Raw genomic sequence first — 144179 nt, 5'->3', positions numbered from 1 at the left:
TTATGCTAGTTTTTGTGTTATGCTGTGATGAAGAGAACTGTGTGCGATGACTGCGCTAATGCCATCAAATATCTTCATCAGCTTAAACATTTGTTTTTATGCTTCAAATGAAGTTCCTCTAACTCAGTTTAGTTTGTTGGTTAGACATAATTGCATTAGAAGTTGTCATAACACCAAAAGACTCACGCAGATGGTTGTGTTAATTTTGCCTTTTTGTTTTAAGACATGTATAATTGAAATCTGAAGAAACAAATAGATAAGGTGTAATAAAATAAACACTTACATGTGCATTTTGGATCTTTTTTTTACACTAATCTGAGAGCAGATATGTTTTAGAGGCAAAATAGCCAAAATTAACCAGTGCATGAAAAAACAACGTTTATGCATATTATGTCTTGCTTTATTTAGTATTTATTTAAGTATTACATTTAGGCTCATAATTTGCCATGCACTGAGTCCCGATCCATATCTGGAACTAGAAAGGCATCAAGACTTGGTTGTTGGATATATATATATATAGTACAGTACATCCCACTTTACCCACATACATACAGTATATTTGCATGTAAAATGATATGCTGTGTAGCAAATCTCACCTGTGTGATTTTTTTATGTCATTGCAAAACGTAACTATATTATTGACCAGCTCTAATATGCTAAATTAGACTATAAGGCATGATAAACATTGACATGATTTGAAAATTAAAGTGCTATATAAATAAAAGCTGATTGTGCTCAACATGCATCACCTGATAATAAAACGTATTGATTTACATATTTTGCACTTCATTTATTTATTATTATTTAGACATGAAGCTGAATTCAGCCACTTTGCAGCTGAAAACACTGCTATATATAGAGACACAAAAACCATCCATCTGCAGTATAACAAAATATTAAAACCAATGAAAATAACTTCTAGCCTCATATACAGTATATCACTACAATCTGAATTTTAGCATCAGCAACTGTATAAAGTGTAGTATAAACAACACTAAGTGAGCTCTAACTAGTCAACAACTACTACTTTTTTTAAAGAAATTGAAAAGACTTTTACAATCTTACAAAACATGTATATTTTTTTTAAATAAATGCTGTTCTTTTGGACTTTCTATTCATCTGTGAATCCTGAAAAATAAAATGTATCACAGTTTCCAGAAAAATATTGTGCAGCACAACTGTTTTCAACATTGATAGTAATCATGTTTCTTGAGCAGCAAATCAGCATATTAGAATGATTTCTGAAGATCATGTGACACTGAAGACTGGAGAAATTATGCTGAAAATTCAGCTGCGCATCACAGAAATAAATGACATATTCACATTGATTCACAAAGAAAATGGCTATTTTAAATTTGCAATAATATATCACAATATTTCTATTTTTAATGTGTTTTAATCAAATAAATGCAGAAAGATTGCTAAAAAATCAGACAAATCAAAACAATCACACTGTCAGAAGCATTTATTCCAAGCATTTATTTGAAAAAAACATCTCAGATTCTTTAATTAAACATATTAAACACAGATTGTGTTGAATATAAATTAAGAAAAACCTGATCAGTTTTAGGAAATTCGTTCACCAATTAGATTTTGACTAAACATACCGAATCAGGCAAGAATGGCTCTTGAAATCTCTACTTTTAGCATTATAGCTGTCACGAATCTGTTATTGTAGTTGAGTAACCTAAAGGATGAGGATTAGGCAGCCGATCTCTCTCGGTGTCAGCCACTGACCTGGATCAATCCCAGAATGCATCAGTCATCAGGTGCACAAGCTCCAATAGCAACCAGCAATTAGAAAGCAACAACAAAACCAGTGCAAAACAACAATTACAGCGCATGTATGAGCTGCTATCGGTGATTTTAATTATGACTCCAGCAGCTCTGTTCACCACAACCCAAAAGCACACACCGTCTGTTTATGGAAACGCCACAAAACACTTTCTCACCTGTCTTTCATATTTATAGCGTGACGATATTTAAAACGCCTACTGCAGAAATTATTTTAGTGGTGTGTGGGTGTGAATTATGAAAATAATGTTGCTGTGATGTAAACAGGCTTATCACCACCACAGGTTATCACAATCATGCAAAGACAGAGTTTAACCTTCAAATTATTAAATCAGGAAGGAAAAGGAAAGAAAAATGCGCTTAATTTTTAAATAAATGAAGTGCATGTGTTTGTGTATTTATTTGTTTAGATTTGTTTAAAAAATAATAACTAAATTATGTTTAAATAAATAAATAAAATGATAATTACAGTAAATTAATTATTAAATCAATTATTAAATCAAGAAGAAAAAGGAAAGGAAAAATGTGCTTAATGTTTTAAATAAATCATGTATGTATATATAGAGAGAGAGAGAGATGTGATGATTTGGGAAAAAATAGCTTAATGGTTAGATTAATAAATACAAAATGTTATGCTTTTTTTTTTTTTTTTTTTCTTGTATTTCTCCCAAAATGATGTAGTTTAAGAGCTACAATATTTCATTAAAACAGAAAATAGTAGTACATTTTCCAGTGGTACTTTATGCATCACCACTTTCATCAATCATTTTGATTTTATGTTGTAAAAAAAAAAATAATAATATATATATATATAGAGAGAGAGAGAGAGAGAGAGAGAGATAGATAGATAGATAGATAGATAGATAGATAGATAGATAGATAGATAGATAGATAGATAGATAGATAGATAGATAGATAGATACAAAAAAAGCAATAAGAGCAATCATGGGTAATTATGTAATATCACATGAATTGTTAAAAAAAAAAAAAGTGTTTAAAGATCTGCCCATTCTAATGAACGTCATGCATCAGAGGGCTAGCAATAAATAAAATGGAATAATTGTGAAAATTAAAATAAATAAATATAAGATGCTTAAACAAATTGTAAGTGAGAATGTTATTATGTGTCCTGAGACACTTTTTGAGTCTCATATACAGACAATGAGTCACAGTGCAGGTGGGCAGACGTGTGTCTCAGTAAAGTCACGACCTACAAATAGCCTGACGTTCATTTCCCTCCCACAACACATTCTGCCAAGTCAACATCCCTCACGACTTTCATTAAAATTGTGAAGTTGCAATCAAGCAAGGGGCTCCCCCACTCCTCACTGAGATCCTGACCGTCAGATCATGCCCTGATGAATCACATGATCGCTGCCCTGATTTCCCTCATATTTCTGTCAGCGTTTCGCTGTCGGCCTCAGCTGCGCGACACTCCAAATATTTAGTGTAATAGCTGGTTACTGCGCCGGTGTGTCAGGAGGAGTCGGCAGGCCAAACCTCGGCCTAATTAAAAAGTCAGGGGGGGTGTGTTTATTTCCAGACTGTCGTGCCTCTTTAAATCACTCCTCAACACTGAAGTGCTGATGCAGGAGAGAAACCCTGACTACACATTCCCAGAGAGAGAGAATCAAGATTACCAGAAACAGGAATGACACAAAACTCATATTCCTCAGACACTAATCACTGTTTTAATGCATGTGTTCTTGAGATTGTGTTATACTTTTTTTTTTTTTTTTTTGTATATTACATATTATTATAATTTGTGCTACCATTACTGACAAATTTGTAACTTTTTACAGGTTTGTTTCTTCGTATGTTTTTGTGTGTTGGTGCTTTAGCATGCGTTTTACGTAATAATGCATTGAGACAGGATCTACTCTGGAAATTAATTTTAATAAATGAGTGCACTATCATGCACATGTAGTACTTTGAAAGTGAAATCATTAATAGTAACAATAAGAGTTTGTTCTGTGTCTCTATTTTAATATCAGCAGGTGTATTATGAACTTCAGGCACTTTTATGTATCGGGGGTTCATTTGTATTAAAGATTTCAACTTTCCATCTTTTTTAATATTTATATTTTTCTTTTAAAATGTCACTTATTTATTTTATTTTGCAGATGATTTGTTTTATAGATTTTATATTTTATAACCAAACTATGTAAATTATATTATTCACATCTAAAACTACTGTATGGCGATTTAAACAAACTGTGAAATAAAGCATAAACTATTTTAATGTATTGTGTGAAAATGATTTATACAATTTTCAAAATGAGATTTCCAGCCCAAAACAATGATGCCACTAAAGCTTTATGAAAAACCTTAGTGTCCTTGTTTAGCAAAGATACTTTTAGAGGCTTTTATTAGCATCACTCCCAAATCTCAATAATTTTATCAAATTATGCAAACGTATAAAAAAATGTTATTTGATTCTATAGTGTACATTAAAATGCTATAAAATTAGCTTTAGCTAGGAAACTTTATGTAGTATTTAGTCTATGTGTTCAGTCACTTCCGCCAGAATATTAAACAACACAAAGTTTGAGATTTGACAGAAATGACACTGTGATGGAAACGTTCAGAACAAATGACAGAAATATCATGTAATTCATGTCAACGTTAGTTAATTAAGTACACAAACGTGTGAGAATTCATTTCTAAAAGACCACAGGGCCAAAAAAATGTTCATAACAACAACCTACCTTCAGTCATCTCAGCTGATCATCTCTCCTCCTCTTCCAGATGTCGCTCTGCGTCGTTTATTGCTCGCTTTCCTTTTCTCTGCTGTTATTTCTCGTTGATATCTGTATCCAGTGAAGAAAGACTGATGTGCGGATCACGGCTGACTGCTGCCATCTAACCGCGGACAGACGCATTACAGCCGCTGCTCGAACAAGAGCGGCCACACTTTATTTTAAGGTGTCATTGTTACATTGTAATTATACATTTAGGTACTGAGTAATATTAATTAATGACATGTAGCCTACTTACTATGTGGTTAGGGTTACTTGCATGTAATTATGCGTAATTTATTGTTATTATAATAGTAAGTACATGTTACATGTGAAACAAGGACACCTTAGAACAGTGATCTCAAACTCAATTCCTGGAGGGCCACAGCTCTGCACAGTTTTGATCCAACCAGCTCCAAATCACACCTGCTTGCAAGTTTCTAGCGATCCTGAAGACCTTGATTAGCTGGATCAGGTGCGTTTGATTAGGGTTGGAGCTAAACTGTGCAGAGATGTGAGTTTGAGACCAATGCCTTAAAATAAAGTGTTACCTAAAGAGCCAACAATCCTTTTCTATAATTATTTTGTTAGATTTTTTTGTAATTTCAAATCCATTCAAGTTCACTTGAATTGCTCACCTCAGTGACTTGTGATTTGATAGTATCAAAAACGTGTTAATAAACTAATTAATTAAAATCATTGTTCAAACTAATTTACAATGAAGCATTTCTGGTGTCTCACTTCAGTAAAGTAACTGATACTGTTCATTCAGTCTAAGTGTATATATATATATATATATATATATATATATATATATATATATTTTACACCAGTTAATGATTGATTGATTGATTGATTGATTGATTGGTTGATTTACAGTTAAAGTCAATGGGGTCCAGTGTTAATCTTTTTTTGTTGCAAGAAGAAAAAAAAATTATTTAACTTTATTTCTAAAGTTCTAAAGTCTTCTCTAAAGTTTGGTAAAAGAGAGTAAAATAAAGGTATTTTTTAACTATTTGAAGGTATTATTTTGTTTGTTTGTTTACTCTATACAGTGAAATTCAATGGAGTCCAGTCTTGATCTTGATAGACAACAACAACAAACAAACTGTAGATGTGACGTTCTTTCTAAAGTCTTCTATAAAATTTGGTCAGTCCACATGGTGAAAACTACGGTAAAAAATATTTATATTTATTTTTATGTCTATATTTTATTTAATATTTTATATAATTTATTTCTATTCATGTATTTAGTAAGTTAGGTAGTTAGGCTGTACAATTAAAGTCGGTGGGGATCCATTGTTGATCTTGGTCTTGTTTGAAATCAGTATTTTAACTGTCTTTTTTTTTTTTTTTTTTACAGTGGGCTACTGGAGCTCCTGACTGACTGAGTCTGTAGTAACTCACAGTGAAACCTGACTCTCAGAAACGCTCGGCAGGAAATGCATCAAAGCCGAACATAAATAGCAATCAGAGCGCAAGTAAACCAATCAGCTGCTTTGTTACTGAATATGCAGCAATCAATTAGTGGATGGATTTCCGTCCATTTTAACGAGGTGAATCAAGGCACTTCTCACAGCATGTTATGGGCAATTTGCAGTTTGTTTTACGCAAATGAATCCCAGACCCGCTCTGGCAGGACAGACTTTCAACGAGCTGAAACTCCTTCTCCTGAGCTGCAGGTACGCTTTATGCTGGAAATGCAGAGATCTGTGATAGAGATCACATCAGTGCTGCAGATTTCAAAGTTTGATGCTTGACAGAAATCTGTAAAACAAAAGGCAAAGTTAAAAAGTGGTGCTGAAAACTGATTACCGATTATGAAAGGGCATAGACAAATATATAAATACATACAAAATACTGTATACGAGCACATACTTCCACATATCTTTCTATTCAGACCGTTTACAAAAGGGTTTGATACTTTATGAAAAAACGCAGGTGTTAAAACAACACAAGCTAGTCAACTGATGTGACAATGTATCCATTCCTTAACCCTATAAAGCCTGTACTGTATCATATTTAATGCACAAATATTTAATGCTTCCAAACTTTGATGAAAAACACATTGTAAACAACCAATGGATTAATAGGTGCTTCTTTTTGTTGTCAAATCTTGACTGATTTTGATCAAGTAAACGTCAGAATAACTGCAGTAATATCTCCAGATGAACACTTTCTGGACTGAAGCAGCTCAGCTTTACTTGATTCTCCATCAATCATTTTCTAGAAAAATCAGTGCGTCTCAAATCTGATCATCAGGATCTTTTGAGGAGCGTTTGTTTCCAGAAGCTTTACTTTCACTGTTCCTCAGCGGAGGAATGATCTTCATCTCACATCTTCTGAGGAGCGTTTATTTCTTCATCTCTCCATCAGCACTGTGTTTGGATCATTTCAGTCTCATCTTACTAAGACATATTATTGGAGATATAGAGTGACGACTGATATTTATATCATGTTATGTAAGGATCTGCTGTACTTTTACAAAGATCTCATTAATTTACATTACAAGCATCAAAATTGCATCATATAATATCAGCATCTGCAGCAAATTATTATTTTTTCTTTCTCATTTTGAAACATGGTTTTGGTGATAATGGCTTACAATGTTTTATTGATTTAATCTGCCAAATTTGATGAAAGATGTTTCAAATATAAGTCAACTCAAAATTTGAGATGTGCCAGAATTGACTCTCTGGTGGAAATGTTAATAATGCAATGCGCATGACAGTAGATAAATTAAATAACTTAGTGAGAGTGTTCAAGAGAGTTCATTCCAGAAAATGCCCGTAGTTGAAGAAACAACCTACCTTTAATCAGTTGAGTCCACAAAAGTGACACGAATGAAACATGATTTTGAAAAGTGACTGATAATGCTGTCTTTGTCCCCAGTGGTTGTCTAGTGATGAATGATGTGTAGTTTGAGGATTCTGCTTAGATATATTTGTAATGTTGTAACATGTTCACTCTGACAGGGCAGATCATATGTATTGACCAGTTTTAAGAGTTTATTGTACTATGAAAACATACTGCATCTTTAAAACTTTACTCATTTAGGTAACTAAGAGGTATTTGCATTATTTAGATTTGGTTATCTCTTGAAAAGTCTATCCATTTCAACCTAAAACATCTTCTATCTTTACAATCCCTCCACTAACCCCGTGTCACGCTAATAAAGAATAAAGACATATGCATAACTGCTATCCTGCCCTGATATCAGCAACCAGATTCAATGAGAAACAGCAGAGCTGAATGTGGGATTGATTACCTTAGACTTTTATATGGTAATAACAGGCTTATTCTTGGCTGGAGAGACAATGACAGTGGCTTTGTAGTGGGAAGCAGGCCGTGAAATGGCTTCCACTGCAGGAATACGAGTCAAACTATCTCCAAAGAGACTGTGAGGACACACAAGGTCCTCAACAAAGGGGTCATGAACACAAACTGATCAAGGAGACAGGTTTATTGGGACATGACCTTGCTGAAACCGTTTAGCTTTCTCTGGCTGTTTCTCTCTCATCCTTCCTTACTCTTTTGAAGGTAAAATATACAGTAAATCCAAACTTTATGACAGGGAAGTCAGGGTGTAAGTTTAAAGTATGGAAGTTGTAAGTATGAAGGTGGAGAACCATGAAGAATCATGGTGGACATTTTTGTTTATTAATTTAGTAGAACATTTTATCCAAAGCGATTTACAAACGAAGGACATCACAAGCAATTTGACAAATGTGCCAACAATAGTCATGGTACACAATGTCAAGTTATTTGGACATATGTTTGGAGGGAACACAAACTTCTACAAGTATATTAAGGCAGGAGGATGACGCTTTGTTGTTGGAAAGCATAGGAATCATGGAGGACACCAGGTTTATTCTTGCCTATTTTAGTGGGAAATCCCATTAAAGCCAAAATGCATTGAAGATATTTCATCAATATCCAATGGATTTTGAACAAAACATAGTATCTCAGTCATTGACAGCCTTATAAACATTACCCATGCTATTGTACAGTAAACATTCATCATGCTATCTACATAGTCTGATAGTTTTGGTCAAACAAATGCTGTTTTTGCTTTGTAAAATACATACAAATTGCAAATGGTTATTTATAGTTGAAGTCAAAAGTTTACATACACCTTGCAGAATCTGCAAAATGTTAATTATTTTACCAAAATAAGAGGGATCATACATTGTTTATTTAGTACTGACCTGAATAAGATATTTCACATGAAAGATGTTTACATATTGTCCACAAGAGAAAATAATAGTTGGATTTATAAAAATGACCCCGTTCAAAAGTTTACATACACTTGATTCTTAATACTGTGTTGTTACCTGAATGATCCACAGCTGTTTTTTGTTTTTTGTTTTTTGTTTAGTGATAGTTGTTCATGAGTCCCGTGTTTGTTCTGCCTGCTGTTCTTCAGAAAAATCCTTCAGGTCCCAAAAATTATTTAGTTTTCAAGCATTTTTGTGTATTTTAACCCTTTCCAACATTGACTGTATGATTTTGAGATCCATCTTTTCACACTGAGGACAACTGAGGGACTCATATGCAACTATTACAGAAGGTTCAAACACTCACTGATGCTCCAGAAGGAAAAACAATGCATTAAGAGCCGGGGGGTGAAAATGTTTGAATGGAATGAAGATGAGTAAAAAAAAAAAAAATTCCATTTAGTTCTGCCCTTCAGAGGCTATAGAAGATACTTACATTTTTCCCAGAAGACAAAATAAGCTAAATTTACCCTGATCTTCAAATTCAAAATGTTTTCACCCCCCAGCTCTTAAATGCCCAATCATCCAGATAACATCTCAATATTAAGAATCAAGTATATGTAAACTTTTGAATGGGGTAATTTTTATAAATCCAACTATTATTTTCTCTCATGGACTATATGTAAACATATTTTATGTGAAATATCTTATTCAGGTCAGTACTAAATAAACAATAGCATGCATTTTGTATAATCCCTCTTATTTTAGTAAAATAATTAACATTTTGCAGATTCTGCAAGGTGTATGTAAACTTTTGACTTCAAGTTCATGTTCCTGCATGTGTAAATATGCACGACTATAACGGCAAGAGAGAGTAATGTAGATTTTGTGGGAAAAACGAGTGAAACTTAACAGTCACTACAGCAATGCAATAGTTCTGACCTCTGGCATGTTTAAAGTTTACGGTGGCCTATTAAACTCGGGTATCAAAAATTAACTAGCCAATCATGACTGTTTCACAAAAAACTGTAACTTTGCTGCACATTTGTTGGTACAACTATAGAACTGCTGTTAATGACATCATGCAGGTAGAGTAATAACTTCTTCTAATGAATTGATTCAAGATCGAATTACTGTCAGATAACTATAGTTCATTTTCATAGATAACAGAAACACATTTATTGTGAGAACACAAGTTGAGAAAAGAGGTGTACAAGTAAATATGCCAAACTCTTTACTCCGATACATGTTGGGCTGCCAATTGAACATGTTTCAGCTGATGGCGTCTATTGATGAGAGAGATCTTGCTGATCATCTGTTCAACTTAGCAAACCACCAGTGCACGATAAGAAAAACAGAAGCAGTGAAAACCAAAGTGATCAAGTCAAGAGTCAAGTGAGCACTCTTTGTTTGTATTTCCACAGAACTAGCTTATCAGTTGTCCTTTTTCAAATCAGACTAATGCCACCTGTTGGTATGCATAGTTATTTCCACAGGCCTAGAACATTGGTTGGTTCAAGTGCAACTTTTTTGGTCCAGACACAGGTGACGCATGACTACACCACAATCAGCTTTCATCCCCACTAATTATTAGATGTTGTTTTGGTGTGTCTAGTCCTCATGTCATACTAACAAGTATCTATACTTCTAACTACAGGTGGATAGCTATAGTTCCAACTATATAACTTTGTGATGAATGTTTGTGAGAGCTATGGTGTTCAGAAACAAAAGGAGCTCTGTTTTCGCAAAGTTTAGCTAAAGATGATGTTCCTTTCTTCAAAGTTTCAATGTTTGAGATATGAGCTGACACAGTGGGGTAGAGCTGCATATAATCTGAATAGCAGAATACCCATGTGCTTTTACAGTCATGTCCAGTAAACATGTGAATATGGACAAATGGAGGGGACCGAACACTGAACCTTGTGGCACCCCAATAATGCTGTTGTGACTCAGATATTCCTCCTCTTCACAAAGCCTTGAATGATCTGCCTGTGAAGCCACCAAAGTACCATAATACCTGTGATGCCCAGGTCAGAGAATGTACAGTGTCAAATTGTACAGTGGTTCTATGTATCAATGCTTAATGTTCCACCCCACTTAAACCCAGATTCATCAATAATTTATCGATATTCAGTATTTACATAATGCATTTCTGCCACCAAAAGCAAATGTAGTCTACATAAATAAATACATATCTACATAGTACGAACAGTATTCATGTATACTAGACTGAACAAAATTATAAACGTAACACTTTTCTTTTTTCCCCCATTTTTGAACTCAAAGATCTAAGACTTTTTCTATGTGTACAAAAGGCCTATTTATCTCAAATATTTTATTAAATTTCTCCTTTGCCGAGATACTCCATCCACCTCACAGGTGTGGCATAACAAGATGCTGATTAGACAGCATGATTATTGCACAGGTGAGCCTTAGGCTGTCCACAATAAAAGGCCACTCTAAAATGTGCAGTTTTACTGTATTGGGGGGGTCCAGGGGGGGTCCGAAAACCAGTCAGTGTCTGGTGTGACCACCATTTTCCTCACGCAGTGCAACACATCTCCTTCGCATAGAGTTGATCAGGTTGTTGATTGTTGCTGTGGAATGTTGGTCCACTCCTCTTCAATGGCTGTGCGAAGTTGCTGGATATTGGCAGGAACTGGAACACGCTGTCGCATACGCCGATCCAGAGCATCCCAAACATGCTCAATGGGTGACATGTCCGGTGAGTATGCTGGCCATGCAAGAACTGGGATGTTTTCAGCTTCCAGGAATTGTGTACAGATCCTTGCAACATGGAGCCGTGCATTATCATGCTGCAACATGAGGTGATGGTCGTGGATGAATGGCACAACAATGGGCCTCAGGATCTTGTCACGGCATCTCTGTGCATTCAAAATGCCATCAATAAAATGCACCTGTGTTCGTTGTCCATCACATACACCTGCCCATACCATAACCCCACCGCCACCGCCACTCGAACCACAACGTTGACATCAGCAAACCACTCACTCACACGACGCCATACACGCTGTCTGCCATCTGCCCTGTACAGTGAAAACCGGTATTCATCCGTGAAGAGAACACCTCTCCAAAGTGCCAGACGCCATTGAATGTGAGCATTTGCCCACTCAAGTCGGTTACGACGACAAACTGCAGTCAGGTCAAGACCCCGATGAGGATGACAAGCATGCAGATGAGCTTCCCTGAGACGGTTTCTGACCGTTTGTGCAAAAATTCTTTGGTTATGCAAACCGATTGTTGCAGCAGCTGTCCGGGTGGCTGGTCTCAGACGATCTTAGAGGTGAAGATGCTAGATATGGAGGTCCTGGTCTGGTGTGGTTACACGCAGTCTGTGGTTGTGAGGCCAGTTGGATGTACTGCCAAATTCTCTGAAACACCTTTGGAGACGGCTTATGGTAGAGAAATGAACATTCAATTCACGGGCTCTGGTGGACATTCCTGCAGTCAGCATGCCAATTGCACACTCCCTCAAAGCTTGCGAGATCTGTGGCATTGTGTGATAAAACTGCACATTTTAGAGTGGCCTTTTATTGTGGCCTGACTAAGGCTCACCTGTGCAATAATCATGCTGTCTAATCAGCATCTTGATATGCCAAACCTGTGAGGTGGATGGAGTATCTCGGCAAATGAGAAGTGCTCACTAACACAGATTTAGACAGATTTGTGAACAATATTTGAGAGAAATAGGCCTTTTGTGTACACAGAAAAATTCTTAGATCTTTGAGTTCAGCTCATGAAAAACAAAAGTGTTGTGTTTATAATTTTGCTCAGTGTATATTGTAGTGTTGCAGAAATAACTATCAATACAGCGTTTCTCAACTCCATACTTCATGAATACTTTCTGTAGCTGAGAAACACTACTATAAAGAACGGTGGTAGTGAAGATATTACACTGCATTGTGACACTGGTTTGTAAGCATAGCTTGTACTCAGTGGTGCACGAATAGATTATCAAACAGTACTTTAAGAGGTTGGTTGTTGTATGTCATAACTGTAGCAATGCAGGATCCCCTAAAAAAGGTCTCACCCATGTACAAGGTGGCCTGCTTTGAGGTGCAGGAAAGGACCACCAAGACAATGGCTGCCTGGCCCTTCGCCTCTGGACCAAATGGTCCTTTGCACGACCCAAAGTTCCCTTCCCCAGCTCAATGAGGATGCCGCACCCCTTTCTATTTTCAACATGGATGCTTTAAACCTAATTTTACCTCATTTATCCATTACCCTGATATAGATTGCATAACTGGATAATGTAGAAATCATATAACAGTAAAGGGGAATGAGAGTAGATTTTAGTTTAGAAGCTGAAATATAACATATAATATAAATATTATAAAATTATTTATTTGTAGTTAAGTACAAGTAAAATGGAGAAATACTTGTTTTCTTTTGAAAAATAAAAGGACAACATTGATGAAGTGACCTACATGTATATTAAAAGACACATAAAATGTAAAAAAGTATGCAAAGGGTAACTTTGCTGATTTTCAATCAGATTTATATATTATTACGGCGTCGGTAGTATATGTAAATTAACAATTTGCACTCCTTCTCCTGGACCCAGATAGTGTCATTTATTCATCAGCAAAAGGACTTTTGACAGCCCTAGGGCTTTTGTGAAAACTACAGATCATATTTCAGCATTTTTGTATCCCCGCTAACGGACAGTCAGATTGAGCCCAGTGCATTATGGGTGTTGAATTGTTCCTACCTTTTTGGTAAAAGAGAACACCACAGCCAATTTTCCCAACATGTCTTCCAACCCATACGACCATACAGGTCGTTTGTCACTTCCCTGAAATATGACCCATAGAAGCGTTTACTACATTAGCTATTTCGTATTAATGCACTTTGCCCTTTTTTGCGTTATAATTTGGGATTCATGTAGTTCAATTGATAGAGCATTGAAGCAGCGATCATGAGTCGATCCCAGGGAACACACATACTGATAATACATGTATACATTGAATGCACTGTAAATCGCTTTCTAAAGCATCTGCCAAATGTGTAAATGTACGTTAAGGAAACCACAGGTCCTATAGTAGGTCGTTTTTTGGAGGAGGACAGTCTTCTCTAGCCTTTTCTGTAGTCATGTAGCACCAATTTATTTTTGGTTTGTTTGTTTGTTTTGCCTTTCTACTTCATTGACAGCCAAGTTTTATTAAAAGCCCATCTTGTGTTGGTGAATTATCCATTTAATCTTTATTTCATGTTGCAATTTGATGGAAATATGAAGGTATCATTTTATATTTGTTTGCAAAGAACTATTAATTTTTTGAAGCAATCAGAGTTGTCTGATGAACTTTTTTTTTTTTTTTTTCTTCAGTGAAATACTAATGTATTTGTACACATAAGCTAACCTCTAGTCAATGACCATAATTATAAAGGGAGTTAACATGGTGGTGTGTGTATCCTGTACCGCTGTGATCCGTGATGATGATTCGAGACCTTGGCTGGGCGTGAATCCATAGGAAACCCTGGGAAAATAAGATAACAACACCGACATGAGTGTGTGTGTCTGTGTGTGTGTGTGTGTGTGTAATAATGACAGCCCCAGAGAGAAGATGAGAGATTGAGTATGAACGTGTATGTGTATGTGTTGTGTGAGCGATAGGACTCTGCCCTCACTTCCTGTATTCACTGCCATTTCCTGTCTGTGCAGTGGCGTTTAATGAGACAGCAGCCGTCCTGATTTCCTGCTCTCACTCGTCTCAGAGGACATCACACCATCACAAACACAAATCTACTCGATCTTCAGCTGTCACCTCTGTGGGAAAAAGACCACCGCTACTTTTACTGTGTAATGATGATTACAATTCATTAGCCTGTAGTTCACTAGTCTCTAGTTTCAGCATATGTTTAAACTGAAAGTTACATTTTGGCCAGTGCAGTTTTATTTAGAGTATTTAAAAATTTAAAAATACAAAAAAAAAAAAATATATATATATATATATATGTTGTGTTCTGCACGTCACTGATAAATATGAAACACAGTGTAGAAGTACAAACAAAATTCTAAAAAGAATTGCATTTTAAATGTGCTGAATGTCCACTTGTAATGTATTTCCAATTGCAAAATAATTTTAAAAACTGTATTTGCAGATAAAATAGTACAAAATAAAAGGCCACTTAAGTGCACTTAAAGAAAGACACTTTCATGTTTCTTAACACACTTAAGAGCACTTTTAAAATGTGCAGTTGGTAATATTGTCAAATTAAAGGTTTTACTTTAAAGAAGAAGTACACTTATGCACATGTAAATACTTTTATAATTGTATTTTTATAGCATTATAATTTTAACGGTACTGTGTTATTCTCTATTACATTCAATGTTAATATATATTAAATGTAGTAAATTGACCTTCACCATATATATATTTAAATATATGACATACAAATTACAATAAACATTAAATTTAAGTATATTTTAGTTTACTACATTTTAAGCACATTTCAAAGGCAATAGGAAGTAATTTGAAATTACATATAAAGATGTATTTAAGTGGGTCACAAATCACTCCTAAGTTCAGTTAAATACATTTAAGAAATTTAAACTATAATACATTTTCATCTACTTGCAACTAACAAGTCTCAGAAAATATTACATTCAGTTCACACTTAACTCACAGTATATTAAGGGCCAGTTTTACTAACAGCTTGCGCCAGCGCAAACCGTCTTTTGGTGTTAAAATAGTACTGTCAGGTTTTACTAAAGACGCGCAGTGAAGAATTAGCTCTGAAAATGGACACAGTTATTTTTGCGTCTAACCTAATTGAATATGCATTTGTAGGAGTTTCCCTTTCAGACGCAAAATTTATGGGAGGAAAATATTCAAATGAATCATGCAACATGTTTTACTAACGTTTGCGCTAGTCAAATTACTGAAATTTGCGCCATTATTTAACGTCCAAAAAAAAGCACGTCATAAACTATTTTGCGCTTGAAATGGCTGTTGCTAGGAGGAAGCACTGCAGAGAACAGAGAATGTACGGTAGAAGGGAGAGGATTTTTTCCACATGGTATTACCTAAAAGTAATCTGATTACGTAATCGGTTACTCCTAAAACTGTTCATCTTGGTTTGGGTATTTAAACACTAAGTAAAACGGACATACCATCTGCACATACGGCATGCATTAGGACATGTTTCCAATATAAAAATATTACCCATAGACCCAAGTGTGGGCCTGATCCCTTGTTCTCTATTTAGTCTGTTGACAGCTGAGATTTTCTCTCTTGTTGGTTGACACATGCTAATCTGGTAAGGAATGTCTGATAAATGGCTCTGAGGTCTGTCCCACTGACCGGATTATCCCAACATACCTGTCAGAGTTCCAAATCCAGTTTCCTTTGCCGATTTCCTCAATGAGGAGTTGATTGAAGGGTTAGAGCGAGCGTATGGTAACATTTCGCTCCAGTGATCAGACACAGGTGCCCTCATTGACTCGCAGGGAGCGTAACTAACCCTAGTTGTGTATACAAGCTTAACCAGACACATCCTGACACTCCCGAACTCATTCTTCATTTGTAGTAACACTGCAATTCTGCACTGACAGACACATTGCTAACTGTGATGGTGTGTATTATTTATAGCCGCATTAAAGAGGATAAAGAGGATGTGCTGTTTTGATCTCATAGAAGGAGATGGTGGGCTGTGGTGGAAGTTTGGTAGGAGGCCTGAAGTATTAAAAAAAATACACAAATTATAATTAATGTGCAGGCCAGTGAATGTAAAATTCTATGAAATTAAGCTATTTTAATAAAATTGTCTTAATAACAATCCTGGCTTGTTGGAAAAAACATGCCTGTGGCAACATTTCTGCAAAATATTATGTTGATTATTGCATGTTTCAACACTTTTAAAGTGAAATGTTCAGTAAGTGGCACCAAAAATGCATTTAGTTTTATCTGAAGCAGATGAATGTGAATCTGGAAACAATTTACTCCATTTGCTGTTGTACATATAAGAGCAATTAGGAAATTAAATGTGCGTTGAGTGGCGATAAAAGGATAACGCACTGTTGTATTTGGAATTAATGTACCTACATTAAACCCAACACTAAACCTAACCGATAGTATTAGCAAAAGAAGACATGAGGTAAAAAATGCATTTTCTCAAGCAACCGTGCCATTTAATTTTGCTTCTACAAGTTTCTGAGCTCTATGATTGAGTGTCGCAACACGTGTTTCACAGGACTCATATCTGAGTACTTTGCATCACAAGTGCATTGCTGTACCAGGTGCACTACTGAGCACGTTTACTACAACAGACATGGCATACATATGGAGCTGGTTATATGACGCAATGTCAAAATGTATTAGTTTGCAAATCATGCACCATGGTAAAAGCATTTTGAGGTCATAGGATTACCATGAAATTAAGTCTTTATTAATCAATAATTTACCCCGTAATCATAATTTGTGTGTAAAGGAATCAAAGTTGTTGCCATTTTACTGCCATTAGCTTTTATTTCAGCTGGAAACTGCAGTGAAATGTATGTATAGTTAAATTTTTGGAGTTTTGCAAAAATTTGGGTAGAGACATATTTTTCAGTTGCGCCTGTGTTGCATAAAAACCTGGTGTCGGAAGGTTCATGGTTGAAGGTTTCTGTTCCATAATCCATAATAACACTTCCTCCAGTGAAAAAAGTCCATCTGATGTTGTCTCTCACATCAAAATCCAGCCACATATTTGTTCAGAGCTGTTTTGGACTATTTTGGTTTGTAAACGGTGCTTGATCTGTGCAGATTTCTCTCCTGATTCAGACCAGACCACTTTTTCACTGGAGGAAGTATTATTACAGATTATTGACTTTATTGATAATTGTCTTCTCATTATGTTAATAGACCTTTTTTCACATTTTCGGGTTTCTCAGCAGCGAAAGTCATAGTTGGGTTAACTTTGAGATCAGTGAATGGGAAAGTACCACAAATATATATATATATATATATATACACATTGCATTCCCATTTGCTCAAATAGCAAAATAAAAACTACACCATAGTGTTTTCACAACATTTAAAAAAAGGAAAAAATTGAGAGAGACTGATAATGGCAGTCAGAAGAGATAACGATGACAAATTTAAAGTTCCTTCCCATAGATACACCCTTGCATAAGCGTTAACTTTTTTTTTTTTTTTTTTGATGCAAAGGAGATATAATACAAAGTATAGTGTTATAAAAGTGTACTCTCGTTCTAAAGGCACCCATTCACTGCAGAGCATCCAACGCTACATTTCTCCAAATTCTCTGTTACTATGAAGAAATAAACTCATCTCCATCTTGGATGGCCTGAGGGTGAGTAAATGGTCACCAATGGTTTTTATTTTTAGGTGAACTATTCTTTTGACCTCGGGCTGCTTCGTGTCATTTACCCATTCACTGAACTTTGGTGGCAAGGCCAACAGACGGTCGTTGCAACATTGTAAAGTGTCGGCACTCTGAAGCAATATGCTTTTTATAGCCATTTTCATAAGTTTAACGTTAGCTAGGAAAATAAGCCAATTTGACTCGAAACACCTGAGACTGGAAATGTAACACAGTTTTCCAGTTTGAGTCAGGTGAGACTTCAGCATTGGACACCCCTGCCTTGTTGTGGCAACCACCACAACACCCCAGCATTGTGATGAAGTTCTGTCAAAAAATGTGGAAAACTACTTCATATAATTACTTAACTACTTAAAAGTTACTCATTAACTATAATGATATGATTACATCCATTTATCAAACAAAGTATCAGTCTGACCTCATCTACAGTCTTCCTTTGTCCGTCAGTCTTAACCCAATGTCCTGCTCAGCATATTGAAAAACAATAATGCCGTAACAACACCCCTATGAGTAAACCCTCCCGCAGAGAAATTAGAATGGTGCGCTGCTGTCTGTACTCTACAGCTGCCGACTACTAATGATTGCATTAATTACAGATAATTACAGCAGCAGGTCCAGGTCGTTCTGGTCATTGTGACACAGCAGATGTGACTTCCAGCGGACACTCTGTGGAAAATGAAGGAGTCCCTGAGGAAAGGCCAGAGCTAGTATATATCGACCTCATGGAATCCTTGTCTTCTTCAGCACTTCCTCACGCAAAAGTGTAGGAAAAGCGGGAAGGAAGTGGGCCGTATACTGAGCAGCTGAGAATAGAACAAGACTTTAGCCCATATGAGTTTGCACGGGAATGTCGCGCATATGAGTGTGTGACATTTCAGAATTGTAAACTCTGTGTGTGCATTTGAGTGTTGTTGACCGCAGCTCACGATAAGCAAGATGTTGAATGAGTCGAGACTCATCCGCCATGCCTGATGATAACGGAACAATGTGCCGAGGGCCGGCAGGAGCTGCTGTCTTCTCCAGGGGCCAGAGATTAGCCCTCATGCGCTTCCTTTGGAAAACACGCCGCGTCCCAGAGGAAGCTCTCATCAGACTGCACTCTTTCACCTCTTCCTCTCCCCCTTGTTTCTCTTTATCCCTGTCCCTCCGAATTCCCACATTAAATGAAACAGAGGTCTGGATGACTGACTCGCCACTGACACCGATCAACCCACATCAGGCTACTGGCGTTCCTCTGTCTCTCTTTGTTCTTCTGCGCTCTTCCTCTGTTTGTTTGGGCTTGTGCAGTGAACTGTGGGCCTTCTGCGCTCGGTTTTAGTGCACACGGCGGCCTTGAGGTGAAACAGAGACTGATCTCTTTCTTCTGGAAAGTATTTTCATCACGTATTTTCCTTTTCTCATGTGAGAGTCATGGTGTAATCAAATCTGGAAAGGCCTAAATTCCTGAATGTCACATACAGTGGAGTCAAAAAGTCTGAGACGACATTGGAAATCAGATTTCTTGGTCACTCTTCAAATTGATCATGTTAATTATTTGAACATATGCTAAGATTTTCTTGCTTCTATTGAAAGATGCTTAGAAGCATTCTCAAAATGTTTAATTCAAAACATTTAAATGTGTCTTTTAAATCCTTAGAAATTATTCGGAAATGAGACAGACAGAAGAATAACATCACTTCCTGTTACACAAAATTTTAAAAAAGCAATGCAGTGCAATATTACATTATTCCATAAAAAGTAACTAATTGCATTACTTAGTTACTTTTTATGAATCATAATTCATTACATTACTTCTGCATTACTTTTGGGCTGGGCTGGGCTTGCTTATTTGTTTTTAATAACAAAAACCCCCAAATTATATTTTTGACAGTTGTAAGGGCCCTTTCACACCAAAAGTGAAATTGAGCCTCAGGCTGTAGGAAGTGCCTCTGCCTCTGCACCTCACTCCCAATTTCTTTCAAAACGAGAACAGGAGAGTCAATAGATGGGAAAACAAAGTAACTTGCGTTACTCTTTTGGAAATTATAAATTTAAAAGTAATGCATTACTTTACTAGTTACTTGAAGAAAAAGTAATATGATTATGTTACTTGTAATGCGTCACCCTCAAAACTGTATGTGTTTATGTAGCTATGCAACAGTTCGCAAGATTTGACATTTTTGGAAAGTATGAACGTTGAAGTGAAATTTCAGTCTGTTCCACACAAGAAACTAGCATCTGGCTTCAGAAGATTTTGGCATAATGGACTACTTTCGTGTTACATTTTGTTGAGATTTTATAGTGTGAATAACCATTCATTTTCAATGTATAGAAAAGAACAGCATAAACATGCTTCTTAATATCTGCTTTTGCGTTCCATGGGGGAAAAAAAAGTCATATGGTTTTGGAACATGTCTAACATTTTTATTTTGACTGAAATATTACTTTATTTGAGTTACAACCTTCAACTTTACTCAGTATATTGAAAAAAAAAATGGCAGGCGTTCATCCTGGTCAACATATAATTATACAGCAACTTCTTGTAAAAATGTTACCAATCAGGGTTTTCGAGGGATTATTGATAATAAATTCAGTCAATAAGGTCATTATCCTTCTGTCCAGTTTCCGACCTCAATTTCTTCCAAAATATGACTTGCCAGCCTCACCTCAACCTTTCCAACCTTCCCGCCAAAACATTTTCTTCAACCATCTTTAGTATCTTTAGTAGACTAGTCCTCATTTTGTCCCATATTTCTATAAATCAGGTTTCTGCCATGATAACATCTTGAGTTCAAAACAGGTTTTAGAGAATGCATGCTCCTTACGTCATGAGCCAAACACCCTCTGCTAAAGTTATTATGCAGCTTCCCACACCCAGAAAGCATCCCGACTCTCTGACTGACAAAACGCAACTCACTACTGGGAGCAAATGACCCTTGAACCCAGGAGAAGTGAGGTCGCTTGTTATCCAACAATGAAATCAGCTCATAGAAACCCTGAAAACAATGGATGCATTATTTGTTTTATAGTCAGGGTGATTAACCCAGATAATGGGGGTCTTAATTAAGAAAAAAACAAAAAAAAAACGTTTTTGTCCATAAATGGATATAATAATTTAAATGCTAATAAAAAACACAAATGTTTTGACAAGTACAGAACTACATCTTCCAATATGGAAATTGTGAAATAGGCTTATATCTATGCCAGGATTTTCATTTATGGCTCAGGAGTAAATACATAAAAATGAGTGGAACTGAGAGCACATGAAATAAAGTTGGCACTATTTAGGCTGCATACTTCATTGGTTGCTTGCACCAGCTGAGCAATTGTCACTGAGATTAATTGGAACACTAATGGGTTGCTCTCTTTTAATTGAGAAGTAGGGCTTCTTTTCCTGCAGCTGTCGTATTGAGCAATGCAATGTATTTTTCAACATGCACATTTCCTGGTTGTTCTGTCTTTCTGGCTTAGAGTTTCAGTAAGTAAAGTGAATGCACACACAGCAGAGTTGTTTTTCAAACATTCCCGAGGTTAGAAGCCTCTATTTTTAGCTCTTCAGCTCTTCATAAGAGAATTGGATCTGATGGGAAGCTCCAGAACGATGGGCAGCTTTAACCAGGCTTTCCTGAAGCATTGCCCACCAATGAAGATTGGCATCCCTTAACCCACTAAAGAAAAGTCAATCCACAGGTAATATTTTCCTGATGTTGTGCCAGGATCTTTAATATTTCCATGGAGAAAAAGAGGGAGTAGGTCCAGCTGAGTCAAGAGCCTCAAACACAAGACCTCCTTTGATACTACCAGGGCTCTGGACTTACCAGACTCACACCTCAGTGAAACCAGCACTCTTCTGTGGGATCGAGGAGACGACGAGGCCACAGGGTTTGCCCTACGAGGAGCTTGTTTGCTTCAATCAAGGATGCCAAAATCCAGGCCTGAGCACGAAATCTAGATGGGAACCTCCTGGACAGAGTTAAGCAAGTGTGTGTGTGTGTGTAATAAGGTTTCTGGCTTGTTGCCACCACTGTGGACTGACTGAGAAGACAAATCAGCTCAGCTCCAGCATATTTTCCCCCTGGTGCACTTTGACAAATGGCAGGCAAAGCGTCTCATTTGTTAGCTCAAGGCATTTCACTTATAAGATTAGGGGGCCTTTCTGTGACACTGGCACTTTCTAATTTTTTTTTTTTACTTTTACTTATTAGACTGAAAGACGATTACATTTCTGAGTTTGGTTCCATTAAGACTAGTCACAGATGCATTAAATGCTTCGTTTATAGCACTAAATTGCACTGCAATGGAACTTGTAAGATTCAAATGTTAACCCAACAACAGTAGCTAGCAAACAAGGTTTGAAAGATTGCTCTCCATTGACAGCATAAAAGTCTTTTTATATGATGATACATATTCAAAACGACAACAAGAATGACTCAATATTGCAAACGTGAGCAGCCACTCTGCTATCATATCCTGACTGGGGGTGCGGGGAGCTGGGGTTGAAAGTCGCCGGAGGTCTGAATAGGCCAGCGAGTGGAACAACGTGTGATAAACGAGTGTTATCTGGAAGCCGTAGCTTTGGGAAGCACCTCTGTTTCCCTCTGATTACATTAGCAGGCAGGAAGGGGGAGTGCAAGCGGGGATTCAGTGGAATTCCACCAAGCTAATGCAGATACTTTTCTTTTGCATTTTCCTTCTTGGTCTTGCAGTTGATAAGGTTACCTAACACATTGGCAGGTTATGAACATACCAAACGCATAAGATTAATAGCAATAGGGACACAAAATTTAACATTTCAGAGTTTGAGATCCCCAGACTTTCTATTGTCACCAAAGAAGAACTCCATGCTGTGGTGTAGGTTTCAGGCTTATTTAATAAAATGTTAATCGTATTAATCTCACTTGCAATCCACCCACCCAGTGTCTGCATTTTTGACTTGGCAAATCCTTTATATCCACTGTACTTTCATTTCCCATTAATCCTTCATAATTACCCTACAACACATCCTTTTCCACAGAATTTCTGGCTAAGAGGTCAAAACCCATCTTCATGTTGCCACTTCATATCTTATCTCCTCACCTCAGGCCCGGCAATAACAAACAGTTTTTTTGAAAGGCCGCATCCTGGCGGGTCCATCAGTGCTGTCTGTAGATGATTCATGATGCTTGCCGTGGTGTCGCTGGAGTGGACACTTCAATGAATTGTTTCCTAGTGGCAGACCTCAATGGCCGCACGTGCCTGTTTAATTAAGATTCAAAGAGGGCAGAGCACATAGCCCTGTGGAACACCCATGCTACGATAAACAGAGCTTTGATAAACTGAAATATTGTGCTGCTTGGACATTCAAACTACTGTAGGTATAGCAGGGTCAAAAGTCTGAGAGCATATTGAACATTTAGGAATTTTTGGTTACAATTTATTTCAATAGTCCACTTTAGACACGCTACTACATGTAAGTAACATTGCAACTACTTGTCAACTAGCTCTCCTTAATCAAAAAAATACTGAAGGTGTATTCACACCTAATTTGTTTGAGAATTCCAAGTGGTCTCAGGCTGATATAACATTCATATACAGTATGAATAAGCCAGATGATCTCAGACCCCCCTCAAAGGGCCCAGAAATGAACCATATATGGTCTACAGTTCATTTTAGGCTCTTTTGCGGTTTGATTGAGTTCCACTTGTACATTGTGAACATCAAAAGCACAGAGATCATTGCAGCTGGTTCCCTGTCTTGTTTACTTTAAATGAACTGGGTTTGGTTCAGTGAAAGTGTACTACTATACATGAAAACACCCTAAAACCATCTCAAATATATTTATTTGTATTTATTTGTAAATTGTAATTATTAAAAGTGTAAACAATTTAAAGACCTCTATGTACATGCTGTTAATTTCTAGGAATATACTGCAAAAGTATATATATTCTTACTCAGTATTGTTTGACTTGTTTTCCAGTACAAATACTTCAACATTCCCAAATCAAGAAAAATATGAACAATATATCAAAATGAAATGAGTTTTTTTTGCTATTTTTCCTAATTGGCAGATGTTTTCTCTTGTTTTAAGAATAAGTTAACTTTCTTTTTTTTTTTTTTTTTTTTTTTGCAGTGTACTTTCCTTATCAAAACAAATAGCACCCTCAGTTTCACCATATATTATATCATGGATGATGTTATATGATCGCATGGACAATCTGTGTTTGTCTGGTCTGCTTTTTCTCATGTTCGCACTCAATCTGTGCTCAAAAACACAAAACAGTGAGAACTTGTTTTTTCTTCACACCCTGCTGGAATTCTGCTGTGAAGTAAGATTACTGGACCTATTATTTTCACCCTCTTAGTTTAGATTTTTTTTTTTTTTTCACCCTTTAGGTCTGTTTTTTTCACAGATTTGGTTATCTGTTCCCTGCATGCCTGGCCAACACAGCAGGGGTCTGTCACACACACACACACACACACTGGTCCTGATAAACGCTGTGCTGTGTTCAGTCACGGATGCCAAGCACAATGCCACCAATGGCATGAAAAGCCACAAGTTGAAAACATGGTTCAGAAAAAAAGGAAAAAAAAAAAACAGGTTGGCGGGAAGTGAAAGCACAGAAATAATAACAATGAGCTTTGAGATTACATGTGAGTGGAGTGCTCTTTTCACGTGTTCTTTTGAAATTATTCTCACTTAATGTTAAACAATTCCAAGCAATGTTTTAGATTCATATAGAAATTTATGAGATTCATACTGAGCTTGAATTTGGTTGATCATGGACAATTTCAACCATGTAATCACATAATATAAAATGCTTTCATTCATCTGTGTAGACATGCAGCATGTAATATTACTAATAGAAATAATATTGTGACCTTGTTACTATGTGAAATAAATTCACAGTAGTTTAATAAAACTGTTCATTATTATGATTTTATATTTCTTTGATTTAGGGTTTTTCTGCAATCCAGACACAGACATGCATGAATGAGTAAAGTTTTGTTGTGGAGAAGAGAGAAGACCTAGCTGTGCTCTTAAAATAAGATGGTGATGTGAAATAGAGAGATGCTGAGATCTTCTGTCATCAGTGTCCTCCTGAGAAAGACATTTAGCAGCGGCATAAGCCAGCCTCTCTGTACATTTTTACAGCTTTTACAAGCAAAACATAAGAGTAATCATACTGAGGTTGATGATGCAGGTGATCTGCCCTCTACTGGTCGGGAAATACAAAACATCAGCTTTTATCTTCGCAGTGTCTGGGGTCTTTCACTGAAGGAGATTAAAAATATATATATATATATATATTTTTACTTTAAAACATTTAACTCAGAAATTGCTAGTAATATTTTTTTTTTTTTTTTTTTTTTTTACAAATAATTAAAAAGATAGCAAGTAATACACTAAACTGAACTTGAAATTTTGAAGTGGAAAGACAAATAGTATTTTATTGTCATAAGTACTCTACATAATCTTTGTTTACATTTGATTACATTTGATTAAAGTTAATAAATAATAAATTAATTTGTATGTTTTTTCTTTTTAAATTAATTTAACGCAAACATTAATTTGTATTATACATTTTACAAGAAAATACTATTTTAACTTTACTACTTAAAAAAATCATGCGTAATTCAGAGTTACTTGCAGTGTTATTCTAGTATCCATGATATACTATTGTGGCTTTTACTAATATTTGTATTAATATTTTCTGTTTTTATTTTCATTTTTGTTAAAGTCTAATTTAGTAATGTTTTATAGTGTTTTGGCGTGTTTTTGTAATTTGTATGTTTTTAATGTCTATAGTTCTGATTATTTTTTTTTATTTAAATTGTAGTATTAGTTATTTTAGTACATCAAGTTAAACTAAATGAAAATGAGAAATGTTTTTTGGAAACTAGTTGAATTAAAATAAATGTTTTGTTGTTGTTGTTGTTGTTTGTTTGTTTTGTTGTTGTTTTACTATATTTTACTTCAAGTAACTTTTTATGGTTTTAATTATAGTATAGCTTGACAATAGAAAAGCTGGTTATTTGTTGTTTGTTTGTAATTGTGCAATTTTCTAGCAATTTATGAGTGAAAATTGTCTCTACACCATTTTTTTTTTTTTTTTTTTTTTTAATACAAAATGACTAGATTTCGAGTTTAACATTTTGAATTTACTGGGTGCCTCTGCTAGTCACTATTAATAAGCCCACTAGGTTTTTGATGGTTATATCAGAGCTGAACGGGTAAAAAATGTCCACATGTTTTCTCTTTTTATTTTTATTTTTTCCCTTCTCCCCACCATTTTGGACGCATTGCTTGTATGGAGATGGCCATACTAGCCATGACAAGAGTTTAAAAAGAGAGAATGGAGAGAGTCCACCACGTCCAGATCCCTCCCACACCTCCCCAATGTCATTACGGCGAGGAAATCAATCTCTGAGGGGAAGAGGCGGCCATCGAGCGCTCTTTTTGCTTTATTAGTGTTTTCTCTGGCAGCCGATGCCACGCTCACTTCTGCAAAGCGCTGACCGGAGGTCTATACCCAGATGGCCACACCGACTCGACAACAAACACATCTTTCAGGCCTCGCGGCCAGCTGGACCTCGACTACTGCAGCGAAGAACCTGGTGCTTTCAGCCCACACAGCGAAGCCCAATCCCAGCAGGAGATTTATATGACTGCTCCGTGAACCTGGACCGCATGGAGACTCCGGCAGAGAATCTGTGAGAAAGCCATCCTCTCAGATGAGGATATATGTGATGAGAGATAAACAAAGAGAAAGATTTACAAAGTGACTAAATCAAAAATCTGAGATGAATGAGTCAATTTAGGCCAGCAGAGAACTCAATAGGCCAGTTCATCATCAACATATACGCTCTTATCCAAACGTCTTGCTCTTGACATCTTCACTGGCGAATGAGAAACACATACTCGCTTACCTTTGTTATGATCATGTATGCAACTTAAAATAAACAATTAAAAATAGTAAATATGAAATTAGGATATACATTTACTGAGGTTTATGTTTTTTTTATAAGCAATAACAAATAATACATATTTTACAGTAAATGTTTATATAATTCTATTACAAGTTACAAAAATATCAATATATAGTAATATGAAACAAGGTAATACATTTACTGAGGTTTAAGCTTTTCATAAGGAATAATAATAATGTATATTTTATATTAAATGTGTAATTTAATTTTAATTACAAATGATTAAATAATAATATTAAACAACTGAAAAATAGGCTATACATTTACTGATATTTATGCTTTTTAAAAGCAATAAGAATCATGTATATTTTATATTCAATATTTATACAATTCTCATTACAAATTACAAAAAATAAATAAAATATAGAAATGAGGTAATAGGTAATACGTCTACTGAAGTTTATGGTTTTATGAGCAATAATAATAATAATAATAATAATAATATAGATTTTATTTTAAATGCTTTTTCATGCATTTTAAACAACAATAATATATATATAATATATACAAAAGTAAATAATTGAAATATAGAAAATATTAAATTAAGTAATACATTTATTGAGTTACAGTATGTGCATTTTATAAGCATTAATAAAGAATTTAACAAAGAATTTGATCAAAAGATTAATAAATTAGATTATTCTTTTCAACAACATTCATGTTAAAAAGGAAAACTATCATAACAAAACTAAGCACATGTGTACAATTACTGTTTAATAAAGTACTTTTATAGAAAATCTTTAGATTTTAAATCACCTTGTAAATTAATGAATCAATTAATTTGATATAATAACTATATTAATAAAAATATATTTTATATTGCTTTGGTTTTATATTTAATCTACAGCATTTCTGATCAACTCAGTCCTCTTTTTTTTTTTTCTTTTTTTTTTTTGCAGTGCATTGCAATGCATTCTGAGATTGTCTTCTCAGAACAAACTAAATCATTATGTCCACAAGAATGTTTACAAGCACTCTGCTGCCAAAAGTAGAAAAGTAAAAATTGAACAGCAAGTCAGAGAGAGAGAACAGAGCGAATGTGCTGCAGGTCTGTTCGAGGCTGATGGGATTGACCGAATTGGTCCGTCGTTTCTCTGATGACACTCATATGCAGATTCCTCCAATGTAAGCAGCCCACGCTTTTAATTTGAAGAAGCTTCACTGCCACAATTGAACGCAGGAGAAACCGCCAAAGAAAGTACTTGAGAGAGTTTATAATGTGGAACCTGGAGCTCGACGTGTCAAATGTCTGAACTCTCCCAAAATAGCCAGTCAAGGAAAAAACGCTTGCAAAAATGTTTGAGTTTGGACGACAAAGCTGAGGAAACAAAGTGAAATGTAGTGCAGAGAGATTTGACTAGGAGTATAGAGTGAATCTAATAAAGCTAAAACAGGAAAATGAAAATAGAAAGACTTTACATTATTGTGGCACACATATAAAGTCATTTTAATTCATAGCATGTAATGTCCTTTTGTAAATTGTACTATAATTAGAGCTTAAAAAGTCCAAAAAACAACATTTACTGACAAAAGAAGATGATTTGAAGAATGTTGGAAACCAAAGTGTTTCTGGTCCGCATTGACTTCAGTAGTACAATGGAATTCAATGGCTACCGCCAACTTTTTTTGGTCTCCCACATTCTTCAGAATATCTTCTTTTATGTTCAACAGAAGAAAGAAACTCACTTGGTAACACTTTAGAATAGGGAACACTTATTCACTGTTAACTACAACTTTCCCCTCAATAAATTCCTAATTGGCTGCTTATTAATAGTTAGTGCGGTAGTTGTTAAGTTTAGGTATTGGTTAAGATTAGGGATGTAGAATAAGGTCATGTAGAATAAGGCATTAATATGTGCTTAATTAGTACTAATAAATGGCTAATATTCTAGTAATATGCATGCTAATAAGTAACTAGTTAAGAGACCCTAAAATAAAGTGTTACCACTCACTTAGGTTTGGGGTTGAATAAATGATGGCCATTTTTATTTTTGGCGAACTATCTCTTTAAAAACTGCCAAAACAACATCACAACCATGAGCTGATTAGAATATGCTATCAACATGCAAATCAACAATCATTCAGTATTCAGTAAGCTGTGAATGTAGAGTTTAAGCACTTATGAAAGAGCTGTTTGTGTTGAAGTGAATGTACGGTAGATGGTCAAGCGTGTTTTAGTTGTCAGTAATCAGTAATAAAGGAAGGCATTTTTGTTCTTCCTGTGTTCTCTCTGTCTGTCTGTCCGTCGCTCGGCTCAGAAGTCTTGGGTGGTTTTCCCACACAGTCATCATTCAGATCACAGCGGGACAGAAGGAGAACCTGACACTGCTGCTCCTGCTTGCTTTCCTACAGCTAAAAGATGTCTGAAGACATTATGAACTTATATACAGTATGAACTTAAGGACGCTGAATTTATATGCAAAATTCCTCATTTTACTTCTGATTATTCAGTATTATTTCAGAAAACGCAGATTGTTCCTTGTTTCCAGAGCCTCGCTATTAACTAGTTGCTTGTTAGCATGTCTATTGTTAACACATTGGCTGTTTATTAGTACTTATGAAGCACATATTCTGCATGGCCATATTCATATACTTAAACTTAACAACTACCTTACTAACTATTAATAAGTAGGGCTGCCCTCGACTAAGGATTTTTCTGGTTGACTAGTAGTCGTTCATTTGAAGCATTAGTCGACTAATCACACGTTTCTTTACTAAACCATTTAAATCATTATAATGAGCCTTTAATTGCCTACATAGCCTTATGAGCGCTCAAGCACATGCATAAAGCTTGCCACAGTGCACCGGTAGAAGTAATGATTATGAATGTGTCAGGAAAAAAACAGTAAGGAGACTGCATTAAAATTTTAATAATTTGATAAACTAGTGCATTTTTTATTCTCGGTTTAAAGATGAAGTTGGCGACACTGACTCGTCATCTCTGCAGTAGTGGACGTGCCTGTATGCATGTTTCATACATATACATAATCTGAGAATATTTGATTTCCATTTGAATTGGATCATTTGAAAGTAGACATTTCACCCTCTATAGATATATTTTTAATGTCTGTAAGGCAAAGACATACACAGAGTTTCGAAGTTTCACGCTCAAGTTCACAGAGACCGAGACGGCAGAAAGCGCATCCTGTTTGCTTTCATTATTTTACAAAAGCGCGTTTTATTGTTATTGTGAATGCACACAAATAAAGTGGAATATTTACAGATTTTAAAGATGTATTACTCTTATCTGTATGAGCAAAAATTAGGGAGTATTTTAGGAGTAAGTGAGCGCACTGGCGCCTCCATCTGTCCATCTGTGAGCTACTGTTCAGCTCCACACTCCACACAGACACTTCAATAGTGCACATTTCTCTAGGTTAACATTAGATTGAGCAGCCATTTAAAGTTGCTAATACTTAGATATTTCAGATGATAAGCCATATTTGAGGTCGATGAATGATATCTGTCTGTCACGAACTGCCTGACTTCGCCTGTGTTTTTTTTTTTTTTTTTTTTTGGGACTAAGCAACTAATAAAATTTTGGTTGACAAAGCCTCTTCTGGTTAACGATTAGTCAGAGCAGCCCTATTAATAAGCAGCAAATTAGGAGTTCATTGAGGCAAAAGTCGTAGTTAACAGTTTGTTAATAGCGAAAAACCTTAAAATAAGGAGTGACCGAAATGTTTATATAATTCTAATTATTAAAATAATAATAATAATAATAATTGAAATACAGAAACAATTTAATTATTTATTGAGGTATATGCATTTCTTAAGAAATAATAATAATAATAATAATAATATTGTCACACCCCAGGACCTGTTTGTTGTGTTCCCCTGATAAATATGAGCAAAGGTGTCTGTGAAAACAAATCTGCATTGTTTATCCTTTTGATCTTTCACTCAAAAAATTCACAAAGTTCTAACCTTTCATTGACGTAAAACAATTGAAAGTGGGGAGAAAATCTATGATGAAATACATGTTTTTCTCTGATGAATGTTGTCCACAATTATTGGCAGCCCTATAAATGCTTATGAGTAAAATATCCATCACAAGTGGCTGTAAGAAAAGAGCTAAAGCATTGAAAATCCCCATTTCCACCACCAGGGCAATAATTAAGAATTTCCAATCAACTAAAGATGTTACAAATCTGCCTGAAAGAGGACGTGTGTCTATATCGTCCTAATGCACGGTGAGAAAGAGAGTTTGAGTGGACAAAGACACTCCAAGGATCACAGCTGGAGAATTGTAGAGATTAGTTGAGTCTTGGGGTCAGAAACCTAAAAAAATATATATCAAATGTCCCCTACATCACCACATGTTGTTCGGGAGGGTTTCAAGGAAAATTCTCCTCGCTCATCCAAAAACAAACTCCAGCATATTCAGTTATCAGACACGACTGGAACTTCAAATGCGACTGGCTTCTGTGGTCAGATGAAACTGAAAAAAGAGCTTTTTGGCAGCAAACCCACCAGAATGGTTTAGTACAAACAGGGATAAAAAAGTACTCATGTCCACGGTTAAATATACTGCTGGATAATTAATGTTGCGGGCCTGTTTTTCTGCCAGAGGTCCTGAATATCTTGTTTAGACACATGGCATCATGGATTCTATCAAATACCGACAGATAAAAAAAAATAAAAATAAGTGACTGACTCTGTTAATCTCTGTTAAATTAATAATTTGGTACAATGCACTTATTGTGTACATACATGTTTTTACATTGTACTTATATTTTTTAAAAATACCTATATGTAGTTACATCTGTAATTAATCTCTGTAATTACATTTATAATTACACTGTTGACCCATCCCTTACACCTTAACCCACCCTTAAACCTACCCAGACCACCAAACCTGCCCCTAACCTTAGCCGAATCCCACCTCAATAGCACCAATAGTGTTTTGCAATACAGTATGAACACAATAAGTACATTGTACTTATTTTTAATGTAAGTACATAGTAGTTAAGGCCACCTAATATAAAGTGTGACCGAAATCTTGTAATGGGATTTGGTTGGATCTTCCATCAGGACAGTAATCTAAAACAAACATCAAAATAAACACAAAAATGGGTCACTGAGCACAAAATGAATCTTTTACCATGGCTGTCCCTGTCCTCTGACTTGAACCCTAAAGACAATTAGTGGTGAACTGAAGAGAAGAAGTACTAACATGGAGCTGTGACTCTGAAGGATCTGGAGAGATTCTGTATGAAGAAAATGGTCTCTGATCTCTTATCAGGTGTTCTCCAAACTCTTCAGACATTGTAGCAGAAAACTGAGAGCTGTTATCTTGGGAAAAGGACGTTGCAATAATTGGGTGCCAATAATTGTGGCCAACATGAACTAGAGAAAGCATTTATTTTACAATGAGACCCCCCCCCCACTTTCAATTGTTTTATTTCAATGATAGGATATAAGGCAATGATAGGATATCATTTCTCCAGTCTTCAGTGTCACATGATCCTTCAGAAATCATTCTAATATGCTGATTTGCTGCTCAAGAAGCATCTCTGATTATTATCAATGTTGAAAACAGTTGTGCTGCCCAATATTTTACTTTTCAGGATTCTTTGATGAATAGAAAGTTCAAAATAACTGTATTTATTTGAAACAGAAAACTTTTGTAACATTATAAAATGCCTTCGAAGTGTGATGTATTTCTGCACAAATACGAACAAGCAGCTGTTGCTTTACAGAGCCATTTCTATTGGATCTGACGCTTGAAGTGACTTTTGACTGGAATAAAACTAGTGAATATAGATGTTACCACATAAGGCAAATCTTTTTAGCATACAAAACATTTTAATAATGTGTAAAAAGGTTTAAAAAGCAGTCAAATGTTCACACGTGATCAGCATTGAGGAAAGTTACTTTTAAAAGTAATGCATTACAAAAGTAACTACTTTTTTAACTTACTTTTTTCATCTGGGCTTATTTGTTTTTTAATACCAAATACTGAGAAGTTATATTTTTGGCAACTGTAAGGTAAAGTAAAGTAACTGGCATTACTTATTTGAAAAAAATAACTCAGTTATTTCACTGTAAATTAAATAGTAATGCATTACTTTACTAGTTACTTGAAAAAAGTAATCTGATTACATAACTCACTGCACCTGATATGAGGAAATTTCCATCAAAAATGTGCATCATTAGCTCAGTATCTGGTTACTCCCAAAAATCTGTATGTGATACAGCTCATTTCCCAGACACACATACGAGTCTAAACGAACCATTAGATTTTGATGTGACATATGGAACAGTTTGTGGCAGATCTTCTGTCCGTCCAAGTCTACTGCAGTTATTCCTCTGCTGGCGGTCAAATAACAGCCATTAACGAACGAGCAGCGAACGCACTGAAACGCACAAGAGATATGCGTGAAATGTAAATTTACAATGAGACCAAGGAGCACATCCAAACCATAATTCATATAATTCATGCTTCAGGGAATATTCTGGAAAGCTTCCACAAATGGTGAAATGTAATTTATTGGCTGGCGTTTTTTCAGGACCTCTGACCCTGTGCTCAGACTCTCTCAGGGATTCAGGATTGAATCTCACTCGTGGCTCCAGAGCCAGATTACACTCATTTCATGCATTGTGTGTGTGTGTGTGTGTGTGTGTGTGTGTGTGTGTTTAGACTTGGCCACACATATAGGACTCAGTAATGAATTCTCAGACTATATACAGTAGGCCTATATAAGCCAAATTCACCACACAATGTCAGACATTTTCTGAACAAAAGCAATTAGAATTACAGTATATAACAAAGCACAAAATTAAAACACACATTCAGATTCTTATTTTATCTATTAATACCATTAACATATTATATTTAAAGGATCTTAAAAATATATATATTTGTATTGACACTGTTCTATGTAAATTGAATAAGTATTGAACAGACTTGAACTTCATTGAACTTAATGAACTTTGCAATAATAGCTGTTTCCATAAGCCTATTTTAATGCAAATGTTGGGATATGGCATTCAAAAAATATATGCTGGATGGAAACAGCAAGATGTGCATAATTTGCAAAAATGCACATAAAAAACATATGCGCACAACTGAGGCGGAAACATTTCTCAATGCACAACAAAAAACTCAAGTGTCTTTGCCTCAACATATCATGTGATTGGATAGCGGTATGAACCAGTGAACCAATTTCATTGCGCCAGCTCACAAATGTTGTTTCAGTCATTCAGCAAAATGATTTGCTTTAATTAACTTGAGTTGGTTTAATTACTTAATTCCCTCCCAGAACTTTCTCACATGATAGCATTCACAAACACCAGGCATCCGAAAGCAAGATAGCTTTTATTGCATTTTGTCTGCTCGAGTCATTTATGATCTATGACAAAAGAGCCACAGTTTCTTCAATGATATCAGCAACTTTCATTTTTATTACAGATATTTTGCGTGAATTTCCCAGGAGGTGACATTTGTGTTCTCTTGAACACATAGGATGTAAACAGCTCTTTATTCACAAATGTTTATAAATTAAATTCACAATTTTGAAACAGCTATTGACACTGTTATTGAACTGAATTAAATTCAGTAACTTTAGGTTCAATCTGCATTGCACAAAGCACTATATAATCAAAGGTGACTTGAAATGTAAATGTGTTCAAATTTCTTCTCTCTTGACTATTGGCTCCTAAAGGACATTTCTGATAGTGAATATCCTTAATATGCAAAACATATTAACATTTCTGCAGGACAGATTCACATGTTGCTGTGGTGAGTCGATGAAGGCTGGATTTGACCAAACTCACTGGAGTCTCGCTGTAAAGCAGCGCTTTGCTCCAATTAAAGCTGTCTGGAGCAGAATCTGCTGCTCAGTTTGTATTTAATGGATCTGAGGTCAGCTAGAGCGGCCAGTTCTGAAACGAGAAGAAATGTACAGTAAATGTAAAAAGTGCCCTTCAGGAGAACTGGCACATACTGTATTGAGCAGTAAGTTTATTATGTGTTATCTACTGTACTTCTGCTAGTTGTATAAAGTAGCCTAATTGTATTTTTCAAAGTCATTCATAATGATCTTGCTTTGAAGCAACTTCTTGTTATTACTATGAGAACACAGTCGAATGTTTTGCTGAACTTTATTAGCACCGTTTAATATTTCGATTTTCTTCACTGTATTTATGGTAACTGCTGATTGTTAAAACAATCTGTTTCCAGTTATGTCATATATGTGGGAATTAATGTAACTTTTCAAGCACTGACATCTGTTTTTTGGCCTCGTGATACTTGAGAAATTACATCTGAATGTTTAAAAATACTTTTTAAAGATCCTGTTATTTGTCACATACCTGTGTCCACATTATTTGAGATGACAGAAGACATAAAACAATGTATTTCTTAGACTTTTTTTAAATTATTTTTTATTTTTTGTAAAATAAGAGTGAAGTTTTCTCAATATTTTTGTTCATTTTTTCAGTGACTGTTCAGTGTCTAATTACAACTGTTCTTTGGATTTTAATATCTTTCGTATGGGTTTTCGAGTCTGTGATGATTTGATCATAAATTACACAAAATATCAACCGCTGCCCTGATTTGGACAACAACATTTGTCTTCCATAATGTAATGTTATGCATAGCATGTCATTTCTACTTAGACATTTAAAGACAGTATTAATTATTTATTTTCATATTTGTGATATTCATGATTGATTTTGAGATTTGAAAATAAAATAAGATTTTTATTAAATAAATTAACCCTTATGTTGTGTTCCAGTCATTTTGACAGCACAAGTTAAATATTTCAACTGACAGTTTTAAACAGAAAAATAAATACATTTCAAAAAAATAATTAGCACTTCAGTGGTCAAATCTACGGCAAAGCAGCAAATGGAAAAATAAAAGCATTCAAATATTTTCACGTAGGACCCATTCCTCGCTGTCATCACTTGTAACTCTAATATTTCACAGCGATGTGACTCTGATGAATTATGTGTGTTTCATCTGCTTGACAGCATGAGATCTTTTTCCTTTCTGTCTCTCTTTTTCTTTTCTTGACTGACAGAACGACTGCAATCTGATCATGAGTATGAAGTGGAAAACACAGCCAGTGACAGCAGACTGGAGTCTGTGCTTCATGACAGAGAACAGTCTTTCACACAGTATCAGACTGAGCACACGGCTGAAATATCATCTGGTTATGTCTGAGAGAAACACTGTCCAATGGCGACTGCTCAGTGTCCCAATATATAAAAAAAATAATAATAATTTTAGACCTTCTGATATAGAAGTGTTTGCAGTGCTTATAGATTATTTACTTACAATACAGTTCGTAGGTAATCTACCCAGTACTGACAAATTACATAACAGAAATTGTAGTAAATAATGTAATCTTTTGTATTACACATATTAGGTAATGTTTTCTGAATACTCTTTGATTACCTTTAGATTACTTTTGACTTAACTCCATTCTTTGCTATCAACATCATGAATTGAATGACAGATTAAAGAATAATTAGAGCAAATCAAAACATTGTGAATAATTAGCTGCCATTGTGTGAATAATATATGTAATCATGTAATCTATAAAATGTAACTGTAATCTGATTATGAGCACTATAAAATGTAATCTAATCTAATTACAATTCTTCATTTTTGGAATCTGATTACGTAATCCAGATTACATGTAATCAGTTACTATCCATCTCTGTGTACTTAATAACTTTTTTATATCCACTTTCCTCGGACCATCCCATAAATGTTGGGGGGTGTTAGTGAGGTGAAATATGTTGAATCACTATCGTGGGAAACAATGGTTTTGATTCTGACATACAGTAGATGGAAAGTGCAAAGCACAGAGTACCATGACAACAGCAAAGTTTAGTGCAGATATTATGCTGAATTTCATTAACACTGAACCAAAGCCACATCAGAGCCGCCTCTGAGCCCAGGAGATTTATATAACTATCTCATCCTATGCAGACTTTAGAGGTGCACAGAACGTCATATGAAGAAGCTAAAGAAGCTGAAATATTAATGGCCCGGGACAAAGTATAAGGAGTGTGAAATATGGATGAAAGATCATGTCACAGAACTTCTCAAGTCCACCATGCGAGTATATAGAAAAATAGTGATTATAAGTGTAAGTGCAAAAAATATATTGCAGTCTATTTAAAAATAGTAAAAAGTTTTCTCAATATTTCAACATTGCATCAACTACTGATGAATACATTATTTTTTATTTGAATTATCACACCAGCTGAACCTCTCTCACCTCATATATTTACTTGAAATTCCCCCGGAGATTTTAATGTAATAAGTTCTCTTACCTCATTATCTCATATTTTTCATTGAGTGTTTTATTTTGATTGTTGTTATTTTAAAATGATTTGTTTAAATTTAACATTTTTATGATTTAATTAATTATTAGCTTTTTATTAAACTCACAAACCCTCTGCAGTTCCTCTTTTAACCCCAGTTTGGGATTCTTGACATAATATAATATTCAGTGCACTTCATTATATTAATAACAACAAATGTAACACATTTTCTTTCTCTTTGTATTTTGTATTTTTATATCAATATGGTACATTATTCTATTTAATTCAATGTTAGGGACAAAAGTAATGTCAAGTTAGGACAAAAGTAATCTGAAAGTAATCAAAAAGTAGTCTGATTATATTACCAAAAATGTGTAATGTCAGGGATTGATTTACTAAATTTGTTGCCATGTAATTTGGAATCAGTAACTGACTACAATTTGTACATAATCTAACCAGCACTACAAAAAATAATACAAAATAAATCTTCCAAAAAAAAAATTAAAGTATGACTGTTTCCACTAAAATATTAAGGAAATTATTAAGCAGCAATAACAAATAATCAGAACTGTTTCTTGAGCAGCAAATCAGCGTATTAGAATGATTTCTGAAGGATCATGTGACACTGAAGACTGGAGTAATGATGCTGAAAATACAGCTTTGATCACAGAAATAAATTACATTTTACAATATATTCACACAGAAAACACTTATTAAATATTTCATAATATTACTGTTTTTAATGTATTTTTTGGTCTGAAAATAAATGGCAATATCACATCAGCCAGTGCTCATACATGTATCTAACAGGGTGTTAGAGTTGCACAGATGTGTGTTTGGTCAAATATCAAGTGAACTCAGCAGTGGAGCTCAGCGCTGTGGAGACTGAGCAGAAAATATGGTGTCATAACATGTTGTGTCATTTAATGCAGCCAGGGAATATAAAAAAGAACACAGAAAAAACATTTCAGCGTTGACCACCCATAAACCTCAGTGCATAAAATCCTGGTGTTTAGTGATCTTTCCTCTGATCTGTGGTCAGGGCCCGTGTTTACACCCCAGATCCTGAATCCTGAGCTGCAGGAGGGACCCAACGCTGTCCAGATCCATAACTCACGCCTCAGTATGAGCGGATGAAACTGTGAGCGTCAACATGAAAGCAGTACTATGAGCCTGACAACACACGAGTGTGTGAGAGATTCATATTAATCATTATATCAGAGTCACAAAGAATCTGTACTCTCTCACTGTCGCTCAGTTGTCTGACGTCTGATATTTGGCTTTTGGGTTTGGCATTTATTAACTTTAATCCAAATGCAGTGTAAATGTATGTCTTATTTTTAAATGTATGTCTTATCTCTATTTATGCCATTCTTCTGAGCAAGGATGTAGTTTTCAGAATGGATGGATCAATAATTAAATAATTATACACAACAGGAGAAGTCTCTTCTGCTCTTTCAAACAATGTAAAATTCCAAAGCAGCCAATGAAATTTTCTTGCTTGATTTCTCCATCATCCAAGCAGCCAAGTTATGTCTTGTTGTTCCAGGTAATTCCTGCTGTAGATGCCATAACTGCATCATTTTGTTATGTCATAACCCTTTTAGACAACACTGAACTGCGCATGGATTTGGGCTTGTGTGCTGTTTTACTGCCATTTTAATTTTCTTACACTTGAATAATGAGTAACATAGCGTTTATTTCTCAGTATATCGGTTCAGAAAGTTCTGTGGTGTCACGAGGAAAGAGATCTGTTCCTGCGCCAGCTCAGAAACTGCCATTGAGTTGAATGTGTATGGTCTCTCCAGTTTTACAGATATTTCAGGGTCCATCGCTCTGTGGCGCCCTCTGTTGGTAGAAATCACGTAACTACCTTAACTATTTCTACAAGCAGATGTTGGTGACCTTTGGTTATTTCAGTAGATCAAGCCCATCACAACTTCTGACTGCAGTATCTCTGTCTTAATCCTGATATATAGCTACTCTAAATCAAGAACAGCTAAACAATGATCATGTTTCCATCCTGAATCTGGTCAAATCTATCCACAGTAAAGCATGTTCAGGTTATGAATGTTTCTCCTTTAGGCTAAAAGCATGTCTTGTCTGTTGTATTGCTATTCGATAGATAGATAGATAGAGAGATAGATAGATAGATAGATAGATAGATAGATAGATAGATAGATAGATAGATAGATAGATAGATAGATAGATAGATAGATAGATAGGGCATTATTGCCATCAAACATGTATGCACCAGAATTCAATTGTAGGATTCTTGTTATTAATCTCGTTATTTTAGTTATTTAATCTGGTTTTGGTCAGCATTTTGTAACTTGTACATAGTTAAAACTATGTCAGTAGGAAAATCGAAAAATGGACTAATTTTCTGCCAAAACATTATATGTTATGTTTACAGATATTTAATTTAATCCCAGAACACAATGCAATGCATTACTGAAAATACAGGTAAAAACCTATATAGAAAAATCCTTCATATTAATAGTAAATTGTGCTCTATTTTCACAGATTTTTCAGGGTGTATTTGATGTGTTTTTGAGAAAGGGGAAAATACTTGTTAGTATTTAATATTCAGTTATGTTTTGTGTGGTTGGCACTGTGCTGAAGAGTAGAACAGTCTCTTTTTACTTAATCTTCCCATACTTTACATACAATAATACATCAAGTTATATTTAGCATGCTAACATTTTCTGTTGCTAGCTACTGTACTTGTTGTAGTCTTATATGAACCTAAATTAATTAAGTTCAATTAACTTTTGTTTTTTCAGAAGCAGCTGTAGGCTGTTATTTGTGCCGCTGTGATCCTCCAGTCCAGCGAGTCAAGTTCCCACGCAGACTCACTCCTGAGCGCACAAACCCATCCATCACTCTGTCAGATCACTGACAGCAGCTAAAAATAACCACACACACACGCGCACGCGCACGCGCACGCACACACACACACACACACACACAAATGAGCTGCATGGAAAGTTGCAGACATTTCGACTGGAACAAAAGCTGGAACACTGGAGGAGAGACTGGGATGTGGGAATGTGACAGTGGATTGTTTGCATGGGGTCTACGGTGCGCTGTGTCACTCACATGATGTGTGTGGGCTATTGTTGCTCTCTCACTGTGGCTTCCTGCTGTCCCATGGGACGACCAGCGGCCCACACACAGTCTGATCAGCAGATACCTCACAAATCCACCACCAAACCAAATATATATTTACACTACCAGTCAAGAGTCTGGAATAATTAAAATGTTTAATGTTTTTGAAAGAAGTCTGTATTGGTCAACAAGGCTACGTTTATTTAAGCAAAATACAGAAATAAACAAGAAAAAATGTGAAATAGTATCCCATAGGGAACTCGAGCTGTGTCCTCTAGTGGACATTATGGGGACTGCCGCCAACGGGACCGGTGTCTGAAACCTCTAATTGGCCCATGTAGCCTGTGACATCACAGGTGGATGCCGGAAGTATAAAAGGGCGCCTGCTGAACACGTCACCAACTTTTGTTGTCTTCAGGAGCCGTCTATTTGTTCAGCGTGTGTGAAGCATCATCCTGGTGAGCCGAGCAGCACTTTAGGGAATGTGTCGCTTGAGGGCATATTCTGACTTTTGCGTTATTGTCTCTGCAAGCATGCGCATTCAATGCTAAGCGCTCATTGTGATGAGTCTCGCGAGCCGTTGCCATGGCCAGAGGTGGGTAGTAACGAGTTACATTTACTTCGTTACATTTACTTCGTTACATTTACTTGAGTAAATCTTTTGGGTAACTAATACTTTTAGAGTATATTTAAAGATGGGTACTTTTACTCTTACTCAAGTACATTTTTAAGGAAAAAACGGTACTTTTACTTCGTTACTACCTCTCGTTACTTGATCTTAATGCAATAAAAGTCAAAAATGCTTCTATTTATTCCAAATGTGCCGTCTACTTTTCTCTGGGCAATGAGCGATGCCCATTCGCGAATGATTCATTCTTTTGAGTCAATTCTGTTCCAAGGCTTGATCAAACCAGTTGGCAAACCAGTGAATTGGTTCGCGAATCAGTTTGAATGATTCGTTCAGTTCCCTGCCGCACGTGCTGAGTTGTCTGAAGCGGTTCTCACTCAGATAACAGAAAGTTTAAGAATATCAAGAGCGTTGCAGACGTGGCTTTGGATCTACAGTCAATTGAAAGCAAATCTGCAAAGCCTATTGTTTGCTAGCTATGAAGATCTTTATTACCGTGTGTGCTGTTCCACAGGTAGAGATGGGCTACATTCAATTACAGTACACGATACCACTATGACATTACCAGTTTGTTGTACATGTACCTTATACATTAAATACAATGTATAATTTATACATTAAATAAGCTGTCACAGAGTATGAAATGAACACTCGCCAAACACGTGTTAGCTCTGTGCAGCGGCGCGTGACCTGTTCCAAGGAGAATGCCTTTGCTTAGACACAATTAATATTGATATTTTCACAATATTTACGCTTGCAGAAATATAGGCTACATTTGTTTACATTTTGCAGAACAGACGGAAGAAGATCCGTCAATGTGCATTTGTTTTGTTATGTTCAGATGTTCTTTATGATTTGAGTCCGGGGACGCGCTGTGTCGATCTGGAGCAGTTAAAGAATCGTAATGATCATTCAGGGGTGTAAATCAGACTTAAAATTGGCCTTACGGTGCGTTTCCACTACAGCGTCAAATCTGCGCTCAATGCCACTGGCAACGCTACAATGCCTCTGCTTTGGGGGCAGAGCATGCTTCTAAAAACAATGTTTACACCCTGTTTGCATTTCATCTTCTTCTTTTCACAGCGATAGGTTGTTGCCCGGTGTTTTTCGCTCTATATTTGCATAAAGTCGAGGAATGCCCAAACTTTTTGCTGCTCTTGGCCGCTCTCAACTCTTTCCCCGCGCTGCTTTCAATCCTATAATGCACCGGGCAAGCGTTTAAGCTCAACTTCCAAAGGAATGAATTGAAAACGCTCGCTCCGCTGCGTTTAACCATTTCACAACAACAACGATAAATGTAATGATAACTACAAAGGTTTTTAAAATGGCTTTGAAACTTAAAAGTTGAGTCCACACCACAACTATAACGGCACAAAGGAGCAATATTGTTGGACTTTTAGATATATATATATATATATATATATATATTTTTTCCATCTGATGAATGATAAAATCAAATGACAGCTTATCTGAATTTGTGAAGAGATTGTTCAAAAACGCAGATTCATTCAGTAAGTGAAGCAAGTGAAGAAACAAGTGAAGTATTCGTGAGTGAGTTATTCAGTCATTCACTGAAACCATTTTTTTTGTTTTTATTCTTCCAAATTAAGAATAAAAAATTACTTTGTAGTAAATTACTTTGTTTAGTCCAGAATCATGGACGAATCATGATCTCTAATTAAAAAATTAAAAAATAAATAAAAAAATGTATTCTCAATTTATCCAGAATTGGGCAGCTCTACTGACTAGTGCAAACAAACTGCAAAAACACACCGACATTGGCCAACCGGCTTGGTTTGTCACAGCCTTAATGCTTCACGAACACAGTGGCACAATACTTTGTGCTCTAGCTCCATTATTTTATTTCAAAAATAACAAACTCTATTTGTGAATACTATTGTCTGGCTTAAGAAAATAGTCTTCAGTGTTGACTAGACTTGTGGTCAGTGAATTGAAAAGCGTAGAATTACACTAGTCATTATAAAACATCACAGCACCCATAAGAATCAAGTGACTACACACATACGGGAGCTAATTTCATATCAATGCCAAAATCCTGTTATGTAAGAAAAAGAGGAATATAAAGAAATAAATCCTGTAGGATACTAGTACAGTAAATCAGCAAGATTGAGCAACACATAAATGTCTCTTGTAGATAGTGGGTCTGTTTGAAAGAATAGGCCATAAAATTTCACTCTTCCTGTTTTCCCAGTCTAAATACAGCTTGGAAGTGGCCATAGCAAAGAAAAAAAAGAAAACACATTACAGGAAGAGATTCAAGCTTAATGAGAAGTGCTGGACTAGAATTGCCAAACACAACTCATTCACAGACCCAAAGACTCACGCAAATGCCACATTCAGGAATTGTCAAGTTTTCTACTTTTAGCCATACATCATCTTCAGACTCAAATTATTTATTTCTATGGCAAACCTCATCATGCTAAAATGAATCAATGTGTGGCTTTTCATTAACAGCAGTAAAATATTTGGCAATACTTCACAATAAGATTCACTTACATTTTTATGGATTTGATAGATGTTTTTATTTAAAGCCACATAAATTTTATTCAATGCACACATTTTGTGTCAGATTGTAGTTCTTGCTTTCCCTGGGAATTTAACCCATGATCTTCGCATCATTAGTTAGTGCCATGGGATACTGTTTGAGAATTTATGCGTTTATTAATCTTAAATATGAATTTCAACATTTACTAATACGTTATTAAAATCAAAAGTTGTTTCTGTTAATATTGTTAAATGGACCTGTGCTCACATGAATTAACAATAAACAGTGTAACGGTGGTTGAACAGTTTTATTAATCAAAAGCGCAACTGTCACATGCACACAGCAGGGAGGAATGAGGAGACGAGGATAACTCAAATAACAGTTTTGAATTAATCCAAACAAGGCAGGGCAAGACAAGGCAGGGCAAGACAAGGCAAGGTTGACACAGACAGGAACACCGGGGAATAACGAGTAGACCAGACAACACGAAACAGAACGGGCTGGAACTTAAATACACAGGTTAATTACACAAACACAACTGGAACATAATTAACTAATGATCACATTAAACAAGGACAGGAAACAAACCAAATATGGACACAAGAGGCGGGAACACATGACACACGACAGAGGACTGACAAGATGTGCGTACAAATGAAAGTAAAATATTCATTGCACAGTGTAAACAGCTTCAGTGATTATAATGGGAGTTTTTGAGAGTGCTTGAACTAGACTATAGTCAATGATAATGTTCTTTGATAATGTAAATGTTATTTGCTCTCTTCCTGTACAATGAAAGTGTTATAATTAGTAACTTACAATGTTTTTAGAAATTATTATTATTATTATTATTAAATTCATGTTAAATTCAGTCCTATTAAAATATTTTATGGCATTATGACACCCATATCAGGTACTTAAGTAAAAAGAGAGGTTTTATGTGTAGTTAATAGATTACACTGACATTAGGCTACTTTGCCCATCGCTCACTATAGATCAGCTAACATGATCTAGAAATATTGTAAAATGCAGTTACTTACACATATTTGAGAATCAAGATATTTCATGATAGCCTAGTTAACACGTTTGGGAATATATCGAATAAAAAGGGGAAAAAATAATAAAACAAGCCTTCAGTTATGCAGTGCTATGGTGGCTGCAGTGTCACACAACAAGCCACAACCCCACCCTCACTCGTGCTCCCTCAAAAATAATGTGTGCATGACACCCCTGATGAGCTCAATGCCACCTGTGAAGGGGGCGCTGTGTGCAAGCTCTACACCCAACCAGTCACCTGAATTAACGTTAGTGAGTTCACCCAATCTGGCAAATGTCTTGGGTGCAGCCCAACCTGCAGCTCTACAGATGTCTGCTAGAGAGGCACTGTTCATTAAAGCTGACAAAGCAGCAACGCCCCTGGTCGAGTGAGCCCTCGCTTCCAGAGGGAACGGTAAGCCTACAGATAGGCCATGAGGATTACATTCATAATCCAGTGTGAGATCTTCTGTTTGGAGACAGCATTCCCCTTTTGCTGTCCTCCAAAGCAGACAAATAGCTGTTCAGAGAGTCTGAAACTCTGTGTGCATTCCAAATAAATATGCAGGGCTCGCACTGGGCACAACAGAGACCGGCCAGGGTCCCCCTCCTGTGGGGGGATAGCTTGCAAAGTTACCATCTGATCCTGGAAAGGAGTGGTGGGAACCTTGGGCACATATCCAGGCCGAGATCTCAGGACAACGTGAGAGTCTGCCGGACCCTCCTCATTCAGACTTAAAAAATTTAGAGACATCCATGCTTTAACATCAAAGAGGCAAGCGGCCATCGGGTCTAATCCATTTTTATGTGTCAAAGGAATATATATTAGAGTGTCATCTGCGTAACAATGATAGAATATACCATACTTCTCAAAGATCAATCCGAGGGGAAGCATATACAGGGAAAATAACATGGGAGCTAGAGTTGAGCCTTGAGGGACCCCACAGGTCAAAGGTACAGTGGAAGAGTGAAATTTGCCAATATTAACTGAGAAACTTCTGTTCGTAAGATAAGACTGGAACCAATTCTAGGCAAGATTCGCTAACAGAGAGGGCTTGCAGATCCCCTTCATGGAAGTGAGTGCAGTCAGGAAGGCCATCTTCATTGAGAGGGCACCAAGATCAACTGACTGAAGGGGCTCAAATGGATCTCCCTGTAGGGCCCGAAGGACCAATGAGAGATCCCAACAGAGGACGAGGCGTGGCCTTTGGGGATTTAACCTCTGGGCGCCTCTAAGGAATCTGACAACCAGATCATGTTTCCCTACCGACCTGCCATCTACAGTGTTGTGGTTTGCTGCAATAGCAGCCAGAGGCAGAGAGGCAAAGAGGCATAGAGGCACCTGTCCAGGCCCTCCCAAAGAACCAAACATAAAGGTTCCAGGGGTCTGGACCAACTGGTGAACTGAATCACATATCCGAGCTGAATGGTTCTGAGAAGCCAGTGGGAAGGATTGGAGAGGCTTAGCCAAGCATCCAGATACCTTGCCAATGATGCGCCGGATACCCCATCCCTGGACCCCCATCGAGGGTGGTGAGGACAGAGGAGCTGGTGAACTCGGTCCTGGGCGAGAAAGGGTCCTTCCATGATTTTGACAGAAATTATTATTTGAGAAAATGTACTTTTTAGGAGGAATTTGCTCTTAAAGATCGCCGCTGAAGCACCCAGGTGTACTCTCACAACACTTGGCTGTGTATGAGAAGGGAGAGACCACTGCCCGTGCCGTAGATCCAATGACGAGAGAATTGAGAGGTAAATGATAGCTGCTTCTCACAGAGACGCTGCATTCGACTCTGAAAAACAGAACGAGTGAGCAGATGCTGCACTGGTCTATTTATAGCCAGATGTCTAGGGCATGGCCAGCTATGCAAATTCTGCAAACCCAATTTCATTGGCCTTTTCTCAAAGATGTCAGAGGTGATTGGGCTCCCAAGAGCAACCCTAGTGTCATATCATTTGACACAACATCGAAGTAAATGACTGAAAGGGAAAAGAAACTACCTGTACTAAAGTGATTATTTTCAATAATAAAACTCTAATAAATCATGAATCGGTTAGTCTTGACTGGCAACGTGATTCTCCTCACGTATGCTCCGCGCGACCGCCAAAAGTTTTCTAGACTCGAGAATGGAGTGGAAGTGCCCAAGTGGAGCATTTACATTTACATTTAGTCATTTTGCTGACACTTCTATCCAAAGCGACTTACTATTGGGGAATACATAAAGCGATTAATCTTGAAGAGGCAATCCAACAAACGAAGTGCTTGTAACACCAAGTCTCAGGCATTGTTTAAATAAGTACAAGCTAGCAAGGGAAGGAATAAATAAACTTCTTTTTTTAAGTGTAGGGTGAAGTCAAGTAGTGTCGAAAGAAATGAGTTTTCAGCTGTTGCTTGAAGATTGACAGGGATCCAGCACTCCGAATATGGGTGGGAAGATCATTCCACCAGCCAGGAATGGTGAACGAGAATGTTCTGGAGAGTGATTTTGAGCCTCTTTGTGATGGTACCACGAGGCGTCGCTCACTAGCAGATCTCAGACTTCTGGAGGGGAGCAGAGAGGCAAAACTGTCTTGTTCCAACCCGATCTCATGAAAGTGCATATAAATAGTATGCCAAGTAAAAACAAAAACTCGTGGTATTGATACACAAAAATGGACTTTGGCGGGTATATGCTACGCGATGGGTAGGATTAAAGTTGTGGGGTAGCTGCGTATCATATGTACGCGAAAACTGCATATCATATGCACGCCAACAAATTTCGTATCATTTGCACGCGGAAAATGTGTATTATATGCACGCCAAACACGTGCGCATCATATGAACGCCAAAGTCCTCTGAACAGCGTATCAATACCACGAGTTTTCCTTTTCATTTGGCGTACTATTTATACGCAGTTTCATGAGACCGGGCTCCCTGTTCAGGCCTTCAAGTGCAGGTCTGTTACATCTGTAAATAGACTATTGTAGTTTTGTCTTTGTTTACTTAGTTAGCATTAAACTCTAGCAAATTTTAGCAGTAGCAGTCAATTACGGTAAAATTACCAAAAGGACATAATTACTATTGTAAAGAGTACGAATTTACCGGTTTAGAGGGAGCTAAGGCAGACAACAACACAATCCCTTGCGAAAATTAACCGTGATTTTACTAAAAATAAAACCAAAAACATGGTTACTATAGTTAAACCATGGTAACCACAAATTAACAATGGTTTTGCTACACTATATAATTCCACCATGGTATTTGTTGTAAAACGCTGGTTATACAAATGGTAATCAACATGTTTACTATACTTTTACCATAGGCCTAACTGTGCGTTCACACCAGATGCGACTTGCGCGAATAAATCGCGCTATTCGCCGTAGTTGGATGCTTGAACATTTTGAGTTTACTGGCTTTATTCGTGCGTGAAATTCAAGTCACAACAGACGCGAATTCGCGTCAAGGAGGGGCTTCTGCCAGGCGGCTCCAGTCTCATTACACTACACTGGTCCAATCACAAATAACTATTTTTTACTATACTATTGTGAGTGTATTTGCAATATATATAATTAGAATGAATGTACAAATGTTTGCCATAAGTAGCCTATTCTAGTCTTAACATATTTTTAATAATATTTTTATGTAACAAATATAGGCTATAAATTATGATTTACTATGTTGTGCACAAAGTAACACACCAAGCAAGATCCTTTTTATTCCTGTTTCTATAAAAGTACCAAGATGTATCGTACAGCTCCGGGTATCCACATACAGCGAAGATGATTTTGTCCTCCATTGTTGTTTCAGATTTCTGCCTCCCTCGCTACGTCGTAACACGTCACTACTAGAGCAAGCTCCTGATTGGTTAACGCGGCGCGAATTTTCGCCAAAGTTCAGATTTTTCAACTCGCGCGATTCGCACGTCAAACGCCCAAAACGCTCATTCGCGCGCCGCCTCATTCGCGCGAACCGCGCCGCAAGATGTCTATTCGCGTCTTTGCATTGACTTAACATGTAAATCACTCGCGCTTAACGCTTCATTCGCGTCTGGTGTGATCGCACCTTAATAATACCGTGGTTAATTTTCCTTAGGACAAAACATGACCCATGACAATGCAAAAACATGTTCAGTTTTAAGATTTTTCTTTGAAGATATATTCAAGATGTAGCTATTATTGTACTAATTTTGAAATTTAGGCAAGATAAAACAATAACACATGGTCCTAATGTAATCCTTAAATTTTTCTCAAATAAATGTAGGTCTATACTATGTGCAAACAAATTACAATTAGGTGGTTGTTTTGCAACAAGGTGGATATGTGTTGATGAAAAAGTGACAGGTACAAGGAAATTAGTTAAAAAAAGCAAACACATAAGGGACAGAGACATGTCAGGGAAAATGAAGAGACTAAAAAGGGAAATTGAAGTTCAAGAGATAACCTTTAATTATTTTGCATTGCCCCAGCCTAGGAATTTAAACTTTTTTTTATGTGATGATGATGGCCATACAAAAAATATTGTTGTCCGCGGTTTCAAAATTTGTTGTGGGTGTATGGGATAAGCCTGGATGAGTGTGAGATTTCCCAGCCTGAAATTTTGTAGCAGTCCACCCCTGGTAGATGGTCTCAAACTATTTAGCTCTTGCTGTAATAGCAAATATATTATACTAATATTTCAGTAAAAAAAATAAAAATAATGAATTAATAAATAATAATAAATAAATAAATAAATAAATAATAAAAGCAAAGTAAAAAAGGACAGTTTAAAATACTTAAAAATTACCCTTGTAAAATAACTCTATACATGTTCATCTATAGTGACAGCAATTGCACTTTCTGTACTGAAAATTACATATTCTGCATGACAAATATTCACAAACAAAAACTGCACACCAAATTTTACTCAATTTGACTAAAAATTGAGTCACTGAATGCTTAAAGTCCTCCATGCTTCTAATTACCTACAAAAAAAGATAAAAGAAAAAAAAAAATAAGTACTTTGTAATATGATGCCCAAACTGCATTTTTTCATCTCAAAAGCATATCTAAATTGCGACCAATGCTCTCAACGTCAAATGCAGAAATGTTAATTCATGCGTTTATGACCTCAAGGTTAGACTATTGTAATGCTTTATTGGGTGGTTGTTCTGCACGCTTGATCAACAAACTACAGTTAGTCCAAAATGCAGCAGCTAGAGTCCTTACTAGAACCAGGAAATATGACCATATTAGCCCGGTTCTGTCAACACTGCACTGGCTCCCTATCAAGCATCGGATAGATTTTAAAATCTTGTTAATTACTTATAAAGCCCTGAATGGTTTAGCTCCTCAGTACTTGAGCGAGCTCTTATCGCATTATAGTCCTCCACGTCCGCTGCGTTCTCAAAACTCCGGCCGTTTGATAATACCTAGAATATCAAAATCGACTGCGGGCGGCAGATCCTTTTCCTATTTAGCACCCAAACACTGGAACAGTCTACCTAACACTGTTCGGGAGGCAGACACACTCTGTCAGTTTAAATCTAGATTAAAGACCCATCTCTTTAGCCTGGCTTACACATAACACATTAATACGCTTCTATTATTCAAATCTGTTAAAGGATTGTTAGGCTGCATTAATTAGATCAACCGGAACCGGGAACACTTCCCATAACACACGATGTACTCGTTACATCGTAAGTTGAATGGCATCTGCGCTAATGTTTGTCTGTTTCTTTCCTAGTCTGTTTCTCGGTCCGTGTCCGATCAGATGGTGGGTCGGCGCCGGGAGGTGATGTCTGCGGCCCTGATCGTCGGCGGAGACCAGGACGCCCGGATGACCCCCAGAGATATATCCCCAGATATATCAACCAAAAATAACAAAATAACTAAAATATAATAAAATACCTAACTACATAATACTACTATTGTTAGAAATTGCAACAAAATTAAAATAGAAATATAAACTTTTGAACTGCGGGTTTCGTCTGGTCAGAGGAGAACTGGCCCCCCGACTGAGCCTGGTTTCTCCCAAGGTTTTTTTCTCCATTCTGTCACTGATGGAGTTTTGGTTCCTTGCCGCTGTCGCCTCTGGCTTGCTCAGTTGGGGACACTTAATTTCTAGCGATTATCGCCGATTTGATTGCACAGATACTATTTAAACTAAACTGAGCTAGACAATGACATCTCTGAATTCAATAATGAAATGCCTTTAACTGAAAATTGAGTGTTTAATCTTATCATTATACATTACTGACACTCTATCCTCCAATTTGATACTGTTAAGTGCTTTGACACAATCTGTATTGTAAAAGCGCTATATAAATAAAGGTGACTTGACTTGACTTGACTCCATGTTCAAAAATAATGGATCTTGAATTTGCATTTGGGAAAAAAATAAAGATGATAGAGTCTGAGGGACATTAGATTGTGAAACCCCATACTATTAATTGTTAAGGCTAATTATATTATGGTATCAGCTAACAAATAAAGTGTAAATTTCAATAGGACATTTTAGCATGCTAAGTCCATTCTACTGATTTTTGCCCAAAATTAGAGTAGAAAATATGAGCCTGCCCTGATTGCGCAAAATGTTCAAATGCAAACGAGTAATTTGGGTATATGATTGATTCCACTAACTTACTATAATAGTAATAATAGATGTGTGAAAGATGATGTATGCATTTATCCAATGTTTCATGCTGTTCCTTTATAATCACCACAAGCCTGTTTGAATGCCATATTAAATGAATCAATCTGTTCTGTGGTAAATGGGGCATCTGGCCACCCAATCCACAGCACTGAGCACAAACTGACCCCTCTTTACAGCGGCTGTAACATGACGGCTGTCCGCGTTTGTCTGAGTCACTCCGTGGGAAACTTTCACAGCACAATAGTGGCGGGCCATTTGCGCGGCGGGTGTTTGTGTTGGCCGAGGTGGCTGTGATTCTTGGGGGAGTCAGACAGAGCGCAGGCATGAGATCTGCTCCGGCGGCTCTGCACATCCATCACGACACAGCGCTGGAGCCCTGCCACAGACAGCCAGAGATGGCCAGAGAAAAAAACACCAGCTACATCATTCTACCGTGATTTGTTTGGACATGTACCATAGTAATAACATTAGTTTTCTGAACTCGTACAGTGATAATGCCATGCTTTTTAGACATGGTAAACATGTTAATACCATGTTTTTTTGAACATTTAATATAATAATAGGCATTTATTTATTATTATTTATTTATTATTATTATTTACATAATATCATCATAATATCATGGGTATTGGACAAGACTATACCATGTTTTATTTTTTATATACATGGTATCATAGTAATACTATTGGTTTCTTAGAGATACACTCTGTTAATACCATGGTTTCATAGACATGATGAATTCATAAATGGTAATACCATTCAGAGTTGGATTTATTTATTTAAAAAAGGTTTTACATCTCTTTGTTGATTGAAGTGATGTAATAATAGCAATTAACTACAGAATTAATTATTTTGATAGCCAGTATGTTTGAAACATAGATCAAATTGACCATGCCGTTACAGTAATGTTTCTTTTTTTTTTTTTTTTTTACACATGGTGCTATGGTAAATTTATATTTGCCATTTATGTGTTTCTTTCTTCTGCTGAACACAAAATATTATATTTTGAAGTATTTTGGTAACCAAACAGTTGCTGGTCTCCATTGACTTCTGTTACGATGTCCAACTGGGCACTCCATCTCATTCCTTTGCCACTGTTTCCCGGACTCCATTTCCCATAATTCCCCATGCCTAGGAACTGATTGCACAGCTGTTTCCTATCAGGAGGACTATAAATGCTGCACACAAACACACCCACATAGCAAAGTATTGTTTTGCTGTATGTGGACATTTCTGAGTGTTTTCATGTTTACCTTTGTCTTGTCTTGTCTTGTCTTGTCTTGTCTTGTCTTGTCTTGTCTTGTCTTGTCTTGTCTTGCCTTGCCTTGCCTTGCCTTGCCTTGCCTTGCCTTGCCTGTGTTTTTCGACTCTGGACTGTTTCAATGTATTTGTGATTGTTTGCTGCCTGCCCTGACCATTGCCTGTTTTTGGATTAGGCCTACTATTTTGCCTTGTCTTGGATGCTGTTGTTTGCTGGTGTTGGACCCTGTCTGTCTTGACCATGAACTATTTTAATGAAGCTCGCACTTGGATCTACACCTTCATTGTCACGCCCTGTCCGTTATAACTCTCATAGTATGGGAAAAGAAAAGGAAAAATAGAGTCTATGGAAGTCAATGGAGACCAGCAACTGTTTGGTTATCAACATTCTTCAAAATATCTTCGTTTTTTGTTTAGCAGAAGAAAGAAATGAATACTGGTGTGGAACAACTTGAGGGTGAGTAAATGATGACAGAATTTCCATTCGGGGGTGAATCCCATTAAAGTGCGCCAAAGGGTATTTTACATTTTTTTTTAAATATAATTACAAAAATGTGAAAGCCAATACTTTTCATATTAAAAGTAACAAGGCACAAAGCTTACTGCAATTTACTGAATGATAGGTGCAGTATGATTAACATTTAGTGAAGTTTTGTTCAATTTTTTTTGTCTTTTTTCCTTGATTGATATGTTATTGTTTTGGTTTATTTATTTGGGTAGTGTTAGGTCATATGACCTGTGATCACCTGGAGGTGTAAAGAGTAGCATATCAGTGTTGTTCATTTGTCTGATGAAGAGCCTGCGTGCTCAAAACACACTATGCGAAAGTTTTTTAAATACATTTTTTTTTTATACTTTTGGAGCTTTGGTGTTGCCGACTTTGCATTTCTAATATGCTTCTACCATGAAGTTTTGTTCATGCATCAAAATAAATCAACAGAGACTAAAAGACCAATTCTTGGGCTTTAAGAATCAATATGGGTTCATCAAAATGAGAACTGATTAAAATAAAAATGATCTTTTCAACCCAGTCCTAGATTGTGCGCAAACATAGGTCTACCTCATATTAACACTTCAGATTCTTCATGTGTTCACAGTCTCTTGTCCTCCATTTGCACTCGTGATCTTTTGAGAACTGAGCACTCAAGACAAGCATTACCACCGACTGCCCGATGAATTAACTCTGCTCTCTGCTGAGGTCCAGACCCTCCGGCAGAACCCCTCCCTGGGCACGGCAGACCCCCGGTGCCACACAAACACCATCAGATCCACCAGTCTGGCCCTCGGCCCAAACACAGCTGGACTGACAGCACGGCTTCGGTTCTGCCTCTACATTTGATCAGGCCTCTGAAGAACAGCAGGCCCAGCTGGAGCCCAGAGCTCCCCCGTACGAGCGTACGTTACGCCTTGTTTGGATTTCATAAGTCACATTTGACAGCTTGCACAAAGCACTGCCATCACAGAGAGAGAGCGAATGATTGTTTTACAAGTGTAGTGTGCTGTACGGTTGTGCAATACTCTAATGTGGGGAACTGAGCTCAGCAGAAATCCAGGATCCTGTTACATTCGAGATGAATTACTGATGCAGACCTAAATGATCGTAAAACACTTCTCAGTTCTCACAACAATCTCTGCTTTCAATTCAGTTCTAGCTTATCAGCTGTGACAGATGTGGCTGTATTTTGTCAGATCTATTAACAGGACAATTAGGGGCAGTATCTCTTCAAATAATGTACACATCTTCACTATTAATGGCATAGTTCACCCAAAAAAAAAAAAAAAATACTGTTAATTTACCCACCGTCAGTCAACTTTTCCTTCAGTAGAACAGTCATTGATAAAATGCAAATCAACAGCTACCGTCACTTTGAGAGTCAAAAAAGCATATACAGGCAACACAAAATGAATACCCATGACTACTGATGATATATTGAGGTCTTATGAAGCGAAATGATCGTTTTGTGCAAGAAACTGAACATTATTTACAACAATATTACTTGTAATCCTTGGATTGGACTGATCACTCAGGTTGTCAGCTTTTGCTTTTACCATACGCCACTGAATTTGTTACTTATGCTGCAAAGGACCAGTGGCCATGTACACACTGCAGTCTTGGGAATGATATCCGCATGTAAATACAGGAATCACTCAGAATTGCAGTGAATAGCAGAATAACAATGCATGGGGAAAATGTATGTAAAAATACACGGTTACACATGTTAGTAGGTTTTATGTCCGGTAAAATACTAAGATCACTTGTTTCGATAAGTTTTGGGCTTTTGGTGAAAATTTTTGATTGCTTTAAAATATCAAGACAAAATTTCACCAATAACATGAACAAGCCCAAACATCATATTTTACATATGGTCATATTTACTTTCTAGCAGTCATCATGTCAAGCATGAAAAAAAAAAAATATATATATATATATATATATATATTAGTGGTGGGCCGTTATCGGCGTTAACGTGCGGCGTTAACGTGAGACTCTTATCGGGCGATAAAAAAAATATCGCCGTTAATCTATTCTCAAAGTTGGGCTGGGAGCTGGGTCTATACTACGCAAGCTATGATACAGAAGACCGCGTGACGCTTGCGGCGATATTAACGTCTGTCGTCTCACTAAATGAGGACATAAATACATGAACAACATCTCCAGAACTGCTCTGAGAGTCACTTCATGAGCATTCGAGCGTTTTATTTGAGAAAAACTATCCTCACGGCAACCCGTCAAAATAAAAGTTCGGTTTCACTTGAAGACATTGGGCAGAACGTAATAGGCTACTACTACTAAAACTATTAAAACCTTATCTTTAAGGAATAATCATACAATGTCTTCAATGTTATTATCAATATTAAATTCTTGATGACTGCTAGTTGTTTACTACTAGTAGTGAACTTATTCTGATCTACTTGGCAGAATTCAAATGAGCCATTTTAATCTAGATTAATTCCAAGATTACAGTGAGATTAATCTAGATTAAAAAAATTAATCTATGCCCACCACTAAAATATATATATATATATATATATATATAAACAATAAAGAAAAAAATATTTGTCCTGGTGCTTTCTTAGCATTGTTGTAGTGTGAGTCTCCACACATAATCTAAATGTATTATTTTACCATTTTGAAAGGTTTTCTAACAAATTAAACCATATGCTACTTTTTTTTTTTTTTTTTTTGTGAGTTATAAGCTTATGCTTATGCTTTAAATTGTGCTACTTAGGCATGTAATCATCAAAAATACTGTAAGTACTGTTTTGTTCACTTCTAGTTCAGATTAACGAGCGGAACATTTTAAAGGTTTACCTTTTATGTAAAATAATGACACTTAGAAAAGCACATCACAAGCTGTTTCAAAAACATGCCATCATTAGTATTACAAATGTAATTATATATTTATATCCGAGTGTGTCCGTATGTGTGTGCACATTACACGCATGAAGGCTGGTGGTCCCTCTGACAATGATATTTATTGTCTTTAGGCCATAATAAGTCCATCTGGTTTTGATTGTGCTTCCAGAACCCCCTCTTACTCTGGAGAGACAGAAATCAAGAAAGAATGGACAGAAAAAAGAGAAAGAGACAGTGGACAAACACTTCTTCTCATTTCAGCATTCACATAATACCTGTGAAACAGACACATTAATAAACACCTGAACAGAAATAATGTCACCTGCTTTGGCCAAGAGACATGCAGTTGTATATTCATCACAATATGGCATTTACAGCACCGGGTTTGAACATGTGACCTTTGCCCTCCACAGACCACGGAGACCTTTATATTTTCATTATCAAAAAAAAAAAAAAAAAAATTGCAAAAAAATCTTCAGTATATAATATGAGGACTGACTTTTCACAGAAATAAGATCCTAACTGACAAAGTCTCACCACATTACATATATAAATACTTAATATTGAGAGATAGTTGGACATGGATTTTCCTCCAGAGAAAATAATACAGTGGAAGTTGTGTATATCTATCCACTCTGACCTAAAAGTGCATTTTCACACACTAATATTGAAGCAAAGCGCCACATCAGATCACTTCAGGGTGAGAAAGAGTCTGAACGTGTCTCTTGTGAAACTCTATAACAGTTCAAATATCTGCAGGCGACTCACACTGTCCAAGAGACACGAGAAGGAATGTGGGAGTCATGTTATGATAAATAAAAACACATGCACTTTGTGTTCTCATGCATTTAGTGTTGAAAATGTCAGAATTTGTTTACCTTAAATTAAACAGTCATAACTATAGAAAAAGAACCCAGAGAGAAGTTAGACAGAAAAATACATATATATGCAATATATGTTTTGGCACCTCTTAATTTATAACCTATAAACGAAATCTCACAGTTCAAACCCAAAACATTACTTTTCCATGTCAGGGCAATTTCATATTGCAAATGCAATTGGTCAAGTGCTTATTTATAAAAATGTCAAATTTATGTAGGTCTGCAATCTGTGTCGTAACGTAATCAGATTACTTTTTTTTCAAGTAACTAGTAACGCATTACTTTTTAGTTTATGAGCAAATATATAAAAACAATAAATAATTAACTCCAGTTACTTTGTTTCCCATGTATTGACTGGCAGCTCTTGTGTTGCCATGTTGAGAGAAATCATCAGTAAGTGCAGAGCGTTGTGTGTGAACATGATCTTACTGTAGTTCTAGACTAAATGTCAACATGTATTTACTCATCTGAACTGCACAAAAACACATTCAGTGTTCCTCAAAATCAATAAAAACAGTCAAATGCAAACTCAGAATATGATGCAAACATGTAATAATTAAATATGTTAAACAACACAAATATCCTTTATGTATATAATCCCATTTTATTAATCAGTGTCTTTGCTGCTGACCTTCAGTAATCCAGTTCAACCATATTAATAAGCAAAAATTATTTTAGATAAACATAACATTTGTGTTTCCTTGTGATTGTGTTTTCTTCTCTTGTGTCCTATTCTTCATGTAATCCAGAACGGCAGCACAGCTAAATAGTTTGTTTGAGCTGCTCTGCTGTACTTGTACAGACATTAACTTACATTTCTCTCAGCCTGAGGCTCACTTCTGGTGTGAAAGGGCCAAAAAATAGAACTTTTATTTTAAAAACAAACAAGCAAACCCAGGCCAAATTGGACAAAGTAATGCAACAGTAACATAACACATTACTTTTTGTTTTTAAATAAAAAGCAATAGTTCTCATTCATCTGTTTACTGGTTAAAGCCTTAAGTGCAGAAGCCATGATAATAGGATACAGTGGAAATTTGTGATGTTAGAGAAATTATACTTCTATTTAGAAATGACCCAAAAGATAATTGTTAAAATTAAATACTTAGGTTACACTTTATTTTGATAGTCCATTTTAGACATTCTACTAACTATGAGTAACTTTGTAACTACATGTCAACTACATGTCAACTAATTCTCATTAATTTGCAACTACATTTGTATACTAACTCTCAGAGTAGACTGTTAGGGTAGGTTTAGGGTTAGTAGAATAAATTGACATATACTTGCAAAATGTCTCATAGTCAGTATGTTGTAGACCCATGAAAATAAAGTGTCAGAAGATATGAAGCAGACAGTCTACTAATACTCTAATGACTGCTAGTTGACATGTAGTTGCAAAGTTACTTACTGTTAGTAGAATGTCTAAAGTGGACTATCGAAATAAAGTGTTACCAACAGAACAGGAGAATTAGGAGAAAATTATAAAGAGCTGTGAATTGAAAAGTGATTATTTACAACAGGATCTGCATTTGCATGGGTTTAAATAAAATATGTTTGTTATAAAAGATAATAAAAACAACTTTGTGCATCAAAAACACTCCTTCCCTGATTAAAAAAAAAAAAAACAGATTTTAACAAGTTTCAAAAATTAACAAATTTGCGATAGCTGAATCTCAAAAATATGTTCTGCCTTAAAAATTTGCAGTGCTTTTTTCCTTGTCGGGCTCTGGCAGTCAGAGGCCCATAATGTAAATCATTATTTACTAATCAGAATACAGTCACTTCTGAACAGCCGTCAACAAAGGAACAAGCTTTTGCACACATCTAGCTGGAGCTAGTTACCCTCACTGACCTGCCAAACCGTAATCCATCAGGACAGAGGTAAGAATGTTGAGGTTTGAAGAGCGATTGAGTAATTTTAGCATTGTTTTGACTGAAATATGGTACAAGAACATTCTGCTGTTCAGTGAAATGCTGATGATGCTAACAGCAGCTTTGTAGTTAACGACTAAAGAAACCATAACTGGTGAAAATGTCTGGAGTCCTGCCCTCTAGTGGACACAAACACGGAGACATCTCAACACAGACATGAAGCCGCTCACATCTGACCAGACTGGCGTCTGCACTGGAACTGTGTGAACGGCTCTTTGGTAGGTCTTGCTTTTATTTTGCATGCTTGTGTATAAATGAACAGAACATTATTATTTATTTATTTTTTTTATTAAAAAGCAATAATTACTGAAAGTTAAATTTAATCTAATTAAATAATATTTTGTTTTTATTCCCTGTCTATATATAGTAGTCTAAGGTGTGTAAACACCAATCAAAATACAATGTTCATCAATATACAAATACAAAAATAGGCCAAACCTGAACAGAGACTTCGTCTAAATATATTTAATATAAATATATTTTTACTTTGAATTGTATGTTTGTCTCATATCTCATTTACAAGAACGACTGCACAAAGGAAAAGAAAGATAAGACTTTTCTTTTATTATATTCGTCTATATTCTACAATATTGTTTTAATTCACATTTGCATGGAAAACACTTAGCATATAAAACAAAATCTCTAAAACTACTTTTGCTTTTGAATCTGTTAAGATCATTTTTCATATTATTTTCACAATAAATAATGTTCTAAAGTGCATATAATGCAATGTTACATACTCAACATTCAAAACATGAAGTGAAAAAAAAAATAACTTAATATATATATATATATATTAGCTTTAACATGATCATTTTTCTGCTTCCCCTCAAAATCACATCTTACATCCCTTTTCAATTCTGTAGAACATGTAAAACCTAAAAACAACATTTGCGACAACAATATTCACTCAATAATCTCTCATAATTCAGGTATATTTCAGTCATTATATAGGTGCATTCAAAAATCAGCATACTATTGAGGAAGCTTGAAAATTATAATGTTACAGCAATGGCACTAAAGTTTATTTATAATAGTCAAAAGCTATGGTAACACTTTACTTAAAGCCTTTCTGTTGAATGCATTCTCAATGTATTCATGATGTACATTGTAATTAATTTTATCTTTGCATAAATAATTGTAACAAATGTTTAAATGCATTACAATATATGAAGGTTTGTTTGTTATGTGTCTAATGCATTAAAGCTGAAACAATGAATAGATAAGAATTATAATGCATTTTAATGGTTACATGAGATCATGCATTAAAAGGCTCATTACGAGTTTGTTACTACTATAATGCATTATATATAAAGGCTTTAAGTAAAATGTTACTTCATGTTATGATTTATATTGCTTTATGGTTCAAGTATGTTTTTGCTACACTGCTTATATATATATATATATATATATATATATATATATATATATATATATATATATATATATTCCATTAGTGTAGAATGTTTTTTTTTTTTTTTTTAATTACATAATATAATATTCTAAGGGCTCATATAGTGTGATTTTATTTATTTATTTTTTTTTTTTTATTTTATTTGAACTGCCCATTTTGATTTCTACTTCATTTCAGAATCATCAGTGTTTGAAACCCAAAACAGGAACTTTATGAGGCCGGATAAGATCTGCAAAATCAAATTACATCTTCGCTTCAAATTCTGGAATAGGATCAATGACATACAGCTGTAATTCAAGAAATGTCATCAATGTTAATGGGGGAGATTCAGTGAACGCAGTGTGTCTGTATGTAATATAATGTCCAGTAATCCTCATGGTTCCACAGCAGGCTTGGTCCCTGAAACAGAAAATAAAACCTCATCAACATTATGTCGTTTCTGGACATAAAAAAAAAGCTAATTTCCCCAGTTCATGTGATATATTGACAGTGGACTTACATTAGCTCTCAGGTGGAGGCAGACAAGAGTTTCTGCGCGAGCGGCATTTATTTTTCTGTGAAGAAAACCAAGATACTCTTAGAAGTTCAAAGAAATGCCATAATTCACAGATTTTGGCAGAACAATGCGAGCGTCTTGTGTTAAACGCAGGCTGTACCTTCTGATGCAGGCGGAAGTGAACGACTGGATCCGACAGCCAGGGGTGCTTCAGCGCTTCAGTGGCTCCTATCCTCCAACTACACACACACACACACACACACACACAAAGAAAACACATCGCCATAAGCACAAGGTTTTGAGTTCCAGTCCTGCCAGGGCGACGCATGAACTACTGCCACTGCACTACGAGATAGTAATTCTCAAATGGTTGAATGTGAATGATGCAACTAAAGGCAAATGACCATATCATCATCATGCAGAGTAATGTAGCAAAACGATCTCGACTGTCTCTTTAATACGTGTATTAATCTCTTGAGCACCTTTTATCCACCACAAGCAGTTTGGAAATGAAATCCTTGGCTTCTTCTGAGACTTCTGAGAATTCATCCTCCTCGAAGTTCCACTTACAGGCCAAAATGTTGTTCAGCGTCTCATTCTCATCGTCCCCGAGGAAGGGCGAGAAACCACTGAGCCTGGAAAATACAAATTATACACAGACAAATTAGCGTTGGATGAATTATTACTGTACATTTTACAAATAATTACAAAGAAATGGCTAGTAACTCACTGAATTAATAAATAAAATAGCATATTTTATAAAATATATATTATATAAAATAGAATAAATAATTAAAAATAAATAGAAATAGAAATATAAAAACTAAAAGTACCAAAAATTACCAAAACAAAATTACTAAAACCTAAACTAAAATTAACATGAAAACTGAACATGTTAAAATAAATGTATAAATAATTTTACTAAATATTATAACAGTTTATTAAAAAAAAATGAGATTTACTTTGAAGCAGTTTTCACTCAGAAATATAGCTAGTAAATTTCACAAATTATTACAAACAAATGGCAAGTGACACACTGAAGTAAAAAAGAAAAATAGAAATGTAAAAACGTAAACAATAAAATATGAAAATAAAATACTAAATAATATAAAAATATATAATCATTGAGAAAAAAAATTGGTGTAGGATTTTCTTTAAAACATTTTTCACTTGGAAATTGCTAGTAAATTTCACAAATAATTATAAAGAAGAGGCTGCATTAAACACACTTAATTAAATGCAACATTGTGAAGTAGAAAGTCTGAAATAGTATCTTCTTACAGTGCATAATTTAAACATAAAATAATTATTGTTAAATGCTAATTGTAGTTCAGCTAGAACATTGTACAGCATGTTTAACAGCACATGTGACTCACAGCATGTACGTGATGACGCCCAGACTCCACATGTCCGTGTTGAACGACACAAAATCATAGTTGACCACCTCAGGAGAGAGAAACTCCGGCGTCCCGAAATTCACCCGTAACTTCTCTCTGGGCTGATACCTGAAGAGAACGAACGCCTCTTAACTCATATGCTTTCTCATTTCTGAACAAAGACATCAGTGCCGTGAGCGCACTTACTTCCTGGCGAGTCCGAAGTCGATGATCTTGACTTTATTTGTGAGTCTGCTGACACACAGAATGTTCTCTGGCTGCAGGCCACAAGAAACAGCAATGGTTATGAAGGTTACTCTGGTTGTTTGCTTTAAAACTAGAGGAATGTCGGCCGTTTTTTTCGTCTGAGGGCCAATGTCAGATCATATTTTTTAGATGTAAGTGTTTTTTATTGTTGCATTATGCTGGGTCTCTGGTTGTACCTTTAGGTCCAGATGGAGGATGTACATTTTGTGCATGTAGCGCAAGCCTTCACAGATCTGCCTGATGAACATCACTGTGTCGAGCTCCGTCAGCTTATAGTTCTCATCGATGATTCTGTCGAAGAGTTCACCTCCATCAACACTGTTCAGAGAGATCAGCACAGAATCTTTTTAATTAACATTACAATCCTTACTTTCAAGTTACTCATTATCAGAAGTATTAGTTAGGCTAACTGAGACTTGTCATAGCACTTGCATATCATTGCTTCTTGGTTGATTTTGATTGCTTCCACTATCCACATTTGTAAGTCCCTTTGGATAAAATGCTCAACAGCTAAATGACTAAATGTAAATGTAGGTTTTAAACTACACCATTTGTATTATTACAATGGTAAAGTCAAAGAAAAAGTAGCATCATTACTTTTAGTCACTCTGCAACATTGTAGGACTGTATATATACTGTATGTGTGAAAGAATACATTTTACATTAATCACAACATTACAAACTTTAATATAAAAAGTAAATTAAATTTGGATTAAAAAAAAAAAAACAGGTACGAATGAAAACTTATGAAGAATATATAAAACTATTAATTTGAATTAACTTTGAACAGACTTTAATTTGAATTGACTGCATGCTTTATTCGATTTAATGAGAACTAGCCAATAAGAATGAACCAATTAAAATGCACATACTATTCAAGTACAAGGATGACGTCGTTCCTGGACTCGTAGGCGGCGTAGAGCTGGATCAGGTTAGCGTGGTCGAGCTGGTTCATAACCTGAATCTCATTCTTCACCACCTCCTGTCGGATAAAGCACATTAAAATATTATTTTAGAGTTGAGAACTGTGTGTAAACCACCGGGCCTGTAGAATACAATTTATACACCGAAAACTTTGTGTAGGATTTACTTTGAAACAATGTTCACTCAGAAATCGCTAGTAAATGTAAATTGTTTTTTTGTGTGTGTGTTTTGTTTTTTACAAAGAAATGGCAAGTAATATGACTGAATTAAATAAAAAAACTGAATAAATAAATAAATAAATAAATAAATATATATATATATATATATATATATTATGGCATGCCATTCAGGAAAATTTGAGTATATGGAATGGAATGAAACTTGATTATATGGAATGAAAGTTTGAATATATTGAATGAAAGTATGAATATATGGAATGAAACTTGAATATATTGAATGAAAGTATGAATATATGGAATGAAACTTGAATATATTGAATGAAAGTTTGAATATATTGAATGAAAGTATGAATATATGGAATGAAACTTGAATATATTGAATGAAAGTTTGAATATATTGAATGAAAGTATGAATATATGGAATGAAACTTGAATATATTGAATGAAAGTTTGAATATATTGAATTAAAGTATGAATATATGGAATGAAACTTGAATATATGAAATGAAAGTATGAATATATGGAATGAAACTTGAATATTTTGAATGAAAGTTTAAATATATTGAATGAAACTTGAATATATGGAAGGAAACTTGAATATATTGAATGAAAGTTTGAATGTATTGAATGAAAATTTGAATATATGGAATGAAAGTCTGAATATATGGAATGAAACTTGAATATATAGAATAAAAGTTTGAATATATGGGACGAAACCTGAATTGGGTGGATGATTTACATTAAAGAGTATGTATTTTGAAACAAGTGAATGGTATCTTACAGGTAAAAAAAAAACCTAAAAAAAAACTTGTGTAGTTCTGTAGTAATCTACAACAGTGCTATTTTTGTCGACAAATAAAAATGAGATGAAAATTCCTAGTCAGAACTGACGTCCCGTGTGATAGATGTGCACATATGAATTGTAACGTTCTGATCTAAACGCAGGAAAACTCTGCGCTGTTGCATGTTCTACAGGCTCGAACAACAGAGCTTCAAACTGATTCAGAGCGGTTTGCAATAATTGAAAAGCACACATTTATGACAGGCAACTGCTTATGAACTAATGCTGATTAATTATAGCGATGTTTACTTTACAATGTTTATATGGTAATGTGTTTTAGACGGTTGTAAGAATGCATATTTTATCTCCCTCATGAACTTGAATGAACAGCATGCGAGTAAGAATTCCGGTGTATTTCGGTCTTGTTTCAGGGATTCCAGTCACAGGAAGGAAAGACTAAGGACATTATTTGACATTATTCAATAAATAGGGATTATTATAGTTAACTAGAGCCATAAAAAGTATGTGTTAGGCCCTGATGAGCACAGAATTGAGCTCTATTTTGTCTTTTTGCACTTGAATTGTCAAAACACACACACAATTGTCAAACTGTCAGTTTAGTCATGTATTCAAGTAACAGTTGTGTGATACTTACAGTAAATACTTAATTAATGCATTACAGTTTAACCAAACTCAGTAGATTTTAGTCGAATAAATCTACTATATTTTTAGTCGACTAAAACTAGACTAAAAATAAAACAATTCATATATTCAAACTTTCATTCCATATATTCAAGTTTCATTCCATATTTTCAAACTTTCATTCAATATATTCAAGTTTCATTCCATATATTCAAACTTTCATTCCATATATTCATACTTTCATTCCATATATTTAATCATCATATTATAAATATCATAATTTCCTGAACGGCATGCCATAATATATATACACACACACACACACACACACACACACACAGATATATATATATATATATATATATATATATACACACACACACACACACACACAGACACAGTATTATTTCTATTATGACAACTCTCTGAAGATTTTAGCATGGTAATAGATATGACAATGTTATTTGGTCTTGGCGGAATTGTGAGTTGTGAGATTATTGCTGCCAATGAGATACGATGCTGTGAGTATTTAAGACATACTGCTGCTTCACAAATAGCATAAACATAACCCGTAGCAGATCTATACAGGTGGAACTGGAGAAGGTGGAGGGTTTCAGAGGAACTCTGAAAGGGTGCTGCAAAATGCTCAAGTGGATGCTAACCAGCCATTTAAATGTAAAACTGCAAGCTCATTGGCTGTGTATGCAACATGAACCAATCAGTTTGTGCCAAGTCGTTTAACGCTGTGAACATCATCAATTACGTTAGACCCATCCGTCTGCGCCATCTAGAGTTTCATTAAAGAACTAGGCATATATACATTACATATGTGAACCTGGACCACAAAACCAGTCTTAAGTCGCTGGGGTATATTTGTAGCAATAGACAAAAATACATTGTATGGGTCAAAATTATTGATTTTTCTTTTATGCCAAAAATCATTAGGATATTAAGTAAAGATCATGTTCCATGAAGATATTTTGTAAGTTTCTTACTGTAAATGTATGAAAACGTAATTTTTTAATAAGTAATATGCATTGCTAAGAACTTCATTTGGACAACTTTAAAAGCAATTTTATCAATATTTTGATTTTTTTGAACCCTCAGATTCCAGATTTTCAAATAGTATCTCAGCCAAATATTCGAAATTTCGAAAATATTGACACTTAAGACGTCCAGGGTCACATATATATAAAAGCACAAAACAAAATCAAAAAATCAAAAACATAAACTGAAATTAACATGAAAACAGGCACTACAAAAAATAAAAAAATGTTGAGTCAAAATATTAATAAGTATATAAACACTGAAAAAATCGGGTAGATTTACTTTTAAACAGTTTTTACTCTGACATTGCTAGTAAATTTCACAAATAATTACAAAGAAATGACAAGTAACACATTGCATTACATCAAAAACTGAAATAAATAAAATAGAAATATTAAATGTACCTTTTCTTTTTGACTCCTAGCTTTGATTATCTTTGCAGCCAAAGTAAGTCCAGAGGAATTTTCAATGCATTTATGCACCTGACCGTATCGACCACTGAAAGGAGTTAAAAGCAGTTATCAGTGACAGTTAAGACACCTAGAAAAATGATTACACTTTATTTTGATAGTCCACTTTAGACATTATACTAACTATTAGTAACTACATGTCAACTAGCAGTCATTAGTGTTAAGTGTTAGCTTAATGTCTGCTAACACTTTATCTTTATAGTCCCTAAAACACACTGTTGACTAGAAGTAACTTTGCACATACATGTCTACATATTCTACTAACCAGAACCATAACAGTCTACTAATTCTCTAATGCCTGCTAGTTGACATGTAGTTGCTTATAGTTACTTATAATTAGTAGAATTTCTAAAGTGGACTATCAAAATAAAATGTAACCAAGTGGAAAGTAAACACTTGTTCCGAGAAAAGATCCTGCAGCATTTGTGCGCAGATATAGACACTCTGATATTTTGCTATCTGCGATGACATTCACACATGTCTAAGTGTGGCTTAAGTGTCCAAATACTTTTTTGGAGCCACTGTATATGCAAAACGACATTTTAAAAGACTTAGAGGCGCAGACCAGGAAGGACTTCTGGGACTCTTTTGTAAAGCAGCAGGGGTGTCGTATGTTTCAGATACTATTGCATTAACAACAAGAAGAACATTCCCTTTGAAGAGATGGATTAACACCTAGTGATTAGTTTCCAGCTGGTGCAGAGGTACAATTTCACATACCCTGAAATCTCAGTGTAAAAATAACTGGCTTGACTCTGAAGTTATGAATCGAGTGAGGGTAGACCGACTGTAAGGTTATGCAACTAGCCTTTGAGGGGATTAGCAGAATTTACACCATCTCTAAAACATTCTGTTCTCAGCCATCAGTTCCAAAATGCAAGAAAATACTTTCACAGACCCTCCAAGAACCTCCTGTCGGTTGATAGTGTAGAAGTTGTTAATCTGGTTGGGTTTGGCAGACACCACGCGGTGGCTGAAGGGTGCTGGTGAAGGTGGGGTGCAATCTGCAGGACAGGAGAAGATGAAGAACAAGCATGAAGGTTAAATAATTGTAATGTGTAATTCACATTACATGTGTTTTGTAAGCTGTTTGCCAACATGGGAAGCACAACAGGCTGCTAAACTAGTTTTCAAGACACTCTTGGTCAACCAGAGCTACTAACCGATTAATTGGATGCTCGTTTGCCCATTTGCCCATTTTGAGATTATTGGCGTAGTCGATTAATGATTGATTAGTTAAAGACTTGCACATATTTGAAGTTTCTCAAATATTTGAAATTTGTTTTGTAGACAAAAATATAAATTCTCATTATGCATAAATTTCATTCCAAAACTAAAATTCCCAAAACTTAATCTGGAGTGGATAGTGGGAAAAACATCATCAAATGTGTATCATGAATGTGAACTTGTTCATGAAGATGGTTGAGAATGGTTGAGAGAGTATATTTTCCAAAATATGGAAAATAGTCATAAAGAAGGAGTAAGAGTCCAAATAATTGACTGGCATCGGTTAACAGTGCTGTTTGAAGTTAGTATTTATAGTAGAAATATCATGATGCTTTTTTTTTATAATCATAAACATTATATAACTATATTTTTATACTGTCAACTCAATATTAGGGATGCACAATATTGGATATGCCAATATTTTTCAACTCATTTTTGCAGATGCCAATGTCGATATATTTCCTTTTTTAAAACAACACCAAGTCTCTCCTGTGCAGAGATTATAAACTTTTTTTTGTTTGTTTGTTTGTTTTAACTTTGGTTATTTTTTAACAAAAACTTACTTGTTAGAATTAAATAAACAATGGAGCTCTTTTAGAATAAGAGTACATTGAAAGCTTTGAAAATAACTATAAATTAACTATAAATCAATCGCTGCATTTTGTTTAGACATATGCAGTGGTAACCTTAACATTTTCTTTGAAGATTGAACATATGTAGACGGTCTAAACCAAAACAGTTAAAAAAAGTAATAATAATAATCTTTTAGACCTCCTTGTATTTAAGTTTTCATAATGCGAGTTATTCGTCTTACCGGCAAGGCATGTCAGCATAATTTTTCATATCGGGCCGATATTTACATTTTAAATCATTATCGGCCAATTCTGATAACGTTCCGATAATATCATGCATCCCTACTCAATATATTCTAGAAAATTTTGGTAGAAAACTGGTAAATTAGTGAAATGGTGGATTATGAGATTGCAATATTTATATATTTATATAACTTTTCAACTACATGTCAACTAGCAGTCATTAGCGTATTAGTGCACTTTATTTTGATGCTCCCCAAAACTGTTCTGACTATAGGTAACTTTGCACATACATCTCAACTAATTTTAGAAACCCTAACCTAATAGTCTACTAATACTCGAACGAGAGTTAGCTGGCATGTAGTTGCAACTTAATGAGAGTTACCTGACATGTAGTTGCAAAGTTACTTAAAGTTACTAGAATATCTAAAGCGGACTTACCAATGAAGAAGTGATCACTGTGATCTTCATCTTCATCCTCATAGCTCTCCTTCTTCAGTTTGCTGAAATCCAACTCGATTTCCACACCATCAGCTTTGAAAACACCACGCAGATCTTCGGGTTCCTGTGGCTCCTCCTCGCTCTTGTCTTCCCCCTCCTCAACCCTGCTCTTCTTGTGGTCCTCCAAACCCAGATCTTCTTCTGTCACACGTCGTTTGGTGCTGGTGGTCACCTCATCCGTCTGCTCAGACTCAATGCTGAAATAACACAAACAGAACAGAGGCTGAAGACAGGAAAACCAAAGCTCAAATTTTATTTGCAAGAGCATCAGTGAGGTGATGGGATCTGGCTCACAGTTAGTTTTTAATTCACCTCCAAGGTGTTCAATAAAGGTTCAAGTCTAGGCTTTGTGCAGGCCAGTCAAGTTCTTCTACACTGGACACAGTAAACCATTTCTATATGGACATTCGCTTTGTGCACATAGTCATGCCAGAATGATGAAAGCACAGAATTCTGTAGAATGCAGTGAAAATTGAGGTTTGTCATTAATGGAATTGCCAAACCCATCAATTAGATGGAATTCACATACTTTTGGTTATTTTGTATATGACATGGAAACCCAATCAGATTCACAACTCACCTTTGCACTGAGTTCTCAGTTGGCGTAGCAGGCTCTGTATCAGCAATGTCAGGTTCTGAAGGACTATTGGTAATCGTCTGGTCCTCCGTACCCTCTATCTCCTGATCTTTGAGTATGTCTGTGGTCTCTATTGGCAGCTCCTTACTCTCTTCTTCCACTAATTTAGGTGTTCCAGCTTGAACCTCCTCTATCTTTGTCTCTGTGTCTTTCACCTCATTTTCTTTCAGCTCCAGAGTGACCTCATTTTCTTCTTTAGAACTATTCTCTTGCTCAAGTTCAAGCGGCTTGGCTTCTTCAAGGATAAGGTCCTGCTGAATTGGAGTAACCAAGCCATCCTCTGATTTCTGCACGCCTTTCTCCAGATGTTGGGATGCTTCAGAGCGTTCTGCATTCTCTTGATTTAGTTTCTGAACCTCTTCAAGCAACAGTGCCTGCTTCTTCAATGAGACTGCATCTACCACAATATAAACATAGTAAAACAAAAGACTAGATGCAAATGCAAAGTATATCAATGTATTACACATACAAATACTGAATGACTGTGCCTGATGTGATTTAAATGATTTTTGCATCAAGTATATGTCATTAGGCATTCAGCCATGTCATTTTAATAAGCTTTTTGTCTGGATGGTGTTAAATGTAAGTGTCATGTTTCAGGTTTTCTACTGTATTTTACCAGCTGAATCGGGTGGTTTCTTCTTCTTCTGTGCTTTGAGACCTTTGAAGCTCACATGAAACTTCCCATCTTTAACTTTGTGATCTCGTAGCTTAGGAGCAAAAAGAAAATATAGCAAAGACAAAAGATGAAAGTGTAATAAGGTATTTGTGTTCATCTGCAACAAAATAAACTAAAAAAACACAAATATAATATGTAAAGCAAATTTTTGCAATTCTTCCAGGGGCGCCAACTGTGACATCGCAATTCTTGTAAAATGCACAACCGCATGGTTCATAAACTTATAAACTTAGCACAATGAAGCAAGGACATGTTTTTATCCAAGATGTTTGGGATTGTAAGACTCAGAACTTTTAGTGCAGGTAGTTTCCTGTTATGGACACAATATGAGTGGGATGGGTTGTTAGGAAGCACTGTTAGTCTGGGATTAGTTGTAAAAGTGTTAAAGCATAAAAGTGCTGCTCTGCCATATAAAATACAAATAGGAAAAATTAATGCATTAATGACATGGTTTCCCTAATGTGGCACCATCATTTGAAGTCTTTACCTTACATAGCCTGGTGGATGATGTGTGGGGATCTACAATAACACAAGACATGGTATTTTGAAGGGCAAACAGTTGGGGGTGGGGGGAGTAATGCCAGTTTCCAGTTGAAACTATATCCCAACACATAATTCCAGCTGACTTCATCTATTTCCTTTTTCCAAGTCACTGTTCTCCTAAATCATTTAAATCATGATGATGCCACAAGGATAGAACTACGAAGACCAATTTAGTCACGAAAGTCAATCTAACTTCAGTGACTGGTTTAATGGCCAAGTGAGTGTCGACCTTTTGAAGACCCTCAAACTGGCACCATATCTTCTCTCTCTACTTAAGAAAGTTTCCATGTAATGAATGGAATCGTAACATCGCTTCTTTCAATCAGTCGTCTTCACAAAATGCCAGCACACTGTTTCACCTGGTTGCACATACTCTGATGATCTTCCATTGGGAGATTTAACTCACCTTTATAGTGACATTGTTATCTGAGGCCTGGCACTTGCTGATCAGTTTGATTTTACACTCCTTGGACCTGAGGGCCGAAGCCACTTTGCTCTTCCGAGAAGCTGGCCCTTTGAACATAATATCCATGATTTTGGAAGTTTTCACAGTTTCTCCAATAAAGCTGACCACCTGTTGAATGCTCATTACCAGTCTTTCCATTCCCTCCAGCTTTTGGGTTTGCTGCTCTGAGCGTTGATTTACTGCCAACATGATGCTGTTCATTTCTTGGCACATCTCCTTCATCTCATTGGCTGGTCCTGTACGGATAACTGGAGGAAAATGGATCTCCTCCTTTTCCACTTTCAGAGTTTCAACGTCTTTCTCAATTCCATCAATGTCCTGAGACATGCCGTCGAGTCGGCTGAGCACTTTTTCCTGGATACTTATGAGCCTGTCCATTTTGCTGCTCAAGGAATCAATCCTGACCTGGAGCAGGTCAATACCTGTGGTAGAGTTAGCAGAACTCATGGTCTCAACTAAAACCAACTAGACTTGTGGACAAACTAACAGAGATTCACCCGTAGAGGATGTAGCTGGATCAGAAATGCACTGATAATCCAACAATAAGCCAAGCAGAAAACTCGTACGAGACAGAAGCCGGACAAAAACAAGACATTTTAAATCCCCCAATAACAAGTTGATCCGTCCATCTCTTCCTCTCCATTGAACGCTACCAAGTAGAGGTCACACTAAGAATGGAATGAGCCGGTCTCAGTAAATGTAACTGGTATGGGGGGTTTTACGTCAGCAGGTCCCGGGGAGGGGCTATGTTTGGCTCAGGAATTGCTGTGTGATATCTGAGAAGCGTTGAGTGCTAAAGCCATGTCAGATGCCTCCCTACCAGGTGTCAAAGGGGCCCCGGAGACACCCAGTTTCCCGAAAGGGCTGCTCAGAAAATGAATGGAAAGAAATTGGAGTACCGACTTCTCTTTCACCTTGAGAGGTTCGATCAAAGACGTCATGTTTTTTAAGATTTCACATTAATGGAACTTGCCAGGAATTCCAAGGGCTCGAATTCAGAAGGAATGAAGCCAGGAATTGGGGAAACCAAGAGTATATGAAGAGATCAATTAAAAAGGATGGGGAAACTGAAGAAAAATACAGAGGGTGATGACATGGTGATGGAACAAAAATATGAGATGGGAGGAAAAATGCTTTTGCGCTGTTTTTTTTTTTTTTTGCAAAGTATTGCATTCCCCCAAGAAACTGCATTCTCTCGCAAAAGTAAATATTTTCCTACAAAACATCGCCTTCTCTTGCAAACCATTTGCATTGTCTCACAAAAGTAATGTTGCGTTCTCTCACAAAGCATTTGTGTTCTCTTGCACACATATTTTGTTCACCCGAAAAACATTGCAATCTTTTGGCAAAACATTTACGTTCTCTCACAAAAATACTGCGTACCTCTAAGACATGTTGCGTTCTCTCTGAAAACATTTAAGCTCTCTCGCAAAAGTATTGCATTCCCCCAATAAATACTGCATTCATCTAAGAAATGTTCCGTTCTCTCACAAAGCATTTGTGTTCTCTTGCACAAGCAATTTGTTCTCCTAAGAAACATTGCATTATTTTCACTAAACATTTATGGTCTCTCAATATATTTCACAATTCTCCCACAAAAGTGTTGCATTCCCCCAAGAAATTTAGCATTCTCTCACAAAAGCATTGCATTCCCCCAATAAATACTGCATTAATTTAAGAAATGTTGCGTACTCTCACAAAACATTTAAGTTCACTCACAAAGCATTTGCATTCTCTTGCACAAGTATTGAAAATGAAAGACATGAAAAATCTAATTTGAATACAATTTCCCTCTCACCACATATTATTTCCATCACAAAATGTTTCTTCCCATCTCCTTTTTTTATGCATTTATTTATGTTTTTACCATCACCATGTCCTTTTTTAGGGGCTCCAAACAAAACAAAATAATCTGAGGCTGTTTTTGTATATAAATAAGATTATGTTTCTTCTGATTTACAAACAGCGTAGCAGATGATGGCACGCTACTACGGGAAAACAGGAGCCTGTGGAAAACTTTTGACCCTCTCACAACTGAAACTAGAGCCAGTGTCGGTGTTCTGACTGATTCACCCTCTCCAGTCATCTAAAACAGCTTACTCATCCACAGATAAGACAGTTACGGATCGATTTTAACTTAGAGGATGAAATATGAAGCCCCCTTCACCCTCCCCACCTTTGCCCTATAATACAGATCACTTGACCTAGTTCAGATCACCATAAATAAATGATTTTTGAGTTCACAGTCATAATGTTGTCCTTGGAAGATATCAAATATCATCTTGAATTACATATTTCTCAGATTTAATCCGCATGCTGCAAACCCAGATGTCTTCTCCCAGAATAGCATTAGAAACAGGGGCGCTACTCCAACACCACAGTCATCGTCTCATAGTTACATGCATCATTTGACTTATAGATGGCTACAAACACAAATGTGTAGCCTACAGAATAAGGCATACACAACTACGCTGAAATTAATATATTTTTACAATTATTTACTTGCAATTAAATATTTGCACCAAAAAAGTGCATTGGCCATTAACAAGTCTGTTGGCAAGTCTCAAGAGAAGGAAACTTCTGTTGTTTATTTTCACAACGTTCTGGCAGTGGACATCTGATACCGACGGTCCTGTGAAAAGTGGGACATCATTTACATAAGAGTGTGCATCACCTGTCCCGGGACACCAGCAGATGACAGAGTACAAATGCAGACGGCGGTCATTCTATGTTGTCTAAGACTAAATAGATACTGTGATAAGACAGCACAAATGTGTTCAGGGACACAATCCATGGACATCTGCTTTATAAAAATGAGTACATTAATGCATCATTGTTTTTTCCAGGTTTCTGTACATACTACCACTGAATTAAAATCGGGAAAAATGTTTAGGTAAAATAATTGTTTTACAGTAAATTTCATTGAATTAATTGTTGTTAATTTAAACATTTGTTGGTTTTTAGTATTTAAATTGCCCCAAATTAAGGCTAATAATGAGAGATTTACTCATTGACAGTAATTTTCAGCCAAATATGCTTCATTTTCATGAAAATAATGTCACACTTCATTTGATAAAATTACAAACTTTTAGGTTTTATTGAATTATATTAATTAAAATTAATTCAAATTGTATTAATGAAAATTCTAAAAGTTACATCATACATACTGTACATGATTTAGAAAGTATTTTATTGATGCCAAGGTGTGTCCTCTACATACAGCACTGTTCCAGCGTGAGTTTGACTGACAGCAAAGTATTTGATATGTCAGCCCATCAGCATACCCAAGAAAAACACATCAGCTCTCTTAGCCAGAGTATAAATTTGGACAGTCAGAGTAACACAAAACGCCAGAGGAGGCCCATACCATTTCAAGACAACAAAACCGTGCAGCTGTGGAGTAAACAGGAGCTAGCAGAAGAGCTCTCTTGAGTTTATATTACTAGCAGTTTACAATGAAACCTGATAGATGGAGCTAATACAGCCATACTGAGAATTAGGCCAAGTTTTACTGTGCCGTGCTGCGGTGAGCAAGTGACGAACACGTGGAAAAGAAGCTTCAGAGCTGCCCAAGCTGACATACACCGCATTCAGACCATTCATGAGCTGATATGAAAGCTAAATAACACATGTTGTGCCGTAATGAATACGCAACTAGAGATTGAGGCGTAATGTGTCATCTCTTGGACAAGGTGGGACAAATGTTTTGAGACCTGAACTAGTTCAAGGCATGAGCTGAAATCCCCAATCAGGTCCAAGCACGAATTGTTCTTTTGGCAAGATGAAAAGTTGAAGTTGAGTAAATAGATACACACAAGACAGCAATCGTTACAGGACCATGGAAGCACGGGACACAACAATCCAGTGGAAACTTGGGTTCAAATATCTGTTTCTGTTCCTGATGTTGCTTATCAAGCAAAATCAATGATAAATGTATTTTAAGCACCCTCAGGCCATCCAAGATGTAGATGAGTTTGCTTGTTCATCAGATTTGGAGAAATGCAGCATTGCATCAGTGTCTCAGCAATGGATGCTCTGCAGTGAATGGGTGCCGTCAGAATGAGAGTCCAAACAGCTGATAAAAACATCACAATAATACACACCACTCCAGTCCATCAGTTAACATCTGGAGAAGACAAAAGTTGCATGTTTGTAATTAACAAATACATCATTAAGGTGTTTTTAAATTCAAACTGTTGCTAAAATCTGCATCCATAATCCATAATAACACTTCCTCCAGTGAAACAAGTGTTCTGGTCTGAATCAGGAGAGAAATCTGCACAGATCAAGCACCGTTTACAAGCCAAAACAGCTCTAAACAAATATGTGGCTGGATTTTGATGTGAGAGACAACAGGAGATGCACTTTTTTTTCACTGGAGGCGGCGTTATTATGGATTATGGACTCATAATTTAGTTAAAAATGGCTTAATGATGGATTTGTTTCAGCTTTTGTCTTCTCCAGATGTTAACTGATGGACTGGAGTGGTGTGTATTAGAGGTCTGCATTCCCGCGGCTGTCCCGCGGGAACCCGACCAGATTTCTTGCGACGCGGGATTAAATTCCCGAATAAAACGCGGTTGCGGTCGGTAACTCTGGTGCAATTTGAACGGGAGCGGGCGGTCTAACAATATCCCGTTCCCGACGTCTTTTCAGAACAACATATCTGCGCTTTATTCAAGCACTGGTACAGCCTGCACGGGACTGTTATGCACGCGCTGCACGCATGAAACAGTGTTTCGTTTTATTTGCGAGGTCTGTGCGCATGTGCAACGATGCTCAGAGCAGGCTGTAGCCTACCAGTGAATATACGGCCCACAGACAGAACAGGCAGGTTGTCGATGAGTGACAGAGCAGAATAAAGATGGAGCAAAGTGTGGATGCGCTCTCCTTGAAGAACGCTCAACTCGGTTTTGTTTATATTTTGCTTAGCCTATAATTTTAAATGACACATGTCCTATTTATTTATTTATTTATTTTTCTTCCGCGACACTTTTCCTAGGCTGTGTTTACAGCAAGATGTTAAACTAATTTAGTATTTTGACAAGACGAATAAAATTATAATAGGCCATTTTTGTACAACCTACATTTTTTTTAATCTGCGACACTTGTTCCTGTTGTAAAGGTTAAACGAACTGTATCCTGACAAGACGAATAAAAATAAGGAATACAATTTTTGTACATTTTTATTTTCTCTGTGACACTTTTTTTCCCTACTGTGTTGGCAGCAAAATGTTAAACGAATTTCGTGTCTTAAGACACAAAATTCGTTTAACATTTTGCTGTCAATAAAAGACTCTTGACGACGAATAAAATAACAAATACAATTTTGTGCAGACTACACTTTTATTTGTTAGCCTATCTGTCTTTCTTTCAGTAGAGGAAATTTAAATGTGTGATTCTGGAAACGAGATCTAAATTTAGCGGGAACGGTCGGGTCGTGAAGAAAATTATTCAAAGCGGACAGCGGGTGAACAAAGAGTGAATATATCGCGGGAGCGGGCGGGTGCGGGATATAACCTCGCGGGACTTAAAAAACAGTCCCGCGCAGACCTCTAGTGTGTATTATTGTGATGTTTTTATCAGCTGTTTGGACTCTCATTCTGACGCCACCCATTCACTGCAGAGCATCCATTGCTGAGACACATTTCTCCAAATCTGAAGAAGAAACAAACTCAAATGCATCTTGGATGGCCTGAGGGTGAGGACATTTTCAGCACATTTTCATTTTTTGCTATTCCTTTACTCCTTAAACTATTCCTTTAGTGTTATTTTACTGGCTATACACTAATTTGATTTTCTGTAGAACAAAAGTATACAATAAAACACCAGCACAGTACAGTATATTTACAATAAAAGCATCCAAAGTGTTCCAAGACAGGTGTATCTTTTTATGTGGCAATGTGCTTGTTGCATCAGAGCGAGTAAATGTACTGTAGGTACACAGACAGAGAGAGGAGCAGCTTTCATGTTGTTTATAAGATCTGATTTATGAATTACAGAGAGTACCAAAGACAGCCAGAGACGGACACATATAAACACAGAGTGTGAGCGAGTGCAGCCTGACATCGGGACACCCATTCGGCAGGGGACTCTTGATGACCCCCTCCATCCAGCCAGGACACTCTGTCCCAGGACATTTGGGGGTGGTTTGTGACCCCCTGGCCCGCAGTCCCAGTATCATTTTGCTTGTGCTCAAGCCAATTTTCCAGTGACTGAACCAAGACACAACACGTGCCGAGGCGGTGTAACACAAGAGCCGTGTGTAACGCTGGTATTACACTCTGACGCTCATGCCGATACAGTACACATACAACCTCTGTATGCTTTCTGAAGAATTTATATATGAAGAAAAATAAGAATTGGCTTGTCTATTTCATCACATTCTTTGAATAGCACTGGAGTTAAATAGCTTGAGCTAATGTCAACTTTCACAGTCTCGGCACATTTGTACTGTCCTGATTTGGAGTGGAATCTATACAGCAGACAACCAATCTAACCTGTGGATGAAAACCCCCAAGATTTGATGAATAGCTAATGTAAGGATCACAAATGGCTTGCACTAAAAACAGCATGTAATGATTATGAATATGATATATTATTAGTTTGTTCTTTCATTGCTGCAACTTTCCAGTTTATGTTGGTTTTATTTTTTATTTCTAAAGCTTTACTAAAACTTTATCTCAACAAAATAAATCAATAAATACAATTAAAAAAAAAAAAAAAAGTAAAATGTGTAGTCAGTGCCTGGTTGATTCTGTGACAGCTAATCATAGCATGTTTCCTGGAGGACTAATAAAAACATGTGTACTCCTGGAAACTGCATATTGCTTGCTCTTTCCATTTTGATATGTTGTTTTATATTCCAAGTATTAGCAAGTTCACAATAAAGCCTTGAAAAACGCTATATAAAAACATGAGGCAAATATGCTGAAATTCCTTACTTTGTGCAGTGTTTGGCACAACATGTAGCGCTTTTCATTTCAATTATGGTATTATTAGAATATAAAGAATCCCCACTATTGTCTTCATAGACCTAAAAAAATCTCTATACAACTATCAATGTAATTGTCATCTTCAACTTACATCTAAAAGACCTATTCATGTAAGTTGCATTGAATAAAAATACCTAAATATCTATTAACTGTGGGGTTTTGTAGATCGTAAAAAGTCCTAATTCACCCTTCCACAAATTAAGGCCTAAAAGGCCTTAAATCAGAGCAGAATGTCTGCACACTGCTACAAAAAAAAATAATAATAAATAAATAAATAACCTCTTCCTCAGTATTGTAGTTTTGTTTTCCAATACACATATCTACATATCCTGAAATCAAGATACATTTACTTGAGAAGCAAATTGAACATATGAAGTTTTCTGAGAAACTGAATAAAATTTAGTGAGTTTATGCTTAAAATAAAACAAAGATCAATGATGAATGAAATGGTGAATGTGAAACAATGTGGAATGAAAACTTGTTTACACTTTAAACAGACATTAAGTAGATTTTTCTGACCCCAGTGGCAGATATTTGTTATTGTTTTAATCATAAACTCATAAAACAAGATTTATTGTCTTGTCAATTTGCTTTTCAAGTAAATGTAACCTGATTTAAGAATCTTTAGACATTTGCACTGGAAAACAAGACAAACATTACTCAGGAAAAATATTGCTTTTTTGCAGCGTGACAGTTCACTTTATTTCCATATTCTAGTTGAAGAAAGCAGAGCTATTCAAACAATAAGCTTTTTTTAGCATTACCATATGTTTTCCATTCAATCCATTCCTTAAATTGCCTTTACTTTGTCTTTAAAAGTTACCGTCATTAAACCTTCAGAAACCTTTAACTGGCTAAATGTAAATCCCCCTTTGTTTACCATAAATACCGTGGAATGTTGCCACTGTGACTGTGGTTCTGTGAATGTATATATTGGGTGATGGATGGTGCATCTGTTTGTGAGCATCAGACTATTTCAAATCCAGCCTCATGACAAACATATGGGCCGCTCGTCTCATTCATCTGAGGTGCAGACAGGAAACATACCGACTGCGTGGCGGCTCTGAATCACCTGACACTATAATAATAGATGCAAAGAGTACATCATAGTTCAGCCTAACTTTAGTGGCCTAGGGAGAAAAAAAATATATACAAATGCATTGGCAAAGCAAGCTAAGAACCACAAAATTAACTATCATAAAGAAGACAATCAAACACTAATATTGCAACAAAGTGACAATGCAGAAATTATTTTAATAAATAATAATAAATTAAAAGCACTGCAAGACAGAAAGTGCTTTATAGCTTCATTTTCAACAGTTTGCATTCTCACTTTCTAAGGTTCTGGTAATCCGCATACATACATAATACATAAAAGTAATAAACGTTCAAGAAATTAATCAATATGACTTTAATAGTAACTGTTTACTGATTGAGCCTGATGTTGAGCGATGGCTGTGCTTCACATGACGGCGCTAATAAATGGACTATCAGATACTCAGATCTCGAGGATCATTGGATTATGCATGACTCCAGTTCACAGTTATGTGAAATGAGAGACTATTCAAACCTCAGCACATGGCATTTGTCAACATGTTGTAAAGTCTTAAAGCTGCGTGACTCACTACATCAGGTGCTGACAGCGTCTTTACGTCACTGCTGATCAACTCTCAATCTATCTGTCAAACAGGTGAACGAGACTATCAGGTTTGAAGAAAGTAACATGCACTGCCAAACGCTTACATTGTTTCCATAGGCATGACTGCACTCGGTGTGCTTAAATATAGCACTGCATCAGTTAGAGTGTTAGAAGTAGGATTATTTTATGCTAACTTTGGTTAATAAACAAATGCGGTATAAATTGTTTATGAAACAATTATTAAAAAATAATCAAGTCTGCTCATGTCAAATGAAAAGTATCATTTGAACTGCATGCATAAAAATGTCTGATCTGAATTGAATTGCATGCATTAAAAAATGTCTTATCACTCGATTATCAGTGCATCACACAAAACAGGGATAGTGTGATGTACAATGTTTACAAAGCAGGATTTTGAACTTCTTGAAAGGAACAAACCAGTTGCAAACTTGAGCAATCATTGAATTTGTATCAATACAGCTGAATTCTCATTGCTGCAAATGCATCAGATTGCACATTTTTGAATTGCTTCCTTTATATATGAACAGCAAATCTAGTTGTTGTTCTTACCACTTTCCAGCTTTTATCAGAGGTAAACAGAACATTTACCTGTTCACTTGCTGAAGTGGAGGATCTGGATTTTCTCCGGTATGAGAATAAGCCCCAGATTCTGTGCAAGAGATAGGATGCCATAAGACACACGCTGCCAACAATCCAAATGTATCTGCCCTTGAAGAAACAATCCATTGTCATTCACTACTTCTTATGTCTTCTCTAGGACTGTGATAGGAAACTCAGTTCACAGAGCGCAGCTTTCACAACGTGAGGGACTCCCTTTAAAAAACGTCCTCTTTTTGTTTCACGTCTTTGCATTCTCAAGCCCCCTCCTCTTGTGACCACTGGAAGGACCGAAAGGACGAAGCCATCTGTCTCCAGCGAAGCGGGAGTGACAGGTGCAGAGATAAGACTGTTTGATTGGGCTGCTCTCTTTTCACTCTCACTCATCATCCTTGTGATCTCTAAACAACTCTTATGCAATGAGCTCATGCTCGACAAGGCAGCCAGTTTCCCTCCACTTCAGATGCCAACGCTGCTGTTAAAGGGGTGATATGTAAGATTTTTCATGTATTAATTGCTTTTTATTTCCAATGTGTGAACAGCTTGTCACAAAACATAAAAAAAACAAGACTTTCCTCGACTTCCTATAGGTAGTAACTGATTACATGTATCTAGATTGCTTAATCAGATTTCTAAAATTAAGTACTTGTAATTAGATTAGATAACATTTTAAAATACTTGTAATCAGACCAGTTACTTTTTTATTGATTACATATTAGTATCATGGTCGCATGACATGCAGGTATAATATTTAACATATTTTACAAAGAGTCTTGTAATTGTAAATTGTAATTTAATTTTTTTTTTTTTTATTTATTTATTTTTTTTACATATTTATCATTTAATTAATTATTAGTGCTGTGCAATGATTAATAGCATCCAAAATATTTTTTGTACATAATGTGTGTATTGTTTACATTTATTATGTATATATAAATACATGCACCAATATATTTAAGAAAAATGTTATGTTTATATATTAGATATATATTTTATATAATATCAATGATATGAATATAGATACACACACACACACACACACGTAAATGTCACGACGCAGAGGAAAGACCATGAGAGGAATGCACAGGTAAGGTAATACAGGTCTACTGACTGGCTCGAGCAGAGTTCAACACAAGCAGGCAACAGGCAAGTAGATAAATAGATCTGCAGCTTTTTCAAGACTTTTGCTGTGTGGAATTGTTCCTTTCTTTTCTTTTCCACAGGGGAGACGATGAAGAGGATTGCGGGAGATTGCAGGTAGGGTAAGGAGTCGGGCGAGTCAGGTAGAGACTTCAGGTAAGTGCAACAATGTTCTTTATAAAACAGGTGAGCAGAAATGCAAGATGGCAGGTGAGTATCTTGAACTTAGTAGTAGACTGAGTGATAGAAAGAGCCTATTCCTTTCTAGGAAGAATCCACAAAGCTGATGGGAAGGCTATGAAGACAACAGACTTGTATAAAGTCCAGGCAGGCGAGAACAAAGGGAAAGTCCAACTTGTCCTAGGCATAGACGAGACCAGATGATGTGAGTGCTTGGTGTTGGCTTATAAAGGTCCACTGATGAAGCTAATGGCAGACAGGTGCAGTGATTGGGGACTGTGAGCAAGTGTGAGCCAGGGAGGATTCTGGGAAATGTAGTGCGGTGACTGGTCTTGTGACAGGCATGATGATAAAAGCTGGTGAACTTGTGACAGTAAATACATGAAAATAAGTATGTTTTAAAAAATATATACTGTATGTGTGTGTCTTTATTTATAAACAATACATATACACAGTACACACGCATATATTATATATAAACAAAAACTTGTGGATGCGATTAATCGTGATTAATCGTTGTCCAGCACTACTTTTTATTAAACTCACAAACCCCCCCCTTGCATTTATTATTTTTTTTTTTTTACGAACCTCAGTTTGGGAAACCTTGGTGTAATTTAATGTGCTTCATTTTGTTAATAACAACAAATGGAATATATTTTTCTTTCTCTTCGATCTATACTGTAATGTCAATGTGTCATGCAAAGTGAAGGGATAAATTCAGACTAAAGTCTGACATAGCCAGATCTATATATAATCAAACAATCATAACAGTGTATTTGCTTCATGTGTCGACATGAGCTCATGCAAACATATCCACATCGCCATGATCAGATGCTTTCTTTTTGTCATTGCTGTCATTTTTGTTGTGCTTATTTTGTTATTGAGAGGAAAGCGTGCACATATTTACATGCTCATCTAAACGTTGCTCTCAGAGGACTGAACAATGTCTGGATGTTCATTAACAATATATCGCTGCAAAGGTATTTCCGACTTCTTTTTTATGTTTAAGTGAGAAAAAAAGAACTTCGTCGTGAGGTTATTGAGGAACTGAATCACATTCAGTTTCTTGTACGTTACATGAGTGTGAGCACAAGTGTTAAGTTGCTGGCTGCAGTTCACTTAACGGCCACCGGTGTCGCTATTAACAAGGGATTCTGAATTCTACATATAGCTCCTTAAGCTCTGACCAAATAAAAATAAAGTGCATATGATAAGCTTGCATGAGATGAAGCTTCAGATTTCAGCTCCTTCAACAGAAACGTACTGTATTTTTGTAATTCGCCGAGTATGTCCTCAACATCATTCTGTGAACACCAAACATACACAGTGCAGTTCTTTCTTTGGACACACGTCTGGCCATGATATATTTATGTTATAAAGGTACAAACAGTTAATATAATATATACTTCAGGTTGAACTATAATAAACTGTTATTGTCTTGGTGTTGGGCAGTCCCTAGTACGTAAACGGACATAAACGTAGTCCCAATCTGATTCCCAAATTAAGCTCACAGACCAGCCAATGCATTTTATACACTGGTGGCTGGTCTTAACAGGACATTAGGAGATTCAGAGGTGCACAGGGTTGTATTAGTCTTCATGAAAAATACATTTTGTTTGATTGTTACCAAGATGGTGCAATGAGGTTAAAACTAGCTGCTGGTTTGTGGTTGATATAGTTTTGAAAAGCAGGCTAAGTAAAGAGTGTCAAGCTAGAGGACCAGCAATGGTGAGTGACAGAGGTACGTATGCTAACATTTTAGGAAGTTTTAAGAAAGTTTTCTGGAGATTGCAGACAGAAGCCTGGATCAGAAGATTTGGCAAAAAAAAAAAAAACTTTTATATTCGCTCCATCAGTCCCGTTTCTTTTAAATATTTAATTAACTGTGCATATATTTTCCTCAATGCTGCTCCACCGATGTTTTTCAAAGTGAACTTTGGTTTCATTTTTCCAAATACTTCTTTTAATTCCTTTCTTTCATTTTAATATGCATTGCATTCCATTATCATGAGCCGGACATCTGGACGTGTCTGCGACTCATGGTGAATGTTAACACACAGGCAATATAAACATCACAGATGCACACGATTGCAGTTGGAAAGATGGGCTGTCAATTAACTTTTGTAAACCCAGTCAGTATAAATCACAAAGAAAGCATCTGACATACAGCATTAAAGTTTTATCAAATTTAATGTGATGAGTTTTTGTCCTTAGCCAAGACGCCCTGGAGCTCTCATGTCCGAAAACATTGAAGCAAACTTTCAAATAGACATTGTGTTTATTAACAAACCGCATATTTGAAGTCTAAACGAGTACATTCGCACCTAAAAAAACTCTTAAAACTACAGCAGTCGCAAAACAGTATTATTTATAAAAATATAGTGGATTTGGGCATCTATATATAACAACTGCAAAGCGTTCAAAGTGTGAACAATATAAATGATGCACTTAATCCAGCAGAATCTCCAGTAACTCCATTATCTGCATATTTTTAAATGTTCAAGCCAGACGTCACTACCTGAACCTCACAGCTTATTTTATGTCGGTCCATTTGTCTGCAAGTGATATCCTTACGAGAGTCTGACAGACACACCAAAGAGTGAGAAGAAGGCCTTCCGTATCTTTAACATAAATGGGGGCCAAATTTGGAACAGTGAGAATGCATGGGAGTCCTCAGCACGAGGGGAGAAGACTCCTGCAAACTGCAAAAGTGGAGCAAGTAGCAGAGGCGTCTTGCTCTCAAATCATGACAGACAGAAGGGAGATGATAATGCAATTTTTGCATGATTCGTTGGGGAACATATGCAGCTGCATCTCCATTGCAGAAGGAACCTGCTGCACTCACCAGAGCAGAGAACGGAGAGGAGGAAGTACATAGGAGTTGGTGGTGTCAAGGATTCCTGCTGAGCTTGGGTTGGAGTGACAATGGATGAAGTTGGAGTGAAAGAACGGCAAAGATGCTGAACTAGTGCATTGAATGCAGCACCTGGAAGGTTAATAGTGCGTTCCATTTGTACTTTGAAGTCGAGAATTCCAAGTTCTCCCAGAAACTTTTCACTGGAATTCAACTTAGAATTCCGACTCGGAATCTCAGGAACAGGCACATCATTCCAAGCACTCAAGGCAGGATGATGAAACGATTTCCAATTGAGGATGAAACACTGAGTGGGAACCGCTTGGTCATTACCTGTCCTAGGTGAGACTGTGATCAGAGAATGGAGAATACATCCAGTCTTTAACGAGCTACATTAATTGTTTGCAGGGGTGGATGGTTAGAAGGAAACGCGAGCAGAATGTGGAGGGAGGTGGAGAGCCTGATGGAGGCGTGACAGCTATAGTACATTGATGATGCACAGATATCTCATATTTATTCACGAGACTGCGTGCTTCATGACAGCACATGGTGCTTTCCTATGACAGACGCTTCATGCTGTAAGATCACAAACAGTAACTAAAGTTTGGTTGCAACTGAGTGTTTGTTGCTGTAATGTAAGAGTTTAAAGGTGTTGCGTGGCTTTCCCACAGTCATCGTTCCTATGCAATGATTGCATTTCAGCATTCGTTTTTTTTTTTTTCAACTTTGTAATTTATGTGCAAACCCGTTTAAGCTACTTCATTAATAAATTATTAATTAATCTATTTATTCATTTTTAAATTTAATGCTATATTTTAGCTATTTGTCCATAATTATTATTAAATAATTAAAAAATCTAAAATTAATATATATGTTAAATAATCAAAAAATATACAATATATATGTGTGTGTGTGTGTGTGTGTGTCTATATATACAGTATATATATATAAAATAACAAAATAAATTATTTCAAAATTATTTTATCTATTTAATTTGGCCTTTTTAGGTGGTTAGGCCACCGTGCCTCAGTCCCCCTCTCAGCCCTTCGTTTTATAAGTCAGATGGATGAGAGCTGGGATCAATTTAAAAGTTAGGAACAATAGAAATAAACAATCTGGTCCTGCATATAGATGTGCAGTCATCAGGTTTAATTAAAGACCAAGTCATGAGCAAATTGTCATTCTCTGTCTCTGTTCTACATTCATGCATTGGTGTGATCTACAAAGCTTCTCTTATTATCATTGCAACATGTTTAATATCTGTGTTATTTTGATTGGAATGTACGCTCACTCTTTAAAAACAAACAACAGATCCAATACACTTTTGCATAGTTGATTTCCATGTATTCACTTTTAGCTTCATATGCTTAATGTGAGTCTGTAGCACAACTCTTCCACTAGATGGCAGCAGTCTACCGAGTTTTATCAGTATGGAGCCAAGGTTTGAGAGAAAGACCTCAAACTTTACTGTAAATGCACATTATAATATGGATTGGCAGAAATCAAAAGCTAAACATTTTATTAGAGTCAAACCAGTAACCTAGCTGTTAATAGTGCCATGCTTCAGCAGTTGAGCTACAACAACACAAGGCATGACTGGCATGGAATTTAAAAGCTTATAGATCAAATGTAATGTATGTAGCCTATTTGATGAGATGTTAATAATATGTATTTCATGTTTGTTAGTGGTAAGCAGTCTTTGTTTATGTGTGTGTGTGTCCTTATATTTCTACCTGATTGCCCTCAAGCTCGATATGTTTCAGCTCCCAGAAGCAGCGCAAGGTCTCAACTCTCTCCAAAAAGACCAGTTTGCCCAGAATGATGTTTTCAGAGCACCGATGCACAGCCGTCAGTCTGGCCTGTTTGACTCGAGGAGATTCATCTGCAGCCTCTGTGCTTCTGAACAGGCTCAGGTCAAGCACTGGCCTCTCATGGCTTAGTTTCTTTCCATAGCTACATGAATAGTCAAAAAAAAAAAAAGTCAGTACATCAATAAAATTCTGCAACTGAACATAAATGTTTAACTGTGAAATATATTTCATTTTTTAGCTTAGCAATCGATACACATAATTTCAACTGTAATACAGCACTTAATACCAAATAAAGAAATCTAAATCATTCATCATTTATTATTTATCTTTTTCTTAGAACAAGTTTTTGGATTTAACTCAAATGTAAACCATTATTGTACATTTTATGTTGAATTCATCATGGCTGACAAATACTCCATCAAAAAAGCAGTCATGCAGAACTTAGGCCTAGTTCAATCTGCCCTGCTAAAAAAAACACACAAAAAAACAACAACAAAAAACAATAGAAGCCCAATAGAAACCATCACATAAATTCCAATGGTTTCCATTAAAATACCATTATAACCATTAGCTTTTTCCAGTAAAACCATTACAAAATTCCTTTTTGTAGTGTGTTTTGGGCATTTTTCCAATAGGATTTAACATCCCACCAATAGACACCATTATAGTTTCCATTAAAACCAATACAATTCCCATTATAACCATTAAATCCATTACATTTTCTATTGTGTTTTGGGCAGGGTTCTATTGTTTTGTTCTATTGGTGGTTATTAAATCATGACTTTAGCAGTAGCCTATTTGTAATTTAAAAACTCAGAATTTACACTTTATTTCTCAAAATTGCAGCTTAATATTTAATCGCGACCTTGACACAGTTTATTTTTATCTAGACATCTTAACCTTGTCATATGAAGTACGCTGTAAGTTTCAGTTAGTTTCAAGCTGTATGTGTTTGATTCAATAAAAATACTCGACTTAATAGAATCATTCCATCCGGGATTCGGACTACACTTTTGCACCCTATGTTTACGATTCATTCAAAGGAATCGGTTCATAAGAACCATTCAGTTATGACTCGATGTAGACCTCGGAAGCCGTGCTCTCTGTTTCTCGCTGTAGTGAACAAACAGTGCAGGAAACACTGGCAGGATATTTTAGTAGTTTAATCGAAGGTCTGATTGATTCCGAAAGTTTTGGCTGCGGTTCGAAGTTCATGTGGATGTTGACAACTTTGCTGGCAGTAAAGAAGAATATCGCGAGATTACAATTCTTCCGCGTCAGAAACTCTCGGAAGAGCACTCATTTACTAACTTACATGTGGATGAATGTCAATAAGAGCTTCGTGAATAAACACGTGGATTCAGCGTGACAATGGCGGAGACAGTGTCAGATAATGTTACCGTGAAGTGTCCGGTTTGCGCCGGTGACTTTGATCCAGACAGAATTAACGCGCACTTGGATGAGTGTTTACAGAGCGATGGTGTTCACCATCACACAGACACAGCTCAAGATCAGCCATCAGGACCTCCATCCAAAAAAGCCCGCACTGACACCCCCGACACCCATCCAGCTGCTGCAGTATTCTCTCTGTTTCAAACCAGACCCAAAGCGAGCGATCAGACACAGAGGACCGAATCAGAGCTCAAAGACCCTGCAGAAGCCTCTGGTCCGGGTCTCAGAGTGATGGAGAGACCCGAGGGTCCAGATGGACCTGGCGCATCTTCACCGAGAGCGTTAAGGCTGAATAATGACAAACCCTTGGCAGAAGTCTTGAGACCCAGCACTCTGGAGGAGTATTTCGGCCAGAATAAGCTGATTGGAGAGCAGACCCTGCTCAGATCCCTGCTGCAGTCACAGGAGATCCCTTCTCTCATTCTCTGGGGGCCACCGGGCTGTGGAAAGGTCTCTGGTTTGTAGTTAATTCACTCATTTGCACCAGATACCTTCAAACGCATGGAGTTGGGTGAAAGATCAAAAGGGGTTTCCAAGCATCAAAACAATAAAAAGTTAATACAGTGCCTAAAATGTCATTAAGTGTAACAATAGTTAATAGCCTACCAAAAACTCTTTTCAGGCATATTTAAAACTAGAATCATTAATAATTAGGCCTAATTTAAATTTTGAATCTTCTTTACCAATCTTTGCTTCTATTCTTCAAACCACTATAAGTTTCACACATTCATCAGCAAGACATATTTAATAATTTCTAATATGTGGAGCACAAAACCAGTCTTAAGTCGCTGGGGTATATTTGTAGCAATAGCCAAAAATACATTGTATGGGTCAAAATTATAGATTTTTCTTTTATGCCAAAAGTCGTTAGGATATTAAATAAAGATTATGTTCCATGAAGATATTTAGTAAATTTCTTACCATAAATATATAAAAACTTCATTTTTGATTAGTAATATGCATTGCTAAGAACTTCATTTAGACAACTTTAAACTTTTTTTTTTGCACCCTCAGATTCCAGATATTCAGATAGTTGTATCTCAGCCAAATATTGTCAGATACTACCATTAAACCATACATCAATGGAAAGCTTATTTATTCAGCTTTCAGATTATGTATAAATCTCAATTTTGAAAAATTTACACTTAAGACTGGTTTTGTAGTCCAGGGTCACATACAATAAAATTAGGCTAGGTGTGATCGTATCATTTTAATATTTTAATAAGTACAGGTCAGAAGAAGTTTGTTGGTTCATTTTTACATAAATAGCCAGTTACTCTGAATGACGATGGAGCATTATTTCACTTCATTTAGTTTTAGCAAAAGTTATTTGAAACATTAAAGTAGACACTTACATTTAATATGCTTCTCATGTTTATAAACCCACTTTTGGACATGGACACCAAAACGGGACGTCTTGTCTTTGACCCAGTATCTCTTAAAGAAAACATGTTATTTACAAGATTTCAACTTGATAATATGTTTTAAAAGTCCTTTATTGGTGTCCCAGAGACTCCAGGTTTAGAATTAATACATTTATGTAGTATACTGATTGATGACTTGAATTTAGACTTTTTTCCACACATTTTCTGAAAAGTATTTGACCTATAAAGTCCAAAAAAATAAATTTTAATAGCTTGAAAATATACTATGGGATAGTTTACCCAAAATCATTACACACTGTGATATCTTTACAAACCTGTATGGATTTATTTTTATCTGCAGAACACAAAATAAAACTTTTTTTTTTCTTTTGAAAGGCATTTTTCACAATTATTTTGTGTCATAGAGGTTTAAAACAGCCTGAGTAAATACACCAGCCTGTATGAGTTCTTCTGTTGAGCAGAAAATATGTCATTTTTTGGGGTGAACTAAATGTTTAAATCTCAAATATTTGAATTTCTTTAAAAATAAATTAGGCCTTCTTTCCACACTAAATTTGCTTTTCTTATTATTTCTCCCAAATAATCAGCAAAAAATGCTGCAATCTTGCATGTCATTGCTGTTATATGCACTCTTCATTTTCAGTTTTTCTGGCTGGAACTGTATGGGTTACATATTTCCAAGACGAGGCTCGTAAAACACTGAGCCAGTGGTTCAGTATCATTCAGCTGCTGTGGAATAATAACTAATCACTGATGTGTGTTACAGTGTCACGGCAGGCGGGATGATGTGTTTCATTCAGTGCAGTAACAGTGTTTGTTACTGTATATAGGCCAGCCAGTGTTATTTGACTCCAGTGCAACCTTTCCATTCCTTGTTTGGAGTCTTTATTGTGGATGAAATACTGCATACTGCCTAGATGTGATTGTCTTGCTGTGTTTAAGAATATGCACATATGAATGTGTCTTCTGATACTGACAATTACAATTTAAAATTTAGCTTAAAGAAATGTTTTGACTAATAATATAGACCATTTGATATGTTCTTTGTAGGTGGTAAGAGCCTATTTCAGTGTTATTCAGATTAGATTAATTGATTTTGCTAATAATAATTGAGAAGTTACTGTACATAGTGGGAAGTCTTTGGTTTTGTTTGAGCTAGTTGGCTCAATGGTATGCTATTCTGACTCGTTAAGCCGTGTGAAAAGGCTCGGATTAGCGGTTGACAGGTGCATGTGCTAGAATAATAGTCCCTGAGGGTCATTTAATGAACATGAATGTGCTATTTTTAAAAAGGCTGGAGAGGATGATTTTCTTTACTGTATTGCAGTAAAGAGAATGAGTGTTTGTATTTAATGCGCTTAACTCTCATGAAAATAATGGCACAGTGTAAAGAAACGTAATGGCCCTACAAAAAAGCCATTACATGTAATTAATTGTTTTTTTCCTTTTGATTTTCACATTCACCAGGTTATCATCTTGCCCTCGGTGTTTGTATGGCAGATGTTTTCTGTTTTCAGACTAGAAACTCTTTTTGATTGCTGTAGTTGATAGTTCAGTTCGTGCTGTGTTAGTAACTCATCATAATGAAAAATAGGAGACATAGTGGACGAGCCAACTTGGCAGATTCAGAAACAGACCGTCCTGTGTCAAGTGTCTGGTTTCACTTATTTATTATGGTGTTTTATAGATTGTCACATTTGGGTTTACAGCAGAGCAGAGCAAATGTTGGGTATCTGTTCCTTTCCACAGGTTTGTGTGTCAAATTTTGTCATTCTCACTATTTCCATTGAGCCTACAAGTCACGCCTGACAAGCCACTGAGAAAAAGGTTAAAAACACTCATGTCAGCATAATTAATATCAGTATCTCATTTTGTTTGTCTGTTTGTTGTTTACAGACCACTTTGGCCCATATTATTGCCAGTTCCGTTAAGAAGAAAGGCACAGGACGTTTCGTGACGCTCTCCGCCACCAGTGCGTCCACCAGCGACGTGCGAGAAGTCATCAAACAGGCCCAGAATGAGCTCCGTCTGTTTAAGAGAAAGACCATTCTGTTCATCGATGAGATTCATCGTTTTAACAAATCCCAGCAGGTCAGTTACATTACGTTACAGGTACAGTACAGCCCTATGAAATCTGTTTTATTTGATTTATTTATTTTTACACATTTTAATAATCAAAAAGTATGTCTATTAATTAAATGCATAATAACAGCTTTATTTATTTATTTACTTCCTTACGCCCAGAAATTCTGTGTTGCGTATTTTATTTATTTATTTTTTATTTTTTTTTGTATCAAATGAAGGCATAAAACATTAATTTAATTTATATTTTAATCAAACAAAATTAAACAAACCATTTTTATATTTTGGCAAACATAGTTCTGCGCAACAACTTAATTTTAAAATTAAAACATGGAGGAAAAAATGTGTTATTTCTTTAAAAATATGTTTTAATAATTGTATTAAAATTGTTATTATATTAACATTCTACCATACAATTGTAATATATTTCTGTCACAATTTCTTCAATTTAAACCAAACTTTTATTTTGTTGGATTGCCGTAAAGACCTTTACATTTCATTGTATATGATATGGAGATGTTGTTCATTTATCAAGTCAAGTCAAGTTGAGCTTTATTGTCATTCCGCTACATGCGGGGCATACAGTGGAACGAAATGTCGTGCCTCACAGGACCACGGTGCTACATAAATACAGGCATACAACAATGGAGTAAGACAATATAAACCTATACACAACTATCCTACTGATAGATTTTGACTATAAATATAAATATACTATCTATAAAAAGTACCTATACAAACTAAAAATACAAACTATACAAACTATACGAATGCTTCAGATAAGTACTGTACATGTGCAAGGAGAAACATTGAGTTCAAGCAGCTGGCTGGGGAACAGTGCAGGAGGATTTGTAGTGCATGAGCATGTAAACATACATATATTACGGAGTTCTTTTGTGGGATTTGTGTACACACAGCAGTGTATGTGAAAAGTGACTAGTGCGCATAGAGGAGGAGTGTGCTACTACAGGTGGTTTGTACAGGCCCACTCACCTGTGTGTAGCACACTTGAATTGCACGTTACATGTTTCAGGAGGTAGGGGTTTGTATGGGGGTTCAGAGAGGCGGGGTGATTTGAGTTCAGGGCTCTCACAGCCTGGGGAAAAAGCTGTTGAGCAGTCTGGCAGAGCGGGCTCTGATGCTCCGCACCGTCTTCCTGATAGTAGGAGCTGAAGAGACTGTGGGAGGGGTGTGTGGAGTCCTTCACGATACTATTGGCATTGCTGGAGCATCGTGTGAGGAAAATATCCAGGATGGAGGGGAGAGGGGCACCGATGATCCTTGCAGCTGTGTTCACTGTCCGCTGGAGGGTCTTGCGATCTGCTGCGGTACAGTTCCCGTACCAGACAGTGATGCAGCTGGTCAGCACACTGTCAATGGTGCCCCTGTAGAAAGTGGTGAGGATGGGTGGAGGGAGACTTGTTCTTTTCAGCCGGCGGAGGAAGTGTAGGCGCTGTTGTGCCTTCTTGGAGAGTGACATGGTGTTGGTGGTCCAGGTGAGATCCTCTGTGATGTGCACCCCCAGGAATTTAGTGCTGCTGACTCTCTCCACAGTCGAGCTGTCGATGGTCAGTGGGGGGTGATCACCGGAGTTTCTCCTGAAGTCCATCACAACCTCCTTTGTCTTACTCACATTGAGGGACAGGTTGTTAGTGCCACACCATTCAGCCAGCTGTGCCACTTCCTCTCTGTAGTGTGTTTCATCGTTGTTGTCTGTTATTTATGTCTGAAAACACCGCAAGCGTCACACATGCTTAAATAGGTAAAACCCCCGCATCTGCACCATTCATTCATACAGAGACTTTAAGAGAGAGACAGAGATTTAAGTGTACAAACCTACTTTTGATTGATTCATCCAAAATTTGGCAAATTCCGTGACATTCTGCAGAAAATTGCGTTTTTATTACTGGATTCCGTGATTCCGTCCATGTTTTCTGCATCATGGAAATCATAGAGCACTAGTACTGTGACCCCATAATATTTGTGAATATTTTTATCTTGATAGTTAATGTGATTGTCTGCTAGGACATCTGTGTGAATGTGAGAAGAACAGACTTTAAAATAAAAATTAAAACTCTTTAAAAATGGCTGATTCAAAGACAAAAATGATGAAAAGTGGAAAAAAGGTCCTATAGCATTTCAGATACAGAAACTTAATTTGAAATTCAATCTTTTTATATTTGACTTGTTTCCAAACATATTTTGGCAGCACTGTATGTCAACAGATGAGAATGCATGTTGTAAGATGTCTGGTGTAGGTACAGCTGGCACAGGATCACTCTGGAAGCGTGTTTACTTGTGTATGCCAGACAGCCAGGACAGTTTATCCTCAACCACAGCACCAGTGGCTTTAAATACATCCATAATTATATTCATAAATGCAGCAGACAATAGACCAGCCAAAGGGATTCCCTCCGCATGCTTTCCTATTTAGCCTAGATTCAAAGAACCTGAACCACATTTCCAATAAACAGAGAGACTTATATGTATACTGGACTTTATTGTGCCCCTTTATTGTGTGGTGGCACAAAGTGGCCTCAGTGGCTTTGTAACTCTAAAGATGGAAACTATTAGACAGAAAATATGTGGTATAAAAATAAGGTCAAAATGCGCCACTCAGCCATAACGAATATACACATAACTTATTATTATTTGATGCATTTATTCGTTCTTTGACTCAAACCAACTATCCTGAGTATCCTGAGGCCACTTTTGATGGCCATCAAGGGATAATCGTGCTATTTAGCTCACATATCAGTACAGATGTTGAATTTACCAGCGGGCTGAAGTTAAAATATAACATTCATAAAAATTCAAGTAAAAAACTTTTGGTTTTTTTGTATTCTGATATTCATTAAATCTGTCAAATGCATGATAAATGTGCAAAAAAAGGTCCATTGCCTGTTGTCAATAGTAGAGGTGTGAATTTTGAAGTATCTGTACTTTATTGGAGTATTTTTATCTTGAGAAACTTTTACCTCACTACATTCCAAAGCATAATATTGAATATATTACTCCACTATATTTCTTAAAAACATGTCGTTCCTTATTATTTTTAATTTATTATTTGTTTCACTTGTTTGCACACAAGTATCAGTAACCTTAAGTGATATTTTAATATATTTAATGTTTTGACAGGCCTTTTTCAGGTATTTTGAGCTGTAGGATAATATAAAATATACAATATAAAATTATTAAATATAAAAGTATTTAAAGCTGTAGTCCGTAAGTTTTGCCTCTTTGTCGCCATCTCTGTTTAAAAACCTGGAATTGCAGTTACTTCCGGAGTTATTTTTATTGCGTGGGTTGTACTCCGGCGCGACTCCATCGCGGATGAATCTATGTTTTGAGGAGTATGTGTGGCTGTCAGTCACCGCACCGGTGTATAAATCTGTATTTAGTAATCACAGATTCTAGCCTACGTCTTGGAATATATGAGCCAAATAAGAATTTTCACCATATATTGTCATCTGAACAAGTAAGTAACAAGTCTGCCACGTAGGGATGGCTCGATACCATAATTTTGGCTTCGGTACGATACCAAAATGTAATGCCTCGGTATCGATACTAAATCGATACCATAGGTGACAAATAACCAAAGATTGAAATAATAATAATAAAAACTGATTCATACCTTTGTATCAAACTGTAACAAAAAACCTCCCAGGAACATAGGTTACATTTTGACTGAGTTTGAAGAAAGAAAAAAAATACAACTGAAGTAACGCAATTAATGCAACAAATGTTGCTTTATTGTAAAGTGTTATTCTAACAGTTCAAGTAATATTAAAATCACGTCAGTAATATTTTACTGATGATATTCTTTTTTGTGGTTTTCATTTTATTTGTACAGCACTATGGTCAACTGCTGTTGTGTTTGTCGGTGCTTAATAAATGCATGAAATGAATGAAATATATATTTCACCTAATATGTCTTAGGCAAAAAAAAGACAAGCTACTTAAAGCTGGAAAACTGAACACGCTCTTCATGAATGTGCAAAGCTTTATTCATTTAACCTATTTTGCTTTTCCAAGACACTGTCATCTTTACTGTAGAACGGACCCACCTTTGATATTTCTGCACTTTTGGAGTGTGTGGTATCTTCTCTTGTCCTCCCATGTCTCCTCTGTTCTCGTCTCAGGACACCTTCTTGCCTCACGTGGAGTGCGGAACGATCACTCTTATTGGTGCCACCACAGAGAACCCGTCCTTCCAGGTCAACAGTGCGCTACTGAGCCGCTGCAGGGTTCTGGTTCTGGAACGGCTGTCGGTGGAAGCGATGGGCTCGATCCTGCGCCGGGCTGTAGAGTTTCTTGGACTGCAGGTGTTGAACGGGGATGCGGTGGAGCGGGACGCTTCAGAGATCTGCTCAGAGTAAGTGTCAGTTGTGCCCTTGCTATCACGGCAGATCTGAGACGGCCCATCCTCTGACTTCACTGCCTCATTTTGATGATTTATTAGTGGTTTGGATTGGTAAGTAGGACAAACGGTTGTCTCTCAGCTCGGCCTCGAGTGGACCAGCTGTGAAGTGCTGCAGATCAGGTTTTAGGGCCCTCAGGAGTCATGGAAGCATCCGCAATAAACACAAACGGTGTTGAGTTTCACTGAACTGAACGTTCCTTGTTTTATGAGTTTTCTCAGTCTCAAGAACAGCCTGTGACTGATGAGAATAAAATAAGACTGGGTTGAAAATATCAATATGTGGTGTTTTCAGCTGATGCTGAACAAAACGTCACCATAATTTGTAACGTGCATCACATCCGATAAATCACAATAAACTTTGTGTTCTGTAACTTCTGATATGAAGCGAAGTCTCAGCTTTTAATTTGTCAATTTTATTACAAAATTCAAATAATAAATTCTGCTTTGTTTAATGTGTCATTATAGATTGCTATTGCTCCGTAGTTCAAGCAGCACATGAAACGAACATCTCTTCATCTTTACTATTAGTTATAACACTAAATGAACATGAATAAACATCAGAAGATATGTTTAAAGAAACAGCAACTTACTAAAATGAATCATGTTTCATGTAATCACTCAATCAGTTTTTCAACTGTGGAAAGACAGCTGTGAAACAGCTTGTGATCAATAATATCATGTAAAATGGCGTTTATCTCAGGAAAGCCATTTAATGTAAATATCTCAATTGTTAACTAGAAAAACTAACACTGAGAGAATTTTGCTCAATATTTGCACTATATTATATATTCATTATTATAGTTTCACCTGTAGTTTTCCTGTCGTCTTCAGCATTTAATACAAGCTTGAATAAACGTTATGACATCCATGTTTATATTTCAACAACAAACTGGAGTTGAAATGCAATAATATTAAAAACGTTATCATAATAAATGTTATTTAAATTTACATTACATTTTAGTCATTTAGCAGACGCTTTTATCCAAAGCGACTTACAAATAATGACAATAGAAGCAATCAAAACCAACAAAAGAGCAATAATATGCAAGTCCTATGACAAGTCTCGTTAGCCTAACGCAGTACACTTAGGAAGGTTTTTTTTTTTTTTTTTTTTTAATCTGTGTATATAGATTTAAAAAAAAAAAAAAAAAACCTTTCTTCATGTACTGCGTTTAGGCTAACCGAGACTTGATGAACAGAGGTGTTACGTGTGTACTTTTCGGCTTGTTAAAAATTAATCTTGCTACCGCGTTCTGGATTAATTGCAAATGTTTGATAGAACCGGCTGGAAGACCTGCCAAGAGAGCATTGCAATAGTCCAGCTTGAGCAGTAGGGCTGTGTAATTAATCACATGCGATTATGAAAGCGATATTGCGTAGCTTGTCAGTGAACTACGGCTCTGTGTAGTAAATGCCGCTCCATCTGAAAGCACGTGAAGGAGATTTACTACTAATCACAGAACTGGCTTTACTGACGAGATGTGAATGACAATCGCATGCGATTAATTGCACAGCCCTACTGGACAGAACAAGAGCTTGAACAAGGAGTTGTGAAGCATGTTCCGAAAGAAAGGGCCTGATCTTCTTGATGTTGAATAAAGCAAATCTGCAGGACCGGGCACTTTTCACAATGTTGTCTGAGGAATTCAGCTGATCATCAATAATACTCCAAGGTTTCTGGCTGTTTTTGAAGGAGTTATGGTTGATGTGCCGAACTGGAAGGTGAAATTGTGATGAAGAGATGGGTTTGTTGAAACCACAAGCAGTTCTGTCTTGGCAAGGTTGAGTTGAAGGTCCCTCATCCAGCAAGAAATGTCTGTTAGACAAGCTGAGATGCGAGCAGCTATTGTCGGATCATCAGGATGGAATGAGAGGTAGAGTTGAGTGTCATCAGCATCGCAGTGATATGAAAAGCCATGTTTCTGAATGACAGAACCTAGTGATGCCATGTAGACAGAGAAGAGAAGTGGCCCAAGAACTGAGCCCTGAGGCACCCCAGTAGTTAGATCTTGCGACTTGGACACCTCACCCCTCCAAGATACCTTGAAGGATCTATCTGAGAGGTAAGACTCAAACCACTGGATTGCGGTTCCTGAGATGCCCTTTGCCAGGAGGAGCTGGTGGTTAACCATATCAAAATCAGCAGACAAATCCAGCAAGATAAGTATTGAAGATTTGGAAGCCGCTCTTGCCAGTCTTAGAGCTTCAACAACTGAAAGCAAGGCAGTTTTGGTTGAATGTCCATTTCTGAAGCCAGACTGGTTGCTGTCGAGGAGGTTGTTCTGTGTGAGACAGGCAGAGACTTGGTTTAACACAACTTGTTCAAGTGTTTTTGCAATGACAGGAACAAGGGAAACCAGTCTGTAGTTATCTAAAAGAGATGGGTTAAGGGTGGGTTTCTTAAGTAGTAGGGTTATACGAGCCTGTCTAAAAACTGAGGGAAAAACACCAGTATGAAGGGATGTGTTAATGATGTGAGTGAGTGCAGGTACAACTGCAGGAAAAATGGCTTGAAGGAGATGAGATAGGATCAAGTGGACAAGTAGTAGGATGATTGGAAATGTTTAGAGACTTCTGTCTCAGAGAGCGAAGAGAAGGATGTGAACGAGTGTATGTTTGCTGGTAAGATGTGCTTGACAGACTGTGGTGTGGAGAATTGTGCACCAATGGTTGTAATTTAATTAATGAAGAACGTGGCAAAGTCGTCAGCTGTTAGAGTTGATGAAGGAGGGGGAGGAGGAGGACAAAGGAGGGAGAAAAATGTTTTAAAGGACATATGAGAGTTAGACGAATTGTCAATTTTGTTGTGATAGTATGACCTTTTTTTAGAAAAATGTAAATGTGTTTAATCAAAACCATAGAAGGCATAGATTGACAACATGAGCATCTTCAACCAAACCTGAATTTTTAACTCTCATCATAAATTTACATCATTTAACATTCAACACACACCATTCAACATATTTCCATTCAAGTTTGGCAGTAGTCCTGTATGCCAGGTCAGATTTTTATTTGTTGTTCGCATTCATTTATGGAAGCTGCCATAAATGTGTGTAAGATGAGAGCCGTGCCCCAGTTAAATATTATCATACCCCAGTTAAACTTTAGAGCAGAGATTCAAAGTCTCTCAAAGTGTCCATTTCACTCGCTGCTGGCAAGACGCTCTGTTCTTCTTGCCCTCTGCCAATATTTTATGATAGAAACGTCTTAACTGTCTAAAAGAAACCAGCGCAGCAGCTCATGAACGATCTGGTGTGATTTGGGATGGTATGATAGGTCTGTGGTCCAGTGACACTCTATCTAGCCCTGCAACACTAAATCTTGTTTATATTAATAAAACAGATTGTAGTGTGGTGACGTGAGTGACCACTAACCCTTACTAACCCGACTAACCCTTCTTTCATGTCCTGTTTTTTTTTTTTTTTTGGAAAGAAAAACATTAAAGGGGTCATGAAATGGAGAATCAAAATGCTCCTGATATTTACACATATAAGTGGTTACTCTACAATAAAAAAAAAAAAACACACTGCAAATTTCATCTGATCTTGGTAGTAACTGATTACATGTAATTTGGATTATGTAATCAGATTCCAAGTACTCATAGAGTTTATTACATTTTATAATGCTCATAATTAGATTACAGTTACTTTTTATGGATTAAATGTTTACATATTATTCACACTATGGCAGTAAATCATTCAAAATGTATTGATTCTCCCTAACACTGTATCTACACCGGACTCAACAGTTGTCACATGCAGTGACCTTCAGTACCTGTTTATTCTGGAAATCTGGACAAATTGTTTGCTAAATTTTGATTTAGTGTGTAATGTCATTGCTGTTTTCACGTTTATTAATGTTTGTTCATGTAATGCAGGGATTCCCAAACTTGAATACTTGAATGTATGCAAAATAATAAATTCTAAATATATATTTTAATGATATTGTACATTTCTTGATTATTTTGTGTGTTTCTTAACATAAGACAGAAAAGTTTGGGAAACTCTGGATTGTTGAGCAGGCCTAAGCTCTGTGTGCTGTCTGTGTTCAGATCTCAGGTGTGTATCGAGCAGAAGGCGCTGGACACGGTGGCGCACCTGTGTGACGGAGATGCTCGAGCCGCTCTCAACGGTCTGCAGCTGGCAGTGCAGGCGTGTGTCGCACAGGTGCGCACGGCTTCATCCAAACCCAACGCCGGCCCGCAGCCAATAACAGTGCGTGAGCAGCACATTAAAGAAGGACTTCAGAGATCCCACATCCTTTATGATAAAGCAGGTGTGTCCTGTTTTCTCTCAAGTCACTGTCCAGTAATCAGTTCATACACATATATATATATTAGTATCTCACAAAAATGAGTACACCCCTCACATTTCGGCAAACATTTTAGTATATCTTCTCAAGGGACAATACTATAGAAATTAAACTTGGATATATTTTTGAGTAGTCAATGTGCAGCTTGTACAGCAGTAAAGATTTACTGTCCTCTGAAAATAACTCAACATACAGCCATTATAGTCAAAAAAACTGGCAACAAAAGTGAGTACACCCTACGTGATAACAGCTATACGTCGTTTAACCATGCAAAGCCACATGTCCTATTCATCATGTTCATGTTTTTTTCTGCTTGACAGGACTATACAAATTTGTGTATCTTATATTACAGCAGTTAAAATTTGGTGATTTGAGTACAATTCTCTCATACTGACCACTGGATGTTCAACATGGCACCTCATGACAAAGAACTCTCTGAGGATTTGAGAATTAGAATTGTTGCTCTCCACAAAGATGGCCGAGGCTATAAGAAGATCAGTAACAACCTAAAACTGAGTTACAGTACAGTGGCCAGTGACATACAGAGGTTTTCCAAGACTGGTTCCACTCGGAACAGGCCTCGCAAGGGTCGATCAAAGATGTTAGATCCTTGTGCTGTGCTTCAGGTGCAGAAGCAAAAAACAGATGCATGAGTGCTGCCAGCATTGCTTTAGAGGTTGCAGAAGTGGATGGTCAGCTTGTCAGTGCTCAGACCATACGCCGCACACTGCAACAAGTCGGTTTGCATGGCCGTCATCCCAGAAGGAAGCCTCTTCTGAAGCTGGCTTACAAAAAGCCTGCAAACAGTTTGCTGAATACAATCTGTCCAAGAGCATGAATTACTGGAACCATGTCATGTGGTCTGAGTCTAAGGTAAACTTGTAAGGGTCAGATGGTGTCCAGCATGTGTGGTGATGCCCTGGTGAGGAGTACCAAGAAAATTGTATCTTGCCTACAGTCAAGCATGGTGGCGGTAGCTTCATGGTCTGGGGCTGCATGAGTGCTGCTGGTACTGAGGAGCTGAGGTTCATTGAGGGAAACATGGATTCCAACATGTACTGTGATATTCTGAAGCAGAATATGATGCCCTCCCTTCAGAAACTGGGCCGAACGGCAGTTTTCCAACATGATAACGACCCCAAACACACCGCAAGATGACAACTGCCTTGCTGATGAAGCTGAAGGTGAAGGTGATGGAGTGGCCAAGTATGTCTCCAGACCTGAACCCTATGGAGCACATGTGGGGCATTCACCATGTGTCTAACATCCAACAGCTCCATGATGTCATTATGGAGGAGTGGAAGAGGATCCCAGCAACAACCTGTGCAGCTCTGATGAACTCCAAGCCCAGGAGGATTAAGGCGGTGGTAGATAACAATGATGCCCCTACAAAATATTGACACTCTGGACACAGTTTTGACATGTTCACTTAGGGTGTACTCATTTTTGTTGCCAGTTATTTAGACAGTAATGGCAATATGCTGAGTTATATTTAGAGGACAGTAAATTTGCACTGCTATACATTGCACTCAGGCTGCTCGTGTTGTGGAATTGTTGTCAAAAATATATTTGAATTTAATGCTTGCTTTAAGTAGTCCCTCAGGATTGGGTATTAATGATGCAGTCCCGAACTTTAATGCAATGCCAATCTTTAATGAACTTTAATGCAAGCTCAACCACTTGCAATCATGGGCCCTTACATTTTTATTTTATTTTTATTTTTTTTCACAGTGAACCATAAATTTGTAAGTAAAGGAATAAATTCCAGGAAAGTGAGAAGAAATACATGCAATATATATAAGGAATATATAAACAAGAAATATGTATATTTTTCTGCTTACGGTGTTAATTACAGGATACACAACACATATACTGTATTTATATTCCATCAGTGCAGTCTTGAGCTTAACATTTACATATTTACTCCATATTGTCCTTATGCACATGAATATTTTCAGGTAATTGTACTCCATTGCACTCAATGCATTGAGTTATTCAATGCAAAAAAAAATGCATTACCTTTTTTGAGATAAGCTGCTGCAATTCATTGCCACTGTAAACACTTGCAAGATGCTGGTGAAAACTATACATCAAGATGCAAGCAAACTGTTTTTTGTTAAATGCTTAAAAAATTTATTGTGTAATGCTCTTGTGCCATACTATGTCACATCCACAGTTAGTTTGGATTGTAAAATCTGACATGTGTGTGTCGCACGCAGGTGAGGAGCACTATAACTGTATCTCAGCCCTGCACAAGTCAATGAGAGGCTCCGAGCCCAACGCTGCCCTCTACTGGCTGGCCAGAATGCTAGAGGGCGGTGAAGACCCGCTGTATGTGGCCCGCAGACTCGTCCGCTTCGCCAGCGAGGATATCGGTAAACAGCCGGTCCTTTTCAGTTCAACTTACTAATGGAGTTACAGGGAAACTGTTCAACATTTTCCAAAACCGCTGTTTTACCACAATAGAAACTTCATGATTAGTGTATAATCCAAAAGTGAGTGTCTTGACAGACAAGATGTGTTGTGGACTCTCCTGAAGGTCTGGCAGACCCGGCGGCGCTCACTCAGTCCGTATCAGCGTTCCAGGCCTGTCACTTCATCGGCATGCCTGAGTGTGAGGTACCACACACACAAACACACCGCAGATACTGTCAGGGCTGAGAATCTACACACTTCTCATCATTTAATCCCATTACTTCTTTTTTCTTAGTAATTAGTTTAACTTCTTAAATATACATTAATACATTAATATTTAATTATATTTATACTTTAATTATAAGTAAAGTACTTTTTTCTTATTAATTTAACTTTTACACACACACACACACACACATATATATATATATATATATATATATATATATATATATATATATATATATATATATATATATATTAATAAATATATTTAATTATATTTACACTTTAATTATAAGCACATTTTTCTTATTCATTTGTTTACATTTTAAATATTAATACAATTATATTTATACTTTAATTACAAGTACATATACATTTATTCATTTAGCAGAACTCCAAAGCGACTTACAATTGAGGAATACAATAAGCGATTCATTATAAAGAGGCAAATAGACACAGGAAGTGCTTGTAATACAAAGTTTCAGGCATTGTTCAGAGTAAATATTAGCCTGACAGGGAGAGGTTAAGGAAAGAAAGCATTTTTTAAGATGAAGTCAAGTGATGACGGAAGAGATGAGTTTTCAGCTGTCGTTTGAAAATTGTCAGGGATCCAGCACTCCGGATAGAGGTGGGAAGTTCATTCCACCAGCCAGGAACGGTGAATGAAAACGTTCTGGAAAATGATTTTGTGCCTCTCTGTGATGGTACCATGAGGCGTCGCTCACTCGCAGATCTCAGACTTCTGGAGGGGATGTAGATTCTCATAAGTGAGTGGTAGTAGGCAGGTGCTGAGCATGTGGCTGTTCTATATGCAAGCATCAATGACTTGAACTAGATGAGAGTTGCAACCGGGAGCCAGTGCAAGGAGATAAAGAGAGGTGTAACATGGGCTCTTTTGGGCTCATTGAAGACCAGTCGTGCCGCTGCATTCTGAATCATTTGTAGAGGTTTGATTGTGTTTGATGGAAGTCCAGCCAGAAGAGCATTGCAGTAGTCCAGTCAAGAAATGACAAGGGCCTGGACAAGAAGATGTGCAGCATGCTCTGTCAGAAAGGGCCTGATCTTTCTGATGTTGTGTTGAGCAAACCTGCAAGATCGAGCAGTCTTTGCAATGTGGTCTTTGAAAGTCAGCTGGTCATCGAAGATTACACCAAGATTCCTGACCGAACTTGATGGGGTAATTGTTGATGAACCTAACTGGATGGTAAAATCATGCTGTAGCGTTGGAGTGGCAGGGAAGACAAGAAGCTGGTTATTCTTTGAAACAAATGAGGATAACTGGTTGAAAACAACTCATTCAAGTGTTTTTGCTATGAATGGAAGGAGAGAGACAGGTCTGTAGCTATCTGTAAGTGAAGTGTTTAATGTAGGTTTTTTGAGCAGTGGGGTCTGACGGATCTTTTGATTTGCGCCATTTTCTCTCTGCTGCTCTCTGTGTTGGCGGCTCACAGGTAGCAAGATGTAGGTATGTTATGAAGTAGTGGTCAGAGGTGTGTAGGGTTTTTTTTTTTTGTTGTTGTTTTTATTAGTTTAGTTTTTAAATGCCTATACAATTGTTTAATTATATATGCTTCTTTAATTATAAGTACATTTTAAAATGACTAAATAATGCAAAATTTAAATTTTCAGCTAATTAAATATAGCTAAATATGCAATACAATCAATTAACAAAGACTGCCTTCAGCAAGTGATTTTTCTCAGCATAATTTTAGTTTGATTATTATTGATGACACAGGGCTCGCAAAATCGCTAGCCCGACGTCCCGGGGCTTTGTGTTTTCCAGTCGGGCTACCAAAATGTATCACTGCCTGCCCGACGGGCTCCTTAAATACAGATCTCCCGCGGGTCCTTAAAAACTCTGAAAGTGAGTTGTATCAAACTTAAGACCATAAAAAGTTTTAAATACGTTAAATGGTATAAGAAATGTCTTAATTATAATTTCTAGAGGTCTTACAGTTGGGGACGGAAAGACATGAGTCGTGATAAGGCACGATTAAACTTCAAAAGGCAATGATGTCATTGAATAAATATGAGCGCGGCACGTTTCAAGTCAAAACGCGGCGCGGATGTCTTTATGTGAATGTATCTGAAGGTAACCGAGTGTCCTCATGTGTCGTTGGCATTTTAATTTCATCTAAACTATAATGCCTGATAAAGCAGCGTTTATGAGCGCATAGCTGCTTTGTGTACAGCGTTTCCAGGGAAACCGCAATATTTCAGCGCTCCTAAAGCGCCACCTCGTGGCAGAGAATGAATTTGCATTTCCAATAAGCCTTTCTTGCTGTTTATGGTCAGATCAATGCAAATATCAACTTTTTACGCAGCAAACACATAAAGTTGTAAATGAGAAAGAAGTTAATATGCCTTCTAAAAATTTAAACAATTAAGACAGTAATATTTATACACTTTAAATTAACATAATTTATATGCTTGATTTATCCCTTTTCATAAAAATGGTCTATAACCTAAAATGCTGTTGTATAAGATTTTTGTTTTTGTGAAAACCTGTATCTGAGCTGTAAATCATGTAATTTTATGGCTCAATACTGTATGTTACCATTGTCCAACCCCGCTCATTCTGTGTTAATTTTACTCGTGCAGCTATTAAAATGGGTCATAAATTGCCTTAAATTTATTTTTAAACATTCTGCAGATACCCTGTAAATAGTGAAATAAGATTCCTTCCTTCATATTTGTTGATATTTGTGTATTGAAGATATTTTTGATTTGACATTTAAACTCCTATCTGATTTTCTATATTTAAAAAATAATTAAATAAATAAAATAAAATAAATTTCATTTGGGCTAGTTAAATTAATTTTCGGGCTACCAAAATCTGAAGAGTACCTGCCCGAAGGGCTACCAGGGATTTTGAAATTTTGCGAGCCCTGTGACATCATGGGCAATGGCAGATCTAATCAGCTGCATTCACACACTAATGCCTGGCTCACACTACAGGATTTTTTGCCCGATTTAGCCCCGATTTCCCCCTCATATAAGGGTTTTTTAATGAATCTTTGCAAATCGCCTTTCCTAATTATGTACTAGTTAGCCAGTTTCATGGCTAAAGTAAACAGTACTGCTGGTCACCCCACAGAAGAGAGGGGCGGGGTCAGCAGAGCTCATTAGCATTTAAAGCAACATGGACAAAAATGCCTTGATGAAAACAGCTGATTTTGACAGGTTTAAAAAGGTGTTTTTTTAAACTACCATTGAGAAAATTTAACCAAAGTATGTTAGACTTTTAATTAAAACCCTAAAGAATCATATCGACTTGTGCAAAATGGGCATCTGATGACCCCTTTTAAAATAAAGTGTGACTGATAAATTTAAGAACCAACATCTAAAGGGACATTAAGATATCTTCTTGAGTTACAGGCATGCAAACTTTGGAGAAAAAAATGTGAAAAGTGCTTTTTCCCAATTTTGAATGTTCACCTTTGGCTTACAATGCAGAAAAGACTACTACTAAAGTCAACAGATTCACTAACAGATCTACTGTACCAATCTCTGTGTGAAAATAAAATCATCTTTCTAAAGTCATTTTGACAGTCCTCTACAAAATAGTGGATTACACAGTAAATATTCATCCATGGCATTTAATATTTTGGCTTTCATCACTATTTATGTTAGTCTTTCTTCAAAATAAAAATATTAACAAAACCAAAATTGTATTAAAGTTTAGATACTTGTTCTAGTTGTTTTTGATTACCCTGATCTTCCTCACTAACATTTCATTTTCATTCTCTCCTACGTCTCTTCTTGAATTATTTTAGGTCATTCTGGCGCAGTGTGTGGTTTATATGGCCCAAGCACCCAAGTCTGTGGAGGTGTACAAGGCCTATAACAACGTTAAGTCCTGTCTGAGGAACCATCAGGGCCCGTTACCGGCCGTTCCCCTCCACCTACGCAACGCTCCCACCAAACTGATGAAGAATCTGGGCTACGCCAAAGGATACAAATACAACCCAGACTACAGCAGACCAGTGGAGCAAGAATATCTTCCCGAGGAACTGCGCGGTGTCAACTTCTTTACCTGGACGCCCCCTAATCTATGATGGATTGTCTTTTTAAGTTTGGAGTTCTGCTTTTGCCTTTATCACTGTTGCTGTATCTTATACTTATCACAGCGAGATTTCACACCTTTGGCCCATATTGTGAATGAATAAATATGCATTTGCTTATATTATACAGAGTTTTATGTAAAACATGAAGATTGCAGCAACTGATTTCCATTTTTTATCTCAGGTAAGTAAGAAATTAATAAATTGACAATGAGATTGTACTTTTTAGTGCATAAACATCCCTGATTTGAATACGGGTGATTTGGCTTCACTCTCAAATGCACGCTAGAGGATGAGACTGTTATTATCTTACAGGAAATAATTATTAGTTTGGCTTCCTCTTCCTTTGGTTTCCTCCAGTATTCATTTATCATTTATCTTGAAAACTGAGTTGCATCCCTGACAATTCATGTTTCAGCTCCATTAAATGTTTGCACAGTTGTTTTACACTCTTATCTACAAGCAAGCGATATCTTTCTTTTTCTGCACTGAAGATGTTGCACTTACAAATCATTTTGCATTTCAAGTCATTTTGATTATGAGGTCAGTGTTATTTTCACCAGTCATTAAAGGGATCGTTCACCCAAATATGAAAATATGTTGTCGTTTACTCACCATCATGTCATTCAAAACCAGTTTGAGTTTTTTTTTTTTTTCTTTAATGAAAATAGATGGAGCCAACATTACAGTTCTCTTTCCATTTGGTTGACTCAACATTGCATCAGTAGCTGATGCTGTGAGGGAAACAAACTTTCCTTCAACTACAGTAACACTACTGCTGTGTAAACCGCAGAATGCTGAAAATTCCCAATGTACAGTCACTGTTAATTACATTAAATGTCATTTAAAAATGCCCAAAATGCAATGCACATTACACTAGTGAAACAATAAAATAATTGTATTAGGCATTTTGCAGTAACTTTAGAAATTATATATTTTTTTACTGATCTAAATTAAATAAAGAAAAAGGAACTTGGTAAATGGTAAAAACACAGTGCTTGGTAGGACAGCACAATATATTGAAATAAAACCGAATGGAGCTCTTCTGAGATGCTGATATCTTGGCAGAACTCTACAAAAAAGACACTCAAAAGACAGCTGACCGAGTGCTGTTGCGTCAAGAAAGTTTATAATTTATACATGTTTTTAAGTCTTGTCGATTAAAAACGTTCAAGCGATTTTACACCATTCAAGTGCACTGAATGCTGTTACTATGGTAGGGCTACTGAAATTTTTGGCAGCACAAGTTTTTTTTTTTTTTTCTCTTTCATTTTTTTATGCAGCTCTAACTCTAGAATAATTAATTCTTCCAAAATAAAGCTATTCAAGTCAAAATATATTGCAGAGAAACAATATCGCTGTATCAGTTTTTCCCAATATCGTGCATCCCTAGTACTTGGTACAAACTTGGACAATCTTTAGCTCTATTCAACGGTTAACTTCTAAATATTGCACAGTAACACTTTAAATTTGGGGACACATTCACTATTAACTAAGTTTTCCTCAATAAACTCCTAATTAGCTGCTTATTAATAGTAAGTAAGGTAGTTATAGTAGTTGAGCTGATGACCTGAATCAAAAACTGAGATACATAACTTTTAAAGTAAAATCATCTCTTGCAATTTCTGAAAGCAAAGCAAGTGACTAGTTCTCAGTCCAAACTCAATGCCACATTATGAAAACTGATAGCTTGATCCATAATTCATGGATATTCACGCTTGAGAGTTTTTGATTCTGCAATGAATTTTGCCTATTGAAAGTGTATCAGTAGCTGAGTATTTGTGAAGAAGACCACTGCAATCATGAGTAAAACCATGCATGGCTCTTTATTAGCAGGATGAATGAAAGATGGTATAAACATATCTAAACTATAAATACAACTGCCATAGTTGTAAAGTGCATTTTTAGTGTTGTAACAGACTTTTGTGAGGAATTCAAAGCACTCCACACTATATAAATATAATAATTTTGTGCTTTACGTTACATTTAGTCATTTAGAAGATGCTTTTATCCAAAGTGACTTACAAATAAGGACAATGGAAGCAATCGAAATCAACAAAAGAGCAATGATATGCAAGTGCTTTGTGCATGGGTGTTTGATTAAATCACGCTGCATGATCAAAACTAGTTTGCACACTATCTAGTGAGTCACAGAGCATTAACACAGCTGCAGTCAGGAGCTCTAACAACTGCTCTTTGCTCAGTGTGACAGCAGCTTTTGGCAGCATTTGTTTCTATGTCTGAGTAGAGCACTTGAGGCAGTGAAACTCCTCATACATAAAGTGCAGTGATATGGCTTCTCTCCAGTATGCATTCTCTCATGTCTCTTCAAAGTACTGGAATGAGTGAAACGCCTCCCGCAGTGAGCGCACGCATACGGTTTCTCTCCAGTGTGAGTCCTCTGGTGCTCCTTCAAGAAGGTGATTGTAGAAAACATGTTTCCACACTCGGAGCACACGTGAGCTTTCACCCCGGTGTGTATTTTCTCGTGCTTCTTCAAATATTCCAGCATGGAAAAAGTCTTCCCGCAAAAAGAGCACGGGTACGACTTCTCATCCGCGTGGATTTTTAAGTGTCTTTTTAGCTGTAATGCAGAAATGAATTTTTTTCCACACTGATGGCAGTCAAACGGTCGTTCTTCGGAATGAGAGTGCTGATGGATCCTGAGATACACCGCTTTCGTGAAACTCTTCCCGCACTGAAGGCATATGAAGGGCTTTTCTCCGGAATGAATGCGCAGGTGATTCTTCAGGATGTCTTTACGAGTGAAACTCTTCCCGCACTGAGGGCACGTGAACAGCCGCTCGCCGGTGTGGATACGCATGTGATCCTTAAGGGTTCCTTTATGCAAAAAACTCTTTCCGCACTGTAAGCAAACGAAAGGCCGTTCACCAGAGTGAATTCTGATGTGGTTTTTCAGCTGGCCTTTTTGCGTGAAACTCCGTCTGCACTGTTGGCACGCATACGGCTTTTCTCCGGAGTGAATTCGGACGTGATTCTTAAGCTGGCCTTTTTGCGTGAAGCTCTTTCCGCACTGCTGGCACGTGAAGGGTTTCTCACCGGTGTGAATTCTCATGTGCTCCTTGAGGTTTGTTTTTTGTGTGAAATCCTTTCCGCATTGAACGCACCTGAAAGGCCTCGCTCCGGTGTGAATGCGAATGTGATCCTTCAGGTGAGCTTTCTGTGTGAAACTCTTCCCACACTGAGGACAGATGAATGAATTGTTGGTTCCGGGTTTGTGAGGTGTTTTTTGGTCCTGATTTTGATGCATCTCACGCACTTCAGTCAGTTCTTCACTTTCTTCTTTCACTTCTATCAGGTCTGGAATTAAATTATATAAAATTGTAAAAAATAATTCAAGATTCATAAATGTGAAAGAAATAATAGAAACCGAAAACCACAGGTACTTACTGTCTCTTACTGTGCATGCGTAAAAGGTCATAAACGCTATGGCTGCACGATAAATCGCATGTGATAGTCATGCGCATCTTGTCAATAAAGCTGGTTCTGTGATTAGTAGTAAATCTCCATCACGTGCTTTTAGATGGAGCAGCATTTACTACACAGAGCCGTAGTTCACTGACAAGCTACACAAAAAAATAAATAAAAATAAATCGCAGACAATATCATTGATATTATGAAATCGCGCTGTGATAATAAAGTTGTCAAATATATTGTCGTAGTCGTGTGCTTATTAGTCAAGTTGAATCAATGAAAGCATTTAAATCTTCAGTTTATTCAGCTGCAGCTATAGGGATTTCCTGGATTTCTTCTGCGGGGTGTATGTGGGGTTTCCGCGCGTGAGCGCCCTCTGGCCTTCGGATGGAGATTTACTGCTGATCACAGAACCGTGCTTCACTGACAAGATGCCTACATGAATATCGTAGCTTTTGCCTAATATTAATTGTGATTTATCGTGCAGCCATTGTCAACACTCAGTAGCTATGCTTCCATCACCCTTTTTAATGCGCATTTTAAAGTATCGCATCAGAAACAAGCACTGGAATTGGCAAGTTTTGAAAAAAGAAATCCCTTGATCGCAAAAAATTTTACACTCACTTGAGTTGGGTTTTTACTTGTGCGAAAAATAATTAATGTGAATATTGGGAGACAGAAACACATTTGCCGAATAAATTATGCGCAACAAAAAAGTCATGTGACTTTGCGCAATGGGATGGCAAAACCTGACTAACAGCGGACCGATCTCATTGCACAGCATCTGAAATGTTATGTTCATTCTGAAATGCCCGAGCAAAGTCTGTCATCAAAGTATTTCTGTATAATTACCTCCCAGAACTGTCGCATCCACCTCCAAAAGCAATGACCGCATTTATATTGTTTCGTCTGCTCGCTCTGATCACCTCATTTTCTTAAGTGATATTTAGTGGCAGTTTATCAGGAAGTGACGACTTTCTCTTCGACTCGTTGGATGGCTGGAAACTTTGCTTGTTCGCAAATGTTTTATGCGATATTCCTATTTTGCGCACAAGTTAAATTGATTCGCAACTTTGGATGGAAAAATGGCTACTGAGATGATACTGCTTCGCATCGTGGCCGCATCACCACCTCAGGTGTGCATTTTATTTCTAATAATTCAAAGGCTCATCGTCAATTGTTCCCTACATAATGCATTACCTTGAAAGTAATTCAGAAAAAAATATCTGATTATGTAACTCGCATTAATAAATAAATAAATAAAATAAAATAATAAATAATAAAATAAATAAAACATAAATGTTTGCTTGCTAATCACAGGTTTTATAGTAATTTGCACACACATCTATAAACACTGCATAGGGATCCAATGTTTTTATTCAACATCTTCGAATGCACGTTTGGTTTAAAGGGCCTTATGGACACTAAAGTAAAACTGTAAATATTTCTTATTCTAAGTACTGATAAATTTGAAATCCTGTTTGTAGTTTTATGCATTATGATTTGGCACAAATGGACTAATTATTTGTCACTGAGCTTAATGCAGTCATGCTTTTTAGTGTTTTATTTTTCTTGATGGGTGATATAGTAACTTATTTTGATTTAAGTTGTTACATTCAGACGGAAAGCTGCTTACTGAAGAGGGTCAAATTATAAATGATAAGAATAACACTCAGTATACACTTTATTTAAAACGCTACTAACGTTACATCGTTTATAAATTGCAGTGCAATATTATGAAGAAGACGGCAACATAGTTACCTATAGGCTTGCTTTCCTCCTCGCCGTCCATAGTTCTAGTTTAAAAATCAAAACGACTAAAGATAAGTTTGAGTTACTGGAGTGTCACATGAAGCTCCATATAGACACATATCTACTGTTTACGGTGTTCATGCCGTTTCTTCTAGCGTTGACTGTCAGACTGAACACCATGCAGCGCATTACCGCCACCTACAGACTGTAACTTCTCAAACTTCTCAAGTTTTGCAAGAGGTCCAATCAAAGCAAGCAGTGATTTCCCTGCAGACTCTACACTGTTGGAGGACATCTGCTGGAGAAAATCTGTAAATGCAACAACAACGCAGCAAAACATGTTCAATGACGCTAATTCAATTAATTAATTAGTTAATGAATTGCTGCACTTTTGAAGGCATATTTTTCTCATCCAGTTGAAAGTATAGGTCACACAATTCGTTTTAAGGTCCAGTTCTCACTATTAACTAACTATTCAATACGATTTTTGCCTCAATAAACTCCTAATTACTGCTTATTAATAGTTAGTGCGGTAGTTGTTAAGTTTAGGTATTGGGTAGGATTAAGGATGTAGAATATGGTCGTGCAAAATGTGCTTTATAAGCACTAATAAACAGCCAATATGTTAGTAATATGCATGCTAATAAGCAACTAGTAATAGTGAAAACTGGTTCCTATAGTAAAGTGTTACGTCTCTCTCTCTCTCTCTCTCTCTCTCTCTCTCTCTCTATATATATATATACAGTCATGTGAAAAAGTTAGGACACCCTATTAAATTCAATGGTTTTCTGTATCAGGACATAATAATAAAAAATAAAAATAAATAAAAAAATTGTCTGGTAGGACTTAAAATTTGTAAAATAAAACCTCAGATGAACAACAACGCATGACATCTCACCGTGTCATTATTTATTTAACAAAAAGTAAAGCCAAGATGGAAAAGCCATGGTGTGACAAAGTTATGACACCCTAATATTCAGTTGCCTGTAGATCCACTTTTAGCAGCAATAACTTGAAGTAATCATTTTCTGTATGACTTTATCAGTTTCTCACTTCGATCTGTAGGAATTTTGGCCCACTCTTCTTTACAACGTTGCTCCAGTTTATTGAGATCTGTGGGCATTTGCTTATTCACAGCTCTCACCACACTGTTTCAGCCACTTGATTATTTTCTTTTTCAGCCGTTCTGTTGTAGATTTGCTGGGGTGCTCATTGTCTTGTTGCATAACCCAATTTTTGGCCCAACTTCAGCTGTCGGATGGATGGTCTCATGTTTGACTCCAGAATACTTTGGTATACAGAGGAGTTCATGCTTGACTCAATGACTGTGAGGTGCCCAGGTCCTGTAGCTACACTCTCAGAAATAAAGGTACAAAAACTGTCACTGGGGCAGTACCTTTTCAAAAGGTACATGTTTGTACCTAAAGGGTCCATTTTGGTACCTTAAAGATACATATTAGTACTTAAAGTGCACATATTTGAACCTAATAGGTACAAAATTGTACCTTTTGAAAAGGTACCGCCCCAGTGACGGCTTTTGTACCTTTATTTCTGAGAGTGTACTAAACAAACCCAAAATCATCAGCCCTCCACCAGCATGTGTGACTTTTGGTATGAGGTGTTTGTGCTGATATGCTCTTTAGGTTTTCACCAAACGTGCTGCTGTGCATTATGGCCAAACATCTCCACTTTGGTCTCGTCTGTTCAAAGGACATTGTTCTAGTAGTCTTATAGTTTGTTTAGATGCAACTTTGAAAACCTAAACTGTGCTGCCATGTTTTCTTCTGGCAAGCCTTCCAAACATGCCAATTGTCCCATATTTTTCTAACTGTACTGTCATGAACCGTAAAATACAGTTTAATTTTGTCCACATAAAATTCTACTTAAGTAAGCCATAGCAATGTAAAGGAGTTTTATTTTATACATTTTATTCCATGTTTAAAATTGTATTGTATTTCATCACTACAAAAATGCTATTAATCACAATGCATATGTGCAGGAAAACATTCTGAAGCCAATTTAGATTTAGACTCCAAAACACAGCAAACCTTTCCAGTACTGCAAAATTGTTATTTGATTCTCTTTTGCAATGCAATTGTTATATCTCTAATGGGACCATGAAATGAAAACTACCACAGATATGTCATGAAAATATCTTTAATTATGCAAATGAAACAATGAAATGCAGCAGTTGGTTAAAGTGAGTTGGTTATGCTGTAATATATCAGCATTTCTTCCAAAGATCTCCATGTGAAATGTCTGCATCAGATACTCCTCGCCTCTGGAAGCAAAGAACACAAAACAGACACTGAGTTTGCTGTTGAATCCAAACACAATGTTGTCGTGTTGTTTTAATGGTGAAAATAAACCAACCTGCTAATAGCTAGATACTGCGTGCGGCGCTGCATGTGTTCAACAGCACGTCTCCTATGGAAGAGTAAGCGCTCAGATCCTCCGCTCTGTAAAGAGAATCAGGTCTGCAAACACACAAATACACACATGAGCTCACACGTAACACACACGCTCACCGGTATAAACCCAGAGGCAATTTAAACATAGCTTCATGAGGGAATTTAAGCAAGTGGAGACATAAAAGTTAATAATGACCTCCTCAGATACAGGTTGGAGATGCAGCCCTTGAAGGTGTCTTTGCCCAGGGTTACGCTGGACAAATACAGTCCAGAAGAAGATCCGGTCACACTCTGGCCAACATCTTCTTCATTGATGCGAAGTTCAACGCTGAAACAAAAAGGAGAACATTAGTATGAAAAAAAAATAAATAGAAGAACTTATTCACAATTTAAATGCTTAATTACATTTGTCTGCATTTATAAATAAATGGAGAATTAATTGCATGCAAGTGTTTTTGAAGTGCTTTAACCCTCAATTAATTAATTTAATTTAATGAGTTGGCTGCGACTTGTGTTTTCATTGTTATTTTTCTCCAAAAGCGAGTAAAGAATGTTATCAAATGCAAATGTTATTTTTCTAATCCTATTGTACTTTGTCACATCATGTTAATAACTGCAATCAGGCAAAAATATATGACAATTTCAAATGAACTGTGTTTCCAGGCAAATGAATCTTACCGTTGGCCCTGTCCGGAAACAGTGAGATAATGCCATTCTCCATCCTGGTACTGCTTAGTAGATTTCCAGACGCTGCCCTGGAACTTGAGGAGCACATATCCGTTCTCCATGGAAAGCTCAATGTCTTTATTCTGCCACAGAGAAATCACAGTGCCAATGATAAATACACAATGAGACGCGCTGCGTGATATACCTGTGCAAGTCTATTATAAAGCCACCAGTGAAATATAGGATTATTTCATTTAAAACTGATATTAAATAGAAAGTGTTAGGAATTTTTTTTTAAAGTTAGAAGAAAATACAATTTTGCTACAATTTCTGATCAGATTTTCTTGTACAAGATGCCCCATACAGCACAAAATAAATATTTGATTTCTGGCCAGAATATATTTTAAATATATGCTATATAAATGTTTTAAAGAGTGAAGCTCAAAAAAAAAAAAAAATAATAATAATAATAATATATATATATATATTGTATGTTTCTTACTGATTTTTATTCAAATGTGTCATATGTTCACATATCCTATAGACAACAAATAAAGTAGTTCTTCAGATGTGACACACTTTAATGTATTTTCTTGGACTGAAATATATGGAGGGAAAAATACATTTTTAAATACTTTAAATATTTATATATTTTCATAAATATACCAAAAATGGCCACAAAATATATTGGTAGAAAATATATTTTAGCAAATGTATATTTCATGTATTTTTGTGAATGTATTTGTTTGTTTGTTTGCTTATGCTGTACGTGGCTCTTCTGAACATTTTCGTTTTCCCACACAAGACTCAAGCTCTTTGCACACTGAGTCCGAAATTTTCGTGTGCGTTTTTCGTATTTTTCGTATTCGTCATCCCTTCCTATAAAAATGCTTGCTACGGATGCAAAAACACAGAAAATTTAACCTGGTCTGATTTTTTTTTAATTTTTATGACGGACGAAAGTTTTCGGAGGCAGTGTGTAAACTCACTCAGTGTGCAATGGCCTTTAGACTTTGAACAGCCAAACCCACTAATGAGAATAGAACGTATACATGCATTTGATCATATAGTGGAAGAGATACACACGTTTTTGCTGTTCTGCAGCAGGATGCCGTCTGGTTTTGTACTCCTGAAGCCCAGAGAAAGACTGACATTGTCTAAGCTGAAGTCTTCATGGAGTTTCTCCAGTGCACTGCCGAGGCTGAACTCAGCTTTCCTGACAATCTGGAAAAGAGCATGATGGTTAAGCGCCTTTCTCTTTTTGTGAATGTTGAAGAAACCAAGCTAGCATGTTACAGTTAAATATAAATCTGAATAATGAAAGATGAACTCGATTACCTGCAGCTCGTTAGTGCAGCCTCTGCCGACGCCCACTTTCTCCTGAACGCTCGGGGTGGAGCTGCCCGCTGTGCTGATCTTCACACAGCCTTTCAGAGCCGGGGTACTGATGTTGTATCTATGATAGCATAACATTAACACAAAATAGCCTATTAGCTGGGTAGTAACTGATTACATGTAATCTGGATTACGTTATCAGGTTCCAAAAATGAAGTACTTGCAATTAGATTAAATTACATTTTAAAATACTCAGAATCAGACTACAGTTACTTTTTTATTGATTACATGATTACATAATATTCATATGATAGCAAAAAAAATTATATTCTTCCTATTTTCTCTTTTCTATCTTTGAAATGTTCCTTTCTAAATTAGCATACTGCTTATATACAATCAGGAAGTTTTCCAGTTTTGTGGACATTCACACAGAGATCAGTCATTAGTCAGGTGCTACACAGCATTTGAACACTGCATTTACAAAAAAGTGTTTCAACGCTGCATCAACTACCAAAGAAACCATTTATTTTTATTTGAATTATCGCTCAGCCGGTTATTTTACCATGTATTACTTTTACGTTAAAATACAATTTCACAAATTCACCAACTTTTTTGTCATCTGATCCTCTTTCATTGAATATTATTTTACTTGAAGTACCCCTGAGATTTTAAAATAAATATTTTAATAATGAAGTATCACATTTGCATGTTCATGGTTCTCTGACATTGGTTGTGGTCACATGACATGCGGGTAAACAAATAAAATATTTCATTTTTTTCAGTAAGTGCTTTATCTTGATTCATTTTAAAATTATTTGTTTAATTTTTTTTTTAATAATTAAAACATTTAATTAATTAGTACCTTTTTTAATGAACTCATAAACCCTCTGCAGTTACTTCACAAACCCAGTTTGGAATCCTTGACGTAATATAATGTATATAATGCACTTCATTATGTTAATAACAATGAATAAAATATATTTTCTTACTCTTTATATTTTTATATCAATATAGTACAAGATTATCCTATTTAATGCAATGTGATAAACGAGTTAGATCAAAAGTAATCTGAAAGTAATCAAAAAGTAGTCAGATTATATTATCTAAAATGTGTTATTACTAACCATGTAATTTGGAATCAGTATTACATATTACAATTTATAAGTAATCTACCTAGCACTACTTCTAAATTATGTTTTTTTTATGGTGTAAACCTCCTGTTAACATTATAAACAGACCTCAGAGAACATTATAAAATAATTAAAAAAGTGCAGTTCATGATCTCTTTAAAGGGAAGACAGAAAGACACGGACCTCTCACGCAAAGAGTTGGGTATCCCGCCGACGTAGAAGTGCTTGAACGGCTGTGGAATGACAATCGTCGTTTTGATCTCTGTGTCCCCTACTCGGACTATAAACTCTCTTCCTGCAATAATCCAAACTTTCACATCTGTCTCCTGAAATACAAAAGACAAAGCGCAATTGAATTGTCACTGCCGTGACTATGTACACCATCTTAAAGAAAAAAGTCAACTTCGCTCTTTCTTACCGGAGAAAGGCTTAGCTTATCTAGACTTCTGACAGGCTCCAAAATATTATTTCCATTTTGGCCACGCAGAACAACGTAACCATTCTCAAGAGAGACGCTGTAGAAAAAGTCCTGATAGGGTATGAAGAAAACAAGAATTAAAATCTCAAAAAATAACTAAATAAAATAATAGCTGCTTTTTTGGGAAATTTGTATGAAAGACACATCAGAAAAGGTTTAATAGGCATGAACAAACGCTTACATCCTCCTCGTCTCCTAAATACAGCAAAAGAGCATCCTTAGCTCTCGTTTCCACTTTCTGATTGATCAACAGACGGTTGGGGAATCTTTCAAGCAGGACTTTGGCGTAACCGCTGCCTTCATAGTAATCTGACTCTGAGATTGTTAGTGGGATTTGTCTGAGCAAAAAAGAAACAGAAACAGATTTTACTGAATGTGATGTTCAAAGTCACCGAACACGTACATGCAAACCAATAGTGATTATTGCTTATATTGTGAATATATTATTGCTTATAAGTACATCAGCATATCTCCAGTCACATGTTAAGAGCTTACCTCTTGCAAGGGATTTCTAAGTTAATATCAACCGCTTTCTTAAAGTTGTACAGACTGATGAATTTGTCATTGAAGGTGGAAAACTCAATGCAGCCCTTGTACTTGCCATAGTTGAGAGAGGCCGGAGGCTAAAAAAGAGAGAAGTGCTCTTTTTAAAAACAAATATGAGTTTTTTGTTATTAAAAACAAATAAGCAAGCTCAGTTCAGACAAAAAGCAATGCAAAAGTAACATATCACATTACTTTCCATAAAAAGTAACTAGTAGTTACTTTGTTATGGAGAAACACAATACCGTAATGCATTACTTAGAAAAAAAAACTTTCGCCAACAAAATCTTATATGCATATTTACCCTGAAGTCATCTGGATAACCTCCGACATAGAAGACCAGTTTATCTGGCCTGAGGTCCAGCAGGTTGCGTGTCAGTTCACCATTGTTTGCCTTCAGCAGCGGAGGCTTCGGATTGATTGACGTGAACTGCTTTGTTTGAATGACTTGTGCATCTTGATAAATTCTAGATGGCACATGGGCAAAAATAAAAATAGGTGCATGAGACATAATGCAAGTACAACTATACTAGTAGTGACAGTATAATTAAGATGCAGCACTATTTTAAAGGCTCCAGCCAACAAAAGACCCAAAAAAGGACAAAACATACTTTATTCCTTTAAATTGATGCAAACTTGAACATATTTAACGGCAGCTACTTGTGACAAAACAGCCTGCACAAACGCATATAAATGAATGCAGAGATGATGGTTCCGAATTCAGCATATTACCAAGATTATACTGGTAATGTAAAGACAATAATGCATAGGTAAAACCTTACAGATGCTCTTGGAGACACTAACAAACACATTCACATTCAGAATGTAAAATACTGTAATAATTAATACAATAATGCAACTCTTTTACTGCATCTAAATAATCACACTTACTTTGCAATACCGAAAACATTTGCATTGTATTGACAGCAATAGCACACAGCTTTCAGGAAGTAATGGAGAAACGCTGGGATTCAAACCAAACTGTTTCTGCCTAAAATAAACTATCTTAAAATACCAATAGTTTTTGTAATTGATGCATGGTACTATACCTGTAAAGGTCGATTTTGTCGAAGAAAGCCACGTCAGATGAGGACTCGGTGATGCTGGATGCCTCGATATCGTACTCCTTTCCATTGAGCTTATAGATGACATGCAGGATGTTATTGCGAAGAGCCATGCCGATGTAGTCTCCAGATGCCTGCGGGAACAATTAACGAATGCATGCATGAGGCTCAAGCTAAAAACCTGATGTAGCCTGAGAAGATTTGAATGATCTGAAGTTGATGCACAGTAAAATCACACTCACGTCCTTGTTTCCGAGGTACATCACGAACAGATTGTCATCACTTGTCTGCCGCCGCCGCCGGCCGCTCTTCTCATCGGGTCTCTGGAGGGACAGGGTGAGAGCGGTGTACGCCCGCAGGTCGTCCAAGTCTCGCGGCGGACGCAGCTCTACGTGCCCTTTACCCGTGAATTTCATAGGCACAACAATCTGCAAGAGATTTGAAACATTAAGAGGAGAACGATACTCTCAGACAAAAAGCTACAAAAGCTGTCACTGGGGCAGAACCTTTTCAAAAGGTACACCTTTGTACCTTATTTTCCCCCAAAAAGGTGCATATTAGTACCTTAAAGGTATGCATTAGAACCTAAAGTATACATATTAGTACCTACACTAGTGATATACTAAAATGTATTTGAAATACACTTATTTTATACTATGCATACTACAAATACATTTACATATTTATGTACTTTAAAAAAAAAAAAACACCTGCAGTTGTACTTTGTGTACACTAAACTGGTATCCTTAAGAGTCTAATAAATTGGAACGATTAATTTTGCACTTTAATTGTGCAGAAGTAGTGCTGAAGTCCAGCTAAAGATATACTGAAGTATATTTGATTGTGTTAAAGTGGAACTATTGCTTCAGGTACACTTTAATTATCTCGCATTTAAAGAATTATATTATTCAAAGATCATACAATCCTCATCAATAGTAATATTAAAAGACATTTTAGGCTTAATATAAAGAAATGTGCAGTGTGCGCAAGTAGTGCACCAAATAAAGTTTAATTATAAATCAGTAAGTCTTGAGCGATGTGTCAGTAAATATGTTAATAAATTTGAACTATACTTAGTATGAAATAAATGTATTACTTTTGTACTAGTGTAGACATGAATGAAAAGGTTGTGAGGGAAAAAAACCTTCCCACTGTGGAAAAAACTTATGAACTTATGAAAATGATATACACTGAAAATATGGTAATATCTGAGTTAAGTGGTTTAATTTAAAGGGACAGTTCACCCAAAAATGAAAATTACTCTCCCTCAAGTTGTTCCAAACCTGTATGAGTTTCTTTTTTTCTTTTGAACACAAAAGAAGATATTTTGAAGAATTTTGGTAACCAAACAGTTACTGGTAGCCATTGACTTCCACAGTGTGAAAAAAAAAATAAAAATACTATGGAAGTCAATGGGGACTGTTAACTGTTTGGTTAACAACATTCCTCAAAATATATTTGTGTTCAACAGAAGAAATAAACTTTTAAACAACTTAAGGGTGTCTGTAAAGGAGATTAAACTCTATTTTAACTATTTTAGATTAAATAAATGCATTAATAGAGCAAATCACGCTTTACTTTTAAAAGATATGTATGCTAGAAAAAAAAAAAACCTGACAACATCAGCAGCATCTTTATTTCAATCCATTTGTCAGTCATTTCTACTCAGTTTTTTTTAGTTGATTTTTCTAAATTCAAATGTTATGTCGCTTTACACTTCAGCAGTTACGCTTCATTTTCAATGTACTATTGAGTGGATTGAATTGATAGAATATATAAAATGAATAGTCTTACTCTGTTAGCAGCATCTCGTGCTTGCTCGATCAGCTCCTTTATCTTATTAATATTATCAGTCACGTTGTTCCCGGCACTAATCTCAGAATTGATCTCTTCTATTTTATCCAGCAGGGACGGGATGGAGCCGCTCAGATTTCTGACTGTCAGACAGAATGAGAAAATAATGCATAAGTTAAAGAGGTAGATGTTAAAAAAACTGATTAAAAACAACAGGTGCAGCGCTTACCGGTCATTTCCACATTATTGAGAACATTGTCCATATTAGAGAGAGTAGGAGTAATGGAGATCTTGGTAACTTCTGCTTTGATGTTGTTTAGCTGGTCCATTGTGTCACTCGTGGAGCGATTGGCTGCCGCTGCCGCTTTCTTAGCCGCGTCGATAATTTTACCAATGTCATCTGTGATCGAACAGAAGCAAAACATAAATTCAAGGATATTCATATCCCTGCTGAAAAAAAAAATCTTAAATAGAAAGTTCACCTAAAAAAGTGAAATTCTCTCATCATTTACTAATGCAAATCTGTATTATTATTATTTTTTTCTTCTGTTGAATATCTATTTTGAAGAATGTTGGCGGTAGCCATTGACTTTAATAGTATGGGGGAAATATAAATTATTATATTAAAGAAATTATTATGGAAGTCAATGGCTACCACACTGTAAAAAAAAAAAAGTTGAGCCACCTTAAAATTTTAAGGCAGCCAGCTTCAGCAGATATTTGAGTTTGCTCAACTTATTTTTGTGGGAGATTCTCACATTTTTGTCGTATAAACTTAAAACGACAAGTTGAGAAAACTCAAAAATCTGCTTTAAAATTTTAAGGTGGCTCAACATTTTTTTTTTTTTTTTTACAGTGCAGCAAGTGTTTGGTTACCAAAACTCCTCAAAATATCTTCTTTTGTGTTCAACTAAAGAAAGAAACTCAAACAGGTTTGGGACAACTTGAGAATGAGTAAACGATGAGAGTTTTCATTTTGGGGTGAACTGTCTCTTTAAGTCTAAGCAAGAAAACTGTGCTTGTAAATCAAACATGCCAGCACTTGTCATTTCATTTAGCTTCCCTAAACCAAACCTCTCAATAAACTTGTCTGTGCGAGACTGTCTCATGTTTTGTCGTTACAGTCATATGTCAAGCGGTGCTCTTTTCTCACCTCTCTGAATCCCCTTCAAACCCTCCTGAACAGCGAGTAGATCTGTTTCCAGGGCTTTCTTTTTCTCTTCCGCAGCTTGCAGACGTTCCTTCTGATTACTGAGGTCTTTAGTTGCTCCTGAAAAAGACAGAATACAGTGTTTAAATTACAAATGATTGATTGTATAAAAGACAATTCAATATGTGGATAGATCTTCACAAAGTTAGGTTTTTATTGAATTCACACACACCTTTAAGATCTTTAGTTGCATCTTTGGCATCTTTAAGGAGGTTTTTGCCATCATTTTTCAGCTTTGTTGCCCTGTTGATTAAGTCCCCTTCACTGACATCCTGAAAAAAATTAAATAAATAAATAAAAATAAATCAACACATGTATGTTTGGCATGATACACTGGCCCAAGAAAGTGCTTAAAAACTCAAAGCCACACTTGACCCTTTGGGGTTCCTCAGATGACCACATTTTATTTTAGATTTTATTTTTTTCATTTAATTAATTAATTAATTTATTTATTTTAGTATTGTTTTATTTCAATTACATGAATGTACTATATTTGAGTTTTTTTTTTTTTTTTAGTTTATTTAATAATTTATATTTGTAGGGTATTTAATTATACAGTAGTTCTGATCCATTTAATACCAGCTAACTTCCTTTTTAAGCATAAATGAAATTTTCAACTTAAACTGTCTTAAATATTGAATGTTTTGGAGCACAGATTTAAGTTTGGTCTCTTTTGAAAGAAGCCACTGGCCACATTATTGCTGAAGTATGGAAAAAGTTATAGAAATTTAAGCTAATTCTTATGAAAAATTTAGTTTGGACACAGTACCAAACGTTACCCCTAATTCATTTCCCATTAATTTCAGGACCATTTAATCTGAAACTCCTAACAGAGTAATTTATCTCATTAACTATGCTCTACTATTGTTTCACCACAACACATTTAACAAGTTCACAAGACTTTTTATCACTTTATAACACTAATCCTTTGTTTTATCATTTTAAACTTCTTTTTGTGAATGTTTGGCTTGAAAAGTGTGCCTGTGCTATATTTCTTTACTTGCTTTGATATTTTATTATCAGACATGTTTAAGCGTCCAAATATTTTACAGGGCCACTGTATGTTCCCTAACTTTGACATTAATGCACATTCGGTGATGTCTCCTACATTGAGCGCTTTGTCTGCCGCCTCTTTGGCCTTCTTGGCCGCCTCCTCTGCAGCGTTGACAGCGTCGGTGATGTTTTTGTACGCCTCTATCCCAGAGAGAGCAGTCTGCACACCAGAGCGCCCACTCACATTCTGTACAGCCCTGTCCAGGACAAAAACAGCACTTATATGCCATATAGCAACAATATATCAGCAGATTCTCTTCCCTCTGGGGGAAGAAATATCTTAAAGAGTCTATACGACAAACAAATGGAACTGGCATTATATTGAGATGAAAAACGAAGTGAAAGCGACACAGTGTGGGAATACGAAAACTAATGAAGTCTCTTACTCTTGCAGCTCTTTGACCAGTTTGTGCATGTTTTCTGCGTGTTCTTCTGCCTGTTTCACTATCTTCTCTTTGGCTGCTGCTTGTGAGATGGTTTGGACTTTATCCTTGAGTTCAGTCTTTGCTTCGTTGAGCTGCGCCGCAAGCTGTTCGTATTCCTGAGGAAACATGAGAGGGTTTGTCACCAGTGAAATCACTAAAACTGTAGCTGATCATGAAAATGATCTGTAACCGGCTCTAGTGAGTTAGATAAGCCAATTAATGCATGCATGATAAAATAGTATTAAATGTAAATACTGCATGAATAAAAATTATGGTTGCTCAAAAGTTAATTACAGTATTGGGGAAATCTCTTGAGGAAATGTCTGGGTCAGATTTCTCCCCAAATTAAATTTTCATTACTTATAATGAATGCACAAATGTTAACTGAAATTAATAAAATAACATATACAAAATGTAAACTATAGCTTCCAAGGCAATTTACTCATTTTCATCTAATAAAACTAAAACGGAAATAAAAATGAATAAAAACTATATAGACATACTGTACTTAACAACAACAACATCAACAAAAAACTAATAAAAAAGACAAAACAAACTTACTAACACTTTAACTAAAATGAACATGAAAGAAGTATATAAAAGTAAAATCTAATTTAAAAATATTAACAAAACTAAATGATCTCGATACTAAAATAACAGTGATATATAAAATGATATATCATTTTATATAAATATATAGATATATAAAACTGTATATATAACTATTAATATATATATATATATATATATATATATATACTTTTATATTGTGCCATTATGTGGGAAATGCACACTGAACGAATGAACAAAAAATAAATAAATAAACTGCTTTCATATATGCTAAATATAAATATATACGCTTTGTTATTTTTCTTTTTGACCTGGGAATATTTTGTCATCCGGCCAAACCTGGAGGTGTTTATAAATGTGTGATTATAAATTAAGCAGCAAACGTCCTAGGTTCTTATGCTCTCGATGTGTTTGTGAATGCTTACCGTTTTGCTGTCATTGAACATGTCCAGGACGTCCTCCGTGACTTTCAGCTGTTTCACCGCAAGAACAATCTGATCCTGGACGAGGTCTCGCTCTCGCTCCAGATCCTTCACTCGCGTCTGCAAGAACAAACCCTGATGTACATTCTCTCTTGACAGCATGTGTTTTTGAGTTTTGAGGATTGTAAAGTTCTTGATTCTTACCAGAATATCTCTGAGGCCTTCGGTGTTGATGTCATTCTGATTGCTGGCTTTCTTCAGCATATTATCAGCCTGTTTGAGCAAGTCCTCTAACTCTCTCAGTTTGGCCTCATAGCTGCTCAGTAGACTGTCGACACGCTTCGACGCCGCCTCATTCTCATCGCGCTGCTTTATGCTGTTTTTAACATTCTCCAGAACTGCAATGAAAACCAAACATTAATACAGCAACTGGCAGTAATTGTCAATGCATATTAGCATAAGCAGCTGAGACATGCACGGGATAAATCCACAGTAAATGTACATTTGTTTGCTTCAGCTTGCTCTTTCTTAGCTGCGTCTTTCTGCGGCGTGAAGCTTCTCTTCTCCATCTCCTTCACCATGCTCTGAGACTGCTCCAGGAGTTTGGCTAGATCGGCGTTGGGCAGAGCGGATCCACTGCTCTCTGAGTCTATCAGCTGCTTCAGGAGCTCTGAGGAACCAGTCATGGACATATAATATCATAAATACAGTACTGATTACTTAAAAACCCTTGTCTTTTTTTCTCCATCACATATTTTATCACATATCACATATTTTAGTAATCATCATAAATGATATATCATTTGAAAGCTTAAAACCTCAGAATTCATCTTGCTAAAATTATTTTTAAATCGGACATTGCATTACCATGGAAAGCAGTCTCCTCCCCTTAGTGGGTGGAGTCAAGTGTCATATTACAAAATGTATTACAGTCTTTTAGAATATATATATATTTTTTATGATCTTGACAAAATACATATCGTCTCAAGATTACATATTTGGTGTTTAGTAATATTCACAGAGAAATTGAGACATTTGTGAGAGAAAAAAAAGGCATCAAAAAATATTCAATGGAGTTTTGATGGCATCCGGTGGCTGTTTGTGGTATAACGCCCTAAAAATAAATCTCACAGGAACCTCAATTTTTTTTTATATCAACTTCAAATTTGGAACATAACTTATATAGACATAAGGCTTTAATTTTATAGCAATTTTGGATTCAAACATATTTTGTAAAATAAAAAAAATGTAAAAAAATAAAATAAAAAAAATGGTACAGTGCATTTTCTTTACAGTAAATTTAAACTTCTACAACTTTTTGATACTTTAATATTTTGAAATGATTCCACTTCTGTAGTAATCTGCAGATTGTCTTCTTTAAAAAAAAGAGTCCAACCGTAGGTCTGTATTTCAAAGCGTTAATGAATTATAATAATTTGAGCATTATACACTTTTTCAAATTGATATAAATTCTAGAAATCTAAAAAGACATTATTAGCCTACCATATATGTAGTGTTTGGACCCGAAAAATCGTTATTTTGTAAAACAGTCATGACTTAATACTGTTTTTTATTTTTTTAAAGGGTAAATGCAGTAATAGCATGGTAATAACATAGTAACATTCAAAACTTTGAAATGTCTTGACATCTTTCACATTCACGTATTAATGAGAAGCTGTTGAGAAGTTAATGAGAAGTTGCTTATTAATGAGGGAGTGTTATGAGTTTTGAATGTTACTGTGTTATTACCATGTTATTACTACATTTATGTCTTTTTAAGTAATTAAAAAAATACAGAACTTTCAAATTACACATAAAGCATAATTAACCCCACTGGAACGAATATAAATTAATTAAATTCCTTTGAATTTATAACTCATGATTGCTCAAAAACAAAACAAAAAATATATTACTAAAATACTTCAAACAAAATAAATGCATTTAATAAATTAATGTATTAAATGATTTTACTTGCAAATGAAAATTAATTATGACCTGAAATTAAAATTACCTAAGCACAAAATGTGTAGAGCTTTTTTTTTTTTTTTTTTTTTAACTTTAGGGAGAGTTATAGCTCCCTAAAAATAATAGTAAAATACATCCGAATGAATGAATGATTAAATAAGTAAATACAGAAATATCTGCAAAAAACTATGCATTATATATATATATTTTTGTTTGTTTTGTTTGTTTGTTTTTTGTTTTTTGTATCTCTACAAGGTCAAAAAGATCCGAATGTGTTTTGAGGGATCAAGTAAACTGTAGCCTTTAGGAACAGTGGCTGGAGACATTGAGCTCGGGGCAGTGCACTATGGGATTGTCCACAGCACACCGGATCTGTCAGGACAGGCCTGCTATACAGTCATCAGTGATGCAGCGAGAAAACAGCACACCATTTATCAACTCAGCACACAAAAGCAGCACTGCTAACCCGCTTTGAAAAAACCCATGCAATCTTTGTAGCTTATTTACCCTAAAAGGTACAAATTAGTTCCTTAAACATACACATTAGTACTCTAAAAGGACATATTAGTAGCTTTTGACAGGTGCCGCCACAGTGACTGCTTTACACCTTCTTTTTTGAGAAGGTTTATTTACTAAACTGCTGTGCAATGAAATGAAAACCTCTACAAAACACCTCTGTTCTCATATGCCACACAGAATTACAGATAACACATTATTATTTTTTTAAAATCTGTTTGTGTTTTTACCTTTTATTTTTCTGAGGAGGTTCTGTGTCTCGGCGTCCAGATCTTTTGCTCTTTGGTGGCTGTTTTCAGCGTTAGCAAAAGATTTCTGTGAATCCTCAGATTGCTTTCTGACCTGGACATAAAACGGTGTGATGAATTATTTGATCCACAGCAAGTGTAATGAAAAAGGACAGATCTCAGATCTGAACAGCAAACATCCCATACAACAAAAAAATATATAGTTTTGTCCAAAACTTATTTTAAATATATGCTAACTATATGCTGTAAACTGCGAAGCTCAATGAAATATATATATATTTTAAATTGGAAATATATTTAGTTTCAACAAAAAAAAAAAAAAAAAACATTGTAAATTATGTTCCTTGATGATGTTTTTTTCTTCAAATGTGAATATATTTTCTTGGACTGAAATATATGGAAAGCAAAAAACCAAAAAAATAAATTAATTAATTAAATGCTTTCAAAAATGCATTTTTTTCCCTCAAAAATAAACGTAAACATTTATGTAAATGTATTTTTAGACATATTTGAACAAATATAGTTTTTGGCCCTTTTTTGTATATTATGAAATATATATTTTAAAGATTTTATTTTATTTTTTGGATGTTCGGGATTTCTCACTTGCGTATAAACAGTATTCTACATGAAAGCTGCATGTTTTGGTATCAGAAAACACATCTTCTAGTACCTGTTCTTTCAGATTGTCCATATCTTCGGCCAGATTAATAACATCTTGTTCCAGCTGGTTAATTTTAGGCACCTGCTTGTCGATGGTGAAGCTGAACGTGTTCACCAGATTCTGAAAGAAAAACATCGTGAATATAAAGAGCTGAGTGAGATTTGTTGTGCATTGTTCATGTATGTTCTTCAAAACATGTCAGCATTAACAAAACAGAAACTTGGCCATCAGAGTACAGTCTGGGTCGTTATTGTCACTGCATCATGAAAAGATTAAAAATACATCTGTTCTGTTGATGCTTATTGAGTTTGGGAAAGGTTTTATATGGTTTTCTAAAGTGTAGTCAATCACTCCATTGTCTAAAAGACAGGAGAATAATGAGGTTTACAGCCTGTTTGCAGTGAAAGCACATGGAAAAAAATATATAAATAAATAATAATAGTAAAACAAATAATTTGCAAATAATGTTAGACACTTGAACATTTATTTTATCAAAGTAATCTTTGCTGACCAGACCTGCTGATAAATCTACTCATAAAATTATGTTTGTTTGTTTTTATCTTTGTGGTTTCAACACCCTTTCAAGAGCTGCAAATGTTCAGTCATGTCTGTAAATTTCACTGAATCACCAAATTGCCCACAGAATGTTCCAGACTCGTTTTAATCTGATGGTGCATCATGTTGATGAGTGAGCCGATGTGGGTTCTGAGGCAAATGATAAACGCTGTGATATTTTAAACCACATATTTATTTCATGCAACAGCAAGCAATGAGCAGCTCTGTCTGTCTGTGTGTGTGTGTGTGTGTGTGTGTGTGATAGACCCTTGTACAGAATCACACTTGTTCTATGTGGAGGAAAGGAGATGAAGGAATACCGTTGTGGCTGTAATGGCTTCTTCAAGCTTCCTCAGATGCTCTTTAGATGAAGGTCTGAGAGAGTCGAAATCCAGCTGATCTTTAATTCTTCTGAGCTCAATATCAAGCTTTTCCAGATCATTCAGCAGTGTCTGTGCACAGTTATCACACTCTGAAAAAAATCACACACACACACCGTTACAAAATATCACAGGACAAGATAATAAAAAGAAATAATGAAGCCCAGTGGTTTGTGTGATGCTAATAACATAATCTACCTTCACACTGCTCTTCTGTATTTGTGTCTTGGAGCTCCAGAGAATTCCTGCACACTGTTATGGAGGAATAAGACAAGATATTCACACAACTGATTATTTCAACCCTCAGCTGCAATATTCATAGAATTACTACCCATTACTACATTACAAATCTACCGCAGACAAACACAGCTTGGCATTAGCCATAAACAAAGTTTATGGGTGAATTTCACACAGAAGATGTTCAGGTTTTATTTTACATTTGCTTTACGTAATAAAATGTTACTTAAAGGAAATCAAGGAACTTAAAGGATCAAAATATTTATTTATGTCTGTTTATCTGTCTGTTTGTTTGTTTATTTCTTAACTTATTTGCATTAGAACATTATTTTCATGGCAAATTTCCAACCAAATGTTCATTAATGCAGAAAAAAAGTAACATTTTCATTAATATGTTCTGGTTTAAATAATAAATAATAATAATAATTAAAAGCAACTATTATGGTAATCGCAATGAATATTAGGAATTATGAAAAAACTTAAAAGTAAAACATCCATATGCATTGTGATGTTTTTGAATATTTTTGCAGTGGTATTGAGAAATGGTTTGTGTTGGGGGTGAGAGGGGAGGATATGTTTTTATATATATTTTTTAATGTAATTTTTCTATTTTTTGTTATTATTTTGAGTTGAAATGTGATATTCACCCATGAAGAGCTAAATGCATATCACACACACACACACACACACACACACACACACACACCTCCAGTCTTAGAGTCACACAGGTTTCCAGGACAGTTGCACAGACGACAGCGTCCACCGGAGACCAGAGGATCGCCGTAATATCCCGGAGCACATCTGAGGAGACATGATCACAAACAGATTCATCTCTACAGCACACACATTACATCAAACAGATGCAGCACTCACAGTCAGAAACAACCAGCCTTTTAAAAAGCTCTTGTAAATCTCTCGTTTTGCTATATTATCACCAAATCTTGGATGCAATCTTTTTATCAATTTGTTTTCTTTCAATCGGCACAGATTTTGTATTTCATTTTGGAGCTGACTGATCACAAGCCTCAATGAGTTGACCTTATGCACTTCATTTTTTGAGCAAAAAAGCATTATTTGTGGATCATTTGGGCAATATTCTGAACATCCAGCTTGAGTAGAAAAACCATGCTGATTGACCAGCACCTGATCAGCATAAACCAGCCGGGACAAGCATAGAAATGCATGTTGGTTCAGCATGGATGCGAAGTCACAGATTTTTACATACTGTATAGAGCGTGTGAAGCAGGGATTTTTGGTGGAAAGATCAGTTTTGGGAAATTAAGGAAAGTGAATCACTCACCGCTCACATCTTTCACCCGTGTAACCGTCTTTACACAGACACAGAAGTCTGCCATCGGTTTCAGTGCAGCCCAGAGCAAAACTGCAGAAAGAGAGGCCATCATTAGTTAACAACATAAATGTATTATTTTATTTGGTACATTTAAATTGAAATAAATAGGGGGCACAATATCCACTTAACTAACGGATATCACCATACTTCCCCTAGCTGATCGATTACTTTAAGAATTGCAAACTTTTTTTGCATTTCAAGTTTTCTGAAATGTTATGTTTGAATATGCAAATGAGGCATTATCCTATTAAATATGCACTGTTTTGCATACATTTCCAGAACAGAAATTATTAATTATTATAAGAGTTAACGTTTTTTTACAGAGGAGATTTTGGATTTCTCTTTTTAGTGCTCAATAAATCATAAAATGCTGTCAACAGCCAAAAAACAAAACAAAACACACACACACAGACACACATTTTTACCATTTTTTTAGGAATAAAATGTTGCATAAAATTGAGTGAATGAAACTTGAACAAACCCCTCAGTGAAACCCTTCAGAAAGTTTCTTCTGCTCACAAAGGCTGCGTTTATTTGATTAAAAATACAGTAAAAAAAAAAAAAACCCTTTTATGATTACATTTTAAAATGCCTGTTTTCTATGTGAATATCTGTTCAAATGTAATTGCTGCCAGTTGCAAAAAGTTGAATTTTCAGCATCATTAATCCAGTCTTCAGTGTCACATGATCCTTCAGAAATCATTCTAATATGCTCAAGAAATGTTTCTGATTATTATCAGTGTTGAAAACAGTTGTGCTGATAAATATTTTTGTGGCTGTAACTGAAATCTACAGATACAAATAAATAAAGTGCAATAAAATAAACACATAAATGTGTATTTTGTATGTTTCCTGTCCTCTAGTCTGTAACAACACTTTATGAAAAGCCCAAAATATCAAAACAGATCAGCGCCCAAAAAAAAACATGTTTTTGCCTGCAGTGTCTCGCCTCAAAACTGTCAGTGCTGTTTCCATCACAGATGTGAGTCTTACTTGTTGCTGAGAGGGCATGGGCACACGCTGCATCTCCTCTGAGCAGCGCTTGAGTAATATCCGTCTCTACAGCGCTCGCACTGATCACCTGCTGTGTTATCACCGCAGTTCTGTAACACAAAATATACGTCTTACTAAACTAAACACAAACACAGGCAACAAATCCATGGTGCAATACTGAAGACATTATTACCAGACATCGGCCGGTGTTTTCCTCGCACTCGTTAGAGAAACCGTTACAGGAGCAGCGAACACAACGAGCAATCGGACCACTTCTGTCCAGATAATAACCAGCAGCACATCTCTGATGAGAGAGAACAGGGAGTGTTTGAAGAAATCAATCAATTACTGATTACTGGTAAAACAATACACAAAACAAAAGTAAGAGAGAGAAAAAACAACAATCACAACAAAACATATGAAATGCTAAATTTGAGTATTATTAAGATATGTTTTTTATTATTTTATAAAGTAATTCAAATTGAGTAAATATATACAGTCATGGCAAAAATATCGGCACCCTTGGTAAATATGAAAATAAATCTGCATTGTTAATACTTTTGATCTTTTATTTAAAAAAAAATCACAAAAATCTAACCTTTCATTGGATAATAAGAATTTAAAATGGGGGAATATCATTATGAAATAAATGTTTTGTCTCAAATACACGTTGGACACAATTATTGCCACCCTTAGAAATTCTTATGAGTGAAATATCTCTGAAGTATATTCCTATTCATATTCACAATTATGAGCACTCCAGGGTGATTATGAACATGAAATTATCCAGCCATGGCTTCCTGTTTCACAGAAATATAAATAGGAGGGAAAACAAATTCCCTTAATCATCCATCACAATGAGCAAAACCAAAGAATATATTTCTGATGTGCAGCAAAATATAACTGAGCTTCACAAATTAGTGAAGTGGCTTTAAGAAAAGAGCTAGAGCAGTGAAAATTCCCATTTCCACCATCAGGGCAATAATTAAGAATTTCCAATCAACATAAAATGTTATAAATCTGCCTGGAAGAGGACGTGTGTCTATATCGTCCTAATGCACGGTGAGAAGGAGAGTTTGAGCGGCTAAAGACTCTCCGAGGACCACAGCTGGAGAATTGAAGAATATAGTTGATTCTCGGGGTCAGAAAACCTTAAAAAAAAATTGTCAAACAGCACCTACATCACCACATGTTGTTTGGGAGGGTTTCAAGAAAAATTGTCCTCGCTCATCCAAAAACAAACTCCAGCATATTCAGTTATCAGACACGACTGGAGCTTCAAATGGGACTGGCTTCTATGCTCAGATGAAACTAAAAAATGAGCTTTTTAGCAGCAAACACTCAAGATGGGTTTGGTGAACACAGGGATAAAAAGTAGCCCATGTGTACAATGAAATATACTGCTGTATTTTTGATGTTGTGGGCCTATATTTCTGCTGGAGGTCCTGGACATCTTGTTTAGACGCATGGCATCATGGATTCTATCAAATACCAACAGATAAAAAATCAATAAGTGACCGACTCTGTTAGAAATCTTATAATGGGCCATGTTTGGATCTTCCAACCGTACAATAATCCAAACACAAACCTCAAAAACAACACAAAAATGAGTCACTGAGCACAAAACCAAGCTTCTGCTGGCCATTCCAGTCCTCTGACCTGAACCCTGTAGAACATGAGTGAACTGAAGAGAAGAAGCAGCAACATGGAGCTGGGAATCTAAAGGGTCTGGAGTGATTCTGGATGAAGGAATGGTCTCTGATCTCTTGTCAGGTGTCTCTAACCTCATCAGGCATTACAGGAGAACATTTAGAGCTGTTAAACTGGCAAATGGAGGTTTCAAAAAGTACTGAATAAAAGGGTGCCGTTAATTGTGGCCAACATAATTAGAGAAAAACATTTATTTCATAATGATATTTGTGATTTTTTTAAATAAAAGATCAGAAGGATTAACAATGCAGATTAATTTTCACAGCCTTCTTCGATCATATTTACCAAGGGTGCCGATATTTTTGGCCATGACTGTATATATATATATATATATATAAAATGTTTATTACATTATATAAGTTTTTTATTTTATTTTTTAGTTTTATGTATAACCTATAGTCAGAGCTGAAAATGTTTCATAAAAGTGGGGATTTTTTTTTTCTTCCCACATTTAATTATATGGATATGGATCTTTTTTTTTCTTTTCTTTTTTTCTCATCATTTACTCATCAAGTTTAATCACTGTTCTCAATGCCAGTCTATCACATATTAGGTATTAATCTCAAATCTGTCCTGAAACCATTTATCTGAAATTGTCTACACTTCAGTTACATTCAGCAATGTATATAACTCTATAGCTTTAGTGATCTATGAAATATCTCTTAATGACAATACAATTTATGCTGAAATGAATGTCACTGGCTATAAATGTTCAGCAACATATGAGCATATCTGACTGAAAAAAATTGCACATATTTTAAGCCATGACTATCATACTCAAATGGTCCAAATGAAAGATGGAGAGAAACAAGGAGAACTGGGTGTTTAAATAAATAAATAAACTTCTTTCAAAGCTTTTGATTAATGCTAAATACAAAACAAAAGTGAGGGGGAAAATAGTGAAATACTGAACTGAATGGATAAAGTACTGTATGTCCAATACAGTGTTATTTTAGTATTGTTGAGATACTGCTACGGTTTTTAATACAATTTTAGATCAGCTTGATTTTTTTATTTTTCATTTTAATTTTTATTTCATCTAAAATCAAAATCAGTGTCTATAGACGTCTAAATAAAAGAGTAAAAAGTATTAATAATCTCACTCTAAAAAATGCTGGGTTGTTTTTCAGTCCAACTTTGGGTCAAATATGGACTAACCCAACTGTTGTGTTAAATTTTTACATTCAATTTTTAACCCAATAGTTGGCTTAGTCCATATTTGACAAGATTATTGAAGTAACATTTTACAAGGAAATACCAATTCAGTCTTTCTACTTCAAAATGAGTTCGATTCATTGAGGTTTATGAAATTAACTATCAATTTCTGAGAGAAAAATGATTCTACGCTAATTGTTTCTCAATGTACTTATAAGTACTTCATACCTCTGTATACAGTATAGAAATTAAACAAATCAGTTCTGGCGATTATGAAAGCTGAACGAAATTATAGACAAAAACGCCATTCATCTATCATCTCATTTCAATTAATAGCCATCTTTCATTCACAAAGATACATCAGATCTGTCTCTGTACCTGTGGCTCGTTCACTGAAGGGAACTGGATGCGCTGTGTGTCGTGAAGAGATGGATACTTGATGCGCTGGGCATCGTTCACCGCGGGATACTGAACTCTCTGCGTCCACTCTGCGCGTTCGCTCCTGTGCTCGGGTCTGGGTCCCCCACAAACCAGCGCCAGCAGGGCCCCGAGCGCAAGGGCCCTCAGCGATGAGCTCCTCCACGCCACTGATCCTGACATTCCTGTGAAATAACTCGCCTCGTGCTCAGGTGCGCTTCTTAAAGACGGAGTGAAATGCCCCAGACACGAGCTGACGCGTCATCCTCAGATGAACCAGGAACTGAGTCACGCTCAGGTGTGTGGTAAGAGACAGACGTGTGTACTGTACTCAACACCTGAGAAATACCACGAAACACACACACATTCAAGACATGAACTGAAAGACGGAGAAAAAATACCCAAGCCATTTTTATCAGTATTGTTTTGGTAAGACGTTAGTTTAGGGACCAATTCTCACTATTAACTAGTTGCTTATTAACATGCATATTACTAGCATGTTGGCTGTTTATTAGTACTCATAAAGCATATTTCAATAGCAGTACTTCAAATCGCATTTGAAGTTGTCCAAATGAAGTTCTTAGCAATGCATATTACTAATCATAAATTAAGTTTTGATATATTTACAGTAGGAAATGTACAAAATATCTTCATGGAACATGAACTTTATTTAATATCCTAATCATTTTTGGCATAAAAGAAAAATAGATAATTTTGACGCATACAATGCATTGTTGGCTATTGCTACAAATGTGCTACTTATGACTGCTTTTGTGCTCCAGGGTCACATATTAATGTCTTATCCTGCGTGACCATATTCTAGATCCCTTAATTGTTCCCCAAACTAAAGTGTGACCATTGTTTTGATATTTAGCCTATTTTTGGCCACACTTTAGTTTAGAGGCCAATTCTCACTATTAACTAATGACTTTTGCCTCAATAAACCCTTAATTTGTTGCTTACTACTAGTTATAGGTTAATATGGTTTAATCCTTTATAAAAACATTTATTTATTATAATACAATTAATTGAAATGCTAAAATGTATTAGTTAATTGTGCTTAATGCATTAACTGAGGTTGTTGAATTTATCGTATCACATTTTGTTATTATATTAAATTATTGGCAACATTTTAGATTAGGGACCAATTTGCACTATTAACTAACTATTAACTATGACTTTTGCATCAGTAAAGACCTACTTTTCTGCTTATTAATAGTTAGTAGGTATAGTTGTTAAATTTAGATATGGGGTAGAGTTCTTTATGGAGATAAAATATGCAGAATAAGGCATTAACACATGCTTTATAAGCACTAATAAACAGTCAACATTCTAGTAATATGCATGCTAATAAGCAACTATAGTTAATAGTGAGAACTGGTCCCTAAACTAAAGAGTATATTATTTCAGATGAATATTTCTTCTCATCTCCCCAAGAAGCTCTTACATTTGCTATTACTGTATGTTGTTATGTCTTTGATTCGTATTTATGTATCATTGTTAGTAACTATGACAAACGGTGAGTGTTTGAGACGCTGTTACACATTGATCAGAATGATTCACGTTTGTTTTCTCAGCTTCCACACCCAGTCTAGAGAAGTCTCCACACGCCCCATGCGCAAGAAAACATGCCCTCCGGTTACAGACTTCAGCTCTTCCCTTCTCTTTATGGGCATGTTATGAAAAGCAAATGTGTTTGGGTGTGGTGGGAAGGATATGGATACAGACAGGGCTCTGGAAATGCAGTACACTCTCAGAAAAAGGTACGAAAGCTGTCAGTGGGGCGGTGTCTATTCAAAAGGTACATATAGGTACCATTTAGGTACTGTATATAATACCTTTTAAGGTACTTATATGCACCCTTTAGAGGTTAAAAGGTACAGATGTGTAGCTTTTAAGAGGGTTCCGCCCCAGTGACAGCTTTTGTACCTTTTTTTCTGAGAAAGCTATAGTTCTTTAACAATCCAACAAAACAAGTTCTTATTTTGCTGTAGCAAAGCCACGTTAAAGCCTATTAAAATGGGATTGTTACACTCATTCTGAATGAACTCTTTAGATTTTTTGAAAATTAAATAATAAAAATTACAACTTGTAGGTCTTTTATTTACTGAATAACAAAAATATGATTCATGTGGACAATGAAAGGGGTGTAAAATATAAGTGTAATTCATATGAAGGCACTATAGCTGTAACGAATTATCTGTTATGTGTGTCATGTAGTTTAATTTGTGTTCATTCGTTCCTGTTTTCCTTTATTGTCCCGCCACTTATTAGTTGTCATGGTTACAGATGATTAGTCATTTCAGTACAGTTGTGTATCATTCATTTACCCTGTTGGCTCTGTGTATTTAAGTTCCCCTTGTTTCAGTTCAGTTTGTACGGTCTCGTCTATGCTGTGGTTGTGTTTAGTTTGCCGTCTTTGTTTGGATCATCTTCATTGTGGATTATTAAAAACTTTTTGAACCTGATCTTCTTTTTCCTGTGCTTTCAACAACCAAGTTGTGATAATAGCAAAGTCAACAGTCCACTTTATGTTAAGTGTCTTGTACTTCAAAAATAAGCATTTAATACAATGTATTTATTGCACGTACATGCTGTTCTAGAAAACTCTCACAAGATTTGCATTTGCTGCTGTTGAGGCTGTGATAGGTTTAGGGGAAGGTTTAAGACACATTGTAATTTAATAGGGTTGTAAATCCATATTTATGTTATTGTACATCCTATACAGCAAAAATATGTATTTTTAAAATGTATATTTAAAAAAATATATTTTTATATACAGAAAAAAAAAAAGTTTAAAAATAAATTTGTGTAAATATATTTTCTGCCAATATATGTTTTGGCCATTTTTGGTAGGCCTATATAAAAAAATTAAAATAAAATAAAAATCGAAATATATTTTTAAAGCATTAATATATAGAGGCTATATATATATATATATATATATATATATATATATATATATATATATATATATATATATATTAAAATAAAATAAAAATAATAACAATGAGTAATGCCTATAGGCTATTGTAAGATTGAAATGTATTTTCTTGCTGCTGAACTAAATTTGGAAATATATTTTGCACTGTATATATTTTGTATATGAAGATTACAACTAAATATTATATGTGATAAAACTAATATTATATATGTGTTAAAGAAAAAATAGTCCTTTCTGTTGCATTTCCAGAATCCTGTCCGTAGGCAGCAGGCAACAAACAGAAAGGAGTATTATTTCTTTAACAGTTCAAGTTTTTTCTACAGTGGAACAACAATAAGTACCTACAGAAAACCCATATTTCCTTTATTGTAAATGCGTAGTCAAAGACTGTATTTACAAGTGGCCAGGCCTCATTGTGTATGTAACCGCTTTCTTCTAGCCTGACTGTACATCCGTTGTGTGTGTGTGTGATTCAGATAAATGTTGTACTCCGTATCTTAGAATTACTATGTGATATTAATGTGCATGGGTGTGATTGGGCATGTCAGTACAACAGACTGTTATTACCAAACCTAACCTGCAATTTCATACAAAAAATCCAGAGTGTTTTGATCTCCATTCACTATTCCCACCATACATAAAATTATTCAGGCATTCCTTAGCTTTCAAATTAATTTAGGTAATAGCTGGTTTATAGGCTATATATATATATAAGAACCAGGGAACCCACGGGTGCTTAAAAAGTCTTAAATTGCATTAAAAAGTCTTAAATATCTATGGAAGTCTTAAATTACAGAAAGAACTTCACAAGATATTTGTGATAAAAACATATTTTTTTGTTTGGCTTTTTTTATGACCAAAATATATTTTAAATATACTATATGATGAATATATGTTGTAAACCACAAAGCTCGATGAAATATATTTTTTGAAATTGAAAATATATATATTTTCAACATTCATATATCAAAATATATTTTAAAATTTATTTTAGGGGCAATAAAATAAATTTCCAATCTTACAGTAGCCCACATTTAGATTTTATTCATTATTTATTTTTATTTAAATGTGTTATATATTCACAACAAATAAAGTTGTTTTTTTTTTCCTTCAAATGTGATGTTTTTTTTATGGATTGCAATTTTATGGAAGGAAAAATATATATTTTAAAATGCTTTATAAATATATATATATAAAATTATGTATATTGTTATGTATCATTTATGTGTATTTACATACATACATATGTATATTTTTATGCATTATATATATAATGTTATATAATTAGTTATGAATATTTGTGTATTATTTATGTTTATTATTTATTATTTATATACATACATACATATTATGTATATTTTTATGTGTGTGTGTGTGTGTGTGTATATATATATATATATATATATATTATATAATTAGTTAAGAATATCTGAAAATATAGTAATAATAATAATAATATAAAGATCGTTGTGACATATTTATATAATTACATTTTTACCATTTTGAAGCTATATTTTAGACCTCTTAACCCCAGGGTCTCCCAAACTGGGGTTTGTGAACCCATGCATATATATATATATATATATATATATATATATATATATTTTTTTTTTTTTTTTTTTTTTTAATAAATAAGTAAACAAAATAAAAATTTAATTTGATTTGTGTACTTGCATGTCATGTGACCATTACGCAAGATCAGAGATCCATGTGAATGTGCGGTTAAATGATTGAAATATTAAGTTCTTGTAAATCATTAGGTTTATGGGGTTCAGCTGACAGAATCGTTTGGGAACATCTGGTCTAGCTGAAGCTGTAGTGTTTAGAGATTTACTGTGTAGCTGTGGGGAGAGAAATAGCCTCTCGATCGCCCTCTGGAGGAGAAAGAAAGAATGAGGAGGATGAGCTGTCCTTCCCCACACAGAAATCAGACATTTCCACAAGAAATATACCTGGAATACAAGGTGCTGTAAGCTTTTGCTTTCCCTTCACTATAGAATATTATAGTTAATACATACCCCATTGCTCAGGTTTTATGTTTGTTCTATATTTATTTTAAATTGATATGTGGATAGGGATTAATTCTTTAAAACATAATTTGTCACCTTAATTCTAAAAGTATTTTCTTCTCAGCCTGTTCTTTTGTGACTCTGCTGCCCCAATGAGCCTTCATTTTGCAATTTCTTCTCATTCTTATGGGCATTTAATACATTATTATTATTATTATTATTTTACCTGTAAAAGAAAACCTGCTTAATAAGTATGCAAGCAAGCACATCTGAATAAAAGGACTTTTTCACTTCCATTTAATTGTAGCTATACACTGATTTTTTTTTTTTTTAAGGTAAGTGGTCGCAAACAATTTATTTTAGCTACATTTAATTAAATATATATATATATATATATATATATATATATATATATATATATGTTGAAAGTTTTTCAGCTAAATTTGTTTATTTAAATGTAGCTAAAATAAATTGATTGCAACCACTTACCTTAAAAAAATTGAGTAAATTCAATGAATCATTTTTTTCAGTGTACGATTATTGTGGTTTGGAATTTTGGAATTGGTAAAATGTGATTGCATGGTTGATGTTTAACACAATTCACATCACAAAAATAATAACACTATGGAAAAAACAGTAACCACTGCAAATAGCAAACAGATCAAAGTAGTCTTATTGTATAACGAAGTTATGACTTTACAAAAATACATTACGAAAATAATTCTGTCCGTGTGCAATGATTGAATACCTGCCTGTCAACCTATGTATTTGCATACCTCCGCGCAGCCAATAGCGAGAGTTTAGGGGCGTGGTTTCTGCAGCAGCTGAGCCAGAGGATGTTTGTTTAGCCTGTAATCCAGATTCCGTTTCAGAAAAGATAGACAAATAAAACAAGAGTAAACATTGGCAGTGTTTTTACAAGATCAGGAGGAATTTGATATTTGGGTTTCGATCGATACGACGAACTTGCTGAGTGTTCTTCGGCAGGTAAGCTAAACTTCAATTTAAAAGTAGTGCTAATATGTTGGAGTTTTCATATCTTTGTAGCTCCGCTAGGGGACACTAGTAGCACAGAACAAAAAATAATGCATAGTCCAGCTTTATTCCCAGCACATTTCAATGAAACTCCAGAGCATTTCTGTTCCACAGGAAGAAGGAAGAAAGAAAGAAAGAAATACACGCTTACATACATGAATAAATGAATGAATGAATGAATGATTGATTTTTGTCTAATGCGTTTTAAAACTGTTTACTCAGTTGATGCTCATAAAATAATCTAATGTAAAATCTAATGTAAAAAAAAATAAAACAAAAACGTATTTTCAGGTGTTATTAGGTTACTATTTCCATTCAAATATTTATGCAAATCAAAGTCATGTAAACAAGTTAATGAAAGTGCGATCAAATCTTCTGCCCTCTATTTTGCGATGACCTGCAAAACACACTGCAACATAAAGCTCTGTTAGATTCACCAAAATTCACTTGTGCACTGTATTGTTTTGACAAATTGTTGAACATGCAAATCATAGGCCAGTCAACATGTTGTTTGCACATAGTAATAAAACCAAAATCAATTAATATTAATCACAAGTCAGTTTGCCCTGCAACCAACAGATGTCCTCATTGCTTCATTTCATTCAGTTATTAGTTAACAATCAGTTTCCATGGTAAACAATACTGGTCATACTTGGTTAAATCTGTTAGTTAAGTAAGAATCTGTCTTAAATACAGTTTGTTCTTAGAATGTCTAGGACTGATACCAGACTCTGATTTGATTTACGTTTGTCCCATCTGTCTTTTTGGATCAGACTTTTTGGACCATTTGTCCTTATCAATTTTTTTTTTTTTCCTTCCATGCATGCAATGAAAAAGTATCTTCAGTCCAGCAATAGTAGTAGGAACTGCTGACAATCACATGTTTTTAGTTTTCAGCTAGTTTTATGGAAGACAGAATAAAGATTACATGGAAAATTACAAAACATCAGTTTTGATCACATTTTGAAGAATGTTGGTAACCAAACAATTGCTGGTACTCATCGACTTCCACAGTAGGGAAACAGATATTATATGACCCTGGACCACAAAAACAGTCATAAGGGCCAAGACATAATCTGAAAGCTGAATAAATAATCTTTCCATTGATGTATGGTTTGTTAGGATAGGACAATATTTGGCTGAGATACAACTATTTGAAAATCTGGAATCTGAGGGTGCAAAAAAAATCAAAATATTGAGAAAATAAAGCCTTTAAAGTTATTCAAATGAAGTTCTTAGCAGTGCATATTATTAATCAAAAATTAAGTTTTGATATATTTATGGTAGGAAATTTACAAAATATCTTCATGGAACATGATCTTTACTTAATATCCTAAGTTGATGATTTTTGGCATAAAAGAAAAATCTATAATTTTGACCCATACAATGTATTTTTGGATATTGCTACAAATATACCTGTGCTCCAGGGTCACTTATAGAAGTCAACGGCTACCGTCAACTGTTTGGTTTCCAACATTTTTTTAAATATCTTCTTTTGTGTTCAACAGAGGAACAAAAAAACTCACTTAGGTTTGGAAGAACATGTCACAAATCAGGCCTCTGTGGCTCTCTCCGATCATAACCCTCTGTTGTGAGAGAACTAGTATTCCGGCACCCTCTCCGGAATACTAGTTCTTTTGGACTTCATTTCCCACACACCCCGTGCCTGGGACTAATTACTGGCACAGCTGTTTTCACTTAGCTTGTCTATTTAAACAGCATCCAGAATCTTAGTATTTGCAAAGTCTTGTTTTGCCACGGCCAGCATTTCTGAGCGTTTTGTATCCTGTCTTTTGTTTTCCCTGTGTATGATCCTGGGCTGTTCTACCACTTGTGATTCCCAGCCGCCTGCCTTAGTGACCTTGTTGTGGATACATTCTCTCTGTGCCCTGTTTGCCGTCTGCCCCGACTCTAGCTTGGTTTCTGTTTTCTCTTCTGGATTATCTCTGTTGTTCCTGATACCGAATGGATCCGCACGTCTCTGACCCATCTTTACAGAAGACTTCTCCCGACACAGATCCAGCAGTATTTTAACATCTCTCCACCGAGGTTTCTGCTCAGGCCTCCATGTTAGCGTCTCACCAACAACAGCTTCAACGACTCACCTCGCTCACGGAAGAGCTTGTGAAGACGCTACAAGCACTTCGCATTACCGTTCCTGAGCCCAATGTTCCACCACCCGAACCACCGCAACCCAGCCCCAGTCCAAGTCATGTTACAACCAGCCCACGCCTGGCATTTCCTGAGAAATTCGACGGTTCACCAGACAAATGTAAGGGCTTTCTATTACAATGCTCTGTTTGTTAATCAACAACCGCAGTTATATCCTACGGATGAGTCGCGTTTAATTCGTTTGTTCATTATTGACTGGAAGAGCTCTGGATTGGGCTACCGCTGCGTGGGAAGGGGAGCATTTGTCATTTCCATCATTTGACTGCTTTCTACAACGCTTCTGTGAAGTATTTGAGCATTCAGCAGGTGGTAAGGAGGCTGGTGAACAACTACTCGCTCTGCGCCAGGGACGGAGCACAGCAGCTGATTATACTCTCACTTTTCGTACTCTCTCTGCACAAACAGGTTGGAGGGATGACCCACTTAAATTGCTGTATCGCAAGGGGCTTACTGCTGAATTACAGTCGGAACTCGCCTGTCGTGATGAAGGGAGGACCCTCGAAAAATTCATTGATCTCTCCATTCGCATTGACAATCTAATGCGCTCTCAACGTACTCCTCGTTACATTCCTGTGCACAGTCAGGCAGTCACAGCTTCTCCCGAACCTGAACCTATGCAGATCGGATTTACTCATCTCACTTCAGAGGAAAGAGAGAGAAGGATTCGTAATCATTTGTGTCTTTACTGCGGTCAATCTGGCCATCTACGAACATCCTGTCCCACTCGTCCCTCTGCCCAAAACTCCACTATGGTGAGTTCTAATCCTTATTCTCTGACTACATTAGAAGCAATGGCATTGATTGATTCGGGGGCTGCATGAAATTTCATTGTCAAGT

The 144179-nt window shown here is 36.0% G+C and overlaps 4 protein-coding genes across 9 annotated transcripts; 1 reads left to right on the top strand and 3 right to left on the bottom strand.

Moving 5' to 3' along the window:
* Positions 1 to 60108: 60108 nt before the first annotated feature.
* mylk4a (myosin light chain kinase family, member 4a) lies at positions 60109 to 86619 on the bottom strand. 3 transcript variants are annotated; one of them, XM_058799423.1, is made up of 14 exons: positions 86272 to 86619; positions 70044 to 70134; positions 69368 to 69821; positions 68728 to 68984; positions 67146 to 67251; positions 66182 to 66275; positions 63077 to 63186; positions 62381 to 62522; positions 62145 to 62215; positions 61938 to 62066; positions 61044 to 61196; positions 60722 to 60800; positions 60565 to 60619; positions 60109 to 60464 (listed from the first exon to the last, which is right to left on the bottom strand). In XM_058799423.1, the coding sequence occupies exons 1-13, from the start codon at positions 86578 to 86580 to the stop codon at positions 60566 to 60568; spliced, it is 2049 nt and encodes a 682-aa protein (XP_058655406.1). In that variant the 5' UTR covers positions 86581 to 86619; the 3' UTR covers positions 60109 to 60464; position 60565. The 3 variants fall into 3 exon arrangements, with proteins under 3 accessions (XP_058655406.1, XP_058655413.1, XP_058655399.1); XM_058799430.1 differs by lacking the exon at positions 86272 to 86619 and adding an exon at positions 80356 to 80927; XM_058799416.1 differs by lacking the exon at positions 86272 to 86619 and adding an exon at positions 71053 to 71790.
* A 786-nt stretch (positions 86620 to 87405) lies between these two features.
* Positions 87406 to 107314, top strand: wrnip1 (WRN helicase interacting protein 1). Of its 3 annotated transcripts, none has more exons than XM_058799443.1 (7): positions 87406 to 88251; positions 91083 to 91277; positions 95411 to 95643; positions 99743 to 99966; positions 102222 to 102377; positions 102542 to 102616; positions 106419 to 106632. In XM_058799443.1, the coding sequence occupies exons 1-7, from the start codon at positions 87721 to 87723 to the stop codon at positions 106487 to 106489; spliced, it is 1485 nt and encodes a 494-aa protein (XP_058655426.1). In that variant the 5' UTR covers positions 87406 to 87720; the 3' UTR covers positions 106490 to 106632. The 3 variants fall into 3 exon arrangements, with proteins under 3 accessions (XP_058655426.1, XP_058655431.1, XP_058655419.1); XM_058799436.1 differs by having other exon boundaries at positions 87408 to 88251; positions 102542 to 102621; positions 106419 to 107314; XM_058799448.1 differs by lacking the exon at positions 106419 to 106632 and having other exon boundaries at positions 102514 to 102614.
* Positions 107315 to 108079: 765 nt separating this feature from the next.
* On the bottom strand, positions 108080 to 112101 carry LOC131554285 (gastrula zinc finger protein XlCGF8.2DB-like). 2 transcript variants are annotated; one of them, XM_058799521.1, is made up of 2 exons: positions 110118 to 111274; positions 108080 to 110027 (listed from the first exon to the last, which is right to left on the bottom strand). In XM_058799521.1, the coding sequence occupies exons 1-2, from the start codon at positions 110146 to 110148 to the stop codon at positions 108907 to 108909; spliced, it is 1152 nt and encodes a 383-aa protein (XP_058655504.1). In that variant the 5' UTR covers positions 110149 to 111274; the 3' UTR covers positions 108080 to 108906. The 2 variants fall into 2 exon arrangements, with proteins under 2 accessions (XP_058655504.1, XP_058655494.1); XM_058799511.1 differs by lacking the exon at positions 110118 to 111274 and adding an exon at positions 111903 to 112101 and having other exon boundaries at positions 108084 to 110027.
* A 1939-nt stretch (positions 112102 to 114040) lies between these two features.
* Positions 114041 to 135365, bottom strand: si:ch211-241e1.3 (laminin subunit alpha-3). Its single transcript, XM_058747119.1, has 31 exons — positions 135144 to 135365; positions 132094 to 132204; positions 131901 to 132010; positions 130857 to 130937; positions 130263 to 130357; positions 129518 to 129571; positions 129260 to 129411; positions 128394 to 128504; positions 127706 to 127817; positions 125497 to 125664; positions 125199 to 125392; positions 124998 to 125114; positions 123964 to 124118; positions 123633 to 123774; positions 122697 to 122796; positions 122468 to 122584; positions 121544 to 121714; positions 121315 to 121457; positions 119763 to 119948; positions 119506 to 119654; positions 118761 to 118923; positions 118409 to 118536; positions 118095 to 118251; positions 117854 to 117964; positions 117619 to 117761; positions 116309 to 116426; positions 116057 to 116194; positions 114983 to 115113; positions 114501 to 114632; positions 114267 to 114370; positions 114041 to 114174 (listed from the first exon to the last, which is right to left on the bottom strand). Exons 1-30 carry the CDS (start codon positions 135363 to 135365, stop codon positions 114277 to 114279), a joined length of 4005 nt encoding a protein of 1334 aa, XP_058603102.1. The 3' UTR covers positions 114041 to 114174; positions 114267 to 114276.
* Positions 135366 to 144179: the final 8814 nt, after the last annotated feature.

The sequence above is a fragment of the Onychostoma macrolepis genome, chromosome 02 (genome assembly GCF_012432095.1).
Source record: "Onychostoma macrolepis isolate SWU-2019 chromosome 02, ASM1243209v1, whole genome shotgun sequence".
In the NCBI taxonomy this organism is placed as follows: Eukaryota; Metazoa; Chordata; class Actinopteri; order Cypriniformes; family Cyprinidae; genus Onychostoma; species Onychostoma macrolepis.
Note: the sequence above shows the minus strand (reverse complement) of the source record. Positions and strands in the feature narration are given on the sequence as shown.

What these genes read in the sequence shown, in the direction of transcription:
- mylk4a (XM_058799416.1), bottom strand. Translation starts at nt 71,559, where the DNA reads ATGAGTTCTGCTAACTCTACCACAGGTATTGACCTGCTCCAGGTCAGG. An exon ending in CGACAGGAGGTTCTTGGAGG is followed by an intron (nt 66,276 to 67,145) that starts GTCTGTGAAAGT and finishes AACTCCTTTCAG; the next exon opens with TGGTCGATACGGTCAGGTGC. An exon ending in ACTTCCGCCTGCATCAGAAG is followed by an intron (nt 60,620 to 60,721) that starts GTACAGCCTGCG and finishes TTTTCTTCACAG; the next exon opens with AAAAATAAATGCCGCTCGCG.
- wrnip1 (XM_058799436.1), top strand. Translation starts at nt 87,721, where the DNA reads ATGGCGGAGACAGTGTCAGATAATGTTACCGTGAAGTGTCCGGTTTGC. An exon ending in GCTTCAGAGATCTGCTCAGA is followed by an intron (nt 95,644 to 99,742) that starts GTAAGTGTCAGT and finishes GTCTGTGTTCAG; the next exon opens with ATCTCAGGTGTGTATCGAGC. An exon ending in TCGGCATGCCTGAGTGTGAG is followed by an intron (nt 102,622 to 106,418) that starts GTACCACACACA and finishes GAATTATTTTAG; the next exon opens with GTCATTCTGGCGCAGTGTGT.
- LOC131554285 (XM_058799511.1), bottom strand. Translation starts at nt 111,933, where the DNA reads ATGGACGGCGAGGAGGAAAGCAAGCCTATAG. An exon ending in GGAGGAAAGCAAGCCTATAG is followed by an intron (nt 110,028 to 111,902) that starts GTAACTATGTTG and finishes ATTTAATTCCAG; the next exon opens with ACCTGATAGAAGTGAAAGAA.
- si:ch211-241e1.3 (XM_058747119.1), bottom strand. Translation starts at nt 135,365, where the DNA reads ATGTCAGGATCAGTGGCGTGGAGGAGCTCATCGCTGAGGGCCCTTGCG. An exon ending in TACAGAAGAGCAGTGTGAAG is followed by an intron (nt 129,412 to 129,517) that starts GTAGATTATGTT and finishes GATTTTTTTCAG; the next exon opens with AGTGTGATAACTGTGCACAG. An exon ending in ATTTAGGAGACGAGGAGGAT is followed by an intron (nt 117,965 to 118,094) that starts GTAAGCGTTTGT and finishes ATACCCTATCAG; the next exon opens with GACTTTTTCTACAGCGTCTC.